Source organism: Melitaea cinxia, chromosome 8 (genome assembly GCF_905220565.1).
Source record: "Melitaea cinxia chromosome 8, ilMelCinx1.1, whole genome shotgun sequence".
NCBI classification, from domain to species: domain Eukaryota; kingdom Metazoa; phylum Arthropoda; class Insecta; order Lepidoptera; family Nymphalidae; genus Melitaea; species Melitaea cinxia.
In genome coordinates, this window is record NC_059401.1 from 11,012,059 (window position 1) to 11,156,237 (window position 144,179).

Consider the following 144,179-nt stretch of genomic DNA (forward strand, 5'->3'; position numbering starts at 1 on the left):
ATCATGAGAAGAAATATTTACATGAGAAAAAGGAAAAGGATGTTTTACTAATATTGCAACACCACCATAGCCATTAGATCTACCTTCTCTAATCAAGAAGCTTATACAAAACACTGGAAAGTGCATCGTAAACAATGCTTTGAAGACAAAAATTTAACCTTGAATTACGTCACGTATGTTTTTTATCTCTTTCTGTAGGGTGACCACGTTGATCCTAAGTTCAGGATCCATACTATTTAAAAAAATTGTCAAGCATTTACAAGACTTCTTTATTCTGTTAGCTCGCAAAAATGAAAAGGGACAGCGGCGTCCCTATGGACAATAATGGTAACAAGCTATCAAAAAACGTTTACTATTTGAGCTGATATTTTTATCGTTTCTAGCTTCATTTTGAAGATTATTTCGGTAGATTATGATGTGCTAGGGATAAGGAATCTTCAAACTCAAGTGATAATTAGATCCATCTTTGGTAGGCTAAAAAACGTGATGACGAAGATGCGTTGTTACTTGATGGACCCTATCGTAATATTTGCGATTAGTTTGATCTCAGCCCAATCCACGCGGGCATATCCGTCTTTATCTCCTGTAGTGAGCCATATAGTGGATGTGGCAACGTCGCAATTTACTGTCACTGGTAGGCCGATGCGTAAAATAAAAAATCAGTGGACATCTTCTAGCTCAGTATAGTTTGGTGTTAATAAACAGACTTACACCAATTAGGTGCTTTATTTTTATGGCGCGCACACTTTGAGTATTTAATGCACATGAATGACACCTAACACAATAAATAATTAGATAATTTTGTGGAAACATCCACGAGTGAATTGAAAAGGTAAACTGATGTAACAAAAGTTACAATGAAAAAAAAAACTTCGTATAACATTATGGCCCATTTCTTTTAAACCACTGAACCGATCTTGATGAAATTTGCACTGTACGCTAAGATTGAAAGATTCTTAAACAATTAAAAAAGATTTTTAGATAAAGATCATCATCATCATCATCATCAGCAACCTATCAATGGCTCACTACTTAGCGCAGGTCTCCTCTCAGAATAGGATTACAGGCCATAGTCTATCACGCTGGCCCAATGCAAATTGACGGACTTCAGATACCTTCGAGAACTTAATGAGGAACTCTCAGGTGTGCAAGTTTCCTCACGATATTTTCCTTCACCGTTGAAGCAAGAGTTATTTAATTACATAGACGCACTTAACTTCAAAAAGTCAAAGGGCCCCATGCCCGGGATCGAGCTGCGACCGCCCAAATAGAAAGCCACAGTCCAAACCACTAGGCTATTAATGTTACGACAAAGATAAAGTAGGTATTATTTATTTTATTTATTTATTTATTACTTCTTGCATACATATAATCAAACACTTTTACATAGTAAAAAAACAACAGTACAGATTTTTTTTTATGTCACTAGGTCGGCAAACAAGCGTACGGCTCACCTGATGGTAAGCTATTACCGTAGCTTATAGACACCTGTAACACCAGAAGCATCACAAGCGCGTTGCCGACCCAATCCCTAATCCCCCAGGAGCTCTGGTCACCTTACTCACCAACAGGAACACAATACTGCTTGAAAACAGTATTATTTTGCTGTGATCTTCTGTAAGGTCAAGGTACTACCCCAGTCGGGCTGCTCCATATTTTGAGCAGGAAATTCCTGCTGTGCCCTACCTCAGTCAAAAAGTAGTATATTAAAAAACACTTCTTCAAAACTTCTTCAAAAAGCAAATATTTCTTTATTAATAGTTTCTTATTATGAATAATAAAAGTAGTCAACCTAAAATCAAAATCAAATCATACTGTTTTTTGGAGTACAGTGTTGCTATAATAATAAAATGGCAGCTCCCTACAATTAGGGAAATAAAACTAGAAAGGAGAACACTGACCTTACGAAATCCTGAAAATCAGCATCCACATCAAGCTAGATACAGATAGATATGCTATTATATGCATGGTTTGACCATGCTATTAGATAAGCAATGCAAATGGTTTTGGGCAAAAAATTTGGTAAAATCATTCTTTTAATAATAAATAAATTTATTAGTAAAAAAAAAAACATGCTGATCAAGTTAAAATTATACAAAAAAAAACACATAGTGCATAATTTATAACAGGACAAAGTGAACGCAAACGAAAAACAAATAAAAGAAAAAAATAAAAAGAGCTACAAGATAAACTTATTGATTAAAAGTATTTAACTAATACATAATTTATAGATTTTCGCAGCATGCCTCACAAAAAGGTACGACCTCAGTTTAAGTTAGGACCATTAGTTCTAACATTGGTTTTCAGGACCACTATCGGTTTGTTGGTTATTTTGGTGGCATTCTGATAAAATACACATAGACATGAATACATACATAAACACAGAAAACTATGAACTATATGTAATATAGTTTATTACAATATATATATATATATATATACTAATAAAGGAAAAAAATGTGATATGGACAACATAAAAAAGATAAAATATATACTCATATATACATAGGTGCATATTATATATACACATATAAGTGGATATATAGAAGATTATTAGAATAACTAGAAATAGCAGCACCAAATGGAAAACGTTTCCAAAATAGACTTATGATTTTACTTGGAATGCAAGGCGTCGATTGTTAGTGAAATGCGAGAGGAAGATAATATGACAGGCTAGAATAAATGGTCGATACTAGCATGCTCATAAGCAAATCTGTTCCAATGTCTCCTTCCACCCGCACTGCAGTTAGCAGGCCAAAAAATCAAACCACCGTCAATTTTTGAGCATGTACTAATAATGAGCATGCTTATTCTTCTACCTGTAGTATGCTTGTTATAAGCATGCTCTTAGATAAGCATGTTCAAAGCATAAACACCAATACACATGCTATTTATTAGCAAACTCTCTGCCAGTGAGCGTGTAGTGATAATAGTAAACCAAGGGGTCCTGCACACAGAACTAAATAAAATCATACTTTTTTTAATAAAAAAAGTGACCAAATGAGTAGGTGGTCACCTGATGTTAAGTGATTAGGCCCATCCATGAAAATTTGCAGCATCAGAGTAACTACTCAATGTTCAAGTCTTTCAGGAATTTGTTGGTCTGCCCCTTGAATAACCCCATGTTGTAATCTATTGGGAACACTGTCGAAGGGCGTTGGTCTCACAGGTTCCCCTACAGATCCTTTTGCTTGGAAAACAATGGGTTCAAAAATTACTACTATAATATATATTAGTTATGCTTGCGCAATCGCTTCTTCTCCCTATACTTGACTACGCTGATGTATGCTACTTAGATGCGACTGCGGAGCAACTGAAAAAACTAGATCGTCTTCAAAATCTTGCTATTCGCTTTATTTTTGGCTTACGTAAGTATGACCACATATCAAACTTTCGTGCTCAACTTAAATGGCTCCCAAACCGCCTTCGCCGTGATATGCACATCATGTCGTTCCTCTACAGAATACTCCACGATCCTAATTCTCCTGCATACCTGCGTTCTCGTTTTCAAATTCTCCCTTCTCCCACACGTTCTAGACGATCTTGCATCACTACAATGCTCGACATACCGAAAAACAACACAAAATTTCGCTTGCATTCTTTTTCGGTATATGGTGCATCGCTCTGGAACAAACTTCCTAAATATATCCAGCTTAGTCCTTCTATCTATACCTTCAAAAAGAAGCTAAAACAACACTTCCTCGCTCAAATGAATCCATAAATATCTTTTCATTAATGTTTACTTTTATTCTGTATTGTATAATATGTATATTATATGTGTATTTTATGTAGATATATATGTAATATTTATGTAGATATATATGTAATATTTATGTGTATGATCTTTATAAGTAGTAGTATGTATATGTATATAGTATGTAAATGTAGCGTATATATATATTGTATGCTGTTATGAATATTATTTAATTAACTTTTTATTTTTAAGAATCTGTATATATCTACATTACTGCACTTTCTTAGCCTGCTATGTAACATTAGTTCTCACTATCACAGGTTGGCTGGAAGAGATCTCTTTGAGAGATAAGTCCACCGTTGCTAACCAAATTTGTATCTTAATAACTGTACAAATAATTTAAGTGCAATAAAAGAATATAATAATATATACTTATAGGTAGCATTTGCTCAAAAAAATCATGCTTTCGTGCTAAATAATGAACATGTCTGTCTGCTCCTTCGCACATATTGATTAGGAGTTTTTGTACATAGCATGGCAATTTTAAATAAAGTGTGAGGGGGATAGAAGTCGTAACTGGGGTGAATGAACTTGTCTTCACTAAAATGTTTTAGATGCACACTCCAGTGTTTTGTATAACCTTCTTGGGCTTGACTTGTTGGATGTGTTCCACTAAATTCCGCGCATGGTTTGGAGTAAAACGTTAATTCAATATGGATTCGCGTAGTGGAACGCACTGATTATTTCCCGATATAAAATATTAAAATATTAATAATTAAGTATTGAGTTATTATACCTTATTAATTCTTTCGGGTGCCATCTGCGCGTGTCATGCGCAATGGATATCTATAAATGAAATATTAAATGCTGCCATTTTTAAGCTAAAAGTGGATTTAATTTTTGAGTGCTGGCGTTGCAGCACCCAATTTTGATTTTGATTTTTCTCAAAAACGAGGACACGTGCAAACAAATGTTATTAATCCTTTTTTTCATAAATTTTAACGCGCAGACGATTAAATTAAACTAAATTATCATAAATTGTAAATTCATAATTCTGGGTGCCAACTTCATGAACCAGCATGTTTTCACCATGCCGCCATATAGCGAGCACACAGCTGACCAGGCTTGCCAGAAAGTTTTGATTCAAGTCGCCCCATCTATGATCGAAAGTCGCAAAATATTCTTAGCAGTCGCCCAATGAAAGTTTGAATACACACTAGGATCTGTCTGTCAGTTTTTTTATGACAGTCTTATCATAACAGACTCGAAATTAAAAATTATTTATTTAAAATATGATTAACTTACATGATGTCCCAAGATACAAAAGATAAAATAAAAGATACAGATAAAATATATTGACTCAATTTCAAAATTAAAGGAAGCTTATTGGGACATTAATAAAAAACAATATTTTTTGTAACGGTTTTTGTACTTTTAACTTGTTGCCAACGCTGAGGATTAAAAAGAGCCTAATTTGCGACTTGTCGCCCAAACTTAAAAAAAGGAGCGTATCCATGAAAAAAATCGCCCAATTCGCGACAAATCGCCCCATCTGGCAACACTGCAGCTGACACCTGACACTTGACAGCGCCCAAATATGCGTTCCGCTGATAAAATTCGGCTTCAACGCCCGCGGCGTTCTTTATGTTAGTGGAACGGCAATTTTATTTCAGTGGTCGTGATCTATGGCGTTGTGGGCCTTAGGTGGAATATGCTCTTAGTCTCTGTTTGCTTGTTTTTGTCAGAAAATTGTCAAAATAAATGTCATAAGATATAAGTCACGCTGACGGCCTATGTACTTTTTACCAATACCATGTATTTTTTAATTTGTGTTAATCTAATATTCAGATGATATTGAAATTAATACACAATTTACACTCATAAGTAGGACAAAGATGTTATGGAGGACAAGTCCATCTCGAATAAGACGCCAGTATGGCAAAACTGTGTGCATTGCCCAAACCTGCTGTTCAATACTGCCACGGAATTCGAAAGGTTAATATTTAATGTTTTCATAATGTATCTATATCAAAAGTATATATTTTTAACAACTTGAATGTTAACTATAATTTTGGTTTTAAGAACACTACATTATTTAAAAATAAAGTTTATATTACATATTATTTTTGAGGAAAATATACTTAATAATTTTTGTATTTTTAGACATATTCAAGAAAAACACAGTATTAAAGAAGGGACTATTATATTATGCCAATATGGACAAAATGGCATATGTTCAGCTTTACAATTTGGAGATTTAAGAAAAGCAGGATTCAAATATCATGTAAGACAACACCATATTTATAAAACTAACACGAATGATGATTGGACGTTTTATTCATCGTCGCAAAATCTTCCTGCGGTTTTAAATGATCCAAACAGAGGCAAACAAAGTAATTTTTTTACTAAAACATGGGGTGATGGTTTTATAGATAAAGTAGAAATTTATCCTAGTCCATATTTACCAGAAATAACCTTATTACATTTTGAGTCATATTGTAAGAAAATTTCTAGAAGATACAGAAGACACTGTCAACTCAAAGAAAATTTACCAAGCAAAACTAAGACACCTGTTATTGAAAATGTTTGTGAAGTACCGAATATATTCTTTGAACAGTCTTTAGCACTGAATGACCCAAAGATTTTCTGTAAAGTTTTTCCTAGCCTTTCCAATACGCAAGATATTAATTCTACTATTAGATCACTGCAAGAAACATTAAGTACTTATCTTGATGTTGTAGAAATGAAAATATCAAAACAAGTTGCACAGAAATCAGATGCTTTTTTTCACGCTATGCTTTCACACGACACTATAATGGAACAAATGGCTAGAGCTGTTCGGACAGTTCAACATACAAGGAAAGACATTAAGAGTGTTAAAGAAAACCTAAGTGAAAGTGCGTTACAATTAATCAGCCTGACAAGGATAAATCGAAATCTCAATAATGTCCATGATCTATTAAAATTAATGGGTACAGTTCAGCAAACGCAACCAATGATTCAGCTTCTTCTTAGTACGTCTGACTATGTGGCAGCTCTCGACCTGATTAGCTCTACTCAAAAAGTATTATTGACACGTTTGTCCAGTATTCAAGCTTTTCGTCATTTATCTCCACAATTAACAGAAATGAAAAGGTTAATACATAAGATGTTAAGCAATGAATTTTCAAGATTCATTGTATCAGATCTCAATAGACCTCCTAAAGACCAAACAGTTTTACCAGAGAGGGATAAAGTAGTGTCTATTGTATCAGGTATTCTGCGTTTAAAGGAATTTGATTTTCTTGAAATTTTCAAAACTGAGGCAATGACTTCTATACAAGCTACAATTAAACAATGTCTTATAGAAATAATATCTGAGAGGGATGGAAGTACAGAAATTGTACTCAGAGGTTCAAATACAGATACATGGCTTCTTTGTAATGAAGGAATAACATTTCTTCAAAAGGTTACACCTAATTTAGTAAATTTATTTAAAAGGATTTTATCCATAAGCAATTTAATACTAGATATAAGCCAAATGGGTGATATAGTGGGAAATGAAAATGAAGAAATATGGACGCAAGATGAACTGATCTTTATTGAAGAAAAAGTAAAAAAAGTAATTATTTCCCTTTCTGACTACTGTAATGAAAGGTGTGCCAATCTAATAGTCACAAAGACTGATAAAGAACATGCATTAACCGATTTATCACAGCTATCCACATTATCTGATTTAATTGAAAAATTTTCAAAAGAATGTGAACAGATGACTGGGCATTATAGTAGTGCAATGAAATTGGCATTAAGAAGTTTTGCTATGAAATATATACAAAACTTGCATTCAGAACGAAGATCGCAACTGACCGCTGCACTCAATGCTGAAAGATGGAAAATGGCTGATGTACCATGTGAACTACAGAGTGTTATTAGTAAAATAAGTGAAATGGATGAGATACCTCTAATACTTCAGTACGAAAGTGGTAAACCAGATGGAAAATATTTAGTTATAAATAAAGAAAATTATGCTATAGTTTCTACAGTGCAGCTGTTAATCAAAATTTTACTAGAGTACTGTGATGCTACTAAACAATCACCAGATATTGTTCAATACATGGTACACTGCATGTTGGAACTGATTAGATTGTATAATTCTAGGTGCTGTCAGCTCGTCTTAGGTGCTGGAGCCATACAAAGTGCAGGCTTAAAAACAATTTCCACATCAAACTTGGCTTTAGTGTCTAGGTCTTTACAAGTTATACTTTGGCTTCTACCTTTAATTCTGAAATTATTAGAGAAAATACACTCAAAGGAGTTGCCATTAAATGGTTTCAGCAGTTTAGAAAGTGATATAACTGGACATAAGAAAGAAATTGAAAGTAAAATTTGCTTTATAGTTAGTAATATGCTATGTTCGCAATTAAGTGGTTGGGAAGCCAAGCCACCAGTTCCTTCACAGACATTCCGGAATATATCTAAGCACTTAGTAAAACTTCATGAAGCTCTTATTGATATTTTGCCACAAGAACAAATAAGTAATATATATATGAAAGTACATGTTAACTTTAAAGACAAACTGAGAGAACAATTAGTAAAAATGAATATAGTTGCAAATGGAAGTCCTCAACATGGTGTTGTAACCTCAGAATTAACTTTTTACTTACAAACTCTTAAAACTCTTAGAGTTATTAACGAAAACGATTCTGAGGATAATATATTATATGATATCTGGCTAAATTAAGTAACTAATAGATATATTCAAATGATAGCGTTTTATATGGAAGAATGTGTTAACTTGTGAAAGGCCATTTATTGTAGTTTGATGAACACATTTACCTCTACCTACTATTAAATACAATCCAAGCAAATTGTGTATTTTAGTGTTGTTTAAATATTTTTTTAAATGTTGAAAGTAAACTCATATGGTATGCTTATAATTATGACGAAATAGCAAAGTAGGTACATAAAGTTATACACATACATAGTTTCATTTTTTTTAATGTTAGATAAATTATGTATTCTCAATTTATGTAATTTTAAAAAATAAATTATTTACTATACCTTATCTTAGTCTTTAAATTTAAAATATTATGTAATTATCACGTTCTTTTTTTTTGTTTTCATATTAATATATTTCTATATAGGTAGGTAAATACATCTTATATTTATAATTTGGTTTTTAATATTTAGCTATAAACAAAAGAACGATTTCAAAATAAGCTAGTGATGCATTAATGATTACTTTATTATTTATTTATTTTTATTGTACTTTGTCATAAAGTATACTTTTATGATTTACTTGTTATTTATTATTAACAAGCGACCCGCCCCAGCTTTGCACGGATGAAATGGTAATACAAAATATACTAGGTACAGAATGTCTTTATATACAACATTCACAACTTTTTTGTCGTTAGACAAACAAACATGTTTTATTTGAATTGATAAATTATGGTTTTAGTCTAATCCTTACCTACTATAAAAGCGCTTAAAAAATTAGCTTTAAAACGACTATAAAGTACGCACATACAATTTCGAAAAATTTGTAGCACTGGCGTGGCCGGCACCTGGCCTATACCTACCGCCGAAACCGTAATGACACTGCATTTTAATATCTTCGAAAATATTCGTTTAAATTATATGTTGTAAAAAGACATTGATCTATATTCAATACGCAATGCATTTATGGTAACTAATGGATAAGGATTAATGCCGTATTGCTTAAAATCGCTTCGTAAATAAGCCATCAATTCTTGTAAAGGATAAAAAATGGTTATTGTGGGTTATCCCTAAGAGATAGACGTATACCATCACGGACTTTTTGTAGACAGTTTTAAGTCGTACAATACTGTAGTACATTATTTCGATCTATCTCGTAGGTTTCAGCCAGCGTTTGTAATGTAAACGCAAAAAAATGTGTTTACAGTGATCCCCTCTATTTCATATTACGCAATATCAATACCCCGTATGATACGAGCATTCCCCCGTATAACACGAGCATTCCCCCGTATAACACGAGCATTCCCTCGTATAACACGAGCACTAGACACTATAATATTTACATGAGTAACAAAGTAGCATCAATTTTAACATTCTAAAGACCTGTTTCACTAATAGTGGATACTTAATTCTATTTTTGAATGAATACAACTATATTTTTGAGATATTTCTATTCTTAAATGTGAATCTAAAAGTTGTAGTTTGTGGAGAAACAGCTTCTAATGACCTTTTCCACCTCCTACTATTATAAAATATAAAGTTTTTTCGTAATTTATGTGCAGGATAAATTTTATCCACAACCGATGAAACCCCTAAGAAAAAAAATCAATTAAGGCTTATTTAAACTAAGTTTAAAAAAAAACGAGTGTGAAAATAGGCCTGCATTGTGTCTTAAGTATACGAAGCGTATGAGAGACAGAAAATATGCGCTCGACCTCTCTCTTTCTCTGTTCGCCTCACCCGATCGCACTTTTCGTAACGCTCTTGTTACACATTCACCAGCTTACTCCCCAAGTCAATCGTGTACAAAGAAATTTTACTACAAAACTGGAATCGGAAAGTTTATAGCATCTTTTATTGTTGGTAATTGTCTCTTATAAATCAACTCTTGTGTAGTTTCCATAATTTTTTTGAATAAGTCAAGGGAAATGAGCTTACTTAAGAGCCATTTCACAATTTTACGCTCTGCAAGTTTAGGTAAATTTGGTCGCATCGCGCGAGTCGTACGAGCCGCGCGATCTTTGTGCTAGTACGTATAGTGTGACAACCAAAAGACCATCGTGATCATTTTCTGATGTATAATAAAAATTATAACTATGGTATAAAATGTTTTTTACATAATTAATTTGTTAAAAATTTCAAGTATGTTATATAACAACAGTCAATAAATTTAAAATAAAATTAAAAAAATCAATTTTATGAAACAATTTTTTTAAATTGATTTAGTTTTTTCAGTTTACGAATGAATCTAATATTTACGATATGAATAAAAAAGCATTTAATGACATCGACACCGACAAACATATTAATTAACAAATAACTAGACAAACAGATTGAAATGCCTATTTGTATTGATAGTGTGAGAAAAGAAAATTAAATTATACATTTGTTTACAGAAATTATCATTATATTATTTTACAGTCATTTTCGTAATATGTTTATTTTATTTATATTTTATTATGAAAGTATCAAATGCGTTTTATCCGCTATAACAACAGGCGCTTGGCGCGTGTGAGCGAAAGAGACGGCTGCGCAGAATTTAGCGTGGACCTTACCTCTAAGAGCGCTAGCGCTCGACTGATTTACCGGGCTTGATGCGTGGCAATATATACTATCTTTTTATTATTTAATATAAAATGTATTAAAAATAATTACATCTTTTAATTATTTTTTTTGTATTCCTTAATGATGTAAGTTTACTTTGATGAAGATAGTTCGTTAAAATTTCTTAGTTTTCTAAGAGAAATAAGGCTTTTAAAATTGTACTTATTTGGAAAATATTCGTAACTTTAAATTTTTTTTATCGTTTAATAGAGATACAAATGGAATAAAAATCTATGATAGTGGACAACAAAATTATATTCCACATATTATATTTTTTTAAAATTGTTTCAACGTAGAGGTTATTGAAAAGTAGGACTTCAAAGTATACATTGCGACCGTTTACCCAGGGAGGAGGCTGATGAAAAGGTTAATAATTTTATACACATAATATAAATCAAAATTCTGATCTGACTATGGACTACAACAAAGGTTGCTCTATTATATTTCAAGAATATAAATTACATTATTGCATCCAACACTGAGATTAACGACGTCAAAATATTACAATTTCGCTGATTGTTACCGATTTTTGTGAAATGGCTCTTAAGGAAAACTTATAAATAATTTATTTTCCTTAGTAAGACACCTCAAGTTTTTGGACACTTTAAATACATGCTCGTAATTTAAAGTTTGGTGTTCATAAATATAAATAAAAAATATCTAATGTCCAATTTATATTTACAATTTGGTATTTATATAAAATGTAATAAAACTTAAGTTAGGTTTTAACATCATAAAAATAAGAGGCCATTGGATATCTTATCAGAAATGCTACACATGTACAAAAAATTTGAAATAATAGCAAACTAGCAGTTAATCGTACTTCAGGCATTGGGCCTAATTTTATCAAAAACAAATTTATTAGTGTCATATTATTAATTGTTATGCTGTCATCATCTTCGAGCTTATCAATTAAACGGAAACGTGTTAGTATTCCTAAAACTAATTCATTCAAAGCAGTCATTTCTTTTTTTGATATAACTGTTTTACTTGGGTAGAGTATGTCTGTTTCTGCGCTATACTTGGGAAGTCTGTGTCTTGGGCAAGGTATTACGTGAAATAGCTGTGGTACAGAATATAAAAAATTGATAATTTGTGGTAAGAAAAATAACAAAACAGTTTTACTAAAATGGCTGAGAATGGCAACTACAGCAAAAGTCATTCCTGATACATAACAAAATGTATCACCCACAAAAACTTTAGATGGATACCTGAAAAAAAACCAAAGAAAACAATTTTTAACAGTTATTTATAATTGTTAACTTAAAATGAAAAACAAACCGGCCAAGTGCGAGTCGGACTCGCGCACTGAGGGGTCCCATACAAACAAAATTATTAAAAATATTTTTATTATATAATGTAACTAAAAATGTATGCTTTTCGTAATTTTTCCTTTATTTGTACTATGAGACATTGCTTCGTACCAAATTTCAAGATTCTGAGTTCACGGGAAGTACCCTGTAGGTTTTGATTCCCTTTGCAATATCCATCCAAAATTTGCAGCATAAACGGCTGTATCTTTTGATTGCATTGGCTTAGAAGTGTGATTTTTCACAGCTCCAATGGACAGTAGATTTCAGTAATTGATATAAGTTTCAGCTTGACACCTCCAAGTGTTCCTAAGAAAAAGGGTCTTGACAGACAGATGGACAATAAAGTGATCCTATAAGGGTTCAGTTTTTCCTTCTGAGGTACGGTGAGGAACCCTAAAAACGAATATACTAAGTATTTGAAATCTTACCAATTGTGTTTAAGTAGAGCTAATGTCGTAGCAAGGTATGGTATCATAATGTGTAGTGAAAAGCTGTGAGCTTTAAATTGGTCACCTCTCAATTCTATAATATCAAAAATTATTATTGAGATTGCTATAACAGCCGACTGTCCGACTTCAAGACCATTTATTCCAGCTAAAATATTTATGGCATTTGTGCAGAAAACTGCTAGCATTCCCATATAAATATAATATAAAATACCTGAAAAATAATTGGATTTATTTTAAATATTAATTAAATCTACTAAATAAAATATTATAGACAACGATAAGGATATTTGGACACTAGCTTGATTCCAGTGGTAATTTAGCGTGACTAGTGTGATTGGCACTAAGTACAGTTCAAAATCTATTGTGGTTCTGTTCTTTAGAAGCCGAACATATCACAGAATGAAATTATGTCGATGAATGGTCTAATTTTGAGGTTAGGTTAGTTTTTTTTTCAAGAAGTACCAGTCACGCTAGATTAACGCTGGGGTCACGTTAGTGTCTGAATATCCTCAGTCTATAGACAAACAATATCAAAATCTTAATTAAGCTTTCTCTAAAGTTTCAATAAATAAAAAATGTAATAACTTACCAATGTTAATAGAAACTCCAAAGAACTGCCTCAGAGGTATTGGAACAATAAATGTAGTAGAATTAAAATTCACATAGTAAACTACTAGTAACGGTAAAGATGCAATTGTAGGGAGAAGTAATTTATACCTCCATTTCAAATTTAATACATCATCTGCAAACCCTAGCAGTAACATACAACATATTGACAACAGCGCTGCCAGCAACTCTGCAAACTAGATAACACAGTTCAATATATCTTATAAAACGTTATTAATAATTTTTTTTTTCAAATTGATAAAACTAAAAATACATAAACTGCTATTTATTTTTACCTCGTTGTGTGGAAAGTTTCCTCTGTCCATTAATCCATTCCCAAAAACAATTGGTATAAACAAGAAAATAGTCACTAAGAAAACGCAACCCGAGACAACTCCAATTGCTTCAGGTCTGTGACATTAAAAATTGAATTGTAGTCCTCAGGTATTAATCTTAAGCATAGTTTTTTTGCATTTTTACAGTCATACTTACACTTTTTCTTTCGATATCTTGCAAAGATCGATTCCATATAGACCGGCATTTATGAATAGATTTTTCATTTTAGGAATTAATTCATCAGTTATAAGGTAAGATATTGTGGAAAAAAATATTAAAACTATTATTGACCACATCGTTGTGGAATATTATATACAGAAATTATTTAGCCTATTTTATTAATTGGACTTTTATAACTTCTTTATATATAAGTCTTATATATTAATAAATGCTTAAATATAAGAAATATCGGCATTATTTAATATTATCAACAAGTCTAACAACACGAATGCATTTTAGTGTCGTTTGACATTTGCAAATAGCAATGTCAAGAATTCAAGATTAAATTACAAACAAATAATTGCCAGCTTACAGCTTTTAGGGACTATTGTAGTGTCGGAATGAAAGTCTTGATCAGAAGGTGTCGATCGAATATATTTGCATTTTTTTTTTCTTTTTTTTTTCGAAATGACAGTTGCTGTTGGTCCTACTGGCCTCTACAGCGTCACCGGTGAGAGGGGCCGGGCACTTAGGCAACCGGCCGCGAAGGAAGATGTGGGCCCTTTTCGGCGGGCACAGGGGTGACGTTCGTCCTAAGGGTGTCTCCTAGCGAGATCGCACCTCGGCTTAGAACGTCGTCGGGATGGAGGAGGCGCTATGCGGAGCGCTGCGGCGAGTTGTGGACGGTCGATGCGCCTAAGCGTATCCGAGCCGTCCTAACGCGGGGGACCTCGTCTTCGCCGGCGAAGGCTTTGCGTGAGTGTTTTGTGTGTGGGTGTGTTACCTACGAGAGGGGCGTTGGCTGCGGTTAACCTATCGTCGGGATCTGTCAAGACGTGTTTAGGACGTCTAAGTCTCGTCTGTACGTTTCCTCTACCTACGTAGGAGCAGACCTCTGCTACAAGAGGGTTGGGGTGTCGGATTGCTCTCTCAAAAAACCTTGAAGAAAGCTTTTTGAGAGATGCTTGGCGATTGAATCGATCCCAAAGTCCTTATGGAGGTCGACGTTACGTACGTACCACGGTGAGGCCGTGGCCGTGCGTAAGAAGCGGTTCTGCAACGCTTGCAGCCGTTGGATGTAGGTGGGGTGACAGTGGGCGAAGACTGGACTCGCGTAGGTCATGATAGGACGGACGCAGAGTTTGTATAATGTCATCTTATTTCTAAGAGACATTTTACTCTTTCCGCATAGCATCATATACAGCCCACCGAGTACGAAGGCGGCTCGGTTACGAACGCAATTTACGTGGGACTTGAAAATAAGTTTACTGTCTAGAGTGACTCCGAGATATTTGGCTTCTTTTTGCCATGGGATCGGTGTTCCGAAGAGTTTGATTGTCTCCGGTGGCCCTTGTCTCCAAAATACGAATTTTGGGTTTCGGGTGAAGTGCACCGCTGAGCTTTTCTCGGCGTTGACCTCGATTCTCCACTTCCTGAACCACTCGCCTAGTGCGGTGGTCGCAGATTGGAGGCGTTTGGACATCATGGCTACGGAGACGGAAGTCGTGAATATGGGCATATGGCATGGGGTATGGGCATGTCGTTCGTGTATAGAGAATACAGGAACGGAGAGAGTAGGGATCCCTGTGGGACGCCGGCGCGTATCGGCCGAGGCGACGATAACGTGTCTTCGACTCGATAGCGGAAGGTGCGATTCGACAAGTAGTCTCGTATGATGAGCACGAGTCTGTCTGGTATTTTTAGATTGTACAGCTTGTAGATTAAGCCGTTATGCCAGACTTTGTCGAAAGCTTTCGCTATGTCGAAGAAGAGAGCGCCCGTCGAGTGGGCTTTCGATTTAGCGAAACCGGACAGGATATGTTCGGTGATGCGGTGCACTTGGTAAACTGGTGAGTGTCCGGCTCGGAATCCGAACTGCTCATCAATGAGCGGAGGTTCCATGGTCTTCATGGCTTTCTTTAATCTATTAAGGATAATTTTCTCGTACACTTTACAGAGTGTATTGAGAAGACTTATAGGGCGGTAGCTAGTAGGGAGGTTCCTGGGTTTGCCAGGTTTGTGAATACCTATTACTATTGCATCTTTCCACTGGTCGGGAAAGGAGCAGCCAGCCAGGAGGGAGTTATAAATCATTACTAGGAGGGCGAGTAACTGCCTTGGAAGACGCTTAAGGGTCTTGTTTGAAATCCTATCGGGCCCCGGAGACTTTTTCGAGTGAAGTCCTTTGAGGATCGATTCAACCTCCTCGACGGTAGTCGGAGGGAGTGGTTCGTCAGTAGGCGGTGAAGCCGCCTTGCGTTCAACTTCAAAGTCCACCTTTAAGAGGTGACTTTGATCGACCGGCTCAGTGCTTGGCGAGCATTGGCTCTCCAGGCTACTAGCAAGACACTCGGCCTTATCCAGATCGTCGAGGGCTGGAGGGAGGTTCGGACGTATCAATGGGGGTATCGTTGTGACAGTGTCGCTTCGGAGAGATCGCGCTAGCGACCAGTAAGCTGTGTGCGAAGGCGTGAGCTCTCCGAGGCGCCTACTGTGGCGGTCGTCCCTGAGTTCGGCGAAGCGTGCTTTCACCTCCCTCTGTAGGGCACGGAGTTTCCTCCGATTGTCGTCAGTCGGGTAAGTGTCATGGGCTCTAGTCTGCGCGTTCTTGCGCCTAATCAGGTCTTTCAACTCCTCCGAGAGTTCCCATCGCTCTCCAGGGCGATTAGGAATCTCCCTTGAGCAGTGATCGATCTTTTCTTTAATAAAAGAGGTGAGATTTAACGCGGCTGCTTTCGCGACATCTACGGAGTCAATTGTGTCGGGTATTCTATTTAAATTCTCGTTGGAATCAGTATTATTTAACTCGATGTCGAGTTTCTTAAAATCTATTATGATCTTAGTGGGTTGGAGGAGATCCGGGTCTGATCCTAACTGGATTAGGACGGGGCGATGGTCAGAGCCTAACTCGGATAACGCCTCTATGGTTCGTAACTGTAAAGTCACTCCCTTCAAGATCGCTATGTCGAGTATGACGGGTAAGTCACCGTTCCTATCGGGGTAGCGGGTGGGCGTCATAGGGGCGATCACTTCGAAGTCGAAGGTCGGTAGTGACGTCAGTCTGTCTAGTTCCCTACCTTTGGTGTTTGTTCTACGGGAATTCCAGCGAGGGTGTTTACAATTTAAGTCGCCGCCGGCCAGAATGACCGCGACGTCCAACGAGAGTAGTGATCTTATGTCACTTTCTAATAGGGATTTGCTCGGAGAGGAGTAGGCTGAGATTATTGTTATGGGCTGATGGCCCGTCAAACTGACTCGACACATTGAAACCTCGATGTTGAGAAGCGTGGGTGGGTCGAGCGGAATGCAGTGCAAGGAAGACTTATAGTAAATGATAGTGCCTCCGCGGGCGGAGTCCCTATCATTCCTAACGAGCCGATAATTAGATATCCTAGGACTTCTAATTGACGGCTTGAGGAAGGTTTCTTGCACTAACATGACGTCGACGGAGTGGTCCCTCAGAAATTGACGTACTAAATCAATTTGCCGGATAAGGTCGTTTGCGTTGAAAGTAACAACGCTGAGCGATCGCGGTTTATTCCTAGCGTTTGTAGCCATTTAAAAGCTACCAAGGGATTGCTCTATGAGAGCCGCCATGCTGTCAAGATTAGCCCTAACACTATCTAGGTAAGCCTTCATGCCTAGCAATTGGCTTTTCGTGACTGCTTCCGGCTTTAATGCCGGAGAAGTGGTAGCTGTAGGGATGCCGTTTGACAACCGTCTAGCCCAGGCTCCTAGCGGGTTATTGACCTGAGGGGTCTTTTCCTTGGGTAGGGCGGCGTTTGTCTTCGCCTGCGGGACTATTTGCTCCGTGGGAGGAGCAGAAGGAGTGATTATTTTCGCCGGCTGGGATTCGGCGGAAGCGGGGCTGGGCTTGGAACTCGTGTTTGAGTTCTTGTGGGCTTTGATAGCCCGTGGGCGTCTGCGCGGGGCCTTCGGGCAGTCGCGGTAATTCGCTGGGTGCCCCTGCGAATTGCAGAGGACGCAGCTGGGAGGAGTGGAGGGCTCTGGGACCTTACGAGGACAGTCCGTCGTACTGTGGTCTCCTAGGCACTTTACGCACCTAGGCCTCGTGAAGCAATTGCGGGCGGAGTGCCCGTATTTTTGGCAGTTGTGGCATTGTCCGGGACGCCACGTTTGAGAGGGGCCTCTACAGTGAGGCCGGAGAGGTGGCACACTGTTTTAAGGTTATAGATTTGTTTCCCTTGTAGGGAAAGGTCAAGGATGCACAAAACCATATTATATGGTTCTTTCGTGCGAAGGTTGTACATCCTGTGTACTTCTTTGACGGGGAGATTCTGGTTTTTAAGGTCCTCATGGATCGACTTGATGTCGATCTCTTTCGGGAGCCCTCGAATGACTACACGCAGCTGACGTTCGTCGTCGAGTGCGTCTGTGTGATAGCCGACTTTTTCGGCACGAAGGAGGGTCGAGAGTTTACGATGGGAGTCAGAGTCCGCTAAGGTGACCCTGATACCCTGCGCAGTGGATTGCGCGTGAGTGAAATTAATTTACTTGGCCTTAATTTTGGCCGACATGTCGTTCCAGCATTTTATATCTTGGATATAGATAGGCGGAGGCTTTTTAGGCCCCGCCGAAGTCGCGGGAGTCGCGCTAGGCGCGGAGTTTGCTGGCACACTAGTTGCCTGCGAAGGGTTCGGGGATGCGGGGGGCGTGCGGCGGGCTTTGTTGGCCGCTGAAGCGGTGGCGGGTCTTTTCTTGACAGGGGGCGGACTCGTAGAGCTGCCCTTGCGGCGGTTGCGCTTCCGCTTTTTGTTTTGGACGGTCTCGAAACCGTCCGAATCTGAGTCGCTTCCGGTCGGTGAAGCCGACCGCGATCGCGACTCTGAGTCGTCGTCGTTCGACGACTCGTTTTCACTTTCGGTATCCATTGATACCGAATCGGGGGAGGCCGGTCCGTCGGGAATCGAACCCGAGGCGGCAGCGGTGGGGGCTACGGAGGCCGCGTCCTGCTCATTGAGCTCGCGGTTTAAGGTCTCTAAGGCCTCGGGGAAACGGGTGGCTAGCAACTGTAGGAGTCGCTCCATTTTTAAAAACAATGTGTCCCTAGTGGACACGGGGAGAGAAAAATGTGTTTCTCCCCTGCCGGGGCAGGGGAGGTGAGTGCCTACAGTGTGGTCCCTAATGAGCTCTGCCCGTAGGTGACAGAGATGAGTCCCTAAGACTGACCTTATAATCCGGGTGTGTGATTGGTCGGCTCGGCTCCGGGAGGAGCGGGCCCGCGTACGCGAAGACACTAAAAAGTCCTTGCACTCACATATATATATATATATATATATATATATATATATATATATATATATATATATTTATATATATTTATATATATATATATATATATATATATATATATATATATATATATATATATATATATATTTATATATATATATATATATATATATATATATATAGTTTAAAAATATCCATATATATACTGAATAAAAAAAAATCGATATTTCAATATCTCGATATTTTTGTGCCAATTGTAATAACCTGAAAGAATTGTTACAATATTTGAACGGGAAAAAATTAATACATACCGGGTGATTTTGAAAGCGTTTTGGAAACGAAAATTTTGAATTATTTATCAATAACAGAACCTATATATAACGTTAATTTAATAATATATGTATTTTTTTTTTCATCAAAGTCGATATTCATATCGTTTACAGATAAAAAGTGAGAACCAGTAGTAGCGCTACACGGTAGGTACATTCTAAAAATAGAAATACTATACGTTTTAATAGCGAGTCACAAAATCGTATTAGCCAATAAAAACAAAGCTACCGAGTTGCGCCGGAGTCGACCAATGACGGCGTTGCTCACTTGTCCTTGTAATCGTCGGCGTCCCGCGTCCCTCGCTTTCAGTCGGTCAGTAATACCATAGCGGTACATGCGTAAACAAGGTCAAGGACGTTTAAATTATTATTCGCCGGAGTTTGAAGATGTTCTTGAGTACTTCGAGCGCGATCCCTGGCGGAGGACAAGGATGGCAGCAAGAGAATTCGATGTTAGCCAAAACTTGTATGGAAGATATTACGTACACAAGGATTACACTCGTATCATTTTCGTAAGGCTCACGTAATAAACAACGCACCGGAAAGAATCGCCTTTTGCCAGTGGTTGTTAAATAATACAAACGACAACATACTCTGGACGGACGAGTCACTGTTTAGTCGAGTGGGACTATACAATGTGCACAATGAGCATTACTGGGCTCTAATTAACCCCCACTTGATACGAGAAAACCATCACCAGGTTTGTTTCAGTGTGAACGTGTAGGCCGGTATTATTATCGACCAACTAATAGGACCTATTTTTATTGAAGGTCATCTAACCGGCAATTCGTACTTAGAGATGTTAAGGAGAGTAATATCTGAGTTAGTAGACGATGTACCTGGACAGTGAGTTTAGTGATAGGTGGATAGGTCGAGGAGGGCCTGTGTCTTGGCCACCTGGAAGTCCTGACTTAACGCCCCTGGATTTTTTCTTGTGATCGGAAATAAAAAGTTATACACGTCAGTCAATATGAAAGCTGTGATGATTTACGCATTGCGATAGTGGACGCTTTTGATAAAGTGAAAAGTGATCAAGACACATTAAGAAAATTAAAAGACAATTGTATTAAACGCGTACGTTTGTGTATTGAACGCAGCGGACTCCATTTTGAGCAGTTGCTTCGATACAGAGAAGTGTAAATAGTGTAAATATACTGTTAAGAGGTATGTAAGTTAATTATTCTGTAGAAAACTCCGATTTTTTAAATACGCCTGAAGTTTATACCTACAGTCCGTTTATAAATTGATTTGTTGTGAAAAGAACAATCGTGGTTAATAATCGAAAAGAAGTTTAAATAAAATAGGTATTTCTGACGGTCCTAAGCCCGTGTAAAGTATGAAGGACAAACGAGTCTATCTACGTAAGTACTCGCTAGCTCGCGCCTATAGGTATACTTTTATCAACCGAAACGCGCACGGACGTGTTTCATTCATATAAAATAATGAATGAATGATCAGTTCCTTACTACTTTCCAAGTCGATCGAATAAAAATGAATATTAAAATTGAAACTTTTTTTTAGTCAACATTACAATTGATTTATCCATTTTTATATGTACTATAGATGATTCCAAAGTAAAATATTTCGTTTCCAAAACGGTTATAAAATCACCGTGTATTTCGCAAGTATATTAATTTTATTACATAAGGCTAAAATTTTAAAGTTTGACATTGGTGACTTGGTCTTAATTCAAAACGAAGAGGTAAATCAGACAAAATTAGAACGTACCTACAAATTTACTCACGATAGGTTAGGGAAAATACCAGTAGGTCATGTACCAGGCGAAATTGATGTAATTTAAGATCTTGTTGATAATGAAGCTTAAGAAACTTGAGTGAATGACTTTATCGACCGTAATGTGTTTGACCGTACCAGTAGTTATTTCGTAGTCGTAGTCCATGGGTGTGCGATGTGCGTTTAACTCTGGCGGAGGTCGTGGTCTATGGAGACCGTTGTGAGAGAGTAATGTGTTTGCTTTTCGGCTAGAGAGCCGTGGTGTTAGAGGTATTCACTCGGAGATTTCTGAAAGCTTGGTTGTAACTTGTTGTGGAAGTAGAGTACGTCTATAGTTTTGGTTGTGATAACGTCGATGGTACATGGTTGTGGTATTTATGTGTAGTGGTTAGTTGTGACTGAGATTATTGTAAAGTTCTTCAAATATCTTAAGTTTAGAGCGTAGAGTTTGTCTACTTTCCCCTTTTACGTAGAGTTTGACTGAGTAGCATGAGCTGCTGTCGCTCGATTTAGGTGACAGTGGCGACTATTGATTACGGTTATCGTCACTCGATGAACGTGGCAAGGTTATCGTCACTCGCTGAGTGGCATGAGCTGCTGTCGCTCGATTTAGGTGACAGTGGCGACTCTTGATTACGGTTATCGTCACTCGATGGAGGTGGCAAGGTTATCGTCACTCGCTGAGTGGCATGAGCTACTGTCGCTCGATTTAGGTGACAGTAGCGACTCTTTCAATTACGGTTATCGTCACTCGCTGAGTGGCATGAGCTACTGTCGCTCGATTTAGGTGACAGTAGCGACTCTTTCAATTACGGTTATCGTCACTCTCTGAGTGGCATGAGTTACTGTCGCTCGATTTAGGTGACAGTAACGACTCTTTTAATTAAGGTTATCGTCACTCTCTGAGTGGCATGAGCTGCTGTCGCTCGATTTAGGTGACAGTGGCGACTTTATGTAGAACTAATAATGGAGTCCTGTTCATACCAATCGGGATTGGTTAATTTTGATTTAATGATAGTTTCGCGTATGTTTGTATGGTGTGTTATCAAAAGTGGTTGTACTATCACTTTGTCCTTGATTAAGTGTGAATCAGGATAGGCCGAGATGAGACTTTGATACCGCAGTACCTTTTTCCTTTTTACAGCATCACACGAGGACGTGTGACTTGTCAAGATGGCCGTGTCGCAGAGTATGAATACGGAACGTCAAGTGTGTGACTTGGGTGTATTCAGATAATGTCAGTTGTCAATTATTAGCTGTTAGAGTAGTGGGGTGATCGACGCGCCACCTAGCACATCGTTCGATAGTCACCTACCCTCATTCATTATATTACTCGAGTTATTCTGACGTGTATAAAACGAACGGTGCAACCGCTGCTAAGGAGTCTTGGCTCTGGCTTGGCACGATACACTTGTTGTATCCTGCTAGTAGCTTAACCTAGACTCATTCAATAATTAATTTGTGCAAACGAATTAATTATTACCTATTACGATTAATTTGGCTAGGCGGGGCGTATAACTCGAGCAGCGAAGGTGAGCGTTGATACGTATCTCAAAGGGGGCCTCCTTAAACCTACACCTGGGTCGCAAGTCTTAGGCACTGCTCTGAGTTACTCCCTCTGCCACACGATGGATTCGGCACCCGCACGGTGAACCGTGAAACCATCGAATACTAAGAAGTTAGTCTTCGCCCCTTAACTAATAACTATCCCGCCTTCCGTGCTGCGTTATCTTTCTGTTAACTGAATCCTGTGTTATAATAATTTGGTGATATCATTAATTGTGTTTATTTGTTGAGTCAACATTACCCACTGAAGCCCACAGTAAACTGAGTACTCTGAGACGATGAGAAAGAGAAATATACCTTCAAGCCGAAAAGTATACCTTCTTCTTCATTTTCCGGCATATATTATTGTATATATGAATTACATATTATTACTAGCTGCTGTGCCCGCGACTTCGTCCGCGTAGAATTTAACAAAACAGCTATTGTTCAGTTCGGGGTTATAAAAAAAATCTGAAATAAAAGTAGCCTAAGTTACACCTTATTACACCAGCTGTCTGCTAGTGAAAGTCCCGTCAAAATCGGTCCAGCTTAATGAACATGTACGCACACGTTACACCATAGATTAGCATTAAATTCACACTTTGGTCTTTGATCACACTCAAATTTAGTCTAAAGGGGCCTACACAAAGCACTGCAGGCAGTGCTTTGAGTAGGCCCCTTTAAGAAACTACCCATAGACATGTTTTTTGGTTGCGTTCACAAACTACAGAGGGATATAGACAGCACTAATACTAAAACTCGGGCGCTCTGTTTTATATTCATTTACAGATAAAACGGACCATATGTTGCAATAAAAGTAGAATACATAATTCATTTAAAATATAATGAAGTTTAAAAAAAACATCGACTTCGATATTCAAAAATAAATATCGATTATCGATATTTTGAAATTAAAAATATCGTCGATATTTATCGATATTTTTTTGAAAAATATCGATATTTCGACATATCGATATTTGATGCCCTTCCCTAGTGTCTATCACACAGAGTACCAAAGAGTATCAGAGTACTATGGTATAAACAGGAACAGCATCTATAATTAATAGCACAGAACAATAGATTCATATTTCATATTTCCATAACTTTTGTTCTTGTTTTTGTTTTTACAAAACGTAATAATAATACCACATAAATATATATCTTTACCGTTTTAATACAAATATTAAAATTATTTTTTTAAACAAATCTGCTTTGTAAATCAAATAATTAATACATTGCAACTAAGTATATAAATGCTTAAATTGAAATAAAATTTTACTGGGCGTACGTACACTAACAAATTAAATTGTAATATTCTAAATGAGTACCATGGATGAAATTGAAGAAGAATCAAGATTAGCGGCTGAAAAGATGGTTATGAATATGATGCAAAGGCCAGGCCAGTTAGAGAAAGTAAGTATTTATATTAGAAATCAATAGAATATTTTTCTAATTAATATTATTAATTTATTTATTATTATTTAAAAAAAGATTTCTGTAATCTCACAATCTTGCAAAATAAAGACTTGCAGTTTCTTTCCTAAATATTTTTAATATCATAGTGTGTGGATCAATAACCAGATCAACAAATCTCAGTAACCAACAATAAGATCATTTGAATTAATTAGTTGTAAAAAATACAAATGCATAAAAAATAGTATTTGTTATGTTATATAAATAAAAATAATTAGTGTTAATAAGATATTATATAATAGACGCCCCATTGGCACAACGGTCACAGCCATGGATTGTACCTGTTGTGCTGGCGGTTGCGGGTTCGATCCCCACACATGACAAACATTTGTATTGGCCATACAGGTGTTTGCCGTGGTCTGGGTATTTGTGCAATCCGTGTGGGTCTCCACACTGTGCCTCAGAGAGCACGTTAAGCCGTCGGTCCCAGTTGTTATCGTGTACACCTGATAGCGATCATTACTCATAGTAGGGAATATATCCGCCAACCCGCATTGTAGCAGCGTGGTGGATTAAGCTCTGATCCTTCTCCTACATGGGGAAAGAGGCCTATCCCCAGTAGTGGGATATTACCGGCTGAAGTAAGATTTTAAAATATCTTCAGTTCTCAATGGTGATTTTCAGTCTAATTTTGTTCCATTAAGTTTGCTAAAATAATCCAGTATGCTGTATGTCACAAATAAACAAAAGTCAAATTTCAACTATGCATTCCCATATTCTCAATGTAGAAAAACACAAATTAAGTAGATTAGTACCAGATGTAGGTGTATTCTTTCCGCGTGTAATTCATGTCATAGGTGGAGCAATACAAAAAGAGAATAACACACAAAAAAGCATCAATCGAAGCTCAACTAAAATCTGCAGTCCAAGGCAAACTTGATGGAGTCCGAGTTGGTTTAAGGCAATTACAAGAATGTCTGGATGATGTTCAACAAATAAGTGCAAAGTAAGAAAAATATTGATTGGAAATGACCAAATAAATATTATTTTACTCCACTGCTAATGAATCACTTGTCTAAGCTGGTGTCAATACAATCTGGATCAGATTTCATTGGAACTTCTTTCTAATTAGTTTATAATCTGATAAAGATCATCCAATCAGCACTATGTAGCTTATTAGTTACAATAGATTTAATTTGTATGAATTTATATAAAATGAATGTAAATGTTCTGTAGTATTACTAAAAATAGTGTTATTTTGTTAGGATGGATGAGTTAGAAGATTTGTTAAAGGGTGTTCCACCCCTTGTGGCCTCATTGCAAGCTGTAAGAGAAGAAGATTCACGCCACTCGCAGTATGTTACTGCCATGGACAGCTTAAAACATATTTTTACGGTACCTGAAAGTGTTGCCAAAACAAAACAATGGATTGGGGAAGGAAAGTTGTTGCATGCTCATCAGGTAAAAGGTTTTTGTACTTAAATTATTGTTTAATAGTCTATATAAGTAAAGGAATAAAGTTCCTTTGAGTTTTTATATAAAGTATGGTATACCTCTTTTATAGCAGTAGTGATTTGTATTGTTTATGAAAAGATTTTGACACTCGATTGTAGTCAATTATAAAAAAAATATTTTCAACTGTGCTCCTTTGGCACAACTGCAAGCCAATCAATCAATCAAACAATCAATCAATCAATCAAGAAATATTTTATTTTAATTTTATTTATAGGAATCGGTTAAATAACTTTGAATGTCGTTTCTTTGTTTTTTCAGAGCAACACATTATAAATGACCTTCCAAGCTATTTAACCGATTCTTTATATTTACACGAAACTCATTGTGAGTGTCAAAAATAACAAACTAAAGTGTAAAAATTTCATACTACAGTGTTTAAGTGATTTGGAGAATTCTCGAGATGATTTGTTGTATGAATTACATAGATTACCAAATCAGTCTTCTCATGACAAAATCATGCTTAAAGCATACTTTGAGGATGTTGAAATGGTTTCAAACTTACTTGAGAAGCAAATTAAGCTCATTTTAGCTAGAACACTAAATACAGTTCGCAAGGAACCAACGGTTATCGTGACCGCCCTTAGAATTATTGAGGGAGAAGAGAAGAGGGATCAAATGGCACTACAGGTAATTCTCAAAAATAAAACACTTTAAAGTTCCAAAATAAAAAGATATATTGTAGTATCCTATCTGTTTCAGCAACAAGACCAATCAGGATTTATGCCTCCCGGAAGACCTAAAAACTGGCGAACAAAAGCTTTCGAAGTATTAGAATGCGCCGTCGCACAACGCGTTGAGGGTACTCGCGTTGACGAGCGCGAAGACAACAAGCTGTGGTTGATCCGATACCTAGAGTTAACTAGGCAACTTATTTTGGAGGACTTGAGAGTTGTTAAGACTTTATGCGTTCCATGTTTTCCCCCACACTATGATATTGTCAATAAATATGTGAATATGTACCACACTTGTTTGTCTTCTAGCGTAAGTTTTCTATTTCTTACTAATTGTTAGTACCATTAATTAAAGTATTTGTCTGATCAAGTACATTTCAGATATTTTTAGCTTTTCAGTAAAGTTCTTATATGCCTCATTTCAGTTACAAGACATAGTTCAAAATGGCTTGGAAGGCAATGAATATGTTACACTTTTGTCCTGGATCCTAAACACCTACCCCGGTACTGAGCTAATGGGCAGCCCTGAAGTTAATGTCGATGTATCCACGCTACCGCCTCTTTTAAGTGAAGAGACCATGCAGAAATTGCAAGATGAATACTTGCAGGTAATTACAATCTAGTCGATGTAAATTGATTGAACTGTAAAATAAGCAAAATACTATTTTTCGTATAAAAATAATTTGTGTCAACTTAAAAATCATCAAGCAAATACAAAATTGAAAATGACTTTTTAATCGTCTTATTAGAAATAAAAATTGTATATTTGTTTTCATTAATTAATTATAGTTTCAAGTGAAACTACCACCGATTGGAATGAGATTCTGCAGATAATAATCGGCAAGAAATTCCTTATTTGCTATTTTTTTATAAACTGTATTGACATTACCGACGGGTGTTTTGGTGCATTTACTGCACTGCTATACATAATTCGCCGTCGTAGAAAATGGAGTCGAACTACATGGAGTGGATGGAGAAGACTTTGGAGGCGGAGCGCGCGGAGTGGGCGGGCGAGCGCTCTCCCGACGTGGAGCCGCACACGCGCGCCTTCCACACGCACGCGCCCGTCATCATCTTCCAGATGATCGACCAGAACCTGCAGGTGCGCCCCTTCTTCTGTTTCTTTAGATGACTATTTAATTATATTCAGACACGGGGGGCCGTATTATTCAAAAGCTTGATACAGCAATATATTCGCCCCCAACAGACAATTTTATATTTTGTACTTAAAAATCAAGAATGCACGTAGTGTACTACTCGTAGGTATTATTTTGAAAGGCCACCTTCGTTTGGAGTAACTATTTTCGAGCTTACTTAAATTGTTTTCTATTTTAGGTCACGGAGACTATAAGCAAGGAGATCACTTTTAAAGCATTGTTGTTGAGCATTGACCAAGTGACACGTTTCGGCAACATGTACAGGGAGGGTGTCATACAGTTCAAGGTTTTTTATCTTCTTCTTTATGTCAGATTTCTCTTTAAAAACGCACTATCCAGGACGCATTAATTTGCTATTATTAAAATTTTAGGGCATTTAGATTTAGTTGCCTTTTTATTTTATTTCACAATTATTGTTATGCATGTAAAACAATTGATATACCCGCCATAAAACATTGTTCGGCAGTCTGGTTGAACTCGATATTATACTCTATACTTTGAAAGTGTAGTTTGAAGATTCATGGTGTCCGAGGTTAAGTCTGTCACGTAACAGAACGCGCACTTCGCGGACCGGTCGCGCGTGGCGTACTTCACGCACCACATGATCACCATCGTGAACAACAGCGAGCAGATGGTGCGCCTGGCGCAGCAGACGCAGGCGCGCCGCTGGCCGCCCGCCCGCCACCACCCGCCCGCCGAGCGCAGCTTCGAGCGCCTGCTGGCCACCTTCCAGGTACGTGCGAGCCCCGAGCTAGTGGCGCTGCAGGCCGCCTCGCCAGATAATAAAGCTAACATAAATCTTATTCATACTTTTTGATTAAATCAATTCTTCATTTCATTTGGAATTGTAGCTAAAGTACTATTTTGCAGAGTTTGAGAGATGAAGCTGCAAAATTCCTTTTGGAAGAGGCTTTTTTGGATCTAGAAGAACATTTTGACGATCTGTTCACCTCGAAATGGCTCACTTCTAGTATACCGGTAGACACGATCTGTGTCACGCTCGAAGATTATTTCCAAGATTACAACCATTTGAGAGAGAAAAACTTTGAGTATGTTATAAACGAAGCACAAAACCTCGTTTATAAAAAATATATAACGGCAATGCTTTCAAAGAAAATTACGTTTAAAACCGTGGAGGAGGCTCAACAGGCTGCCACTAAAATAGTTAAAGAAGCAAATCAAATAAGATCGTTCTTTCGAAGAATTGCGTCAAACGCTGAAGGTATTAATGTAGATTGGCCTTTCGAAGTTATCAGCGTGCTAGCGGAGGTGAGTAAATGAAATAATTTAAAAGTGAAATTTTTTAAGAATTAGGTACTGCTAAAAATTCTACAAGTAAAGAATAAGTTTTGATGAAATAATTTATAGGCGATTAACTTCCATCCCCTACATAACTTGTTATTTCATTAGTCCGAAAGTTTCATGCCTTTAATTTTAAAAATGACACCAGACTACCTTTCAACCCACCTTTCACACAACTAGAGGTATAATTTTTTTATTCGTTTTTGTTTTGCACGGTTACGGACTAAACTTTTAGTGTTAGTAGCAGAAAAAAAAAATAAGGATTTTTTCAAAAGTTTTCGAGAACCTTTAGACCATGTTAATGGGGCACTTACGCAAAATTCGTGCTTAGTGGACATCTACTTTCTATTACCTATTTCCCAGTCAAGTTTCAAGCTCATAGCACAAAAAATAAAAGGCTTTCATAAATACTTGCGAGAGGCCTTAAACCTTTTTAATGCACCCCTATCGCCAAATTCGATCTTGCTGAACGTTTACTAACTATTAACCACATCTCTGTCAAATTACAAGTGTTACAAGTGTTTTTTCCAACAAAAAAAGAATTATCAAAATCGGTTCATAAACGAAGAAGTTATCTCCAAACATACATATATATATATATATATATATATATATACACGGTCGAATTGAGTAACCTACTCCTTTTTTTGAAGTCGGTTAAAAATATTTTACAATGTATTATCGCGAAAATGACAATGAACAATGACAGATTCCAAATTGAAGTGTAATATTTTGTTTATTTTAATTGGACGTGAGAATTGTTCGGTCCCAGGTGCTGCGGTGCCAGGACATCGAGATGCTGTCGCTGGACCTGCACGGGCTGCTGGAGAAGTGCCCGGACGTGTCGGAGGAGCAGCTCGTGCGGCTGCTGGCGCTGCGCGGGGACGTGCCGCGCGCGCACGTGCGCGACACCGTGGCGCACGTGCGCGCCGCGCGCCAGCCGCCGCGCGCGCCGCCGCACCCCGCGCTGCCGCGCCTCTTCGCCGACATCTCTTTCGGCGACCGCCTGCTGGCGCACTTCACGCTCTAAGCCTACCCTCATTTCGACTTCCAGCGGGGCTGCTCCATGAGTAGTTCACTGAGGTAGAGCCCGACTGCGGACTACTTCGACCTTACAGAAGACCACAGCTAAATAATACTGCTTTCATGCAGTGTTCTGTTATTGTGGTGAGTAAGGTGACCAGAGCTCCTGGATTTGAGGCATCGAGTTTTGCTATGCTTCTGGTCTTGCAGGCATCTATAATTACGGTAATCGGTTACCTTCAAGTGAGCCGTTCGCTTTTTTGCTGACCTAGTAGTTTAAAAAGATTTTTTCTGCCGTTTGTGTTGGTCCACGAAGCACGATTCTCGGGCATAGATTCGCTTGCGATCTAGCTCCACTACAGTGTAACCATAATTTTTGAAAGGTTCAAAGCGTACCCGAGACGTGCCCGTTGACACTACGCCACACTGAGCGAGGTCGCATAAAGTTCACGATTATTTTGCTTTAAAATGTATCAATCAGCCTTGTGTGTGTATATATATAGAAACTGGCCGACCTGGCGAACTTCGTGCTGCCTTATTTTTTTTTCTTGCACATAATAATTATATATATCGAAATAAAATATAGCCTATCTTTCAAGTTGGATCCAACTGCATACAGTGTTCGAATTTGATTTAAATCAGTTAAGTAGTTTAGGAGTCCATCGCGGACAACGTGACGCGTAATTTATATATATTAATATTAGTTTTAAATCAAATACATGTTATATATTTTTTAATAAACATCAAATAAATTATTGAATATATCATAATTGTTTCATAGAATATATTATTATGAGTGGTTAACACGACGCCAACGTATTGTAAGTGTATAAATATTATTTAGAATATGTTATAATGTACGTTAAAGAAAGATTTTTTCAAATAAATATTTAATATTTAAATAAAACAACATTTGTTTTTTATTGTCACCAAAATTGCAATGTTTGTAATAAATAAAAATTATTTGGTGTCATGGGACACAAGGTAGGAACGAAGTTCCTTCGGATAGTATAGAAGCAACACAATTTGGAAAAAAAAGATGTTGAATTTTATATATATTTTCTAGTTCTTGATTTTTTTTTTTTCTATTTTCTTGATTAGTTTTTAATTAAGTATATAAAAGTTTTTAGGAAAATTAATATTTTAGAAAATAACAAATACCGTAAAATAAAATAAATCAAACAAAATAATAATAATAATAATTCAAACTATTACTTAAGTGAAATAAAAAAAACGCCTGTATTTTTATCGACAGTATAAAATTACATAAATAATAAAAAAAAAGTTTACTAGTAATATTTTAATTTACAAACGTCATATTATACAGTCGTGTCACTGATATTACGTCACTTCCGTTATATATTTTTCTTACGGTTTTAGTATAACATTTTTTTCAGTTCGCTCGCCCAGCCAAATGTCAAGCCTGCCGTAAGGAACTTCGTTCCAATAAACGCGTATCAACGGCGCCCACTAGAATTTTCTCCTGTGTTGAGGCTCCGAAAACACTCAATACACAAGTACAAACGCCTAGATCACGGCAAAAACATCATCATCATCATCATTCCAGCCTATTGCAGTCCACTGCTGGACATAGGCCTCCACAAGTTCGCGCCAAAAATGCGTAAACTCATGTGTGTTGCCCATTGTCACCACGCTGGGCAGGCGGGTTGGTGACCGCAGAGCTGGCTTTGTCGCACCGAAGACGCTGCTGCCCGTCTTCGGCCTGTGTGTTTCAAAGCCAGCGATTAGATGGCAAAAACATCTGTACGGCAAATACAAATATTTGATATGAGCGGGAACCGAACCCGCAACTGGCGCTGTAACTATTGTGCCAACGCGTCAAAAATCGCTTCTGGTGAAAAAATGTTTTTGGTGGTATTTCATATAAGTAGACATAAATGACTAAAAGAATACAGTTTTTATGAAATAAATTTCAAATTCGAAGCTTAATTTGCACGTCCATAATAAGCCTATCATATTATCAATATCTTAACTGCTGCAGAAAGGACTATTATTTCTTCAGTAGCGGTGCGGCACCCTACGTCGCCACACCGGCTTACTATTAAAAATCGGGAGTGCGAATTTCAAATATAACATCGTGGCGCACTATTCGTATAATACATTCACGAGTCGCAATTTGTGAATATATTCTAGTCACAATAGTATTGAAGTGAGTGTTTAGTCAATATGAAATTTACAAGATATTTGTAACTTCGTACAATTTTTAAAGCGATATTATATCGCAGTAACTAAAGGCCAATTGGTGGCAGAAGGCGGGCGGCGGCAGTCAGTCGCACGCGCGCTGTTTGGAGCAATGTGGGGCATTGTTCTGTTTCTCTACTTCATCGCAGGTCAGGATATCTTTCTTATACGGTGTTTACAACTTTGTGCTCGAACTAAGTGTGAATAGGTGTCTATAAAAAAACTTTGAAACTGCTATTAAAGTAAGGCTTAAAAAAAGTATACATTATTTAATAAATTCACTGGTTATCAAACAAATCCTCGTTTCCTATCCTTAAAAAATATTTTATCCTAAACGTATTTTAGTAAATATATAGTATTCTTTTTAACCAAGTAAGTATATTCACGGTTTAACTTGTCATTAAATTAATGATTTTGGGAATGTTCCAAAACAGCAAGAAAACAAATAAATAATAGCTATGTTTGTCCATGGTCTGATGTAGCCGGCAGCTGGCAGCTACAAACAAATTTTGAATTTCACAATAGTACATATCATTTTAATTAACAATATTTCAATTATTTCTAATTTGTTATGCTACCTAGTTACTAAATTGCATTATTTTCGTAATGAATTGACTTACGTAAAAGTTCATGACTTATCAATATTAAGCTTTTACTTATTTGTATTGGTATATTACTGTTACAAAACATTAAATTCAAAAAACCAATCTTTTAAACCCTACTGGTCGAAATTCACGTCGTATAGAATAATTGTAATAAATGATTCGCTGTTTATATTTTTTATCGCTGTGTAAATAAAGCGCGAGGAAAAAATACCTCGTGTTTGTGAATCATACTCTGAAAGTATGGAGAAAATAAATTTAGTTTTATCGAAGCCAGGTCAGTATTTATTTAAAAATGTATGGAAAGCATCACGAAGTTAGATTTTATTGGTGCTCGTAGTCAATGAAGCACCATTACACAAGATTAGATAATAATACTGACATTCTATTTATCGAATAATTTGAATAAACGGCGCGTGCGAGCCACACTTGAGGTCGTCTCAGATCACGGAGGTATTTTTAACATTCCCGGACCAACTCAAGGTTGCCTAAGATAGTCTGTTATTCATTCGGATATGACCTAATTTTCTATAAAATGTATAATTAGGAACGTTGGAAATCTTATTTATCTTGTCTTAAAATAAAAACTATTAAAATTTTATCGCATACCTACTGTTGTGGGATTACAATTATTATTCTATACTGTAAGATAGCTTTATTAAAAAAAAAATTGAAATATAATATAGGTATGTTACGAAAAATGATAAAAAGTTTCTTGCAAGATTTCGATTAATATATACAGAAACTATTCCTTTAAATATAGGTATGTCACCGTGACATGTTTTATTTAGTACCTAGTATTAACCGTGGGTGGACCTAAGGATGACTTCAGAAAGATAAATAGGATACTTTTGTGGGATATATTATATGATGATTTATTATGTTATAGGGTCTACTATTAAATTATGTTAATACTCTTTTGAATGCTTGTCTGATAAAAAAATTGATAGTCATTCATGATTTGATTAAATTACCTTAGGTAGGCTTTGAAATATTATACCTACGAGTACGTAGCATATAGTATATGTACGCGTTTATACCCATACTGTTTGTATAGCTAGGTTTGCGTGAACTATTTTATACTTGCCAATATATTAGTAAAATCTTACGTAAGTATATGCCTAAGACGTACCTATAGTTTCAGTAATGCTGGCTTTTAGGCAGCATATTATGTCTGAATTTACAAAAGATGACCAACGTTATTGACGATAACGTTATTGATTGTTGGTGCAGTGATCATAACACTGGCTGTTACGATAAATATTTGATAGGACATATCTGTATATGTTTGTTGTTGTCTGGACCGTTGTGCTTGTGTACTGTGTGTCTTCGGACCCCCAACACAATAAAATCCTTCTGGGGGCCGCCGCCCGCCGGCCATTGAGCTTGAAGCGGTTATTTATTATTATAATATTTTACTGCTAATTTTCATGCAGATCATTCTCTACAGCTCTTAATTCAACATATAAATTTTATTCCGAATTGGTAGCATGATATAAAAATCATCAACTAATTAATTAAATATATGCTGTATAAATCATTGAAGTACTTTTAAAGCCTTCTTGAATGAAGAAGTTTTCATTATTAATTTTTAGTCCACTTTATTATATGATTTTTAATATATTTCAGGTAGTCATCAAATATCCATCACAGAATTTTCAGTACCAAATTTGACGCAATCTGGCAATAATATCCGACTAGATTGTAAATATAAACTAAGTTCCAATGAATCAGACAAAGCTCTCTTCGTAAAATGGTGGTGGACGCCTCTCAACGGGACAAGCGACCAGCGCGTTCAGCTTTACCAGAGAATAGCTGGTCACCCTGCCGTCGCTATACATAATGATATTAGTAAGTTATAAAATCTTCATTTGCTTATAAATACTACTACAATAATGATTCTATTCATCACTCATCATTATCACTTCAGTCTATCGCAGTCAATTGCTGGACATACAAACATGGCGCGAACTCATGTGTTTTGCCCATAGCCACCACGCTGAGCAGGTGGGTTGGTGACCGCAGGGCTGGCTTTGTCGCACCGAAGACGCTACTGCCCGTCTTCGGCCTGTGTATTTTAAAGCCAGCAGTTAAATGGTTATCCCGCCATCGGTCGGCTTTTTAAGTTCCAATTAAGGTGGTAATGAAACTGTGTTATCCCTTAGTCACCTCTTACGACACCCACGGGAAGAGACTGGCTATATTCTTTACTGCCGTAACCACACAGCAGATGATGCAGATGATTCTATTAGTGCAACGATAAATATAATAAATGTAACGAAAATAACCAGCTATATATTTTAAATAATCATGTAATAAGCAATATATACATATTATATGCCTATATATATATTTATAAGGAATTTATAAACAACAGATGCAACGATCGCGCCACCTAGCACATCGTTCGATAGTCATCTACCCTCATTTATTATATTACTCGAGTTATTCTGACGTGTACGAAACGAACGGTGCAACCGCCGCTAAGGCAGTCTTGGCTCTGGCTTGGCACGATACACTTGTTGTATCCTGCTAGTAGCTTAACCTAGACTCGTTCAATAATTAATTTGTGCAAACGAATTAATTGTTATCTATTACGATTAATTTGGCTAGGCGAGGCGTATAACTCGAGCAGTGACGGTGAGCGTTGATGCGCATCTCAAAGGGGATCTCCTTAAACCTACACCTGGGTCGCAAGTCCTAGGCACTGCTCTGAGTTACTCCCTCCGCCACACGATAGACTCGATCGGAACGCTGAAGAGCGCGCACGCATCCACGTGTTCGGTGGACGTTACAATTTTGTTATAATCTTTTTAAGTACTACCTACATAATATTGTAAAGAGTGCGAGTATAACCTACGCCCGCGCCCTGCAAATATAGAAAAGGAGCTTCCAATTAGTCGAAAGACTACATATATATATATATATATATATATATATATATATATATATATATACTAGCTGTGCCCGCGGCTTTGCCCGCGTTGAAATCAGTTTGTCACAAAGTTTTCCTGGCAAACATCCAGTAAAACTCTCATCAAAATCGGCTTAGCCGTTCCGTAAACCTTACTCTTGAAGCCCTCTCTCCATTGGTGAAACCGCATGAAAATCCGTTCAGTAGATTTTGAAGGAATCGATCACATACACTTTTGGGGACTTTGTTTTATAATACACTAACTATTGCCCGCAACTACGTCCGCGTGGTTATGAAGAAATGTATTACTATCAAGATGCTTAACGCAAATTATTTTTTTATTTCAGTCACTTGAAATGCTTATCACACTGAGTAACTTTTCAAAAGGCACAATTTCGTATAATTTAATAGTCATTTCTATGAAACCTCTTATACACCACATTTTTAGTTTTATTTTCAGGCTGCAGTATAAATAACCTATCAGGCGATCTTATAGCTGCTGTTTATGTTTCCTACAAACTATAATCCCCAATTAAACCCTTTTAGCGGTGGAATATCGCAAAATCCGTTCTTAGCGGACGTCTACTTGCTATAATCTACCTACCTACCAAATTTCATCTTTGTCCATCCTGGATGGATTAAAAACCACTGGATGGTCCCAGCGGTTTTTGAGTTCTCGTGATGAGTGAGTCAGTAACCTTTCTCTTTTATATATATAGATTACGATACATTATTTGGACACCTCCTCGCCATCTATAGAGCATACATTTTAAATTTCAAGTCTCTTACTTCAAAAACATAGGACTTTCATATAAACTTCCAACCCCCGTTTTACCCCTTTAGGGGTCAAGTTTCGTAAAATCCGTTCTTAACGGACGTTTACGCCTTATAAGGAGCCTACCTGCCAAATTTCAAGTTTGTGGCTATTATAGTTTCGGAGATTTCGTGATGAATGAGTCAACCAACCATCCCCCGTTTTAACCCCAAAAGGGAGTTGATTTCTAAATATACATTATTTGAACACCTTCTCATCATTTATAGAGCATACATTTTAAATATCAAGCATCTTACTTCAAAAACATAGAACTTTCATACAAACTTCCAACCCCCGTTTTACCCCCTTAGGGGTCGAGTTTCGTAAAATCCGTTCTTAGCGGATGTCTACGCTCTATAAGGAACATATTTGCCAAATTTCAAGTTTCTAAGTGTTATAGTTTCGGAGATTTCGTGATGAGTAAGTAAACCTACCATCCCCCGTTTTAACCCCAAAAGGGAGTTGATTTCTAAAGATTCATTATTTGAACACCTTCTCATCATCTATAAGGTATACATTTTAAATTTCAAGTCTCTTACTTCAAAAACATGGGACTTGCATACAAACTTCCAACCCCCTTTTTACCCCCTTAAGGGTCGAATTTTGTAAAATTCGTTCTTAGCGGATGTCTACGCCCTATAAGGAGCCTTTCTGCCAAATTTCAAGTTTGTAACTGTTATAGTTTCGGAGATTTCGTGATCAGTGAGCTGACCTACTATCCCCCGTTTTAACCCAAAAAGGGGTTGATTTCTAAAGATACATTATTTGGACACCTTTTCACCATCTATCTATAGAGCTTACATTTGAAATTTCAAGTCTCTTACGTCAAAAACATGGGACTCTCATACAAACTTCCAACCCCCATTTTACCCCCTTAGGGGTTGAGTTTCGTAAAATCCGTTCTTAGCGGATGTCTACGTCCTATAAGGAGCCTACTTGCCAAATTGCAAGTTTGTAGGTGTTATAGTTTCGGAGATTTCGTGATGAATGACCTTTCGCGTTTATATATATTAATATAGATAGATATAGATTACTAGCTGACTCGGCAAACGTTGTCTTGCCGCTACACGCTATTTAAAAACAGGGGTTGGTGGTAGAAGGGAGAAAATTTAGGGTTGTATGTATTTTTCAACGCCAAATCATAATAAAATAAAGAATAAAAGAATAATTAGTTGTTGACTACCCTTAACATTTAAGAGGATGAAAAATAGATCTTGTTCAATTCTCAGACCTACCCAATATGCACACAAAATTTCATGAGAATCGGTCAAGCAGTTTCGAAGGAATTTAACTACAAACACCGCGACACGAGAATTTTATATATTAAGTAGATAATACGTAGTCCTATTTTATTGAAAAAATGACATAACGTAATGTACTTAGTTAGGTAAAGAAACAAATGCAATTTTTACTTACATTTAAAAACTTATTTCAGAATTAGAACAAAATGATGCTATTTTACTTCTAAACGTGACTCCTGAAGACTCTGGAACTTACGAGTGTGAAGTTTCAAACATAGACGAAGTTCGAAAACATTCTGATCTCACAGTATACAGTAAGTTATGTATTTAGATATAGCTATAGCTAAATTTCAATCATAGACTCCTGTCATATAATTACAAGACTCTATTTTTAACTGTTTTGCCAAATTTTACCATAACTAGGACGAGCGTCACATAAAAGTACCTTTCTGCCAATTATAGTAAAATTCTTAACAATATTAAATTGTAGGTATTGCATTAATTTATAATGTTATATTGTGTTTTATGAGTTTAAAATTGAAGCATCTTTTGAGTTTCGAGAGAACAAACGAATAAAAAATAGGCACCTCAATAACGTATTGAGATTTGTAGACCGCGAATGTTTAAGATAAATATTACTTAGGTATGGGGACTGGTCCAATGATGAACATCAGCGTTGTAGAGGACGGACCAGACGATGATGATAAAGAGGACGTGCTTGTGAGGTGCTGGGCATTTGACGTAGCTCCCTACCCCGATCTGGCCATTGTTCTTAATGGGTAATCAATAAAATCAATTAATAATTCTTTCTAAAATTATAGTGTAAGTTTTATTTTCTACTGTTGCTTTTTCTCGCAAACGAAAAACCTACTTAAATTACATCGACAAGTAATAGGTACCTACATATGACGTAGGTAGTCAAAGTATAGAGCCAGAAGAATAAAATATCGTACTGCTGGGTATAGGCCTCTTTACCCGTGTAGCAGAAGGATCAGAGCTCAACCCTATATTCCCTACTATGAGGAAATAGTGAGTCGAGTCAGAAGGTGTTAGTATAATAGATTGTCTTAGATCTTGAAATCTATTGCATCTAAATTATATGTAACCTAACATATAATTATATCCCGATGATAGATGGTAGGGCACAGCAGGAATTTCCTGCTCAAAATATGGAGCAGCCCGACTGGGGTAGTACCTCGACCTTACAGAAGATCACTGCAAAATAATACTGTTTTCAAGCAGTATTGTGTTCCTGTTGGTGAGTAAGGTGACCAAGCTCCTGGGGGGATTGGGGATTGGGTCGGTAACGCGCTTGCGATGCTTCTGGTGTTGCAGGCGTCTATAAGCTACGGTAATCGCTTACCATCAGGTGAGCCGTACGCTTGTTTGCCGACCTAGTGACATAAAAAAAAAATGATAAATCCCAGCAAACATATAGTAAAATTGTGAATGATTGAAGTAAATGTTTACAATAATATATAATTACCTACAGAACGAAGTTCCTTATGGGGCGTTACGGGCCCTAGCTGGCAAAAAACGTCCGTAACGTAAAATAAAAGCATCATGCATCAATGCAAATCAAATGCATCATGTTTGCATGCATAATGTTTTATTTACAAATTATACAGATAATTGCGCTGCTGCACCTACCTTTTCAATGCATATTTTCCTATTTCTAAAGGTTGTCTGAAGGAGATCGCTACTAAGCGATGAGACCGCCTTTCTACATTACTATCTCTATGTGTAAATAACTGTTATATGTAAAAAAAAAATCTGAGTGGTGTGCAATAAAGTTTATTCTATTCTATTCTATTCTAAACACGTAAGATTCTTATGTATAGTCATGTATGATGGCTATACAGTGTCTAATGTATAGTCTAGTTATGACTGTTATTATTTTTGCAGTTTGCTATTATTATTATATCATTCGATAACTATTATATATTTTTATAAATAATTGTAAATAAAATAAGAGTGTTAAGATAATTTTGTAAAGTAGATAATTTTTTAATTTTTATCGATAAAAAAAAATCATAATAAAAATTGTACACCCGAATAATTATTTTCTCTATACATCAAATAGAACTTTAAATTAATATTTTATAATAAAGGACTTCGTTCCTATCTGGTGTCCCACGACACCACACAGTTCTCTTATAAGTACTATTTGTATGAAGTTTACAATTTAACGTTTATATGTTTCAGGGAAGTTCTCAGTACAAATGATACAATTTCACCGGTTGAAAGAAAAATGTACGATATAACATCAACAGCTGTTGTCAGCAAAGATCAAGCGGATGGCGCTGAGATCAGCTGTGAACTTTATTATAAAAATGTTAACGTTACACATTCACCTTTTATTGTCACTCAAACTTACTATGACAACAATTCTGGTAAGTTTATATTATTAATAGTACCTACTTACAGCTACTGAGTTATCTTACTAATATATAGTGGAAAGGTTAAAGAAAATTTTGAAGTGTTGGTCCGTGGAACGCGACGTTCTACATATATTTATTATATGAAGATAAAAAATAATTTGTGTGTAAGGAAACTTGTACTAAACATTTTTGTAAATTATAGTTGGACATAGGTAAATTAAGCTTCGATTTTCAAATTACGCACTGCACATTATTTTGGGTAAAAAAACCTTATCTTTCTGTCAGAGAATCGGTTCTATACTTTATTTAGTATTATAACTCAGATGACAAACGAAATCAATATTATTATTTTTTCTGAAATAAGAAAACATTATAGTTAATGCAAAATAAATTAAGAGGAAACCTATGTACATATAATAATATGTACGTAACGAGGGAAGCTGGTATTACTATCCTTTTCAAAACATATTTAAGAATATGGTTATATATTTTTTTGGGAACCATGAGACGCAAAAAGAGGGTTTTGCAGGTTTCATATACTTGTAGGATTCACGATGGCCACTATTGTTAGTTGACGTAAAAATGGTGTTTTAAGTTTGACGCCAATTTTTTTCTGAATCATCATAACTCTCGAACTAACAGACTAAGACTAACAGACCGACCAAGATACGGCTTTTTCTATGTAAAAGCAATATTCCTTGCGGTGGTTCTTAGCTATATTTGGTAAAAAATCGATCCAGCAGTTTGAAGGGTCAAAATCAGCTCTTTTCCTTAATGATGTAAATCAATTATTGTTAAGATTTTTTATTGTTTATTTTTTTACTTCCTGAAGTTTGTAAATTTTAGGAAATAAAAACAAAAGTTTCTATATCAAATTTTAAAATAAATTAGCCTCAATATAAGTGTAACTTAATATTATTACATCAATATTATTACCATTTGCTTGAGAAGGAAACTAGTTCCATTTGTACATTGACTATAAAACGTAGTGGTTATATCCTCTTTGATTGACTAAATCTACAAATTTGAAATATTATAGCACCGAAAGTAATAGTACCTACCTGTGTAAAATTAAACTAACTGAAATGTCACGTAAATGTTGAAGTGCTTGTGTTTGTTATCAAATGTTCGCTTTTGCTTCAAGTTAACGCTTAACAATGTTATCCATAATAATAATGAAGGATGAAGGTCACTAAATAGATATTAAACTCATCGTATAAATGTTTTGAGTAGGGTAAGGTGGGGTACAGTGTTACAAAAAAAATAAACTAGAATATAGTGTCAAAAATATTGTATTAATCAGCATATTTTTGGCAAGGAAATAAACTTTAACAATCTCTCTTTAATTAAAATAACTCAAATATTAACATTATTAGCAACTACTTAATTTAAATTGCACATTAATTAAATCAGTCGATTGTAACACTTAGCCCCGTATCTGAGGTAGTCTGTTACAGGGTCAGCGGCTCAATGTTACAACATTTAAAAAAGTAATAGAAAAACTAACAATAAAAGAAAAAGTTCTAACAAATATTAAATTTCTTTAAAATATCCTTTGGGAACTTATAGACATCTGTCTGACATGCTTTGCATTTGCTGCTTTTCGAAGACTCACGCCACTTTCGAAGACTCACGCCACTTTCAACCATCATAATTGCTTCTGCCATATCTTTTTTACTATGAAGACCGTAATCCGTCTTCCTCTTACGATTTCGCACCATTTTCTTTTAATACCTTGAATTAGTATAAAAATATTAATTGTTACAGTGTCACACAGTGCCCCGTAACACAGTGCCCCAGAGAGGTAAACCAAATAAAAAAATTCGTAGCGTATTTTAGGTTAAGTTTACAACAAACTACTTACAAGTAATTTTTAGCTAAATATACATTAAATAAAAGAAAATTACCATCACTTACCTAAATAAAATACCTCCGGAAAGAAATTAAAAACTTTGAAATTATTTTTGCGTCGTTTTATCAAATAAAAACCTTTTTTGTTTATCTATAATATAAAAATGAGTCGCTGAATGTGTTGCTAAGCGCAAAACTCGAGAACGGTTGGACCGATTTCGCTAATTCTTTTTTTAAAATATTCCTTGAAGTACGAGGATGGTTCTTACGGAGAGAAAAATTCTAAAAAAAAAAAAATAATAAAATTAAAGAATCGACTGTTAGGCGATACGAAGTTCGCCGGGTCAGCTAGTTATTTTATAAATACGGTACAAACTGCCGCGATGAGAATTGTTTAAAGATGGCTGCTTGTGAGCTTGACAAACGTCTATACCAGCATCATAAAAGTAAAAGACAGGGACGGAGATATATGCATTGTAACCCTGTACCCCGTGTAACACTGTACCCCACCCCACCTTACCCTAACGTAAATATGTATGGATAAATGTACAAACATATCACAGTAAAGTGATTTCGGGATTAAGTACAGATATCTTTTATATATAACAACCGATCTGGTGTAACAACCGCTCTGGTGTAGTGATACGAGTAGTCGCCTAAAACACCGGCGGTTTGCGGGTTCGATTCCCGCTCGGGATGGATGTTTGTTTTTGTACAAATATTTCCTTCCGGTTTGGATGTTTGTCCTTGTGGGTCTCCCCATCGTGCCTCTTTTTTTATATATTACTAGGTCAGCAAACAAGCGTACGGCTCACCTGATGGTAAAAGATTACCGTAGCTTATAGACGCCTGCAAAACCAGAAGCATCGCAAGCGCGTTGCCGACCCAATCCCCCCAGGAGTTCTAGTCACCTTACTCACCAACAGGAACACAATACTGCTTGAAAACAGTATTATTTAGCTGTGATCTTCTGTAAGGTCGAGGCACTACCCCAGTCGGGCTGCTCCAGATTTTGAGCAGGAAATTCCTGCTGTGCCTCACCTCAGTTAAGAGCCTCAGCCTCGGCGAGTATGTTAAGCCATTGGTCTCGGTTGTTATCATTAATATCTGATAAAGATCGTTACTTATAAGGGAACATATTCGCCAACCCGCAGTGTAGCAGCGTGGCGGATTAAGCTCCAACCCTTCTGCTACATGGAGAAAGAGGCCTGTGCCCAACAGTGGGATATTACAGGCTGAACGTGATCTTTTGTATTTATTTATTTATTTTTTAAAAGTAACATATTTTAAATGTCTACTTTATAGAAAAATAAACAAAAATATTAACAAAAATAAATCTCGTATGAGTATGGCATGTGTATAGGGCCTTTTTTTACGTGGGGAAAGTCCATCATGGATACCCTCCGGCGCGAGGGCGCCAGAGGGTTATGTCGGACTCCTACTTACCAAAAAAAAAACCACCACGTGTGAGCAGGCCTGGCCCAGGCCGAGTTAGGACTCCAAGCTAAGGAATTGTAAATATGACTGTATGTGACTTGTTGTTATTATTATTATGGTTAGCCTACACTACGCCACGTCCGTTTTGTAGTTGCTATTTAACATGTAGGAAATATATGAACCTAGTCCATTTAATATTATAACGTAAGTCAATGATTTATTTTGTGAATTCAGCGGAATTATTGAAGGCAAAGTAAAAAACTTTGTTTACATACTTCAGAACAAAACCGCTTCTAATTACAAATGCTCCGAAAATAATGTTCAGTACATTTGCTTTGTATAAAAGTGATCAAGTGGTCAAGAGATCTGCTGTGACGATTTTTATGAAACCGACTGAAATTTAAGAAAAATTGCTGGCAAACATTTTAACAGCATTACTGTCAACTTTAGTTTTATTTTACTTACCCAATATTTTGTGAACCAAATATAATTTTTCCAATTAAATCGCAGTATTGTATCAAAACAATGTCTTTTTTTTTTCAACAAGTTTTTTTATTGGACTATGGTCATAAACCCTAATACGCTTTTATAGTCGTTTGTTTTGGCTTGTAAGTACTAACTTCCGTTGGTTGTCGATACGCAGAGCCGACCACGACGGAGGATGCCGAGGACGACTTCACAACTGAAGCCTCTTCAAATCCATTACAATATAGTAAGTCTCATAAACCCGGTATGATACTGAAGTTATATTCAAAATTTATTACATATAATATTATATACTCAGGACTTACCTACAAAGTATCATCTACCTATAGGTACTATATACAACGTTTTATTACACTAGCGCCCTTCCATTTAGGGCTATATATAGATACATGGAGGAATAATATATATAGCTGACATTAGACGTGAAAAAAATTGAGCAGTAATAAATCCAGCTCATTATTACGTAACTTTAAAATCGACTAAGTTGAAAAGAAAATGTTGAGAAGACGTGGGAAAGTTAGTTATACCTAGGTATATAAACAACTTAACTGAAAAAAGCACATGTCTGTCATTGACACGACGTTAACGTAAAACCGACGGTAATTTCATAAATAATAATTGTTTAATAATTCATTTTATTTTTACTAAAGCGTTTTATTTTTCATTTTTACTATAGTGAATTGCATATTTATATTTCGTTACACGTTTATGATGATGATATAAGTAATTTAATACCGCAATCAGGTATTTATTACTATTACCATATTAAAAGAATATACATATAATAGGTATACCTATATGCTTTTACTAAATACATAAATTCAAATATATCAACTAGATACTTGAGTATGAATGTGAGCGTCACCAATTAAAAGTAAAGGTTAGATTAATATTGCTTTAACTTATAATTTCAATAGAATTGGTATAGAGTATTTAAACGAAAAATAAAAATATATACAATTTTTATACATGCAAAAATGGGTCTAAATTATTAACTACAACTTAGAAAATCAAAATTAAACCATTAATAAACGTTACAAATTTTAAAATTAAATCATTATTAAACGCTAGTAGCGTTTAATAATGTTTTAATTTTGAAAAAATACACCCGAACCACCCCTGTGGAAAAACTCTGATATAAAATGTTAAGTTCCATTGGGGTCTGGGAATCCTGATTATATTGATAGATTTAACTGGATCGAAAAACGTACAGATAAAAATTGTATTTTAACTATCTGAATAGTGTTTGGAAACCTTGTCTCAAACACACAATAGTTTACAATAACTTCCCATCAATCATCGTTTTTTATTTGGATCTATCTGGAACTTTCAGCAGGGACTATAATGTAGGTAGGTACCTACCTACTTTGTTTAAAGTGTAATTTTTTCACTAAATCTATATATTCAAAACGTTGGCCTCTTTATTGTATTTAAGTTTTTACGTTTCACTCTACACATTCTATTGAAATTAATTTAATACTTATTACATACTAAATATTATGCATTGTATGTATACTTATTATGTTTTTAAATACCTACTTACACACTTCTGTTATTTATACCACTAATTTATGTATCGCAAGTATGTTACTGTATCAACTAAAACAATCTAAGATAAAACATATATATACATACATATATGAATAAACTCTAAAAGAAAAGGCCAGACGGTATTTTTTATTCTTTAGTGTAGATAATACTCTTTTGCAAGTAAACTATTTACAAATCTAAATAACTTTTATACTTATATAATTTGGATACCACAATACCTAAAGTAATCAAGATCAAGGATTATGTTTGTATTAAGTTATTATGTTTTAGAACAAAATTTTTAAAATCGTATAATAGGTACCTATTTAAGAAATTTTCAATTCATGCTCAGATATCAAAATTTGTATTAGCATCTAATGAATAGCATTTCATTGGATGCTAATGCAAAGTTTGGAAGACTTAAAAAATTCAAACTAAAACTGAAAATCTATATATAGATCTTATATATAAACGAATGGTTGTCTGAGTGTAAAATTCATGTAAAAACAAAAGAGCCCAGGTTCAGTTTTCCTATGTTAGACTTGAGATAAATACGGAGCATTAAATAAAAATTTGACTCAGTGTTTATTATTTCCTGTTTTTCACGGCTGGAAAAATATACAATGAACATTCTACACATTTGTATGTTACATTTAAGTCCGGCTCCTATATTGAAAAACAATTCGTTTGCTTGTTAACAGTTAAATTTTGACACGACATGTTACAACAAAAATATAGTAGGTAATTTGGTTTTATTACATGTAGTACGCAGTAAGATATAAGTAGGTACCTATATCATTTATTGCGGATATTTTGGTCTAAGTGTTGTCAAACTTTGTAAATTGAGAAATCTTATTTCCTTTTTTCAGGAGACGCAGGCTATGGACCCACTTCAAGCGTTTTTCTCATCTTAACGTCATTTTATTTTCAGATTTGTCTGTAAACTTATTTATTAATCTATGTGATACTAATGTTACTGTTAATGTAAACATTTTTTTATTAAACTTCAATTTTATAAAGTCAGTCATTTTAAACTGTCGAATATTAAATGTCTATGTTTTTTGAAAACTCTTTTTTTTTGCCATTATACTGGATACTTAATACTAACTGGAATAATAGAAATGAGACTGGGCGACCTGCGTCTTAATATAAACTACCGTAAAACCTTACAAGATTGCCCAGCTTATCTGAGTTTGCCCAGCAAGGTACTTTTCATAAATATTTAAAAAACCGCCAATTTTTTTTTGCTGTGCTTAATTTTTAAACTATGGAAGAAAATCGAATATGTCTCCTGCAATGCTAAGTAGCTGATTTTTCCTCACGTCACTTCAGTTAGCTATTAAACTGTGTTGAAGTTGGTGGTATATTTTGCGGGTCAAAATTTTGGTGAAAAACTTCCTTTAAAACCCGATTTGTAATAATCCCAGGTGGGCAAGTTTTTGACCATTGTTAGTTTGTAATAAATATACAGGAAAGATCGAATATCCGATGCAAAATCTATTTATTTATTTATACTTTATTGTACACCACACAGAGTAATTTCATACAGAATTGTAAAGAAAAAAAAAGTATAATGCACAATGAGGCGGCCTTATCGCTCGATAGCGATTTCTTCCAGGCAACCTTAGGGTTAGGATTAGAGAAAAAAAAAATAAGTAGGTGGTGTATAATAAACGTACATCAAACAAAATAAGATACAAATAATACAAATAAAATATATATGATAAACTATTCAATATTCCTATAGGTATAAATATACACGTACATAACAATAAAATATAAGTACACGGTAAATAATACACACATACATATATACATACATACAAACAAAATCTCTCTTGGATTCAAAAATATGATTGTGGGCAATGTCAAACTACTTTGCCTACCAAAATATTATCGTTAAGGTTGTCACCAATGTTAAAATTGGGTTCGAGATAAGTAGATACTTATTTTTATTACATTAATTTCGAAACTACCTAGTAATACCTAAATAGTGATTTTATAATCCTTTGTTTTCATTAATTTTGTTATTCAATGTTGTAATTAATACATGAGCTAAAAATGAAAATTTTGTTGAAAAAGTACAATGAATGTATTTGCAACATAATTAGGTTGATTTTGGATAAGAGTATTTGTTAATTTTGCTGAATTTATTTATTTTTAAATTTATCTCAGTATGCATAATACTAAGCCTAAAACACAACAAAGAAAAGAAGAATATTAGGATAGGCATACCGAAATTGTTCAGAGGAAATGTTAGATTTAGCGATTGACATGGTAGAAAGTAACAGGGTGTCAAATCGGGAGGCAGAAAAGAGGTTCGGGATCCCTCGATGAACGGTATTAAATAAAGTTAAGAAAATTTACTTAAAATCACTTGGAGAACAAACCAAGCTCACTGACGAAGAGAAAGAAAATTGGCAAACGTGTTGTTAGCTCCAGCAGATTTATGGCAGCCCCATGACTAAAATGGATGAAAAAATGTTAGTCTATAAATATGTTGCAAATATCACGGACTGATTTGTTCGATGGAAAATTACCCAATGCATGTACTTTAGACTACTGCAAATTGTATGATAGTTCAAATATTTTTAGATTAATGTTTAAGAGCGAAATAAGTCATAGTAACATCAAGTACTTCACCGTACTGATTAGTAATAAAAAATGTGACAACCCTTGTTCATCGTTTTATTTGTATGAAAAATCACAAAAAAATTTTTTGACTTTGCTCACTCAAATTTGACAGGTAATATAAATATTTAAACTTTTATTCATAAGCTCCTGTAATTTTTCTAAAATTTTCCCTAAATCTGATGTTGTGAAGGTAGAAAATACCGAAGTTACAAAGGTTTCCGCAAAATGGGCAAACTTGTAAAAAGTACTATATATTTGGCCCGGTGTCCAAATAGAGGTTTTTGGCACACAAATATTCATTATCTTGATATTATCATAGATACTCTGCAAAGAACACTACATTTACCAATTATGTAGCGCAATAACACATTAAAATAGTATTATTTAAAAAAAAATATTTAAAGTTGAATTCAAATTCGCAAGAAATCTGGGCAAAGTTACGTACTACGGTTGAGTACGGTTTTACGGTATAGACTGATGAAATTGGGTTTACCGACAAATAATAATAATAATAGAGTTTTCGCAAATCTAAAACTATTATTATAATAACTTATTACACAGTTAAACAACAACGTTCAAATATTTTTATTGTGTAAGAAATCTTAAAATTAATAATCATCATTACTGGCAATAATATCTACAAAGTACATATGTAATATATAAAGTATATAATTATTAATCTTAAAACAATTAAATTTATTTTACAACATACACATATTACACATACATTTATTTTTTATTACAAACATTATTATATCGAATTACTGTTACTAATATAAGCTACCTAACTTTAAATCCTTTATTTTTAATGAAACTTTTACATCCTTTGGTTTTTTTTTTCTTTTAATGTAGGTACAATAATTGGCATCAAACTTTGATCATAATTTGTATATTTTGTTTAATGTGTAATTAAAAAGTATCTATTTTACATAAAATAATTACAAATATTATTCTAAAAGCGAAGCTGACTCCTCAAAGTAAGCCATTTTTTTTTAACCCAAATGGCTCTTATTTTCCTGCCTTTGGCACGATTGTGTTTTAATAGTACTAGAAGTAATATAAGTTATTATCTAATATGGCCTCTGTTTGAGTTGAAATAATATATGGCAGTCGTTGTTTTACATTATATATATAACAATATTATGACATATTAATTTATCTTAATATGTAATTGGGTACATATATGTATGAACCAATTTAAACAGGTTAGGGTAACTTTTAAATATATATGAGTTCAGTTAAAGTAAGCTTTCGAAAAAATTAAATATAAGCGAATAGTCTTGTTCCAGAAAACTTAAAATGTAAGTGATTTTTTGTCATATCTATATTCATACAAATCAAACACTAAAGGCCTGTTTCACTAGTTGTGGATAAAGCTATTTGACGGATGACGATACTAAAACTGAAAGCGGGAGGTAGAATAGTAGGACCTGTTTCTCGTCAATTAATAAACTGCAACTTTCAGATTAATATATGCGAACAGAAATGTCCCTACCTCCAGGCCCTAAGAGCATTTTTCACCAGTTGTGGATAGCGCCGTTTGGCGGATGACAATATCCAACAGATATAAGACTTTGATGTATTATTCTGTCGTTTATTATTAGAGGCGAAACGAGTCCTAATGCTCTATTCCTACTGTTAAAGTCTAATCGTAACTTATTTGCAGGATAAACTTTATACACAACAGGTGAAACAAGTCCTAAATGTGTTGTTTAAAAGCAAAACTCGAGAACGGGCAGACCACTTAAAGTAAAAATTTTCAGAGTTTTCTAATACATTTTATTATTTCTTATACTTTATACTTGGTTGTTATGGAATGAAAATTAAAAAAGAAATGGAAAATTTCAGAATAGTTAATTATCATTGTTATTCATTTAATAATAATGAAAATGGGGTTTTCAGCCCAAAGGGGGCTATTATTTACAAAAGTACTTTAAATTAACAAATACACTAAATATTAATATCAATATAGATATCAATTCTCAAAAATGAATAATTCATTAACAAATGGTTTATTAATTATTATGTTTCAAAATGGAATAAAGTTAGGAACTTTACAGTCATATATTAGTTATATTCAGGCCAAATTCATCTTTTGAATAAATGTTTCATGAAATGAATTATCACCGATACCTATTCTGTATTATAATATAACTACTCTATACACTGTGCTATTTACATGTCAACTATACTAAATATATAATATTTTTAAGCTGTCTACATTTAAAATCTTACTAGTACTTATATTTAACGCATACAAATATTTTTAATTAATTATTAAGATATATTTCTAAAGTACCTACATATACATAAATGTATGATGTAATGATTATATAATTTAATTATTGGTGTACTTCTTATAGTTGTTTTTATGAAGCTACAAGACAGCAGTAAAATAAAGCTATAATTGAACATAATTACAATATTTTTGTCAAGTTACAAATAGAACAGTACAAATTGAATATGGATTTAAAATATTTATTCGACAATCAATATAAACATAAATATTTATAGCAAAAACTAATATGTCAAAAAACAATCTTTGTGCGCGACGAAAACTTCAAATGAAACTTTGAAAAGCACAAAATAACTCAATAATTTACAATAAATAGGCAATTAGAGGCAACAAAATATATAATACATACTATCAGCACAATTATCCCAAATCTTCAATAATAATTTTGGAAGGAATATTAAATATCTCAAGCATTTTTTCGATATTGTTAGAAGTTTTGAAATAATAAAACTATCCCTAAAGAATATTTCAGTCTCTACCTCTTTGTTTATAGGATATGATTAATTTTATATTTATAAAAAGATAACACTTAGAATTTTTAAAAAAGATACAAAAAGTATCATTAAGAGCAAAAAAAATATTTGGAAACAAATAGCTTTGGTTTTTAAACATTTGGCTAAGAGTACTCAAGTTTTGGTTTATTCTACAATGTAAATACATTTAAAAATAGTGTTTAGACACTTTTCTTCGTAATAGTAATATATGTTTAGTTATAATAGTTCTTAATATTTTCTTAACACAATCTTGAAGTAATAAGTTCATTTTGATAGTTTAAAGTGCATTAATAATTTCCCCTTTTAAACTTAGGGAATTTTAAACCTCAGTTAAGGCCTTTATTTTTTTCGCTGCTGCTAGGACTGCCACAAAGGATACCACAAGAATTGTGCCTATTTTTTCTACTATCCATATTAAGTTCTGCCCCTGCAGCCACAGATGTCAATGCAACAGTTTTATCAAAATCAATTGTCGTATACCCTATGTTAGTTGATGGAACTGTATTGGGTGTGTTTGATACTGTAGATTGCTCAATACTGGTTTGAGAAACAACTTTACCATGCAGTTGTGAAGAACATGAAGCTGAACTTTCATTTTTAGAACTATTATACGACTGATTCTCCGGTGATGCAAGATTCCTAGATACTTTAATATTTGTATCTTTATTAGAATCAATGTCTAATATAGCATAATTCACTTCTAACTCTTCGACAGGTGACATGGAAGTAAAAGTATCGGACTCAGAGAACTTCTGTGTGTGTTCAGATGTACTAAAGAATGACTTAACATTTTTAACACTGTCTGCAATATCACCCAACATTAAGTTGGCATATGTATTCATATTAACCTCTGGTTTTACTGCAATTGACAAGTTACAATATTCAACTTGTTTTGGAGTAATTGGTGTTGTTGGAGTTGTATCATTTTTTACATTTTCTGAAATATTGGCTTCATTTTGAGGAATATTAACATACAATCTTGATAATGCCTGTTGTTCCATGCTCAGTTGAGCATAGTGCTCACTTGAATTACTTATCGTCGGAGAAAGCATATGGTTGGACAAATTATTTGATATATTTTCACTAACATATCTATTTCCAAGAAACTGTGTTTCATCTTCAATATCTCTAATAGTATTCAAAGCAGCTTCTTGTCTCAAATTATTTCTTAATATTGCCAAGTCTCTATTAAAATCATTAGTGTACACATGTCGGTTGTCAACTCCTACTTCTGCTTGATTATTATTATGTTCACGTTTAAAATCTCTTACCTGATACACATTTGTCACGTGACTATCACCAGCTTGTGGGCGGGGATACAGAGGCATTACCTCTAATATATCAGCGCTGGATGGTGAGCGAGGTGACTGTGTTAGTATTGGAGGAACTGCGGCATTTGAAGCAATACTTGAAAGGTTGTTATTGAAAGCTGTTCCTGCATGATCAGGTTGTCCGTTATCAACAGAAGAACGATGAACAACACTAGCTTGCAATGTCTGCCGTCCTTGTGGTGATGGTGATAGCCTTGTTACAGGATAAGAAACTGTATCATGAACAACATTTCTTAATTGTATTTGTTGTTGTAGTGTTTGAAATAATAAAGATGCTCTTCTACATCTAAATGCATATATACCTTCACCTGTTTCACATCGTCTACCTAAAAAATAAATAGATCAGATGCAAATATTTGTTACTTATATTTATTACTATTGTATACATTTTTTACCCATTTTATTTACACAGAAAAAAATTATAATCTGTAATGTATGCGATATATTTTAGTATACTACAATTAAATAGGCAAATATAATATAAACAAGATAATATATTTTTATATACTGAATAATTTAGTAAAGAAATAATTCCTTTTAAGTATAAAATATCTACTCAGTTCAGCATTATTAAAAAAAATTGGATAATGGTAAAGAACTTAAAAAATAATAGGAGCCCCGATGCAAAATAGTTCATCTAGTATGGAAAGTAGTGCAAAGCGTAAAATATAAAATGTAAATATTGGTAAAATAATTAAGAGCGTTTAATAAAAAGTAAACCACAATTTGATGAACATTTTAAAGTTTATTTTAACAAAATAAAAAAATTAAAAAAAAAAGATTCCAAAAACATAACGCAAATTCGTCTACCCTTGTCACTCACGCAAAATAGTTCGTCTACCACTTCGTTGTGTCGCCTTTGCTCTCAATGACAGCTTTAAAGCGAAGAGGCATGGTTGCAACCAACGCTACACACTCCTCAGGCGTAATTGACTCCCAGACAGCCAAGAGCCTAGCCTTTAAGTCGCTCTTCGATCTTGATGGATTTTAACGGAGAACTTTTTTCATTTTCCACCATAGGGTTTCGATCGGCGATAAGTCCGGGCTGTTAGATGGCCATTCGATTGTAGGGATGCTTTTCGCCAATAGACACGTCTTTGTTGTCCTTTCAGTATGGCAGGAAGGACCATCCTGTTGAAAAATCTAGGAATCTTGATGTTTGAGTGACGAAATAGAGGGCAGTAAATTCTTTTCCAAAAGGTTTTGATACCAACCATTTCCAAAGGTTTGATGCATACCACCAACACTTTCTGCAGACATGCAGCCCTATATCATAAGAGATGCTGGAAACTTCACTTTGCGTTTGAGACAATCAGTATGAAATGCCTCATTTTTGTTCTGAATCACTTTTTTACTTTCATCGCCGACTGTCACTTCAAATTTGGACTCATCACTCCAAATGATACTATGCCACTGATCGGAAGTCCAATTTAAATGATCACGAGCAAACTTCAACCTCTTTTTCTTTTGTACAGCAGTCAACAGTGGTTTCTCCTTAGCGGTGTAAAAATCCGTAGCCCTTTCTTTTTAAGTCTCTTTTGCAAGTATCAAGAGACGTCTTTGTGAATCATGGCCAACCATTGCACCGTGAATTCTCAAGCTCGAGCACGACGATTATTTTTGAAATTTTTTTTCAGGACTCTGTTTTCTGCTACAATTGTGATGCGTAGTCGACCAGTTTTCTTCAAACAAGAAGTCGTTCTATTCTTTTTATAATGCTGAATGATAGATTGGACTGTAGACCTGGGAAGTATTTAGATATTTTCATAACTTAATTTGCCAGCATCGACCCCACAAACTATTCGCTTTCAAAGCTCTTCACACACAAGTTTGCCACGACCCATTGTTATTTGAAAAGTAATGAAAAAAACTGAAATTTTCATTTCAGAATTTATACTGTCTCACTTGAATGACACAAAATTACTTTTACAAATTTAAATTATGCAAAATAATTGTACAAAGAAGGAATAATCACCGATAGACGAACTCTTTTGCATCGATTAACAATTAGACGAACTATTTTGCTTTTAACTTCTTTGAATTTAAAAAAGGATATGTATAAATTTAAAAAGCTAAAATAGTTTATTGGTTCATAATTAAATAATGGCGTAAGTAACGCGACATGCGATACACAGAACAGATACATAGAACAGCTTAATATTTTATCTAATATATAAAATTCTCATGTCGCAGTTTTTGTAGTTAAACTCCTCCGAAACGGCTTGACCAATTCTCATGAAATTTTGTGTGCATATTGGGTAGGTCTGAGAATTGAACAACATTTATTTTTCATACCCTTCAATAATAAGGGAGGTGGGAGGGATTGAGGGGGCTAACAAAATATTATGAAATTTTCTGTGCATATCGGGTAGGTCTGAGAATCCACCAACATCTATTTGTTCACATCCCTAAGTTATAAGGGGGGGGGGATCAAAAGGGGTTAATAACATATATGGCAAAACAACGTTTAGGGGTTAGCTAGTATAGATATACAAAAATAATGAAGTTAGAAAAAATCTCATAGAGAAAATTACACACGACGAACTATTTTGCATCGGGGCTCGTATATAATATTTCTCAATAACTGACTACTGAATAAAAATATTTTAAACCTTTTCTGAAATAAAAATCTTAATAACGTAAACAATATTAGAAAATACCTGATTCAAAGCTAAATATTTCTCCTTCGAAGCCATATCTCCTTAAGGAATGAAGTGGCCACACTGTTGATTCCCGTCCTTCTCTGTATAAAATAATATCAGTTTCCGTGATTTCTAGTTGCCCGGAACACAGGTCTGATCCATTCTCGTCAATATTGATAACACGAAAAACATTAGGATGCAAATCAGAAGTTTCTTTTTTACTTTGAAAACATCCCATTTTTAAAAGATAAATTATTTATAGTAGAAGATATCTGAAATATAAAGAATAAAAACTGTTTTACTCTTAATAAAATTACATATTTAACAATGTTGAATTCATAAATAAACAATTTTTCTTAAAGACGAAAAAAAATATTCGAAACAATAAAATGATTACCGAAGAAACATATCCATTATCTATTTTATTATTATGACTTGTAAACAAAAGTCAAAAATTATCAAATCGAAGTCCTTCAATTGAAATCATGATCTACACCAAAGAGTATATAAGTAAAGAGGTGTCACTCCATAGACACGGTCGAGCTCCGGGTTCAAGGTTTTGCTATACTTCAAGTACCAACTTTGTGGTTGAGCTCTATTTTTTTCGTTAAATTGGTAATAATGAAGCATAGTGTTGTTACTGTTATCCTACCGGAAATCGATAATAGTGCGGAAAAAGGTCGATAAATTAGTCGATAAAATTATCGATACTTTTTGAGTACAGGGTTCTTAATTTTATAAATTTTATTTAAAATAAAAGGTTTTTTGTATATATATAATGTATATTTAAAACTTCTTGGTATATACTACACTACTACTAAATTTCTTGGTACAACTACACTTAACCAGCGAAAAAAAATCTACATTTTAAACAAAAATGAAGGTAATTGTTACAATTAAACATTACAAACATATTATTTTGCCCTGATCACTAGTGTCTCGGTAGACATCGCCTATCTATTATGTCATCGGCTTTATAAAATAAATATTACAACAAATTATTTAACCTAATGTTCCTAGTGTAGGCCGAGAGGAAAAAAAGCCGGACAAAACTCTCGGTAGTCTTTTCAAATTTAAAGTTGTTATACAAAAAAGTTACATAATTGAAGGCATGTCGATCACAACAGCTAACAAACAAATTTTATATTTTCGTAAACATACTGCGATACATCCCACAGCTCTCAGCACACTCTAGGCCTCTTTCTTCAAGTAGGAGAAGGATCGGAGCTTAATCCACCATTACAAAACAAATTAAATAGTAATTATCAAACAATAACAAACACTTTTACAAAACAAATTAAATAATAACAACTATTAATTATCAAACAATAACAAACAAAATGATTTAAAACATAAAAAACATGTTAACAAAACAAATTCTTAATTATTAAGATATTAATTAATATTTAATTATAACATAGATGATTTACAAACATAACATAAACTTCTTTATAAATCAAATTAAAATAAATAAATATAATATCTTATAACATAGATGATTTACAAGCATAAACTTATTTACAAAACAAATTAAAATAAATAAATATAATATAATATCTTATAACATTATTTATATATTGATTTACAAGCATAACATAAACTTATTTATAAAAAAAATTAAAATCAATAAATATGAATAAATATAATATAAATCTTATAACATAGATGATTTACAAACATAACATAAACTTCTTTATAAAACAAATTAAAATAAATAAATATAAATAAATAAATATCTTTTTTTTTTTCTTTTTCTTTGATATTTATTATTTCTGTTTTTGGTGTACAATAAAGTGTATTATTATTATTATTATTATTATTATCTTATAACATACACACAGTCATATATTCCTATGTTAAGCAACTTAATGCTTGTGTTACAGGTAACAACTGACTGTACATTTTTTGAAATAAACAGAAATAATATATATATATATAAATTTATAAATACACGTAGTACATTCAATCTCAGGCGGGAATCGAACCTGCAACCCGTGGAACAGTAAGTAACAATAACAAAAAAGATGATTTAAAAGCATAACAAACATTTACAAAACAAATTAAATAGTTTCTAATAGTAATTGTCAGCTAATAACAAAAAAGATGATTTTAAAGCATAAAAAAAAAATTAACAAAACAACTTAAATAGTAACAAATAGTAATTATCAAAAATTAACACACAACATGATTTAACACTTAACGTAGCATAGTAGCGTAATGAAATGATCTCGCAAAACAGTAATTATCAATCAGTAACAACCAAGACGATGAATTTGACCCATAACATATTCACAAAAATCTAAATTTTTTAAACGTTACATATGTAACGATCCGACATACAGTAAATAACAAACAAACATAACATGAACATATTTACAGATATTATCTAAGTAAAAACAATTCTGAAAACGTTATATAATGATCCTAGGCATACAGATAAAAAACATAATGATTTACAAACATAATAAGAACATATTTAGAGTAATCTTCTAAATTCTTATTTTTGTATTATTAAATGTTTGTAGTAGATAATTCCATAAAGTACTACCGACTTTAAAAATTCTTTCACGGGATGCTACAATCCCATGTACGCCATTTAATGGTATGTGGATAAACGAACAGCGGATTATGGGAGAAAACGAAATAACGAAAATCGCGTAATCTATGTGGGCGAAGCCACAGCGGATTTTTTTTTTTTTTGTTTCTAAGCTAAAATATACACATTTAAAAACTTGGAAAACAAAAAACATTGCAAAGACATTAGATGTCAAGAAGAACTGCCAATATGTATGTTTTCTACAAACATTGTTTTATAGTACTGACAATATAAATATTCAACAAGAATCTTAAAAATTGTTATCTAAGCTTTGTCTTGATCACATTATTCTAATTGTATATTTTAGTCTTTACATGATTTTCTAATGAATAATAAACAAAGATTATGAACTAATTGATTTGTTTTTTTCTATAAAATGCTCAATACTTAATTGCAAACTAGTCTACTGCTTTATATTTTTAATTTGTAAGTCCTGAGATATAATAGCTTTGAAATGAATTTGGCTCTTGTTTACAAAATGACATTAAGGTTTAGAAGGAAAGCACAATGAGCTCGAATCTTTCCACCATTCTTTAAAACTAATATAATTGTTTAAGTTGTCTACTGGTTTATCAACTTTTAACGAATCTTTACATTTCTGACATTTCGTTCTATCTAATAATTTTGCAGCTAAATAACCACTAACATATACTACTGGCTGCTCCAAAAAGTTACATAAATCATTTTCATATAAAAAGAAATCTATTTCATTGGGCAAAGACAAAACAGGATAAACTATCTCATCAACAACTTGAATGTCATCATTATTATTTATATTAGGCATGTCAGTGCGGACCCCGCTAATATCGTTATAAGCTACAAACAATTTATAAGTGTCTTCCTCACAGTTCGCATTTCGACTGCCAAACGCTTTAAGCTTAATTTAGTTTGAGTCAAATGACTCAGCAGGATCTTCTCACGTTCAGTTAATGTAGAATCTGAAATTTAAAAAAAATCCTGTTATTATATATACATTTTTTTTTTTGTTGAAAGTATACAATATTATGTATAATGTGATCTATTCCTTTAATTTCATAAATTTTTACTTAAATATAATATTATAAAATAATTTATTGCTTTTATTATATTAAGATACATTTATTATTTTTATTTCAATATTAAACAACACTAATATTGATATATTTTATTAGTGATCGTTACAGTTTAATATGTATTTAATTTTGCTTTAAATAATAACACAAGTATACGACAAAGGAATGCCCATTGCATGATACAATTGGAATCATTGAATGTAATTATTATTTTTTTTTCTCTTTTTCTTCAATTTACTTGAAATATTATAACAATAAAATATACGTATTTGATTACTAAGGAAAGAGCTATATCTAAATAAATTATTTTGTCATTCTATTTTTTAAACTATACTATACTGTAATAGTATAATATCGAAATATATATATATATAAATGTATAAAATATAGATAAATGAAACTGTTAAACATTAATGTTAATGCATATTTAACAAAACTAAGCAAACTTTTGATTTATAAAATGTAAATTATTGAAGCAGTATAATTAAAAATTGATTTGACTCTCATATTATGCTTGATATTAGTCAAATGTGTACCGGGCTATTCATAGGTATAATGAAATAAATAATTTTCCCATAGAAAGAGTGTGTGCTTCTATTAATAACTGGCCTCAACTTTTAAGTGTATTGCAGCCAATGCAGACCACTTCGGATTAGCTTTATTTTCATAGAATTATATTAATGTATTAAACTAACACACTGTAATAGTAATAAATGTTCTGTGCAACAGAATAAATGTTTTTTTTTCTTTATAACAATATTCAGGGCCTATATACATATATATTGGCATTATATATTGGCCTGCAGTGTATATATATATATATATATATATATATATATATATATAATGAATAGATACTATCTACTACTATTTACATAGTCTACCACATAACTACATTAATAACTACCACAACTTAATCCCTTGTAGTTGAAGTTGTAAATTATGATTTCAAAATAATTTCAATAAAAATAATTTAAAAAGGAGTAGGCTACAAAGAACTATACTGAATTACGTTCTTTGCTACATTAAAAGATTGTTGAAAATTATACCTCTATTTCAATTAGGTTTTCCCACAATTCTTTCATAGTTGCGAACAGGAACTTTAACATTTTCTACTGATTCATTCTGGGAAACTGTAATTACATTGATAAAAGTGAACAATAATAAATAAATATCTTTAACACATACACACGGTTGTCTTTTCCTAAGGTAAGCAACTTAACACTTGTTTTATAGACAACAACCAACATGCATATATTTGTATATATATATATATATATATATATATTATATATATAAATGATAACATAATTATGTATAGTAATACACCCAGACTCAGGCAGGAATCGAACCTACAATCCCCGGAGCAGAAAATAGAACCAGCATAACTGGAATAACAGGCTACTCATCTAAATGTATAAAATTCAATTTTGAGACAAATAAACATTAAAAAAAAATTAATACATAAAAATGTTTTAGTTGCTTATAATTATCTATGTAGTAACATATACAGTTAGAGAAATATTTTATATAATAAAGTGAACTTGTGTCATAAAATTAAATGCTAATTAGCTATATGCTTATAGTAGACATGTTACTTGTTAATGTTTTATGTAATCAAAAATGTGAAATTTTCATTTGTTATTCTTACCTAGTGTTTTTTCAAAAGTAAGTCCTTGTGGTGCCTGCGAAGTAGAGGGCAAAGGGAGAAAGCTGTATTCAGCATCTGAAAAATAGTAGTACAATATCTAAATATATCTAGTATCTATTACTTGTTAATTTTTTTTTTTACATTTTCCATTATTTATTCACACTTAAATTATCTGAATTTTATTTTCTACTAGCTTCTACCCGCAACTTTGTCCACGTGGAATAGTTACTTTGGGCTAGCTGGGGAAGGTCTCAGAAGGAAAAAATCCGATTTTGAAACATTCTTCATTGGTGGTCCACTCTTATTGGTCTTTGCGTGATAATATATAGCCTATAGCCCTAGCCTTCCTTGATAAATGGGCTATCAAATACTGAAAAAAAATTCAAATTGGTCCAGTAAGTCCAGAGATTAGCGCGTTAAAGAAAACAAACTCTTCAGCTTTATACTAATAGTATAGATTTGATATGAAATTATTTTTATTTTAAAATTAAAGTTAATGATTACTTATCTTGTTATATAGAAGATGAAAATGATTATTTTCCAAAGGTGTTATTCATAATCATTTTATAGAAAAATAAAACTAAAAATCTTATACTACATTGGATCATTTGTATCATATGTTGTGAATCGTTGCATATATGTGTTAAAAGATATTAAAGATTCTCAGAAAGTGTTTTACATATATCTCTCATTTTATCAGTGATATGTATATCAATCAGCCTTAGATATCTGATATCTAAGGGCCAATATTATCTAGGTAAATGTATAAATAATAAATTAAATATATGTCAGATGATTTTTTAGAACATTGACTAACAATAATCTATTATATGATATTTATTACAACTGAGATTGTACTGCCATTATCAGTACAAAATATATTTAAAAATTATCTTTTTCTATACAGTACAATTGTGAACATTTGTATGACTTTTATATAATCTCATCTTTATTTTTTTTTTAAATTTCCAGTACATAGTAAGACAGAGTTTTTGAAACAACAAGACATTGTTTTCAAGAAAACTTTTTGTCACTTATTAAAAATGTATAAGACTTGCAACAGCAAGTTATTAAAATTATAAGTAAGTTCATTTAATTAACAATAAAAATCTTAATTCTATCCATCATTAAAAATATATTACATAACCAAACATGAACTAACAAGATGCTGTACTTCTTAAAAACACTTGTTACTTCTAACAACATAAATAAATATAATATAATAAAGTAGTTTACTCACTTTTAGATAAAATATTTTCATTCCATTGCACATTCTCTGAATTTGTTATATCTTGAAAACTAGAAAATAAAAAAGAATTTATCATAAACATCAATTAGCATATTATGAACCAGAAATAAGGCTAGACAAATAGCTAAACAAGAACATCGAGAAAAAATAATTGTAATGTAATTTATAATTATCATAAATATATAAAAAAAATTTGCACCTTTCAAGACTTGAGATTTTTCTTTTTCTTCACCATATAAAGGAAAATCTACCAAAAGACTGTCATCCAATGGTTGTGGCAAATTTAATGTTGGAATAGCATTTTTAATTAATCTATTGCCCTTTGTATTAAAATACTTTTTTTCAAAGTGATATCCACACAAATATTTAATTTCATGCAATTTTTTAACGGGTATGTAAGCAGTCTTCATTCCCAACTGCTTTGACCCAAGAATGACACCTGAGAGTAGAATTTTAATCATCAATTTAAATTAAAAGTTTAAATTTTACATAGTCTACAACTAGTTTTCTAGTATACATAAGTATGTAAAATAATGTTACTTTATTACTACAGTTAGCTATTTACTGTTATAAAGATTTTAAGTAGAATTTATTTAAATATTGTATTGTTCTATTGTTAGCACCACAGAGCATAGTAATATTTACACTAACCGATCTGGATCAAGTGGAAACTTCTTCAAAAATACATTGGCTCCAGTCCAGGGGTCCTCTTTAGACCACAAATTTGTACATTTTTGATATCTCACATTACGTTTCACTGTATTTTCTAAAGGAATGAAAACAGAAAAATATAGTATAAGTAATAAAAATATAGGTTTAACTATAAAATACTATTTTTTTCTGTTGATATAGATATTAAGAACTTATTTTCAAAAGCAAAATTACTTCGTTCGACCAAAAAGACCAATGATTCAGATTCAAATACAAACCCATAGTAAATCCCTAGAAGCGACGAATAATATTCTCACAATAAAGTATTAGGGCTCAGAAAATATATATGCAGAAAAAACTAAAAATCCAAAATTCCGAGCGTGGTTACTCGGTGGTTGCAATATAATATGGCGGTTATGAAATAATTGTTCGAGTCAAAATTTGACAATTACGACGTTTCCGACGTTTAAATTTTTTCATTTTGACGTACAATTTTGCCAATTTATATAAAAATTCAAGTTTGGTATACAAAGTATAGCAAAAAAGTGTCGCCCTACTGATCTACACATACAGTTCTACACAGGTCTTGCAACAATACAATAGTTTTTTTTTTTATATAGTTTTTTTTTATATATATATTTGGCATCGCGCGGTTTGCGCATATGCCACTGACAAAGAGCAACACGGAGGAGTAGCCATGTACAGGCGTTCCCCTCTGTCAAGGTATAAGGCCAAATGGCCATATGCATACAATAAAACTAGTTGCAGCCGCACTGATCACTAGACTAAATCTAGTTGCGCGATTGAATCAACGTCCTTCAAAAAATGCCGAATTGTTCTGTTTTTTTGCTGCAAAAAAAGATCTACCACGTCAAATTTACTAAAACATGGCGTTACCTTTCATACGTAACTATTTTTTAATCACATTATTACTTGTATACTTCTTTTAAACCTTTTTTAAACTTAAAAATTACAAATATTATCGGTTGTGTTGACTCGATTTGTTTACCAACACCGGCCGCTCGCCCTCATACAATATGCGGATCGGTCGAGCGACTGATCGGAGTCTATTTCCGAGAAGTCACTGTCGCCGAGCGATAGTGTTGTACCGGTTTGTTTGTAGATGGTTATCGATAAAAACGGCAAAGGCAAAAGAGGAGACAGACATTTTTGAGATATTGATTTATTTAAAATATTATATTGTAGCTTTTTTTAATAAACAGTTGTATAATAAAATTGCATTAAATTAAATATAATACAGTACTCACGAGTATTAACACATTTTACTAGAATTCCTGAATGTGAACTTCGATGTTGTATATAAAAATTTGGCAGGTTTTCTAAAAATCCAAAAAAGGATACATGGCTAAAAAATGTAATAACAGCTTAACCTGGACGCCCACAAAAAATAGTGTAATTTGTTCAGATCATATCAATACCACTAACATTCAAGTGTTGGTGAACAACAGAAGGATTAGTCCAGGGCACCAAACCAACACTAACGCCACACTGTCTTTGTCCCGTAAGTTTTTTTTGTCTCATGTACAAGGTAATCAAGATATGGTTGACCTTAGTCATAGTAGTGAAATGAAGCTGATTTATCAACTTTGAAAATTAACAATGTCCATCCTTTCAGAGTCATCAATAAATCATTCAATCTAGCAGATGACAAGCTATCATCTTATGATGCCATTAGTGCTGCGCTCCCTATTCCCGATTCGTTGACATCACCGTGTACATCATCAACTCCTCAAAATGTATGTTAACTTTAAATCGTTTATTGTAGACTGGCACTTTTTGGCACAACAACGTTGCACCAAACGTATTGTGACATAATTATAATAGTTAAAAATATGCTGTCGCGATACTTTTTAACCGAATTCCAAAAAGGGAGGAGGTTCTCAATTTGACTGTATTTTTTTATTTATGTTACTTCAGAACTTTTGACTGGGTGGACCGATTTTGATGATTTTTAATTTAATAGAAAGCTGATGTTTATCACGTGGTCGCTTTCCAATTTCATCGAGATCTGATAACAACTTTTGGAGTAACCTTTGATAACGCGTATATTTTTTGTTTGCGAGCAAATACAATTATTGTAGATAATGATGTGTTCTACAAAGTCTTATTACATTATATATTTCTATTATCATTAGTTTTTGCAGCGCACGCAATGTAAGGAATTTTTTAGGTTATTTTTTTATCCCTTGAGTTAAATTATTGGAGTTTTAGTAAGGATCCCTAATATTTTTGAAAATATAGTATAACCTATGTCGCTCAAGGATAGTGTTGCTTCTCAACGGTGAAATAATTTTTTGAATCGGTCCAGTAGTTTCGGAGCCTATTCCATGCTAACAAACAAACAATCAAATCTTTACTCTTTATAATCGTTTATTTTACATGAAGATTTTTGATTTGTAGTATATAATAAATTAAGTCTATTTTTATAATAACATCTTACCTTTGTATCACTTTAAAAACCTTATTTCTCTAACCGAGTACTTGAATTTATCGACAGTTGTTACAACCATGGTTGTAAGCAACTTGTCAGTGTAGTTGCGGCGTGTCATTATACTCTAATGACACAAAATGTATCTATGTGTGTGTGAAAAATGTAAGTGTGACTTTAATTTAGTATGTGTGAGTTTCGTAGTGAAAGACGATTATTTTTGTGTGGGAATTAGATAAAGTGTGCATGTGTGTAATTTCCCCTCGCAAAAAAATGACAGACAGTTTTGTATCGGTAACAAACGCAATGGCTACTCCCCTCCGTGTTGCTCTATGGCAGAAACTTAAATAACAGGCTATTATTTTATAACAGGTACTATAGCCTGTTTTTTTTCGCTACGGACTAAATTGACATAAGCTGTGTTGCTACTTTTTTGCAAATCATTAATAGTGATATGCCACTACCGTAACTTTACGTAATTTACAATCTAGTATCGTTTTTCAGCAATAATTACAAAAATGTGTCTTTAAAACTTTAGAATGTGGCGACAACCGTAATGTACCTATAGGCATACCCATATATGTACCTGTATGGCTAATGTATAATATGATAAATGAAACACTTATTTTTTAAGTATTTATTAATCTTAGTAATCACTGCAAATTAAGGCTATTCTCTAGATTAAGAACTATCGAATTATGGGGTTTTGGGGGATGGAGGGTGGAGGGTGGATGGGGAGCAATACTAGGTATCATTGCCATCGTTCGGAATTCAAAACAAAACAAACAAACCCAACGAAAAGGAAACAAATAACACGTGAAATCGCATACGACAACGGGCGCATTCGAACACTTCAGAGATTGAAGGACGAATGCCGTGGATTCAAAATAGCACCGTGTTTTCGTTTTTTGTGGCATTAGCTACAGTCTATCGACCAATTTCTAACTTGTTATTGCGTATTCTTCAACACCAAATAAATAATTGTTGTATTTACTCCGTTTAATGAGTAATTACAATTAAAAAATATATTTTTCTTTATCTGATGCTCCATAGTTAGCATGATTTTAAAAAGATTCGTCAAATAATAATAATAATATTATGTGGGCAAAGTAAAAAATTACGATTCATAAAACCGGTATCGTAGTACAGTACTATTACTAAAAAGCTGGTATCATTATTTCGAAAATTGACATTTACATGTGTCAATTTAGTCCGTACCATGGTCCGTAGCGAAAAAAAAACAGAGTATAGCTGACCTCGCAAACGTTTCTTTGCCATATATGTTATTAACTCGCTTAACCCCCCCTTATAACTTAGGGCTATGAAAAATAGATGTTGGCCGATTCTCAGACCTACCCGATATGCCCACAAAATTTTATTAAAATCGGTTGAGCCGTTTCGGAGTTCAATGTTTAACACCATGACACGAGAATTTTATATATTAGATTGATATCTGTTATTTTTCCATAACAGTAACAGATATAACAGGTAACATGTTTCACCTGTTATAACCCACGTCTAATAAAATGTATCAATTAATTGTTTCTTAAAGGGGCCTACTCAAAGCACTGCCTGCAGGGCCTGCTTGCAGTTACTGCCGCAGAGGATGTTGCTCCACAAAGCACTGCAAATCATTTACGCGGCATACGTTGTCGTGTTCACTTGTGTTCTCTTTGTCCTTGCCTAAATTCGTCAGTTTTTATAAATGGCTCCTACATTATTCAAACACCAAAAAATAGCATTGGGTTTGACTGTATTGAGTACTTGTAGCGTTCAAAAGAAAAAAAGGAAGCACTGGTGTAAAAAAGTTTTATATTTTTCATGTAAAAGCGACATAGCCTGCGACCGCATATCTTTGTTATGATAATGATCGTGGTTAGTTTTCCAAAGACATGGCAAATCCCTATACTATTAGATTACGTCCCTCCACACGTCTTTTTCTCGCTGGCTCATTTTTCTTGAAGAAAACAGAGCCAAACAAATAATATAATAAAACCAAACCAACTAACCACCAACTAACTGATTAATTGCTAAATGACAACCACTGACAAGACAAACCCCAGTCAAATAGAGTAGACAAACGTCGGAATGTACAGACGTATACAAAATGGTGGTCTAAATCGGCCCGACCGAGCTACACATGTCCCTGATTGCAGTTTACGGAGTGGGGAGATCGTGTGTCGGGCTGGCAGAACGACACTGCGGCCCTGCGACAGGGTGAACAATTAAAATATCGGCCCTGCATGCATACATACAATACGATCGGCAGTGGCACTGCAAGCAGGGCCCTGCAGGCAGTGCTTTGAGTAGGCCCCTTTAAGCAAGTGTTTATTTACTATTTAGTTTTATGAAGTTCTCATAGATGGCGGTGTACGTTGATTCATCGATAAAGTTCTCCAATATTGTTTGACATCTAGGTTGCAAATACACCGGATAGATGGTGCTGTGTTCTGTTTCTTAGAATATAAATTCTATCACTTTATTTCACGTAATATTTATTTATATTCACGATATAACCGTATTATTTTAATGGTTTGTGACTGATATTTTTTTAATTATACTGCGTATTATGTTACAATCTTATTACCATTAACAACAAAAAAAATTTTTGTACTATTTTTGTTAGAGAATTATTAGTCTTGGCACCAAATTTTAATCATAGTTTCAAAATCTGGCCATCAAATTCTATCGAGTCGATGATTTTCATTGCTGTAAATATTTTAACGATAGTTTAATATACATGTAATAATTATAATAAGCGCACCCCACGCATTTTGTACAACAATATGAATTTTTCAATTGAGTACTCCAGTTTTCTTTTCAATTTAGCTAATTCGATTTTACCGGAAGGGTTTTATTTCCTCAGTTGCGATTAGAGAAATAAAATATGGCGGTACGAAGTTCGCCGGGTCAGCTAGTTAGTCTATAAATATGTTGCAAAATTCACGGACTGATTTGTTCGATGGAAAATTACCCAGTAATACGTGTATGTGCTTTAGACTACTGCAAATTGTATGATAGTTCAAATATTTTTAGATTAATGTTTAAGAGCGAAATAAGTCATAGTAACATCCCAGATAGCACAATGACGTTTTAAGTCAGTCCGTATGAGCTCAGATTCATGATTTGGACTTCAGATCCTACGTCTGAATGACGTTTTTAAGACCTCCTCAAGAAGTTGAATGCGCCACTTAACGTAGACTTTCAGACCTCACCAAAAAAAGCTCTCAAAAAGCTCTTTTTTCTGAACTTGCAAAAATGAACACATAAAGAGCTCTTTTAACCTTTTGACCGCCGTAGTCACCTATACTTGACAAGGGCTCGCGAGTCCTGTGCGCCAGCGACGTCTATAGGTGACAAAAAACCCGGACCACAAAAATATTAAATAAAATTATTAAAAAAATATTTCTAGTATTTTAATTCAACATTTATGAAAATAGAATATCCCCGCAACATTTGAGTATAAAAAACAAGTCTTTTAGAGCTACACGTACTGAGAAACATTGAAATAAAAACATGCATTTTTATTCCACGTAAATGATATGTCCAGAACGCCGAAGTCGTCTATAGTTGACCGTTAGGGATGTGACGCTAGAGGTATAAATAAATAATAAATAAATAAATATTTACAACATACACACACGGTCATCTGTTCCTAAAGTAAGCAACTTAATGCTTGTGTTAACAGCTGATGGGTAACAGCTGACTGGTATAGCTATTTTTTTTTTGATAAGCATACATATAAATAATACACATATAAATAAATATATATTATACCCAGACTCGGGGTGGGAATCAAACCCATAACCTCCGGAGCAGAAAGCACCGCTGACCTGTAGTCACTACAAACTGCGCCACCGGGCTAGTCAAAATGGTATAGATGATTTATATATTCTTTATTGCACTTTAAAAAAATCATAATTACAAGTCATTTTTGCAATTAGCTATTCAAAATTCAACTCAAACGTGTTATATTTTCTATAAATAATTTAATATTTGAATAAAACAAAAGGTAAAAAACATAAAACTATCATCAGCTAACACATAAATAGCAAATGAATAAAAAATCAAATCAACTAAAAATCAATCAAATCGCCATAATAAATCTGATATCTCAAATCTGGCGCATCTCTAGCGCGTAGTCATTAATCCGTTCTCTACACGCCGTTGTCAAGTATAGACGACACGCTGATGACGTCATAAGCTAATAGCGAGAAAACTAGTGAAGTGCAAGACGAGCGATACCTTAGAACATCGTCGCATTTTGGAAGGCGTCGATGATTTTAATAATATACAATAAAAAAAGAAAATATTTTTTTTATCTAAGGTTAAGAGCGAAATTACGATTTTCTTTCTCATTCTCAAAATCATCTGGCAGCATCAATATCATCTCTAACCCCCACTCTCATAAAAGCTTTTTTTCTAAGACCCATGTCGTGTCGTGTGTCGTGAAATATTTGATTTGAAATATTGCTACTTACTCAGTACTGTTTTAGTACTATTTGCTACCTAAGCAAAAAAATATTTAACGCATGTAAATATTTCTTTTAAACTAAGGCTGGCATCGACCGCACCGATTATATTAATTTGCTTAATCGGATCAACTACTGAGTTGGGGAACAGTGGAACACGGGGCACTATGGAACAGTGTCGATAAAAATTTGAATTCTAAACTAATCCGTGTGGTAACGCTTCGACCAATTACATCGCGTAGGGACTCTTGAAAATCCGTAATAACTTTTTACTGGGTGTACCGATTTTGATAATTTTTAATTTTATCGAAAGCTAATGTTTATCATGTGGTCACATATAAATTTCATTGAGATCTGATATCTACTTTTTGAGTAATCTTTGATAACGCGTAGTTACTTGACTATTTTTTCGTCGATCTACGTTGTATTCGAGCAAACACAATTATTCTTGTTCAAAAGTTGAGTACTTTCTTTTTAGTAAAAAAGTTAAAGAATAGGTAAATGATATTTTTTTTTTTCATTAATTTTAATCATTTGAAACAATTGTGTGGAAAGTTCAAAAAATAACCTAAGTTTTTATAAAACTCGTTTAAAACGTTGACCTTATGGGGCACTATGGAACGGGGCACAGTGGAATACTGTTCTAATGAACCTTAAATAATAAACTATTATCTAATAAGATAATAATTGTGTTTGCAGGCAAACGAAAAAAACTAACTTCAATTATATCGACAAGTAATACAACGTAGGTAGACGAAAAAATAGTCAAGTAAATATGCATTATCAAAGATCAATCAAAAAGTTGTAATCGGGTTTGGATGAAATTTAAATGTGACTACATGATAAACATCGGCTTTCGATTAAATTAAAAATCATCAAAATCAGGGTACACCCAGTAAAAGTTATGCAGATTTTCGAGATCTCATTATAAAATCCTGGTTTCCTTGGCATGGTACTACACCGGGGTTATCTCCTTTCCAACAAAAAAAGAATTATCAAAATCGTTTCATAAACGACAAAGTTATCCCCGAACATAAATAAAAAAAATATAAAATATATATCGAATCGGTCGAATTGAGTAACCTCCTCCTTTTTTGAAGTCGGTTAAAAAATTACAAATTTGAATTAGGTTAATTTTTTTCTAAATTACTTTTCATGTCTATATCGATTCGATTCGAAATCGATATATAGCCTGCGGCTTCCTTGCGTGCGACACAGCACGTCTCTAAAGAGAGTTTCATAACCGTAGGTCAGCTGCGCCGTAGTCGTCCAGTCGTGACAATGACGTCATGGCGATAGAAAAGAGTGTTGTGCTTTACTACGATTATTTTTGTAATGTTTGTTTTTTATTTATGTTGTTGTAAGTATATATAACGAGTGCAAGATAACACAAGAAAAATATTAAAAAATAAACCTTCCTAGATTATATAAGTAGTCATTTATTGCATAAAAACCAACAAAAACAAGTCACTGTGTGGTACTCGATAATGACTCTTGGCAGCACTATTTTTTTCGTAGGTATTTTTGTTTATTTTATGCCTTGGCGTACAGGGCACGGGAATGGTTTTGAGGCGTGGCGGTCAAAAGGTTACGGAGTTCACGGAAAGACTTCGTAATGAGTTTTGAGTACTTGATATCAAGTACGTCACCGTACTGATTAGTAATAAAAAAATCTGACAGCCCTTGTTCATCGTTTTTTTTTTCTTTAATCATTGGAAAAATCACAAAAAAAATGTTGACTTTACCCACTCAAATTTGACAGGTAATATAAATATTTAACCTTTTGGTCTTAAGGTCCCATGGAGCATAGAGAGATAAGGTCCTATAATAAATTAAGCATTTTCATCATAGATACTCTGCAAAGAACAGCACATTTACCAATTATGTAGCGCAATAACACATTAAAAATAGTATTATTTAAAAAAATATTTAAAGTTGAATTCAAATTCGCAAGAAATCTGGGCAAAGTTGTACGGTTTTACGGTACCTCGTTGACTGTTGTGTGAATACGTTGAACTTATGTTAATACAAGGAAGGATTTGGCCGCTAAATAACAGATACTATATATTCTTTTGACTTTTTCAAATTTCAATTATTACATACAGTTGAAAATTTTTCGAGGTGTATATCGTCTTAATATAAAAATTACAATGAATTATTTAACTTTCTTAGAATATTATAAATTTATTTTTATGGTACACAACTATATTTACAGTTAAGCAATAAAAAATCTAATCCTGTTATTTATTATATTAAAGAAATAAATAGATACAATTTGAAACCATTGAATTTATTTTAATCATTCTTTGACATTAGAATCAACATTGTTCACAAGTTACATATATCTTATATAACAACACCGTGAGGAGCCCATCATAGTTTAGCAGTACCACAAAAATTCAAAAATAAAACCTCGCGCAATAGAAATTAAAATATTACAAATTGTTTCGTAATTTATATGCAGTAGAAATTAATGTCATAAAATTATTTTCATGTCCATTTTGTCCGACAATAATATGCTCCCGCAAATAAAATCAAATTTAGATTAATTAATTTGTAACAAATTCCGTACCTAGGTCACAAGTATAATCACAGAAAACAGACTTTACAACTAATAATATGATTGCAATTGGTAATAATTTTGTTCGCTCGCAAACGAAAAAACTGACGATCGTAAGACGAAAAAAATTACCAAACGCACTAGTTGTCACTACGATTTTCGAGGATTTCCCTTGATTTATCTGGGATTCCCTCATCAGATCCTGGTTTTCTTATCATGGTACCACACTTGGGATATCTCCTTTCAAACAAAAAAGAATTATCAAAATCGGTTCATAAACGACGAAGTTATCCCCTAACATACATAATATATATACGGTCGAATTGAGTAACCTCCTCCTTTTTTGAAGTCGGCGATATTCGAAATAAAAAGAAATAATTAATGCTGTCATAAGTAAAATTAAAAATAATTTTTTCATATATCAATTATAATTTACGCCTCTCGATATATTCGCAGCTTTCAAGAAGAAGTCTTGCTAATTTCATATCTGCTAGGCTATCTGCTTCAACTGAAGAATTTCCTTCTATAAAATTCAATATTTGTTGTAAGATAAATATCGTCGTCCGTAATGATGGATTAGCTGGTACTGATGTATCTAACTCCTGTAACATATAACATATTTTTAAGAATACAATGTTCAACCCGTCGTTAGTCGCGTGGGGTAAACGCCCGTTAAGTTTATTTTAGTAATATTTTCAGTATTAATATTTTCATCGCATTCAAACTCTAACTACCTCTTAGAACGAGTAAATACACGACAGACACGCGTGATTTCTCAGTTTGCGCCTTGCGCTTGAACGCTACGGACGTATTTTTCGCGCACGGGCATCAGCTGACCCCACGCGATTAACGACGTTATAAAAGTGTAATTATTATTAGAAGTTGAAAACGAGTTTGCCACGAAGAACGTATTAGACGATGGTTGGAAGAAGAGATAGATGAAGATGTAGTTGGTGGGGAAGATTATGAAGGTGGTGACAAAATCGATCCTCAAATAAGTGAGCATGAAATTGATACAGAAGAAGAATGCGATTCAGAACCAGAAGCTGTCATGGAAAATCGGAAAATCGCTTTAAGTAGCGATGAAGATGTCCCCTTGTCTCATTTGCAAACTTCACAGTGTTACGTGGTGCACAGAAAACTCAGAAATGGTAGGACAGAAGTAATTTACCTCTGGAAGAAGCAACCGCCGCCAACAACATGTCGTACTCGCAGTCAGAAAATAGTGACCCATTTGCCAGGACCTAACACCATACATATGGTGTTAGGTCCTAGCAGATACTGCTGAAAAGGCTTGGAAATTGCTATTTTCTAATGAATGCGTAGAAAAAGTGGTCCTTTACACGAATTAGAAAATTCGATCGCAGCAATTAAATTATCAAAGAGATAGACATTCGGTTGAAACAAACCTGATTGAAATAAGAGCCTTGATAGGTTTACTGTATCTCATTAGTTTGTATAACATCATGTTTTCAACCCTGGTGGCACTGGATTGGACATTTGTAGAGCTGTGATGTCGTACAAAGGTTTAAGTTTCTCTTGCGAAATCTCAGATTCGATGACATGAATACCCGTGACGAGCAAAAAGCCGAAGATAAATTAACACCGATAAGAGAATTGTTTAAAGGGTTTGTACAGGCTTGTCAGCGGTGTTATACTGTTGGCGAGTATGTAACACTGGTCGAAATGCTAGAATTATTTAGGGGGAGATGTAGTTTTAGGCAATAAATGCCTAACAAACCCGCAAAGTACGGCTTAAAAATACAGGCATTGGTGGATGCTCGTTTATTTTATACCCTGAATTCAGAGGTATATGTGGGAGTTCAACCTGCAGGGCAGTATGCTGTAGACAATTCTACAATGGCTGTGACAAAGCGAATGATTCAGCCAATATCTGGAACGGGTCGCAATGTCACAATGGACAATTGGTACACCAGTGTGCCACTAGCTGAAGATTTAGTGACGAAGCATAATTTGACTGTTGTTGGAACAATAAAAATAATAAGCCTGAAATACCCAGCGATTTCAAGAAGGGGCGAGTGGTTTATTCGTCCTTATTTGGATTTGGCAAGCATCACAGTACGTTAGTGTCATATTGCTCTAAAAGGAATAAAGCGGTTCTCGTACTGTCAACTATGCACAATGATGCTTCTGTAAACGATTCAACACCCCAAAAATTACCTGAAATAATATCATTTTACAATAGTACAAAGGGGGGGGGGGGCGGCGGGTTGATGTTGTGGATTCGACAGAAGTTGAACTACTCCGTTGCGCGTACCTAAAATAGATGGCCACTGCGTCTATTTTTTACTTTACTCGATATTGGAGTTGTGAGCTCTCGTGTAATTTTTGATGGTCTAAATCCTAACACGAGTATTATGCAGGGATTTCATAAAATCCTTGGCTTTACCTTATTCGAAACTCAACTGAAATGTCGAAGCACGATGAAAAATTTGCTTTGAGAATTATCCAACACTATATAATGCGCTTTATAAGATCTCCACGAAATCGAAAGCGATGAAGAAGAACCGTATCCGATGAAGAGACGATGTGTTCATTGCCCTCGCCAAATGGACAGAAAATATTTCACGCTGTGCTACAGATGTAAAAACAATGTGTACCCCAGGCATTGCAAAAATATTTGTGAAGAATGTATCTTTACTTTTACTTTATTTTTACAGTATGTTATAATTTTTATGATCTCAGTTAGTTGTTTATTTTATGGAGATGTAATTTTGTTACACAAAAAGTTTTTGTTGATTTTATTGCTATTTTATTTTTATTTTTATTAAATATTCTTTTAAAAACTACGCCTAAGTGATTCTGTGTAGCTTTCATGCCAAAAAAGTTATAAATAAATATTTATTTTATTATTATATCTGTGATTTTTATTTCTTTACACTAAATTTCAATTTTAATTCAATTGTAAAATATTTAAAAGAAACATAGATTTTATAAAAACATATATTTAGTTTTGGGGATACTGGCTGACCCCAGGTGACCAACCCAATCACAAAAGTTGAGCGTGACTTTGAGCGTATATTATATTTAAATTACATTTTTGGGGCACAGCACTTAGCTGCAGGCGGTATTATTTGGACATATAATCACACATTTTCACATTTCTTGTTTATTCGTCTTTTTTTTCATAACTTTTTTGGAAATTTTTCAGATTTACATTTTTTTTTGATGTTATAGTTTTTTTGTACTCTATATTACTGGTCTTGTAATTTTTTTTCTATATGTACTTATTTATTAATTATTATTATTTCTATTTAACTGTGATTTTTTGTGTAAAAACTGTCTGCGTTTTGTGTGATGCTCCGAATAAACGTGTTTCTTTCTTTCTTATTTATGTATAAATTTAATTTACCAATAATAATATAGCCCTATCTTTGCAGCCTACTAGACATTAATAAACATATATATGTTAACTAAAATAATAAACGCCTCAGACTCAACGGCCTGCGCTAGGTTTTTTACCCCTGTGTCGGGGGTCCGGAGAGATACATGCACAACCACCCATACCACGACAAACATCTGTACGGCCAATACAAATGTATGCCATGTACGGTGATCAAATACGTAACCCCCAGACTAACATCACAAGTCAGTACTGTGACCGCTGCGCTAACGCGTTATCATACACATATACTTATGTATGAATATTTAAGTATGAATTATCGCTAAGTACCGTTTTTCTTGTAATTTAGTTTTTAATTGAAGAGCTCCATCTGGACTCCATCTGGCTTAGGTGCTTTCTGGATCTAATTGAGGGAGTCCATCACTATGTGCAAAATAACACGAACTGAATTTTTTTATTTTGTATTTCTTGAGTTTTGTGGCATAAACAGTTATCTGAGGAAAATTGGATGATGAAATTAAAAGAAACATACTTACCGTGCTATCTATTCGTCTATAAAGTTGTGGAGGCATTGTAGCAAAGATCTGTCCATAATTTTTAGAGGCCTGCATGTGCCGTTTAAGGCGTTGTATTGTAATTGCCACAATTTGTGGCAGGATGAGGTCTGATTGTGAGATAAAATTGATTATATCCAACGCTACTCGGTCATAACCCAGATGATACAGCATAACTAACTGAAATATTATTTTTACCAAATATTAATTTGAATTGCAATGGTTTTTTTAAATAAATCACGTAAAAAATAATTTTAATAAAAGATACAATATACTTACATACGTTCGCCAAACAAAAGCTGAATCAACATCCCAGGAATCAGCGAGAGTGCACATTTTTCGAATAGATGTTGAACACTCTTTGGTATAATATTTCGGAGGTCCTTCCTCGTTTTCCGATAAAGTTATGGTGTCGACCGCTTTGCGAATAAGTCTCGCTAAAAACTTCATTCTTTGATTCTTGTATTTATCTGAACATTTTGCGGTAACATCTCGCTGGACAACATTTCCAGTCAGCGCTTCCAAAACGATTTGGTAATCCACATCATATAAAATATCTAATGGTTTCGTGAACTTCGTTTTTAAGAGACATTGCAAATAAATTGTGTAAGACATTTGGTAGTTCAGTTTTATTATTTCGCTATTAACGTTTCTCTTTTTTTGAGCTACTTCTACAAGGGATGGCAAGCTTTCGTCCCATATTTTTTCATATTGTATAGTTTCAGCTTCTTCGTCTAAACACTTCGTTGAACATGCATAGAATTCCTGTAAATAATCAGTACAGTGTTCTAAGAAACCCACTAAAGTATCGCTATTGAATCCTAAGTCTTGTAAGCATAAATGATCTTTAGGCAATTTGCCAACATTATTAACTAAGCGACAACAGGATTCAAACGTATGTTTCAAATAGGTCGTCCAAATAATAAAAAACATGCCCAATCTTAAGTGCAAATCAGGTAAATTGGTCAAACATTCCACGACAGCTTTTAAATTAACAGTATTGTTCATACATTTCTGCCAATCCAACGCGTACTCCCAGGACATGTTGGCGATAATGTAATTAGCTGTTGTGCTCATTGGAAATTGTCGCCGAAGCAGTGACAGCCATTTAAATATTTGCGGATTATCGTCAACTAATTCGCGGTGATTTTCTACGTACATTTCGTCGGTAAAGACATCGGAAGAATTTGAACTTTTATCCGAATTTTGATTTTCGTCAATTTTTTCCATTATTTCGTTAATTTCTATCGCTAACGGTTGTGTTCCCATACTACAGAGCCATTTTGCAATCAATTCAGTGACAGATCCTTTTCCTCTAGTGTAAATGTATTTTAAGTTGATATTTATATCTTCAAAAGGCAATTTTGGCAGGGATCTGCCCTTAAATTCCGCCTTAAACATTAAAGCGATGCTCAAAATGGATATATCCTCTAATTTGCCAATTAAAATACCCCACTCAGCATTTTCTGTGGTCACGGATTCCCAATCGTCTTTGTCAGAAGACTTACTTTCGAAAATCTTAACGACGGCTTTACACGCCATTGCGACTATCATAGTTCTTAGAGGACAGGGCAAATCCACTAACATCAAACGAATATTTTCCCACCACGGAGATAGTTCATTGTAGTCTATATTCGTCGCTTCCTCAATGGCGCTACTTAAATAATAAAGAACTGATATAATTTTTTCTATTAAATCTATAGTAATTTGTTCAAGTGACATATTCATCACGTGTGTAATGACAAGCTTTACAATCTCCGTGGAATCTATTTTACAGCTTTGCGAGAGATTTCTGAGAGTTGAGTAATCATTCAAACTAAGAATAGATTTAAATACATCGCTTGACAAGTTACTAAGCTTTCCTGTAGATATGTCCTTTTTGAGCGATATGTACTCATTTCTTTGCTCCAACTCAAAGCAAGAGATAAAATCTTTGTACGTACTAGTTCGATTGTCAGCGAAAGTAACTTTAGCCTGATGATCTTTTAGATCTTCATCTTGAGCTAAAATTAACAATCGTTCTAGTATGCAGTTGTCATCTTCCAGGAGATGAAAATTGGGAGTCTCATCCTCACCATCTTGGATATCGGTTAAACAATATGATTGTTCTTTGCTATCGAGTTCCTTGTAAACTTTAATGATTAAATTTTGTATGTCGCTTACATCTTCATTACAAATACGTCTGTGGAAAAGAGTAACCAGTGCTAAATTGGCAAAATAATTTTTAAACTTTTTATTTTGTTCACTCACATCTTCACTTGGAAAATTATCCCAAAACCTTTCTAGACACGTAACTATTATATCAGACGATAATTCATTGCATTTTATTAATATTTCCAAACAAAGTTTTTGTATCTCAGGAGTTTTTAATTTAGTTGCATTTTCAATTAAATCGGTCTTAACATCTTCTGTAAAATTTGTTGTCTTCTTAACGGTGTCACGAATAATTTTTACAATATGAAGGTCTTTAGATCTATCTAAATGTTCACCTCCTAAACAATAGTAAAACGGAATATTAAATTCTTTCAACTTGCCATCTGGATCAATAAGTACACATTGAAATTCGGGCAAATTTGATTTTCTGTGAGTATAATTTTTTTCGGCGCCGACTAATCCGCAAGTGTTATACAAAAGTTTTCCATTTTTTGTTGCGGTAAAGACCGCTACTCTTGTTCCTCGTTGCATTAACCTGATATCAATTAAACCTTTTTTGGGATTATAAATTATAAGAAAAGTTGCTCTTCTAAATTGTTTGACAATAGACTGATCTGGTTTTTTAGTGTCAGCATCAAAAATCTGAAAATAACAACTTCTGTTACAATTTCTTTATTTAATTACTATTTTCTTTTTTTATAGTCAATTTCACTTAACAATTGTATAACTGATCGATTTAAAATTAAAAGATATTTTAGATATACGTTTTTTTTATTATATATTAACTAAGTATGATCGGTATTACAATCAACTGTTTGTAGTAGACTCTCATTTGGACGATTGTCCCTATTCATATACATTAAACCAAGGCATTAAAATGGATTAACCAATTGACTGAAAATAAAGTTTATGTTTAGTTTACTGATTAGCACGGACGTGTTTTACCATACTTCATTTTTAGATGACTTTATTACCAAATTAATACTAACATGACCTTACAAAAGTTTTGTACAATTGTGTTCATCAAATTAGAAAACTATATTCATAGAGGTTCAGTAATTGCGTGGTAGATTAAGGTAACCAGGGTCGAAGGTTCTTAATGGTGATAGTTTTTATGAATATTATAAAAAGATATGAAATCATATTTCACTTACATAATAATAATAATAATAATACATTTTATTGTACACCAAAAACAGAAATAATACATATCAAAGAAAGAAAGAAAATATTGACAATATATTCATTAGGTACAAAGGGCGGCCTTATCGCTAAAAAGCACTATTTCACTTACATTTACATAGAATTAATTTAAAGAACTATTTAACATGTCATAATAATGATGTACGTACTTGAACAAAAGCACATTGGGCGTCTCGACAACCTTTGAACAACCTAATGATGTAACCTTTAGTTATATCGAAAACGGCGACTCGTCCTAAATTATCAGAAAATGCTGCAAGGCGTCGATCTTGTGATATCGTAACTGAGGTTCCTTGTCGTTGGTCGTCATATATTCCATTACGCAGAGATAACTGCTCAGTTCTTATAAATGGCTCTGTATTCGTTGGAGCAGTTTCAGTCGACCCACCCAACCAACCCCTTTATAAAATAACAATAAAAACATTAATATACCCATAAATTTTACCATTTTTTAAATTGTAAAATTTCTCGTTTCATGTTAAAAAAAACAACATATATTAAGAATATATATTGATCATTGATATATACTACTATTATTAAAAAAAAAGATATCAATTATATCGACGTCGTCTCATAGATATGATTTTATACATAGATTATTGTAAAAATTAACATTATATTAAACTATACATGTATGCAATTAAATGAATCTAATAAAGTGACTAACAACTAGAAGTGTAACAAATATATATTCGTCTGCTCGCAAACGAAAAAAAAAAACCGTCTTTAATTACCTCGACAAGTAATACAACAAAAAAGATTACTCAAAAAGTACTCATTAGATCTCGATCAATTTTGACGACGTGTTGGCGCAACGGTCACAGCACCGGTCTGTAGCTGTTGCGCTGGCAGTTGCGGGTTCGATCCCCACACATGGCAAACATTTGTATTGGCCATCTATGATATATTAAAACTTATAGGTCGTTGTTGGCCATACAAATGTTTACCGTGGTCTGGGCGTTTGTGCTTATGTATTGTGTGGGTTTCCATACCCCCGACACAGGAGATAATACCTACTGAGGGCCGTTGAGTGTGAAGCGTTTATTAATTTTATTTCATTTTAAATGGAACGATAAGCACTACCTATCGATAAAAAAAAAGAATCATTGCAATCGCGGTCCACACAGTAAAAAGTTCTGAGGTAACACACATAAAAAAAATAAAAAAATACAGCCGAATTGATAACCTTCTCCTTTTTTAAGCCGGATAAAAAAATAAAAAGCTTACGGCAAAGCAGACTTTATCTTGTTGGCGACAGCTGTAGCCACATCTTGAAGTTTAGGAGCATTCCCTCCTTCTATTGCGTAATGAAATCCAATATAAGGATCTACCCCAGATGCAAGAATCAATGTTCTGACAATAGGAATAGATCGATACCTAAAAAATAGAAAATAATCATAGTAAGTCCAGAAAACTCATTAGCTTATTATTTTTTACTGAAAAATTAAAATGAGAAATTGTACCATTTGAAGTAAGACCTTTAGAAATAACAATATAAGTCCCAAAAAGATAAAGCTTAACAAAAAAAAAGCATCATTTTATCAATAAGATCTTAACCAGTCAAACCAGTCCCTGATAAAGTTTACTGACAGTTTTTGTCAGAAGGAGGTTAAACAAGCATTTAGCTACTGCAACTTAAAAATACATCTATACATATAATAAAATGGTAGGAAAGTCAAAACTGTACATTGAATATTTTTTTAAAAGAATACTTGGGGTGTGATTTACAATCGATACCGAAGCTAAAAATATAGTTTTTAGAATTTTTGTCTGTTTGTCTTTATGTATGTCCGGGATAAACTCAAAAAGTACCGAATGGATTTACTTCAAATTGGGCACGAATTTTATTAAGAAGTCGGGTCAACATATTATCATGCTATACCGGGAACGAGCAGTGAACCTTTATTTCCTCAACACATTCTGTAACAACGTGTAATCTCACGACGCATATTTGAATGTTGTTATTATGTTAATAACCATGCTATGAGCTAGCTTCATACTATAAATAAAGACATTCTGTAGTATATTTAGTATCAGCATTGCACCCGTGCGAAGCCGGGGCGGGTCGCTAGTTATAACTAAACAATTTTTGGATTCATAAGTAATATGTGACAGATAAAGTATTTTGTCTGTGGGATACCATTATCAACCACCAGTAAACACACACAGGCGGTTAATATATATATATATATATATATATATATACAGGGTTACAGGAAAAGTCGACCTAGATCCGTTAAGGGCGTATAGTACACACCATTTCTGAATGATTTAACTATGGAACCCCCCATCCTAAACTAACCGTTTTCGAGATATTCGAGTTTTAATTTTTTTTATGAAAATGCCCAATTTTTCGGCTATTGAATTGAATATTTTGAATTTTTTTGACTCTTATGATTATTTTTTTGGTTTTTTACATGAAGAATGAGATGCTTAATGACCTTAATGACTAAAATTGCACAATAAAATAAAAAAAAATAAAATTTTAAATAAGCGCTATTTATTCTGACTGCCATGTAGCCTTAGAAACTAAGTTTCACCTTTGAGGTTAATAAATAACCTAGAGTGTTATACCTCGTTGGATAGCTGATAAAATGTAGATGTTCTTAAGCACATCTGCAGAGCAAGTGCCATAATAATTTTTTGAGATATCCAGAAAAGAAAAATATTTTTTTATAATTTGTACTTATTTTCTTAAGTTTCGATCGTCTACAACGACCTTTTTAGTTAACTTACGTGCAGTTTTAGTCATTGAGGTCATTAAGCATCTCATTCTTCATGTAAAAAACCAAAAAAATAATCGAAAAAATTAAAACTCGAATATCTCGAAAACGGTTAAGTTTAGGATAGGGGGTTCCATAGTGAAATCATTCAGAAATGGTGTGTACTACACGCCCTTAACGGATCTAGGTCGACTTTTCCTGTAACCCTGTGTATATATATATATATATATATATATATTAATAAGAATAGGGGCAAACGAGCAGACGGAGCCATCTGATGTTAAACGGCTACCGTCACCCATGGACATCTGCAACACAAGAGGAGTTGCAGGCGCGTTGCCGGCCTTTAGGAAAAAGATGCTTATACACTCGACGCTTGAAACCCCCCAAATTATAGCGCTCAGGGAAAACCTAAGGAGGAAGGTCATTTCACAGTTTGCATGCACGCGGAAGGAATGCGCGTGAAGCTCGCACATTGGTCGCAAACCATGCATCCAAATGGTGTGGATTGAACTTAGTCCTTCGGCGAAGGGTACGATGGTAAAAACGTGACGGCGGCACAATATCAAAAAGTTCGTCAGAACACTCACCGTTGTACAGACAGTAAAAAACACACAGAAAGCCAACGTCTCTCCTTATGCTTAAAGGTTCTAAACCGTCCGTGAGTTTGGGATCGTCGACAATGCGAATTGCCCGGCGTTGGATGGAGTCAAATGGGTGGAGTTGGTATTAACCTGCCCAAAGGTGCCAGCAATACTCCACATGGGGACGGACCTGAGCCTTATAGAGCAGTAGTCGATGTCCCGATGTGAAGTACCGCCCGCCTTGTTCAGAACCCCGAGCTTTTTTGCAGCCAGTTTAGCTTTCCCCGGAATTGGACCGCGTCTGTAATGTCAACTCCAAGGATCCCAACACTTTTGGTAATATCTAGCGATGTGTTCTGAAAACAAGGCACTACAGAAAAGGGGGGGGGGGTCTTCTTAGCGGTGAACGCGAAAACTTGTCTTCGAGGGGTTAAATTGGACGAGGTTGCGTCTACCCCATTCGGAGATTTGCTCCAAAGAAGTCTCGATTTCAGACACAAGTTGTAATCTCCTCTTTTCCACTTCCGCCCGAGGGATATTAGCTCGGCCAGTGTAGAATGTATCACATATACTGTCAACAGCAACGGGTATTGCTGGTTTGCAACATATCGTCAATATGCAGACTAAACAGCGCGGCGGGTGAGAGCACTGAGCCTTGAGGAACTCCAGCGTTAATGGGCATGGTTTCCGAGCATACTCTGTCAACAGCGACCATGATACTACGCCCATTAACTGGTCATCCAATTGCATAATCCCTCGGGGAGACCGTATAATGGTAGCTTCGCTAAAAGAACTTTATGCCAGACCCGATCAAAGGCCTTCGCGATATCCAGGCTGACTGCCATAACTTTCCCCTTGCTCTCAATGGCGGTTGTCCAGCGGTGTGTTAGCTACACTAGAAGGTTACCAGCGCGAAATCCGTATTGTCGGTCGCTTATTAGCTGGCAATCTTCCAGGTAACCAAGGAGCTGATTGTTAATAACCCGCTCCATCACCTTAGACAGCAAGGAGGTCGCAATTGGCCGGTAGTTAGATGGATCTGTGCGGTGACCCTTTTTGGGGAAAACCTTTCTGTTTCTATGGTAAGCAACTTAATGCTTGTGTTACGGGTAACAGCCGACTGTTATAACTTTTTTGATAAATATACATAGAAATAATACATATACACATATAAATATTACACCCAGACGCAAGCGGTAATCGAACCCGTAACCCGCGGAACAGAAAGCACTACAAACTGCGCCAACGGGCTATTCACGCATACGCATTATTAGATTTAACCCAAAAACTACTGGTTAGATCGCAATCAAAACAACCACATGACACATTTTTGGTTTAAACAAAAATCATGGAAATCGGGCCACCCTGTTAAAAGTTCTTAGGTAACATACATGTACAATCGAATTAAGAACCTCCTCCTTTTTCTGAAGTCGGTTAAAAATGGCGGCTCGCGGCTCGCAGTGCTGCCACACGTACGAGCGGAGGCGGGTTACGAGCAAAATTTCAAACTTGTCGAATCGCCAACGAACTTACTCGGGGGTTTTAAAGTACGCCTACTTAGGGTGACACACTAGCAAAAAAACGTCGTCGAGCCACAAATTCGCGAACTTACTCGTACCTACGTCTATCCCCTTTACACAAAGTAGGTATAGATTCAAATACAATTTTTAAAACTCTCTATACGCTTGGTATTAGTCAAATGTTTGTGTACCGGGCTATTGATAGGTACAATGAAACCTCCTCTGTTTGTAACAGAAAATATCTAGCCATACACGTAGCGTACAAACGAAAAAGGTGATCAATGCAGTAAGGAAAAGAATTTGAAGAAATCCTGTCCGAAAACAACAGATTTTATCTCGGGAGATAAAGGTAAGCACCTAGAGCCGTGTTGCATATTTTAAAAGATGACCTTGGACTTGCAGCCTATAAGAGATGCACTAGTCATTACTTAAATGATAATTTAAAAAGGAATAGGGTGGTAAAATCAAAATAACTGGCTGGGTATAGACCTATTTCCCTATATAGGAGAAGGATCAGAAAATTTTATTTACAGATCAGAAAATTTGTACAATTGAGCAATATTTTAAGTAATAAAATGACCATATTTATTCTCAAAACTCTATTCATGCTTTCCAATTAGTCAACCAAGCACAACGTGGGCATTATCAGACTTCAGTAATGGTTTGGTGGGGTGTTAGCTATGAAGGAGTGACTGAGCCATATTTTTGTGAAAAAAGTATCAAAACATCGGCACAAGTGTATCAAGAAACACCATGTTCATTAACCAAGAATGGTCCTTTCAGCAAGACTCGGCGTCTTAAAGCTCGATTCGCCCAATCTTGGTTAGAAAACAATGTTCCAGACTTCATCAGAGCTGAAGACTGGCCGTCATCTAGTCCCGATTAAGATGTTTATCACTTTTAGAGAGTATGGCTTGCTCTAAATGCCATGATATTTTGGAGTCCCTAGAACAATCCATACAATTGGTAGTGAAGAATTATCTCATGGAAACAGTGTATGCTTCTATTGATAACTGGCCTCAACGTTTAAAGGACTGTATTGCAGACAATGGAGACCACTTCAAATAAGCTTTATGTATTTGTAATGGTTTTATATTAATGTATTAAACTAACTAACACACTGTTATAGTAATAAATGTTACATGCAATAAAAAAGTTTTTTTCTTTATAACAATATTTAGGGCAAGACTATGTACCTATATTGACGAAGTGTATATAATGAAGCTGACAGGACTATGGGTTTTAAGCAGAAAGGAAAACATGAAATGCAATAATGTAGAAATTAGGTAACCAATATATTTAATAGCTTTATGTACATAAAGCACTAAGTCTAATTTTTATACATTGGGACTCATACCAGGTATCATATCCTCCATAGTTTGATGCAGCTAAGTAATGTTCATATGCGTTTGTCAAATCAAGACCAGCGACAGCAGCGTCATTAATTTGCTCTTGTTCAGAATAAATCCATTTCCTTATTTGTATACTTTTGCTGTCTATACAATACTCACTTTGAAGACCTGCTTGAACTTTAAAAAAATACCATCATTTATTATACAAATTGCCTGTAACAACCCACTGCTAGGTAAAGGCCTCTTTCTGCACGTAGGAGAAGATCCATCAATATTTATAACTTGTTATTACTAATAAAAGTCATAATACCTAATTAAAGTTTGTAATCTAACATACATTCATTTCTAACTACTTTGTTGTTGAAGTTTCATTACAAATTTTATAATTATTTTCCTACAAACCTTTAGCTAGTTGAGCCTTGGCATTTCTAAGTGTTTGAAATAAACTTGATCCAGAAACTACATACACAGCACTTTCAAAATGTATATGTATGTCATCAGGAAATATCCCATAAGTTCCTGTGTTGCAAGATATCTTTAAAACATTCTTGTCTTCTAGCTTTTCAAGCAGTAATAAGTGCCCTGTGTTTGTGTAAAATCCAACACTCCCATTAGAAAATCCAACCACTATACAAAACCAGTCTGGACCACTCTATAGTACAACACATTAATTTATTATTACTTACAAACTAGCAAATAGATAGATCGAATCAAGATTTGACTCAGTTTGTTAAAGCCTTCATAGTAAATTAAAAGTGAAATGTAATATATTTATAGTAAATTTTATAATACAACAGTTTTAACCTGTTTTGTTTTTTATAGGTAATTTGAAAAAATAACATGTACTGCAACTGTAACTGATACTAGGTTTAAAAATTAAATACTATATGTAATATTTAAGTGACATAATGTAACATAATATTCAATATTACTCATTTATACAAGTAAATAAAATTTGATTAAATTTTCTCCAAAAAAGTACCTACCTGAGATGACTGTTGCGAGGGACAAATAGACAAAGACAAAAGTGATGTAACTTCTGAAGGAAGAGTACCACTCCACGATATCAAGAAAGTATTACTATCAGTTGAACTTATCCACTGTCCAACAAGAAAACAAAGACGTTTCTTGTAACCTACTGCTAACAAACCTCCACAGGAAGACAACGATACTGTACATTTAGACAGCCACGTTTCATCTAAAGCATAAAAAAATAGAAAATCAGTGTAAAATATAGAATTTTCTCAAAGCAAAAAAAAAATAATTTACATACCTTCTCTTTCAGGGATAAAAAGTGCTCTACCTAATGTCGAAATATCACCACAATCTGCAATTTGCTCTATACTACACATTATTATTAGCAAACGTACCTTTATTAAATAAACCGTATCATATACTTGGTATTATCTATTTTTGTCGTATCGAAGGTACATAATTAGGTAAAATAGTGAATTATAGTGATTATTTTTCTTATGATTATAATACTTGTCAATTTTCTTATTAGTGAATTTAGTGATGCTAAACATATGAGAAGAAAAAGATCCAAATCGTTGGATGACATTTGTCGATACTCGATAGCGTTAAATAGTGTATCATGTGAAATATCGATGTACTAACAATTAACTACCCAAGAATTTGTACCATTATTGAAGTAAAACTTTTTTACGCGCGCTTGACCTAGCGAGTAAGCTGGTAAATGCGTGATCGGGCGAGGCGAACGGAAGTTGAAAGGGAGATATAAGTTTGATGGAGCTGAAGAAATTTTAATTCCGTCGTGTGGTATGAAGCAAACTCGTTTTATTTTTGTATAAGAAATCAATCACTAATATACAAAATTAAAGATGTTTATTGAGCCGATCACACTTTTCGTAACGCTCTCGTCACGCATTCACCAGCTTACTCCGCTTACTCCCCGAGTCAAGCGTGCGTAAAGAAACGAGTTTCAAAAAAAAAACGAGTGTGCTTTAGATCACACGCCTGAAGTAAAACTTCTTTAGCTTCTACAGTAATATATGAAACGTTACTCTCTCTCTCTCTTATAACGAAACAACTTTTTCGAATTTTATCGCGGTTTATTAAGTTTTTTAGATGCCCGACGTTTCGGATACTTTACAGCAACTATGGTCACACTTTTCGTAACACTCTCGTCACGCATTCACCAGCTTACTCCCCATTCCCCAAGTCAAGCGCGCGTAAAGAAGTTTCACTTCAAAAACAGAGACAGAGACAGATGGAGAACGGCTGTATATCTTTAGAACCATTGTCTGACTATAATTACGTTTTTTGGATCACATAAAATCTCGGATACGGTTTTAATAATAGTAATGGTTCTGAAGGATAGAGTAGAGATAAAAAGTAAATTTTATCTTAATACACTAGAGCTAAAGTCCACTCCACGAGTAAACCATTAAAGTAAAATAAAAACAAAGTATGTACGATTTTATTTTTGTGTTTACCCACACATTAGGGATTCTAAACATTTTTTGAATATCATATCAAAAATTGACTGCTCCAGCGGGATTCGAACCCGCGTCTCCGACTGACCGTGTGTTGTGGGGTTCGAATCCCGCTGGAGCGGTCAATTTTTGATATGATATTCAAAAAATGTTTAAAAACAAAGTAGTTTTGTTTTTAACATAAAATATTTTTGAAGTGATAAAAGGCCTTCTACACGGTCGGGATCGACCGCCGACCATCATGTCCTTGGTCGGGTTGATATAAAAATGGACAGTGTGGAAAACGGTTGACCCGACCAATATTCGGTTGATGTCAACGGCCAGCGGCCGAACCCAATATTCAATCTATCTCTGGTTATGTCCTACTAGAGACAGAAATATCTATCTATCATTCATTTTACTGACCCAATAAACTTGTCGACGATAGGCAATCTTATCCTTCAAAGCTGTCTATCGACGAGAGGGAGGATAGCTTACTAGAGATAACAGTTCGTATGAAAATGACAGTGTAAGCGTCCCAATAATAATAGAGTTCTATCTGTCAGTAACGTTGGTTATCTTTAGTAACAACAATATCCGATCTATAGTTTTCGGGGGATAACTAAGATTTATTAATTGAAAAAGTATTTTCTTTGTATAAATAAAATTAATTTCGAGTGAAAAATAATGGCAGACTCAAGTTCAAGTAGCAGTTCAAGTGATATTGCTCTTTTGCAACAATTAATTGAATAAAAATAATATGTTTCTTGTGAAATAATACTTACTTTACTCATCTTGTGAATAAAACAAACAATTTGGTGAATATACCTATAATTTGCAATGATTTGTATAAATTGATTTGTAAAAAAAATTTACAAATTCAAACGAAACAACGATTCAATAAAGCGTAATGGCGTCGTAGCGTCTTTTCGTGTCGTGTTAAAACGTTCCGTTACTAGATTTACCATGGATTCCATATTAAAATAATATCATTTATTATAAATTAAAAAGTCTGTGTAAAAATTAATTTGTCCATATTTTTATAAAACAAGATTACTTTAATATGAATAAAATTTGTATGACAAATTTAAATACTACAAAACATCTGTGTAACATAACTGAGGCCGTCTGTGACGCTGCGTATACTGGAATGTAAGGAAGAGCTCAGGTAGCCGGTCTATCTACAGCTAACTGGAGATAGTAGTCCCTTATGCGAATTATTGGGACAACTACAAAGGATAGATAGTTAGTTATAAGCAGTCGATGATAACTACCTATCTCTATCTTTAGATTGAATATTGGGTTCGGCCGTTAGTCGCGAGCGTATCTCTCGCCACAGGCTATGTTCGTGGTCGATCCCGACTATGTTCCGACCGTCTGGAACGCTGTCGTCACGGGTAGCTAGTTTAAGTGTATTATCTATGGTCACGGGCGCATGTCACCACGTGTTGCAATGGATTCGCAAAACGAACGCCACGAACGAAAGGTTCTGACCGAATTTATATCTTTATATATTGATTTGACATGTCTTTCGAACATTGGATCCGATTTATACAAAGAAAAGAACCAAAAAACTTCACTTTAGTATAAAAAAGTTATTGCCAAACCCACCTTCTGTTGTTTTAAAATGCAAGAGCCATCGCTTCAAATACCAGAGAAGAACTGACAAGTTGAGTCAACCACCGACCGTGTAGAATGAATACAAAAATTGGTTGACCCGACCAAGAACATGATGGTCGGCGGTCGATCCCGACCGTGTAGAAGGCCTTTAACTTCTTCAGCCACGTTGGGCACTTTTTGGTAGGGTAAAATTTTATGGGTTCGCGTCTCCGACATGATCATGACTGGCGTTCGCGCAACGGTCGTGTAATGAGCGCGTTACACGCTTTTTGGTTTTTGGATGGGTGAAATCTCGTGCGTTTGCGTCACCGACATAACAGTGTTGATAATTTTAATTCAAACGTAATGACATTTCGAATTTCAATACTAAAAATTCTAAGTTTTCACTTTTTCTATCGCCAGTCTCTATAACTGCCATTTTTTTTTAGTCAATTCGAATTTTTATTTGATTTTTAGAATTAACCGATATAAAACGGTAATGGGGAGAACAAGTAATAAATGAGTATTTCATATTTGGCATTTGGCAGCACTAAGAATACCATTTTCAGTGTCAAGTGTCAACTTCAATATCTCAATTGTTTAATATTTGTATATTTTTATTTCTATAGTTCTTCGATACAATGATTAAGTGTAAAATATGTTTTAAGTCTAATGAAGATCTAAAACTGATGCCTTTTGATGATCAATATGTGTCATACTTTAATTTGCTGACTGATTTGAAGGTATCAAAATTAATTATTTAAATTTAACTAAAAAAATAAAAATACGTATATTAGTTTAAAATATTTTTGTTTTAGATTCAAATGTGTGATGTTACGAACCAAAAATTATGTGAAAATTGTATAAAAATGCTAAACCTGTTTGTGGAGTTTCGAAACAAATGCATCCTAGCTCATAATGTTATGCAGACAGATTATGTTTTTGAAGAGGTAAATATTACTATTTTACTTAATAAAAGCATCAAAATCGTTTTTAAGTATAATTATCATGATTTACAGAAACTAAAACAGGAAGACACAATAGAAAATCGTCATATTATGAAGAATGGAGTTTATAAAAGAGAAATAGATGAAAACCAAGAGATTACTACTGATGTACATGATATACAAGATTTTCCGAGTACCGATGATCAATTTGGAAATGATCTTGATGAAATTGAAGTGAAATGTGATAAATTTATTCAAGGTATTCTTTTGATTTTATATAAAATTTAATTATCTAAAATAAAATTTGAATTTATTATTAATATTTAAAAAATAATGATTGATATTTTTAATTTTTTAATATTATTTAAGCAGATTTTTTCAACCCCTTACCACCATTTTTAAGCATTGCTATGCTGCAAAATCATTACATATTTTTATCACAATATTCTTGCTATTATGTTCCAATACACAGCTTAAGTTTGTGATGTGGGCTGAGAGTAGCTTAGGCTCATTTATCACTTAAAGTCTATCGCAGTCGGTTTTCCGCAATCCTCATCCAGCTACAATTGGCAATCTTATGTAAATCTTCAGTCTAGCGGGCCAGAGTGCGTCGTCAGCAGCCATTGGTTCTACGACATAGGCAACTAGCCCACTATCACTTCAACTTGCTTATTCTACAAGCTATGTCGGTTACTTTCGTTCTTTCTCAGATAGTCTAATTTCTGATCCTATCTTTGAGAGACTACAAGCATAGCCCGTTCAATTGCACTTTAAGCGACTTTAAGCTTGTGAACTCTTCCCTTTGTCAGTGTCCACGTCTCGGCAATGTTTGTCAAAACAGGCAGGATGCATTCTTCAGAGTTTTGTACCAATTCATAGCTCCTCCAACATCTCCGCAAAGATGATATCGTCGGCGAAACAAAGGTTAACTTGTACCCCCCCCCCCCAATCAAATAAAAAAATAAAAATAATAAATCAATTTCATAATAAAATTATATTTATATTATTTAACCTGATTGCAAATTTAAAAGAGACATTGTTTCAGTTTGTTCTAAAGAGCAAAGAAAGAAAACAACAGTGCAACAACAATTTCCTTGTGGTAATAATTTTTATATATTTTTTAGATTAGTAATGAAATTATTATTACAATATGTAGATTAACATAAATATTAATTTCAGGTTTGTGTTCTAACTCATTTAATGAGAAAAGTTCCATGTCAAATCACATAGAAAGTCATAAATATGATAAAATGTGTTTATTATGCAAAGAAAAGTTTACCGACTGGCAGCAGCTATTCTCTCACCGATTAGAACATGTGCAATGCAAAGATAAAATCTGTCATATCTGTTTTAAGCGCTTTAAGTCATCTCCATATTTGGAATACCATTACAAAAATATTCATTCAGCTAATGAGGTAATTGTTTTTGTTACCTCGTTTTAATTTCTTTTAAGAACAAAGTATGCTATACACAAAAATTACAATAATACAATATATTGACTATTATTTGAAAACTATAAGGTTGTTAATTTTTAAAAGTCTAAACATCGAATAATTAGTTGTTTTACTTTAAAATTATAGAAAATTCTGTTAAGATGTCCACTGTGTAATAAATCTTCGAAAACGCCTAGACTATTACAAAAGCACATTTGGAGATGTCATTCAGATAAAAGATTTATATGTGACTATTGTTCAAAAGAGTAAGTATAATATTTTCCTTCGTCACAGCATATATAGGTATCTATCGGTCAAATTGAGTAACCTCCTCCTTTTTTGAAATCGGTTAAAAAAGAGGTACTTAAATAGTGCATATAAACATGGTATTTAAGCATTTTTAACCGAACCTAACAATGTTTTAGTATTAAGGTGCTGAACTGAATAAGCATGTAACATTCTGTTGGGCAAAGGCTTCTTTCTTAATATAGAAGAAACGTCGCAGTTTACGAGCCCCGATGCAAAATAGTTCGTCTAGTATGAAAAGTAGTGCAAAGCGTAAAATATGTATAGAAAGTAAATATTGGTAAAATAATTAAGAACGCTTAATAAAAAGTAAACCACAATTGAGGAACATTTTAAAGTTTATTTTAACATAACTGAAATTCTTTCATGACTTTGCATAACATAAAATATTTAAAAAAATGTTCTAAAAAACATAACGCAAAAGTATTCGTCTACCCTTGTTGTCGCCTTTGCTCTTAATGATAGCTTTAATGCGAAGAGGCATGGTTGCAACCAACGCTGCACACTCCTCAGGCGTAATTGACTCCCAGACAGCCAAGAGCCTAGCCTTTAAGTCGCTCTTCGATCTTGATGGATTTTTACGGAGATTTTATTTTTTTCATTTTCCACCATAGGGTTTCGATCGGCGACAAGTCCGGGCTGTTAGATGGCCATTCGATTGTAGAGATGCTTTTCGCCAATAGCCACGTCTTTGTTGTCCTTGCAGTATGGCAGGAAGGGTAAAGCTTTAGATTAGGTAAAACCGAATTTCGGGACCGTGGGGGGATGGGGGGGGAGAGGGTGGGGAACGCTACCCCTGGTACCACTGTCACACCTCGGAACCCCATGGTTATGGAGATATCCATGGTTAAAGTTTGGAGGTTAGAAGAAGAATTTCGAAAATTAGAGGAACGCTTGGCTCCGGCGCTGCGGGAAGTGCAGCCCTTCCGCCCTTGCGTGCGAAAGCACGCTCACTCATGCTCCGTTCCGCAGCGGAGGCTGGTCGCCTTCGGCGACCAGCCTCAGCCGCTCCTCTACGCATTCGTTCGCGCGCTTTCGCACGGCGGGCGAGGGCTGCCCTCCCTCCGCGCCTCCGCGGCACAAAAAAAACACTCTAGGGGTAGGACAGACCAAGACCACGTGGACAGTGGGGTGCTCCGATTCGGTTTTGGGTATTTTTCGAATTTCTAAACCTATATTCTAGCACGCAATGTTACTAATTTTATTAGAATATTATGTCTGACGCGTTATTTTGTTTAAAAATGTCGATTTGTCAGTCGTTAAGCGTCAGTTCGTATCGTTTGTTGATCTTGCAATCGAGATCGTTTTTACGTAAATTTTTTCGAAAATAAAATGTGAAAGTTGGTGAATGGAGCATATGAGTGCACTTCCCGCTGCATCGGAGTTAAGGTGGAGTCAGACACGGAGCTCTAAGGTATTGTAATATCTCTGAATCACGTAAAGTTAACCCCAAAACTTCAAACACGATATCTTCGAAACCACGGGGTTTACGCGAAACGCACACTACGGGGGGCTAAAAAACCCACCCTCCCCACCACCCTTTACCCTCCCACCCCCATTTCACCCCATAAATTGGAGGCCACTTAACTAACGAATGACCAATTCTTCTTCTAACCTCAAAACTTTAACCATTGATATCTCCATAACCATGGGGTTCCGAGGTGTGATAGTGGTACCAGGGGTAGTGTTCCTCACCCTCCCCTCCCCCATCCCCCCACGGTCCCGAAATTCGGTTTTACCTAATCTAGATCTTAGCCGCAGGAAGCACCAGCCTGTTGAAAAATGAAGGAATCTTGATGCTTGAGTGACGGAATAGAGGGCAGAAAATTCTTTTCCAAAATCCTTTCCCTTGCAGAATTGATAGAACCATCCACAAAGTGCATACCACCAACACCTTCTGCAGACATGCAGCCCCATATCATAAGAGACGCTGGAAACTTCACTTTGCGTTTGAGACAATCAGTATGAAATGCCTCTTTTTGTTCGGAATCACTTTTTCCTTTTATCGCCGACTGTCACTTCAAATTTGGACTCGTCACTTCAAATGATACTATGCCACTGATCGGAAGTCCAATTTAAATGATCACGAGCATACTTCAACCTCTTTTTCTTTTGTACAGCAGTCAACAGTGGTTTCTCCTTAGCGGTGTAAAATCCGTAACCCTTTCTTTTTAGGACTCTTTTGCAAGTATCAACTGAGACGTCTTTGTGAATCATGGCCTTCCATTGCACCATGAGTTCTCCAGCTCGAGCACGACGATTATTTTTGATAATTTTTTTCAGGATTCTGTTTTCTGCTGCAATTGTGACCAATGTGTGTGGTCGACCAGTTTTCTTCAAACAAGAAGTCGTTCTATTCTTTTTATAGTGCTGAATAATAGATTGGACTGTAGACCTGGGAAGTATCAAGTCTTTAGATATTTGGTAACTTGATTTGCCAGCATCGACCGCACAAGCTATTCGCTTTCAAAGCTCTTAACACACGGGTTTGCCACGACCCATTGTTATTTGAAAAGTAATGAAAAAAACAGAAATTTTCATTTCAGAATTTATACTGTCTCACTTGACAAATGACACAGAATTACCAAAGAATTAATTTAACTATTATTAATTAATTATTAATTTATTTATTTCACCGAAATACGAACTGTTTTTCATCGATTAACAATTAGACGAACTATTTTGCTTATAACTTCTTCGAATTTAAAAAACAGGATATGTATAAATTTAAAAAGCTAAAATAGTTTATTGGTTCATAATTAAAAAATGGCATAAGTAACGCGACATGTGAATAATGAAGTTAGAAAAAATCTCACAGAGAAAATTTCACACTCGACGAACTATTTTGCATCGGGGCTCGTATCTCAACACGCTACTCCACTGCGGTATAACGAGCGCTATCAGGTGTCTATGATAAAAGCCGGAACCGACATGTTTACGTGCTCTCCGAGACACGATGGAGATACTCGAAAGGCAATAAATCCAGATCAGTTCAGAAAACTTTGTTTGCAAGATCAAAGTGTATTTGAAAATATTTTTTTTATGCATGTGTAATGGGATTTAAAAATTTTGATTGTTAAGTGTACATAATTCCAGATTTAAAACTAAACAGCAAATGAAATCACATGTGGCGGTTCATATGGAACGCAAGCCGTTTACTTGTGATCAGTGTGATTTTACCTGCAATTTTCGAAGTAATCTTAAAGTAAGTATGAAATGTAAATTTATGTGCTTTCTTGTAAAGGAAAAAATTATAATTATGTACCTACATATAAATGTGAGTTCATAATCTAAACATTATTTGATTTAATTAATTTGTTAATAATATTATTGGCACTATGAGATACATTTATATTCGCTCCTAGTCGTTTATGTAGTAAAGTGTTTACTATCTATTTAATTTATTTATTTATTTATTTAAATTCTTCATTGTACAATAATTGTACTTATAAAAGTGTGTACAAAAGGCGGGCTTAACGCTGATGCGTTTTCTACTAGCCAACCTTGGTATGTGCAAGAAAGTATAGTGAGTAGGTGTACAACAAAAAAGTAAATTCCACGCAGACGAAGTCGCGGGCACAGTTAGTATGTAATATATAAACGTAACATTCGTATTTCGTATTATACTAACGTAAGATAAATTAGTCAACATATACATGTATATACCAATATATAACAATTTTTTGTTGTTAACTTTTAGTCACATAAATTGAGTAGACATACGCCCGAGAGAGTCTACTGTAGAAAGTGTAACCGAGTCTTCGGCAGCAGACTCATCCGTGACAAACACAAATGTCTCTCAAAATTGTCAGTGTGTCCTACTTGCGGCAAAACATTTTACGGAACGAGACAGGTAATACTAAAATAATACTTTTAACTGAAATGATATATTGAATTCCTTATGATCATTCGCGTATTGAAGACTATCTCTAAGATATCAATGGATTATTTTTCAAATATTGGTTTGGCTCAAAGCAACTGGCCGTTTCTCTAGTGGGGTTCGAACCTCATAAGTGGGCGTCCATAAATTACGTGAGGTGTTTTTTTTTAAATTTTCTGTCCCCCCCCCCTGGTAAGATGTCGTGAGATTTTATTCCACCCCTCGCCCATTCCCCAATCTCACGTAAGATTTTTCAAAATGTGGGTTTCTTACGTAAACGCGTTGGATTGTTATTGTAAAAAGAAAAAAAAAATGTTTTAATTTACGACTAGTTAAGACTAGTAATCAATATTGCTGAGAGTTTAATTATAAGTGTAATAAATTTAAGAATAGAATACTTAAATCGTAACCACTGTGATTAAAAAAAGAATATCTACTCTAATTCAGTCCATGGAGAAACATGGGCGGTCTCAAGAGAGGCTATTGGAACCAACATGTACATATGATTTTCAGTAAAATCATCAGCTCCTTCAACTTCGTTCTGATCTAGCCACTCTAAGCCGTTGGCATAAAACAAATATGGTGGTTTGACAGTCAGTAGACGTATAACGTCGAAGTACGGATGAAATTATTTTCTTTCGAACGAATTAGTGAATGATCTTAATCGTATTACGATTACGCTTAAGATTAAATCTTAAGCATGTACAATCTGGATTAAATGGACCAAAATAGTATAATTTTTTTTTGTTTCAATCTGAAAAAAAATTGCGTGATATTTGCCGAGGCCTCCCCTCTCTCTCCTACGTAAGATTAGATGAGATTTGAATCGACCCCCCCCCCCCCTAAACATCTCACGTATTTTATGAACGCTCTCTAACTTGTCTGTAAAATACACTTGATATTAATCGTGTTCTGGGCGTCTAGGTTCGTTTTGTGTGCATTTCGCAGGAGTTAATTTAAGTACTACGAGTTAACAATCCCATGGTCTTTACACAATATGGTGAAGCTCGCACAATATATATTTAAAATAAATATATTATTGTGTAGAATTTTATTTACTATTTGATAAAATAATTTTAAAAAAATACTAGATAAGATAGATAAGATAGATAATAAAAAAAAATTAAATACTTCTTTTATTTTATTCGGAAAATTATTAGAGATCTCAGCTCCTTTGTTATACCATTAAATCCTTAATCCTAATTTTAGTATTCCTGGTATATATGTGTCGTATATGATAGTAATTTACGTAGTTTTACATACTATATAGATAAATAATAAGGAAAGTTGTTCTGGCATTGCAACCACCGAACTGATCTCAATAATTCTTTCCCCATTACAAAAATGCATTATTTTAAAGCGACTTTTACGATTTGTCCTTTGATGAAACTCCGAGGGTCGACAATAGTGTTTAATATAGGGCCGATTTTAAAGCGTCGAATCGGTAAGGCATTCACGGCTAAAACCATTAAACCCTAACGTATGTCCTCCATAAAACCATAACGAAAGCCGTAACGTGTATAGCGTCCATAGAATGAGCCAAACCAATAACCGGTGGTGCAGCTGAGCAGGCACATGGAGTCGCACGAGGCGCTGCGGCGCCACCGCTGCGCGCGCTGCCCCGCCGCCTTCCGCTCGAGCGGCGCGCTGCGGGCGCACCGCGACCGCCACGACGGCGTGCGCTCCAAGCGCTGCGAGTTCTGCCCCAAGGCCTTCTACACCACCTGCGTGCTCATCAAGCACCGCCGCACGCACACCGGTGCGCCCCTTCTACTTGCCTCACTGCTCACTTGTTATTACCATTTAAAACTTAGTTCATCATTCATCATTACAGCCTATACAGTCCACTGCTGGACATAGGCCTCCACAAGTTTACGCCAAAAATAACGTGAACTCATGTGTTTTGCCCATACTCACCACGCTGGGCAGGCGGGTTGGTGACTGCAGTACTGGCTTTGTCGCACCAAAGACGCTGCTGCCCGTCTTCGGCCTGTGTATTTCAAAGCCAGCAGTTGGATGGTTATCCCGCCATCGGTCGGCTTCTTAAGTTCCAAGGTGGTTGTGGAACCTTGTTATCCCTTGTTAGTCGCCTCTTACGACACCCACGGGAAGAGAGGGGGTGGCTAAATTCTTTAGTGCCGTAGCCACACAGCACAAAAAATTTAGTTAATTTCATTTTATTATTTAAATAAAAAATTGTCGAAACTAAATCAAGTTGTAGTAACTCTCATACTCATTGACGCTTCGGGCGTTTTAACAGTAACGTTCTGTTTTTTTGCGTAGTTTATAACAAATATCGTTTTTGTAGAACGGTAATAATTAAAGAGGAACTATTTAATGTGATAATTAAGATGAAGTACTTCAAAAGAAATCGTGATGTCGAGGGCACGACATAATCCTTATTTTCTATAATTATATACGAAATATTAAAATAAACAAAGATCTAAAACTTAATTCTTGTATAACTTACATGACATGCTGTATGTTACAACATCAATAATCTCTTTATTAATGTAAATATGTTTTTCTTTCAGGTATAAAACCGTACGTCTGTACAATATGTCAGAAAGCATTTACAGGAAATAATAATCTTAAAGTACACATGCGTGTTCATGGCGAGAATCTTATTAAGAAAAAAGTTCAAAATGACATTGATAATGTTAATATTCAGAGCAAGATATAGAAGTGTTTATTAATTAGATGTTAATCTCGAGATTCATTCATACTTAGTAAGATTTTTTATGTTACCACAAACGACGTGAGTGAAGCAACGCATCATCTAGTATTTTGAATTGTGATCTGTAATATAAAATTCTCGTGTCACGATGTTAGTTATAATACTCCTCAGAAACGGGTGGACCGATTAACTTTATGAAATTTTGTGTGCAACCGACATCAAAAAAGGAGGTTACTCAATTCGACTGTATGTGTATATATATATTAATGTATGTTCGGGGATAACTCCGTCGTTTATGAACCGATTTTGATAATTCTTTTTTTGTTAAAAAGGAGATATCCCTATATTTAGTAGCATGATAAGGAAACCAGGATCTAATGATGGGATCCTAGAGAAATCGAGGGAAACTCTCGAAAATCCCCATAACTTTTTACTGGGTGTACCGATTTTGATAATTTTTGTGTTTGATGTTTATTATGTGGTCACATTTAAATTTCATCGAGATCTGATTACAACTTTTGGGAGTAATCCTTGATAATGCGTATTTACTTGACTATTTTTTCGTCTACCTTCGTTGTATTACTCGTCGATATAATTGAAGTCGGTTTTTCTTCGTTTGCCTGCAAACACCATTATTATCATACTTCAAGTTATAAGGGGGAGGGGGGATTAAGGAGTTAATAACATAAATGGCAAAACAACGTTTACGGGGTCAGCTAGTAATCTATAAAATTTTGACAGACCTGAATAAGATTATTATTACTTTAAACCGACTTCAAAAAAGGATTAAAACCTTCTTTTTTTTCATTCCACTATTTTTTTTCTGTATGAACTTATGGAACGTGGTGGAACTTCTGGGTGGACAGATTTTGATACTTCTTTTTTTAATTGAAAGCTGCTGCTTGGCTTGTGGTCCCATTTAAATTTGATCGAGATTGGACTAGGGCTTTTTGAGTTATTTTTAATAATGCGTGTTTACTTGACTATTTTTTCGTCTAGTATTACTAGTCTACGTAATTGAAGTCGAGTTTTTTTTCGTTTGCAAACAAACACAATTATTGTAAGTTCACAGATTAAAATAAAAAAAAAAATTAAAAAAAAATCTTTTACGTTATGTTACAGTTGATGCAAACTTTTTATTTTATATTTTTATTTAGTAAGTACTTCAAATATTCGTAAAAATAAAGGACTCAATTAAAACAATTGTTTTATTTATATATACCTAAATTATTTAATGTAGAAATACAGTTTACATTCTAAGTACAAAAGTAAATAAACATATCACATACAAAAAAGTCTTTGGCAAGTACGAAAATGATGTACTATTAAATACTCATGTATAATAAAAATTGATAGAAAGAGTCTTAATGCTAAAGTATAAACACAACAAATTGAATGAATTTATTAATTGGAAACGACCTAATACCTAAGGATCAAATACCTGCACATTTGCTAATCTATGTATGACAAGGAATACTTTCAATAACAGGACCTCAACCTTGCGACCATTTCACGTTGCATAGTTAGCTGGATAGCTAGAGCCACAAAATTATATATCTGATACTTTGATATGATTAAAATAATTATTTTTTTTAATTTACACCCGAAATGTTTTTAACAGGACCTCAACCTTGCGACCATTTCACGTTGCATAGTTAGCTGGATAGCTAGAGCCACAAAATTATATATCTGATACTTTGATATGATTAAAATAATTATTTTTTTTAATTTACACCCGAAATGTTTTTTTTTTTTTTTTTTGGTTAAAAGTTTTACCACTTAAGGTCGAATTACATACCATTAATAACAGGTATAACTTTACCTATTATTCACCATTATAGTTTTTTACAATCTTGTGTTTATCTATTGTAGTACAACCGACAATTAACAACTTGATTTTATATTCAAAATAATCTTTGAAAAGGCGTTATAATAACAAATATATATCTAAGAGCAATTGTCTGTTAATTATTATATGCACAAGTATGTTTAATAGCTTACATATATATCAATGACGTGACAAATTTCAAAATACCATAAGTATTCGAGCTTAACACGTTGGATGCCATGACGGACACCATATGTCCGACAGCATACTTTCGCCGGAGGCCACACCAATAAATCGAGAATCGTCAAAAAATTGTTAAGGTGTTTTTCTGCAAATATTGTCAGCGAAAACCTCAAAAATAATGGGCAACTGACGGAAACAGTGATTTACCCATTATTTTCCAAGATCTCAAGTGGCAGATACCAGCTATAACATTTTTGGAAACAACTTGTTAAAAAGCCTATAAATACAAAGTGTTTTGGATTTTTTTTTTTGTGCTATGTGGCCTTATTGCAGTGTGAGGCCGCGCGGGTCACTTGCCTTAGTAAAAACAGTCGAAACACTGTCCGTCGGCTCCCTAGAGGCTTCTGAAGTGATCGAGGGCATGCGGACACATGGTGTCTGACGTGGCCTCTTGGACCCAATATAATGGCAGTCACATGGTGTCCGTCGCGGCCCACTGAACTAAACATGATTTTTGGTCTGGCGTTCAACGTGTTAAGTATGAAAAATCAGAGCAGAAAAAAACTTTTTATACGACTAACATAGGAATAAATTGTGCTTACAAATGTACAAAATGTAACTTACTTGACATTAATCAAAAAATCTATTTTAACTATTACGGCGCCTAATAGGCGCTGCAGTGGCGCTTCCAAAGAGAAGCGTTCCAGTAGCGCGACTGTGGCGCAGCAGACGTGCGTCTGTAATGCTTTGGCAAATTCTAGTGATGTTCGTCAGTTACGCAATGGATTCCGACCGAATGTGCTTCTAGAAGTTTTATGAAAACTAGTAGTGGCAGTGCTTCTTCACGGCTCTAATTTGATGGCCTTATGTTTCTTTATTTATTTATTAAATTTACAAGTTTATTATTCGTAAAGTACAGTGAAAGCTCCTCACAATATTCTTGTGAGTATGTTAATTACTATTTATGACTTTAAAAAAATTTGACACAATTATTTTATAAGATTGACTGTGAATTACGTTATTCGCGGATTGAATTGGAGTATTAGTTTCACGTGCCGAAACAACTTACCTATAAAAAATTAAAATGATTTATTTCAAATCCATAAAATTCACAGATATAGTAAGTATTATTTAAAAAAAAACTAAGTACTTGCAAAAGAGTTAAATAAAAAAAACTAATGTCACTGCTATAGAGCCTAAAACTTGCTAACACAGTATCCATCATTATTTATCGTTGTGTCCATTTATTATAAATATTCTTTGACGATTAGCAGGAAAGTTGCAATTGGTGGTTTGATTGGCACCCTATGTCCACTTTCCTGCTAATCGTCAAAGAACAGTATCCATCTTTCGTCTGTAATCTGTATCTTTTGATAATATTAGCCTAATATTGTCATATAAACTACTACACCATATAGGTACATGGTTTACTTATACACACATAGTTATGAATGGAGCTTTTTCTGTAGGTTACAGAAACCTGTAAATTTAACAAAAATTACAATTTAACATAATATTTAAAATAGACACACGTGAAATCAAATCTCTTTTGTTAAGAAAACAATAATTACGAATAAGATTTTCAGTGTCGATTTTTAGTATAAATTTACATAAATACTGTTATGTAGTCCTTAGAATTAATAATATCAATAGGATATAAAAAATACTTCAAAACACCACATAATAATAACTTGAAAGGCATATTATAGTCTAGACGATTATTATCGTTGTGATCAATTGATGGATATGTCATAACCAGTAGTATTTTTATTTCACAATCATTATTAAATAATATAAAATATTATGCAATCAAACATAAAGATTCTCAAAACCTGAAATATTTCAAGTGGAGATTAATAAAAAGTATATAGTCCGGCCGCTCAAAGAATGCGTTTCGGACAGGTCGTGGTCGATTAGGCGATGTAACTTTGAAACAACGTACAATTTACGGAAAATTTCAAATATTGAGATTTTATTTCAAATAAATAAATGTATTAATTTTGGGCTACAATTATTACAATTAATTAATTAACAAATATAAAAACAATAGCTTTTAAAAGTCAAACCACGTCAAACGGCGCTGTTTCAACGTTATGTCCACTGTTTGTTTTTGTAGTGATGTGACAAAATAACAAGGGAATTGTAATCGAATGTTTTTGTAATCTTAATGTAATCTGTCGGTATAATATAAAATAAAACGTTATAATTTTATAATCTCTCTCTCTCTCTCTCTCTCTCTCAACAGCCTTAGTCCGTCTATTACAGACGATTTAGACAGTGTCAGACAGACACTGTGTCGCCTAGGTCACTCTTCAGGAAATCGCAAAGTTGCCTAAGCAAATTGGTGTCATAATATCAGTCAGATAAATAAAATAAAAATTGAAAATAAAATTACTTACTACTTTATATTTCTGGTAAAAAATGGCAACCCAAAATAGCGTTCTCCGAATTCCTCCGTACCAATGCCAGTACAATGCCATTTAGCTAATTTGGGCTCAAATTAAAGGTTATGTAGCCCGTCATAATATTTCTCCACCGTATGGCATAAAAAAGATGAATATGTTTTTAAAAGAAGCATGCGAAAAAGTCACAAGAGATGACTGGATGAAGGTGATTTCAAAAACTAAAAAGATTATATTTGATGACTTTGACGGCGATATCCGTATAGATACTATATACTGATTGATCATAATTTGATTATACACGTTAGTGAAGATGACAGTGACTCCTCAAGCGAATTGGAAGATTAAATTGCTTGACATAGTCTTGTTTAAGGCTTAAAACTATGTATGTCATAATACACATTTTCCAAATAAATAAAGCATTTTTATTTATTTTTTCGCTTCGTTACATTCAGAAATTACGATTCAATTCAATTGAGTCATTAAAATTTATTTACATTGGGAATATTTATTGAATATATTGAAATATAATTCCTATAAAAAATGACAAGATATAAATTAAATTGAATAAATATGTATAATGAATGCAATAAATAACGTTACTAAATATTATTTATTGTACATCACTAGTCATGACGAATTGACAGGTGTCACAAACGCATTCTTTGAACGGCCGGATTTTAAATTTCTTTACAGAAACTTAGTAGCCAAAACTTTATACGTCAAATGTAACATTGTCATATTAAGTCACTTATTATCAGTATTTAAGCAAGGTGATAAAGTATTTAATTATTCTTAAATTTGTTAATTTCACGTTAAAAACTAATTTTATCAAAATTAATGAATAAAAATAAGTTTATCTATACACATTAAAAGAGATACGAATACATTACATTTAGTTAAAAAATCTCGTAATTGGAGCATGGTTAAATATTGATGTACATGCATTAAAAGCATTGATTTTAAAAAACAAAAAAATCCTTAGTCAAAAAGTGTGACACACGAAAACTGAATATCACGATATGGACATGCCCGGCATCTTTGGATACGCGGATGACAGCACTGTTACGGAGATACGTGTCCGGTCCCCGAGCTGGTGGGGCTGAAACTCATGAGCATAGAGAGGCTCTGGTTGAACGCATGAATTTGGCTTTGAAAGAGGTATCCGATTGGGGTGACGCCAACCTAGTCAAATTTGCTTCCAAAACGCAAGCGTGTCTTTTCACCGCTAAACGGAGTCCATTCCCATTAGCTCCGACTTTCCGAGGTGTATCTGTACCGGTCATCGATAGTATTGATCTTCTAGGCATAAATATCTCGTCTAATATGAACTTCGGACAGTGAAGAGAATCCAGGGCAAAAATTGCTGGTAAGAAACTTGGTATCCTCAATAAAGTCAGGCAGTACTTCACACCGGAACAGCTTCTTACTCTCTACCAAGCACAAGTTCGATCGTGTATGGAGTACTGCAGCCACTTATGGGACGGCTCTGCCAAGTACCAGCTCGCTGCTTTGGATTCTGTGGATCGACGCGAAGACTCATCGGTGACAAATCGCTGGTTTGCTCTAGACTTCAAAGTCTCGAACATCGGCGCAAGGTTGCCTGTTTGTCGGTATTTTACGGGTTGTATTTCGGAGAGTATGTTCTAGAACTATACAATTTGGTTCCACCATCACCGTTCTACCACCGAACCGCAAGGCATCGCATGAATCTGCACCGCTATGTGGTTGAAATCCCACGATCTCGCACTAAACGATTTGCTTCCTCGTTCCTAATACGCACCGCAAAAATTTGGAATGCCCTTCCGGCTTCCGTTTTTCCAACGAACTGTAACTTGGGTATCTTTAAATCAAAAGTGAATAGGCATCTTCAAGGCAAGCGCGCACCACCTTAGGCTGCATCTTCACTTGCCATCGGGTGAGATAGCAGTCAAGCGCTAGTCTATATATTTAAAAAAAAATAAAAAAATCTTGGTCGCCCGTGAATCTAGCATCCGGTACATAGTCCAGTCATTTTAGAGATTTTAAACCCCCATCTACGGAAAAATTTCTAGTGAGGTGAATTTTGTATACACCTTTATTACGGCGTCGTAATGTAGATGGGAAAAATCGACATCGATATCGTGCCGGCTAAAAAAGTTATAAAGGTCAAAAGGTCATAAAAATCAGTTTTTCGCGAATATCTTGCGACCTTTTGCTCGGAGGTCAATAAAGTCATTATAAAAATTGTTTGTCGTAAAAGTATCGGCAAAAAATACTTCTTGAATATCTATAATACAGGTATATTTTTCACAAAACGCCTAAGTATCAGATATAAGTTTTTAAGACACTTGAAAACATGAATAAAAAGCAATAGAGTTTACGCCTTAGTGTAGGGTATACAATACAGTATGTGAGTGAATTCTAGTCGCTTTCTCAGCGCTTTGCTCCGAAAACGGTTAATTTTAAAAAAATGCAAGAAGCATTTAATTTTTGTAGATAAATTTACGACAAATAATCTTTATAATAACCTCTATTGACCTCCGAGAAATAAGTCGCGAGGTATTTGCGAAAAACTGATTTTCATGACCTTTTAATTTTGTAACTTTTTTGCTGTGTGGTTACGTAAGTGAAGAATATAGCCACCCCTTCTCTTCGTAAGAGATGACTAAGGAATAACACAGTTCCACTAACACCTTGGAACTTAAAAAGCCGACCGATGGCGGGTTAGCCATCCAACTGCTGGCTTTGAAATACACAGGCCGAAGACAGGTAGCAGCGTCTTCGGTGCGACAAAGCCAGCCCTGCGGTAAATTTCGAATTTTCACATCTTCATTACAACGCTGTAATAAATGTGGATACAAAAATCCAGCTCTCTAGGAGTTTTTCTGCAGATGAAACCTAAAATGACTGGACTTGTGACGTTCACATTACCGGGAGCTTCAAAATGACAATCTCATTAAGACCCGTGTAAGCAAGTGTTGGTAGTTACCATGATAGCTTAAAAACTTATAATATTAGTGTGATACTCCAGAACTGTAACTAAACTTAGTTCTTACACAATGTAATATTTTCAGTATAAATTTACTTAATGTAAAATTTTTACTTTTTATCATCAGCGACAATCACACGATGGTAAGCTGTTCTTGGCGCTTACTGCTCTTGGGTTGAAATCATACTCCTACGCTCGGCGACTTTTTTTTCATTGTTTTTTTAAAACAATAAGAAATTGCCTATTTGATAAAAATATTTTAAAATTTTGACATGTTTTCATTGACCACTCTACGCTATCTATTACGTGGAACGTCATTGCCTCCCCTTGTAAGAACTCAACTTTCGTGTGTCAGAGTTTAGGTTTATTAATAAAAAGCGACAAGTAAATTATCTATTTGTAATAGCTTATTACAAAAATTAAATTAAGTTGTAACGATTCATATCCATTGTCGAGCGTAATTAAAAATTTAATTACATTAGTCTTGCGCCAAACAGTTCGCTCATTAGATTAATATTACGATTAGATTAATATAACGCGTTTTATAGTGAGATCGTATGTTAAAGCATAATACTGAATTACTTTGCAGCGCCTAATAAATCCTTGCATATAGTTGCGTCATCACTCGCTAGCTTTATTTAAAAATGAGATCTTGAAAAGAAGCATGAAAATGCGATGTCAGAGAAGACCGGCAACGTCTTAAAAAACGAACGAGAATACATTTTTTGAATAATATTTACGTACGTTACGTTGGGCCTCAATTTCTAGACAGGTACAGCCTACGTGTTCGTGTCAAAGGAAACATTTTTTTTTTTAAATTATGATTTGAATAATAATGAAAGCTTTCTAAGATTTAATTTCAGTGTTTGTAGACTTCTGCTTTTAAGTTTTGCAGTTTAGGAATTTAATAATGTATATGCAAGTCATACTAATAAAGGCTATTCGCGGAATCCCCAAAAAAACGTATATCTATACTAATATTATAGAGCTGAAGGCTTTGTTTGTATTAAACGCGCTAATTTCAGGAAGTACTAGTTCAAATTGAAAATTATTTTTGTGTTGTATAATCCATTTACCAAGGAAGGTTATATGCTGTATAAAATTTTAGTAAGTTGTTTCCTCAAATCAACAGAAGTGAAACTGCGGGGCACAGTTAGTTATTTATACCTGATAAAACTATTACTTTGTACTTTTCTGATTTGGATTTTTAGAATAAATTTCTCGCAAAATCTTTTTTAGTGTAGATAGGTACTCTGAAATTTTTCAAAGTTATGATTACTGACAGCAAAAGTCATAAGTCTTTTTAATAACAACCATTTTTATGCTCACTAATCACAATTGATGAATTCTGTCAAATATCATCAGAGCTCATCATCAGATTATCGAAATATTTTAATATGCGAAGGACGACACACACTGCTGTTACCGAAACGCATAACCCTTCTGGACAATTTCCAGTTTCTGTCGGCCCTACTAGAAACCATTTCCACTTTAACTATCTGATTCTACGGACTACGTCGGTAACTTTCGGTCCCGTAGACAGTTTCATTTCTAACCCTGTCTTTGAGAGTCCAAGCTAGCTTTGATGATAGTGACTTTACTCTTGTGGACTAGGCCCATCGTTAGTGTCCATGCCTCAGTACCATACTTCAAATAGGCAGGACGCCTTGGAGGGCTCTCGGTGAGAACCCCACGTTGGACGGAATCCTACGGGTGCACCAGATGGGGCAAGAAGCACAAATGCAGAGGTGGGGGGAGGAGCCATATGGCAAACGCGTAACGGCTGCCTTGCGCCCGGTCCTAGAGCGGTGGATGTGGCGTAAGCGCAAGCCCCTCACCTTCCGTCTGACGCAGGTTCTCGCAAGGTTGCTTTGGTCACTACTTTTGTCGGACGGCCCAAAGGGAACCGACGACTGGATGTCACGATTGTAGCGCGGTGGTGAACTCGGCCCCTCGAGGTGTAGCCGAGATCGGCGGCGCTTTTTCGCGATCTGACAACAGTCCTCGGAGGGGACTTGTCACTGCCGAGCGTCATCACCGCGATACTCGGCCATGACGAGTCCTGGAAGGCGATGGTCTCCATCTGCTAGACAGTAATGTCCCAGAAGAAGAATGACGAGCGGGTGAGAGAGGAGGCTGCCATCGAGGCCTCTCTCCGTAGGCGAAGAACGGGGGTGCGTAGGAGGCGCTACTTAATGCGTATCCAGTAACGCCCCTGTGCCCGTGTCGGGCCGGGATGGGAATCCGGTCCTGCTAGACACGGCGTCGTCGGGATTGTTCAAAGGTGAGCCGGACAGTCCCCATGGAGGAGAAGTCTGGCCCTTTCGCCGAGGCCAGCCTGTCGCTGGAGGGATTCCGGTGCCTGCAGATCCGAGACCCTCCAATTAAAGCGGCTGAAGGCTCCCGCAGGGATTTGGTCGGTATTGCAAGATTCCAAGTGCTGAAGCCGACATACGGTCTAGGACTACCTACCCGGGCGTACAAAAGTATTGATATCTTAGTAGTATCGTTTCCTCTCTCGAGATCTAATGCACAAAATGAGTTGAACAGTCTATAACTGACTAAGGAGCATGGAATCTGTAAGCTAATTCGCCTAATTTTTCCGTGAAAAGGTTTTTTATGCAAAAGTAAATCCTGTGGCATACCGTCTCTTCTACTAATAATTTCATATGAATAGTTTATCTTCACTTTAACAGTTCATATGTGCCTGTGAGGGCTGGAGCCAAGTGCCTTTTTTTAAAAAAAAAAGTTTCAAAATTTTAGCTTTTTAATACTTAGCAAATATTTACAACTTTCCAAACACTCTTGAGCTTATCATTAAAATAACACTGATATTTCTGCTAATAAATAAAATGTGCTGTCTTTCAATAAATAATAAGGCGGAGTGTGCATAGCCAACAATAACTATTAAGGATTTACTTATTCTAAACAGTGCTAATAATTTACTTAGAACTATATTAAAACTCACTGAGTAGAGCAAACTTTAAGCTTAACAAATGCTTATTAATTATCATAATGCTTATTAAATATCTAATGAGCGTGGGCTATATTTCGTTGCCGTAATGATTGTTAGGTATTCTAACAACGGTGTCCTTGGTACCGATTTTATCTGTGTCGATGAGTGAGCCCGAACTGTACTTCTTGGTTTTGGGTGCGAGGGGCGGTACCTCACTGCGTGTGGAAAAATTATCATCAGTTACCTTGGAACTGGAACTAGCTGCACTAAATTTTTTCAGACTACCGGTAGCAAGGGAGCCATTTGAGGAGGAACAGTGCGGTTGCAGGAGCGGAACCCGCTCTTGTAACTCTCTACTGGATGTGGTGGGCCTGTGTGCACAGCTGCCTGACTCCGACAGGGCGGCGTCTGGACACCCACCGATTTCAATCCATTCCTGCAATCTGAATAATTAAACACACCGTTAAAAAATATCATACTGATTGATTGTTAGGGCATGACATAGCATCCGTTTATTTGGGATTTGTTTATTCTCTATGCAATTTTAATTTTATTATATTCTACACTCAGTAAAGGACAATCTTATAGTTAAATAGATCACTAAAGTTAAAAATTATAGTATTAAGATGTTAGTTATTGGACCTTTATTCATATATATCATTAGTTAGTTATACATATACTTATTATCTTCTTAAACCGCACCTGGTAATTATTTATTTGTGTTGTTGAATCCCACGACACAGGAATTGCCTACTGTGGGAATCACTGTTTCTTCTATGTAATGTGTATCTTTACAGTTAAATAAACTATTTTTTGTTTTCTTTTTTTTTGCTTTTTTGTTTTAAGTTATCAACCCTGTAAACTGAAGGCCCGACTCGAAACAAAACTCAACTTCCCTTTGTTAATGAATAATGAATGATGTTACAGGAATTTTCCTGAAGTGCTCAGACAGAAATTTGAATACCAAAATAGAGTGCGTCACATCCATATCTATACTAATACTAATGTAAAGTTTATAACTTTGTTTGTATGTAGGGGGTAATCTTCGCAAATACTGATCCGATCATGAAAATTCTTTCACTAACGGAAAGCTACACTATTCAGGAGTGATATAGGCTATTATTTATTTAAGTGCTATAAAATTTGTTCTTTAAAGTATGTGATTTAGTTAATATAATAATAATTAACGCCCAACGAAGTGGGCACGGGTCGGCTAGTATAAAGAAAACGAAAGTGATGGTGTTTGAAAGAGACGAGGCAATGACAGACTGCAATATCGTGATTGGAGATGAACAAATTGGACAGGTGAATGAGTTTGTGTATCTGCGTTCAAAGTTTACAAGAGATGGAAAGTGTGAGAGTGATATTGAAAGAAGAGTGAATGCAGGAAACAGGGTGAATGGAGCTTTGCACTCCTTTATGAGCAGACGGAGGGTGTCTAACAAGGCTCGTTTGGCTGTACACGGGGGGGTGTTGGTTCCGACACTCATGTACGGAAATGAAAGTTGGGTATGGCAGAAGAAACATGAAAGCAAAATAAATGCAGTTGAGATGAGAGCGTTAAGAAGTATGATAGGAGTTAAACTGAGTGACAGGATAAGAAATAGTGAAGATAAGGAAACGTTGTGGTCTGAAAGAAGATGTAGTGACAGGAATTGAGAAAGGTATGCTCAGATGGTTTGGTCATGTCGAGAGAATGAGTGAAGAACGATTGACGAAAAAAGTGTATAAGGCGTGTGGATGGAAGGGTTGAAAGGGGTAGACCTAGGCGGACATTCCGACCCAGACCTTTGGAGCCTAGGTTTAAGACTGAGCTCTGGGACCTACGCTCCGAGGGGAGGAGTTACTGGACTTCTACTGGGCGCGTCCCCCGGGTGGCGGATAGGGGAACGCCGCCTGCGGTTTAACGACTGCGGGTGGTAGGGGTCTTCGGACCCCCGTGGACCAAAACCAGACGATGCGCTCCGGGTACCGCTCTGGTCATCAGAGTGGACTTGTGAGCGCGGGTGTGTTGGCGCAGAGGCGCGGCGGTGTGAGTGGCGCTGAGACGTGGGGGGTCGGGTTTCCCCCCCCCCCACGCGGCGGACGAGGTGGGCGGGTTCGCTCGCCCGCTAAGACGCGCAAGCGCATGCCGCCGGGTAGCGCTGGGCGCCGTGCAGTTTCTGCGGGCCTGCTAGGTGCGGCCTGGTGGCCGAGGAAGGGCTTGACTTGAAGAGCTTGAGTTGGGCCAGTTCCTGGACCTTGCCTCCCTCCTGCAGACGGCGGTGGGATTGACTTGGAACAGTTGAGCGTCCCTTCCGACAGGGCCGAAAGGCCATCACCGGGGGCGTGGTGGTAGTATGCGCAAGCGGTCACACTGCGTCCCACTAAGGTGCCGGCGGATAAAAGATGTGGGTTTTAGTGGATAGTCTGGCATTGCACCACACGCCGGGAGCTCCACACTCCCGTCAGTCTCGGGTGGCGGGGTCAGTGCGTAAATAGCATTTCCCCAATTATAAAAAAAAGGAGGCGGACATTCCGAGACCAAATAAGGGACGTCTTGAAAAAAAGCCAGGTCAAGAGTACCCTAAACTGAAGAGCATGTATGAAGGGAATAATGAAAGTGGACAAAGCGAAAGAAGTATGTAAGGATCGTAGCAAGTGGAAAGAAGTGGTCTCTGCCTACCCCTACGAGAAAGAGGCGTGATTATATGTATGTATGTATGTATGTATGTATGTATGTATGTATGTATGTATGTAAGTAATCTTAGCATACTCTCATAGACACAGTGGGAAAATCCACAAAGGTAAGACATATTGACTGGAAAAAAATACTGATACAAATAGGTACAAATATCAGTGGAAATCAAACCCAAGATCGGTGTCTTTCATGCACTATTTCACCGGAATATTATACTAACTAAAGTTCTGATGCATAATAGTTCACATTTAAAAGTATATACACATAGCAGAAGCACGCGGTTCTGATTGATGAATGGGTTCATAACATTTAAGACAAAGTTTAAGGTTGGCTTGACATAGAACAGTGGATGAGAAATGATATTATAAATCCTTTAATTAAACTTTCAAGGCATTAATCCAAAAAGTCATATGTGGTTGTAGAGATAACAACCAGAATTGAAAATTTTATTACTCTTAGCTAAGTTGATAAACCTAAATCTAAGATTTCTATAATAACATACTAATTACCTAATAACAATTTCTTCAAAATTAGGCCGCCTCTGGGGTGTGTGTTTCCAGCATTCCATCATCAAAGCATACATGGCTGTCGGGCATCCTGATGGTGCAGCAAGAAGCTCACCAGCACGCACCATAGATATAACCTCTTGATTGCTGTATCTGTAAATTAAAATGTCTTTTATATACACAACCTTACCACTACACAGTATTTAGATTTGAACAGTCAAATCTACTTCTGCTCTCTCTCTCTGATATACAAGTTAAAATCAACTTAAATAAAATTAAATATGTTTGTCATACACATACCAGTTGAAGATTTTTACAAGTTATGAAAAAAAGTACTCCATAAAAGCTAACTATCCATTTTACTTTCATTGAAAATAAAATAAACTAATATTATAATCAAGGTGCTTGCTTAACAATTAAAAAAAAGTAGTGTACCAACAATATTTTAGTATGCTTACCCGTAGTAAGGTTGCAAGCCATAACTATAAATTTCCCATAATACAACTCCATATGACCAAATATCACTTTCTGTTGTAAATTTACCGTAAAGTATTGATTCAGGAGGCATCCATCTTACAGGTAGTAGACTTTTTGATTGAACCTAAATAATATGAGATTTGTGTCAGTTAAATTTTCTCCTTAAAGACTAATACCTATTTTTTTTTAAATATTAGGATAATACTCACTCTATAATAATCTGAGCTATAAATATCTCGTGATAGTCCAAAATCAGATATTTTTACTACAAAATCATCAGATACAAGACAATTTCTAGCTGCTAAATCTCTGTGCACATAATGATGTGAGGCAAGATATTGCATACCAGATGCAATATTATAAGCTATGTTTAGTAATCTCATTGAAGGCAAGCCCTTGCCTGAAGGTGGAGCACGACCCATTAAAAACTCATGCAGGTCACCGCGGGCCATAAACTCAAACAGCATACACAATGGTTCTTCTCTGAGAGCTACGCCTACAATGCATACTATATTTTCATGTGTTAATTCTGATATCAAATCTATTTCCCTCCTAAAATCAGCTTTTGTTTTAGCTGATGCATTTTCTTTTAAAGCTTTAACAGCAACATATTGAGTTTCACCATTCTTTTTTAATGCTCCCTTATACACTTTGCCAAAGGCACCTTCACCTAACTCTTCCAAAAATTTGATCTGAGATAATGAGTATTGGGGAATTCTTAGAATACCATTTCCACGAGTTGAAGTAGTCAAATGTGGCTGACTGCCACTGTTTTGATTTGTTAATAGCTCATTCATTTCTATAGGTGAATTCAATCTTGAATTTCCATATATATTTTTATCAGCATTGGGAAGATTGATATCTCTAATTGTAGCAGCATTACCTTTATTTTTGTGTCTATAAAAGAGACAAACTATGAACCCAACAACTAACAGCAACAAAATAAAGAATATCACAACAATGTAAATCCAGATTTTGTGAGCACATTTTGGAATATCACATAACTGGTCTGTTTTTCCATCATTATCTACAAAACACCAGGGCTGAGTTTTTATTCCACCAGGGTTTCTACAATAGCTATGCCTACCAGCTAATTCGGGGTAGTCTGAAACTTTTAGATACAGCTGCTTAGACCATTCAATACACGGCATACCAGTGCTTGCTACACTAACCCTACCTAGATATCCACTTCCATTTTCCCAATAACATTCATCATCAGAAACCATTAGTGTACCAATACCAATTTTTAGACAATCTGGATCGTCCTCTGGTAAGTCCTGACATTCTTCTAATGTTAATTGTTGCCCAATATGGGGATGTCTTTTTGCAATTGCATATTCAGTTTGACAAAGTTCATTTTCTAATATTTCACAATCTTGTTTACACACACGTCGCAGTATTGTAGAATTATAGCGATAATTAAATATATTTTCTGAAACATTTTTCAGATTGATCGGTAAAGGTAAGTAATCAGATCCAGAATCATAAACTGATTTGGGTAAACCTTGAGTTTCTGGGTTTTCCAATTGTTGTTTATTGCTTGCCAAGGATTTTATTATAATTTTTTTCACTTCTTTTAAAAAGTTTTCATTAGTTATAATCGGATTTCGACATATTGGAAAAGTGGAGTAGCAAAGACTGGGAAGAGCAAAGTTTTCACAATTGGAACTTATATCATTTGAATATTTCGTCACTTGAAAAGCTTTCATAAGTTTATTTTCAAGGGAACTTTGCGATATGTTATAAGGAATATAGACAAACTGTCCCTTCAAATGAGAACTACAGACATTCCCTATATATTCTTGACATATCGGCTCTAACTTTCTCGGAGTAGTAACATTATTAGATTTAGTTTTATTTATTTCAGCTGTCATGTCTTCAGATATTAAATTGGGAGTTGTTCTAATTTCCACAACTATCTCATTATCACTGCCTGTAGTTGGAAATCCTGCTGAATTAGTTGATAAATTGTTATTATCAAACTTTTCAATATCTTTCTCAATAGTAAGCCTTGTAGATAACTTTTTCTCATAATTTTGTTTAATAACACAAGTATAAATTCCAGCATCATCCATAGTTAAATTTTTTAATCTAAGATTTGTACCAATAGTTCCATTGGTTTTATCAATTTTAGTTTGAATTTTTGTCCTTGTATTATCTGACAATGCCTTATTATCTTTCAGCCAATATACTTTAACATTTTTCATTAAAGTTTGTTGAATATGGTCTGGAGGAAATTCTTTTAAAGATGTTTCTACACCCTCCCTGTTTTTAGTAAATTTTTCAACTTTAGTAAAATTCATTATCGCTTCACATTTAAAGCGAGCATCGGTGCCGAGTAACTTTTGTAAAACAGAAGGAAGTGTTTTAGCGAAATAAATATCAAGTTTTATGTTCCATACTTTCTGTTCTGGCGCACTTGATTTATGCAGTGAAATTGAATCAGTTTTATTAAAAATGGATGAATGACTTTCATGAAAGACGATAAAAACAATAAATATACAAAAGTATTGCATGACTGGTATATCCCATAACACCTTTGAAAAATACCTTTTCTTATAATGAAATGCTCTAAGATTACATGTTTAGTGCCAAATCAACAAATACTTATCTTATTCTTTTTATAGGCTCAACAATAGAATTTCTACCTATAACTTGGCTGTGAAATAATGTTATTTACTTTATCAACGTTAAATGGATCATGACATGACCAAAGAATAAGAAAATATAGAGGTAGTCACAGATTAGTATATATGTAGCTAGCTAGAGGTAGTCACAGAGCAATTAGTAATACTTACAGAAAGAGGTAGTCAAAGGAGGTTATCATGACTGCCACAGACACTTTGAGCAATTTTAAATGCTGTATACATCAAAAGATATAGGAGTTTGAAAATATTTGTTTTTTTTTTAAACATTTTGATTTTTAATTATATAATTTGAGGTGAGCAATTTAAAAGGACAACGTAGTTGAATTGAGCTATTGAAAATGTGTCGATTAGTATTTTTTTTTTTACAAATATCAATATTTTATTTGTCCAAACTATTTATATTTATTTAAAAATTAAGGGAAGTGGATCTGTTCCAAACTATACTTGAGCAATTATAAATGTAACTTGAGCAGTTTTTTAACACTTGGAGCAATTAAAAATATTGTATACATCAAAAGATATAGAGAGAAGAGTTTGGAAATATTTGATTTTTTTTAAAAAAATTTGATTTTTAATTATATAATTTGAGGTGAGCAATTTAAAAGGACAACGTAGTTGAATTGAGCTATTCAAAATCTATCAATTAGTATTTTTTTTATTACAAATATCATTATTTTGCAGGCTGGGGTGGGGTAGGTCAAAACGATGAACTTAAATCATACAAGTCTTTATCTGTGGTCAATTTTAAATATTTTACCTATTGTTATTAAGAACTAAACGAGATTATATAGAATAGAACGAGACTATATTGAAAACATTGTCAGCAATTTTATAATGAGGCTTAGAAATGATTGCTTATTTAGCCAAGTTTATCAACTTCCTAGTTTCAGTAACACAAAATATTATAAACTTTGCATCTTCAACAGGAAGAGTGATAGTGGTAATAATAACAGTAGTGATTTCTGTAATAGACAGTACAGCAAGAAATATTCTACTATTCTTTCAAATAGTTTATGAAGACAATATTACTATTTTCACTGATGACTTGCCCAACTTAGCGAGTCACTTAAATGAGGCAATATATTATCAGTGTTCCAATGTATACAATATTATATCAACATTCAGCAATGAAACAACTTGTAAAGTGAACACGATATTAAGCAATATAAAATTGTCGTTTTCTACAACGTTTTTTGTAATTGGAGAAGTGTTCAATATTTTAAAAAGAACAGTGGTCTTCCTTGGTGATACTTTATGGCTTGTGCTTACGTTTGTTCCTGTACAATTACCTTTTTTGATAAAATTAGTATTAAACTACATAAAAGATATTATATTAGTCTCAGCTGTAGATGGGTATATGGCTTTATTAAGAATTACCAACTTTTTGTCTGATGTGCCTCTGCAATCATTTTTGGGTATAGTTACTGGAATGATAATTGTACGTTTATGTATAGATTTTAGAGAAAATATCCACTCTCAAATCATCAGTATTTACTGGACTCTAATAAGGAAAATAACATATTTATATTATATGATATATAATTATTTCACAAACTCAGAGGTGAGACTGATAACACGACTGATGGGTGGTGGACAGCAAGTTATTCCAAGAAATGAAGAAGTTCACTTAGTAAACGATGATGACGATCCAGCAAATTCCGCAGATGCTCTATGTGTTATATGTCAAGAAAGACAGAAATGTGTATTGACCTTGCCATGCCGCCATGTTTGTCTTTGTACTGAGTGTTGTATGAGGCTTTATGGATATCAACGCACTTGTCCAATTTGTAGAACATTTATTTACCATTCTGTAACTGTGTACTTGTGATAGTTGTATATTAAAATAATACCATTCCTAGGTGATAAGATTTGTGTAAATATAAAAAAATGTGCTATTTTATTTTAGTTTTTATTCAAGTATCTATGATTCTACTGTGGAAATGATTAATAGTTATGTAAAGTTATGCTTTAATTGTTAAGATTACTACTTACATATATTTTTATACAAATTACACTTATAATATAATCTTATTAAGTTGTTTATATGTCTATCGGATCTCTAGTATAAATTTTTTAAAGCTTACAGATTTTAACCAAATAAGTTAATAACATCAATTAAAAATTTAATTTCTTATGGATGTAAAGTTTTATACGCTATGTAAAACTTTCAAAATCATGAATTGTTTTCAATTGTTGTTCTGGATTATGTTTTAAATCTTTCAAAGCAATCTTAAAATCTTTAAAAACATTGAGAGTAAATACTGCTATAATTAAAATAAGGAAACCACATATACAACCCAAAATATCTTCAAATATCATGTGCTCCCACTCTCTAAACAAAATACCCGATGCTATAATAACTAAAATAGTAAACATTACATAATAAATGGGTGTCACAACGCTTGTATTAAATATATCTAGTGCCTTGTTTAAATAGTTCATTTGTACTATTATACATAAAATAGACATCAACAAAAGCAACCAAAACATGAAGTTGGTAAAATTATTAACATCACTACTTAATGTATCCTTAATAGCTAATGCTACACCTTTACAAAACACCACAGTTAAACTTCCTGTGCCTGAACATATGAATAAATACACTGTAACATTGGTGTTCCCAAACCTTGGAACAAATACTGTTTTAACTATATATGTCATTACAAAAATTGTTACAGCATATGACAAGAAAATAATATCAACTAATTTTTCACATAGTTCAGAAAAAATTTGTATTTCTTCACTTTTAGGGGAATGTATAACAAAAACGATTGAACCGATGACACATAGAAAACATCCAATCTGAAACAATAATATGGCTGTGTCATACTGGATACAATTTATATAATAAACAAGTTTAAGGTGTTTTACCTTTCCAATAAAGTTAAGTCTTTCCTGTAGCAATCTTGATGAAAGTATTGCAGCAACAAGCACACTTAAAGCACCTAAAGGAGTGACTAGTGCTGCTGGAGCAAATGCATAAGCCATCAGGTTTGCAGCTTCTCCTACACCCACTGTAGATGAAGAAGAATTTTGTAATAGTTCTTTTTTTAATTTAAAATTTTAATACAATAATAAACTATATTTACTGGTCAAAAGGCCTAGCCACCAAATCCATTGTTTTAAATATGCATAACCTCCAGCAGCAGCTCTTGTAATTCCTAAAGAATTCACTTTTTTCAAGGCAACTTTTTTTATAATAAAACTTGACCCGATAAATACACTAGACGAGATGGCAAGAGAAAGACCGATTGCAAAAGATACATTATCAAAATTGCCTTCATTCATGGTATTATTTCTTTTATATTTTATTTTAAATCAGTTAACATTATTTAATGGTTTCAATAAGAATAAACCATTCTATGTCTCACGCCCTAAGTCTTATCGTAACGTACCTAAGTATTATGATAACTTATCTTGGATATTAAAATATGTATTTTAATTTAATTTGGCTTAACACTTAGGCCGGTTTGTGCAAGGCGTTACTAATTTAGTTATAAAAGATTAAAAATTATACAGATGTGTATATAAATATTGAGAAACGTATTAATTAATTAAACATAACCATTTGTAAAGTCCGATACAAAAAGTGGATATCAAAAAATAAATAAAGGCTAAATAGGTAGGTATGTCATAGGCATACAGTCAGTCCATTCCACTTTCCGGGAAAACTAAGCAGTGTTGAATACCAGTACATAAGTGTATAATCTATGGTGTTGAACTAGGTACCTATTGAACTTTGGTAATTGGTATTGAATTAATTGAATTATTGAATATTGAGTATTGAGAATTGAGATTGAGATAATCTAGCCGCCATAGAGTAGTATTGTGCTCTGTGGTCATAGAATAGAATAAATATTAAAAGCTAAAATCGCTAGGCTCATGAAGTTGGCACCCAGAATTATGAATTTATAATTTATGATAATTTAGTTTTATTTAATCGTCTGCGCGTTAAAATTTATGAAAAAAGGATCAATAACATTTGTTTGCGCGTGTCCTGGTTTTTGAGTAAAATCAAAATCAAAATTAGGTGCTGCAACGCCAGCACCCAAAAATGAAATCCATTTTTGGCTCAAAAATGGCAGTAATATTTTTAATTATACATTTCGACTGCGCATGACGCGCGCAGATGGCACCCGAAAGAATTAATGAGCTATAATAATTCAATAATTAATTATTAATATTTTAATATTTTTTATCGGGAAATAATCAGTGCGTTCCACTACGCGAATCCATATTGAATTAACGTTTTACTCCAATCCATGCGTGTACATTTAGTGGAACACGCCCAATAAGTCAAGCCACACTTCCACAGATTTTCTTTACTGGCCACGTGATCTAACTTGAACTTCTCATTTTATACCTAACTAAACTTGCATCTCGCGCCGGTTTCGCACGGGTATTTAAGAAAATTTTCAAAATATTTTTTGTTTCCTAATTTTTTTGAAAATGTAATATAGGCTATGTCACCCGCGGATAGTGTAGCTTTCCAACAGTGAGACAATTTTTCAAATATATAGTATGAGCAGGCAGTCGAGCGATGCGGAGTAGAGGGGATGGACTCGCCTTAGGCATCTCAAGGAAAGAACGCTAGCTCGCCGAGATTTAAATGTTTCGCTGCTAATTACTTCTAACGACGATATCTACAATTTTATAATGTCGCGCGTCATATGAAATACGAACAAAGTATTGTGTTTTTAGCATTGGTCGGTTTAACAACGAGAGTAGGCACAGCAAAGCCTAAGAATAACCTGTCAAATCAAATTGTCTTGTGGTTCATGAAGTTCGCACCCAGAATTATGAATTTATAATTTATGATAATTTAGTTTTATTTAATCGTCTGCGCGTTAAAATTTATAAAAAAAGGATCAATAACATTTGTTTGCGCGTGGCCTCGTTTTTGAGAAAAATCAAAATCAAAATTGGGTGCTACAACGCCAGCACCCAAAAATGAAATCCGCCCAATAAGTCAAGCCACACTGCCACAGATTTTTTTTATTGGCCGCGTGATCTAACTTCTCATTTTATAACTAAACTAGCATCTCGCGCCGGCTTCGCACGGGTACTTAAGAAAAATTTCAAAATATTTTTTTTCCTATTTTTTTGAAAATGTAATATAGCCTATATATAATATGTCACCCACGGATAGTGTAGCTTCCCAACAGTGAGAGAATTTTTCAAATATATAGCATGAGCAGGCAGTCGAGCGATGCGGAGCAGAGGGGATGGACTCGCCTTAGGCATCTCAAGGAAAGAACGCTGGCTCAGCTATTTCGCTGCTAATTATTTCTATCGACGATATCTCAAAAACTATTCATCTGATTGATAAAGTGTAAAGGGCAATTTTGATCTGCATTAAATGCCTAAGCTAACTAACATTTAAGATATGATAAGTAGATACTTATTTTTATTACATTAATTTCGAAACTACCTAAGTACATACCTAAATAGTGATTTTATAATCCTTTGTTTTCATTAATTTTGTTATTCAATGTTGTAATTAATACATGAGCTAAAAATGAAAATTTTGTTGAAAAAGTACATTGAATGTATTAGCAATATAATTAGGTTGATTTTGGATAAGAGTATTTGTTAATTTTGCTGAATTTATTTATTTTTAAATTTATCTCTGGATGCATAAAACTAAGCCTAAAACACAAGAAAGAAAAAAAGAATATTAGGATAGGCATACCGAAATTGTTCAGAGGAAATGTTAGATTTAGCGATTGACATGGTAGAAAATAACAGGATGTCAAATCGGGAGGCAGAAAAGAGGTTCGGGGTCCCTCGATAAACAGTATTAAATAAATTTAAGAAAATTTACTTAAAATCACTTCGAGAACAAACCAAGCTCACTGACGAAGAGAAAGAAAATTGGTAAACGTGTTGTTAGCTCCAGCAGATTATGGCAGCCCCATGACTAAAATGGATGAAAAAATGTTAGTCTATAAATATGTTGCAAAATTCACGGACTGATTTGTTCGATGAAAAATTACCCAGTGCATGTACTTTAGACTACTGCAAATTGTATGATAGTTCAAATATTTTTAGATTAATGTTTACGAGCGAAATAAGTCATAGTAACATCAAATACGTCACCGTACTGATTAGTAATAAATAATGTGACAACCCTTATTCATCGTTTTATTTGGATGAAAAATCACAAAAAAAAATTTTGACTTTGCCCACTCAAATTTGACGGCTGATTGACAGGTAATTTATATTTAAACTTTTAGTCTTAAGGTCCTATAATTTTTCTAGAATTATCCCTAAATATCAGTTAAGAAGTTACAAAGGTTTCCGCAAAATGAGCAAACTTGTAAAAGAAATGTATATTTGGCCCGGTGTCCAAATAGAGGTTTTTAGCACACAAATATTCATTATCTTGATATTATGATACATACATAGATACTCTGCAAAGAACACTACATTTACCAATTATGTAGCGCAATAACATATTAAAAATACTATTATTAAAAAATATATTTAAAGTTGAATTCAAATTCGCAAGAAATCTGCGCAAAAATGCACGGTTTTACGGTACCATTTTTACCAATAATTATGATTTTGACACGGTCGCATAATCGCGACATTCCACAGAGTAATTTCGTAATAGTAATAATTCGCTTTGAATTTTTCGTTTGTGCGTTCTTGTAATTAGTGAAAATATTGGTAATAATATACAATCCCGGCGAGAAATTTATGGGATTGGAGGAAAAGGTGGTGGGTGGGAGGTAGTGTGGGTTCCCCTTCCCCCCGGGACAACTATTTTCGTGTAAACCTCGTTGTTACAGAGATATCGTGGTTGAAGTTTTGAGGTTCAATTTTTAAATCGAAAAAAATTAACCTAAGAGTAACGCTTGGCTCCGGCGCTGCGGGAAGTGCAGCCCTTCTGCCCTTGCGTGTGAAAGCACGCTCACTCATGCTCCGTTCCGCAGCGGTGGCTGACAGCCTCAGCCGCTCCTCTACGCATTCGTTCCGCTGCACTCCCTCCGCGCCTCCGGCTTAAAAAAAAACACTCTAGGGGTAGGGCAGATCAAGACCACGTGGACAGTGGGGTGCTTCGATTCGGTTTTGGGTATTTGTCGAATTTCTATACCTATATTCTAGCACGCAATGTTACTAATTTTATTAGAATATTATGTCTGACGCGTTTTTTTTTTAAAAGTGTCTATTTGTCAGTCGTTAAAGGTCAGTTCGTATCGTATTTTGATCTTACAGTAAAGATCGTTTTTAACCGACTTCAAAAAAGGAGGACGTTACTCAATTCGACCGTATATATATCTATCTATAACCTATATAATATATATAAAAGCGAAAGGTTCATTCATCACGAAATCTCCGAAACTATAACACCGAGAAACTTGAAATTTGGCAGGTAGTTTTCTTAAAGAGCGTAGACATCCGCTAAGAACGGATTTTACGAAACTCAACTCCTAAGGGGGTAAAACGGGGGTTGGAAGTTTGTATGAAAGTTCTATGTTTTTGAAGTAAGATGCTTGATATTTAAAATGTATGCTCCATAAATGATGAAAAGGTGTTCAAATAATGTATATTTAGAAATCAACTCCCTTTTTGGGTCAAAACGGGGGATGGTAGGTTGACCCACTCATCACGAAATCTCCGAAACTATAACACCTAGAAACTTGAAATTTGGCAGGTAGTTTTCTTATAGAGCGTAGACATCTGCTAAAAACAGATTTTACGAAACTCGACCCCTTAGGGGGTAAAACGGGGGTTGGAAGTTTGTATGAAAGTTCTATGTTTTTGAAGTAAGATGCTTGATATTTAAAATGTATGCTCCATAAATGATGAGAAGGTGTTCAAATAATGTATATTTAGAAATCAACTTCCTTTTTGGGTCAAAACGGGGGATGGTAGGTTGACTCATTCATCACGAAATCTCCGAAACTGTAACACCTACAAGCTTGAAATTTGGCAGATAGGCTCCTTATAGGGCGTAAACAGCCGCTAAGAATGGATTTTACAAATCTCAACCCCTAAGGGGATAAAATGGGGGTTGGTAGTTTGTATAAAAGTCCTATGTTTTTGAAGTAAGAGACTTGAAATTTAAAATGTATGCTCTATAGATGGTGAGAAGATGTGTAAATAATGTATCTTTAGAAATCAACTCCCTTTTTGCGGTTAAAACAGGGGATGGTAGGTTGACTCACTCATCACGAAATCTCCGAAACTATAACACCTACATACTTGTAATTTGGCAAGGTTTTGTATAGGACGTAAAAGATAAAACGGGGGTCGGAAGTATGTATGAAAGGCCTATGTTTTTAAAGTAAGAGACGAAATTTAAAATGTATGCTCTATAGATGGTGAAAAGGAGTCCAAATAATGCATCGTAATCTATATATATAAAAGAGAAAGGTCACTGACTCACTCATAACGAGAACTCAAAAACCGCTGGATAGTCCATCCATCCAGGATGGGCAAAGATTAAATTTGAAATTAGATTATAGTTAGTAGACGTCCGCTAAGAACGGATTTTTTGACATTCCACTGCTAAGGGCGTTTGATTGGGGTTGATAGTTTGTATGAAACATATACAGCAGCTATAAGTTCGCCTGCTAGGTTATTTATACTGCAGCCTGAAAATAAAACTAAATAAAAATAGGTAAAAAAACTTTTTAAGTTAAACGGTTTCATGTTAAACATACATTGCAATGTTTAAGATAAATGTACTAAAAACCAAAAAATAATAAAATAGATACAGTCGTGGGAATTATAAACATATGCATAGACTAGACTAAAATAAAACCGTGGGGCACGTCAATTGTCTACAATCGTTGATTAAAATGTTTGTTTTGTAATGTTACACTATAATTAGGCAGTTGTTCAACCGACAACGATGGACGTGTGATAAGTAGGGCTAGAATGTGGAAACAAGCTAGCAAGCTCGATTATAAGCGAGTTTTAGGGTTTCATAGTGGTGAGCGAGTAGTACTTTTATCATATGTTTTGTCGATTAAAGACAAACTACGAGCAGTGAAACGATTCCTCGCCAGCCAGCAGTGTGAATGTCCAACGATAAACTAGTTGAAACATCTCTTTTATTTACATGGAGTGTATAACTATTGGAATTTCCATGAGCAAGAAAATAGTAAGTAATTTCCTCACCGTCTGCGGGCCAACTGCCTATTTTAACGACGAATTAAACGATTCTTCTATCGCACATTAAGTCGATAATTTGTATACAATTGACGTGCCCCACGGTTTTATTTTAGTCTAGTCTATGCATATGTTTATAATTCCCACGACTGTATCTATTTTATTATTTTTTGGTTTTTAGTACATTTATCTTAAACATTGCAATGTATGTTTAACATAAAACCGTTTAAGTTAAAAAGTTTTTTTACCTATTTTTATTTTCTAGTTTTTAGTTTTTATTTCGCATTCTGTTTAATTCATTTAGTGCTTCATTATTGCAAGGCCTATCTTAAATATTGAGGTTGTATAGTGCACTGTATTCTTCTTGTCAAGCCCTTTTATTTGATACCCATATTGGTGGGATTGATAAAAAATTGTTATCAGCTATTTGGTAGCGGCGGACATCTTAGATTTCAATTTTGCATAGTAAATTGTATTCTACTTGTTGAGACCTTTCATTTGATACCCATGTTGATGGGATTGATAAAACCTAAGTTATCCGCCATTTTGTAGAGGCCGCCATCTTGGATTTTAATTTTATATAGTACATTGATTATACTGGTTGAGCACTTTCATTTGATACCCATATTGATGGGATCGATAAAACCTACGTTATCCGCCATTTTGTAGCGGCCGCCATCTTGTAATTCAATTTTTTATAGTATATTGTATTCTGCTTGTTGAGCCCTTTCATTTGATACCCATATTGATGGGATTGATAAAACCTACGTTATCCGCCATTTTGTAGCGGCGGCCATCTTGAATTTATAATGATAATGAATAAACATAATTGTATTGTCACCAAAATCCAAAGTGTATACAAAATTTCAGATTAATCGGTTGACAGGAAGAGGGTGAAATTTGAATTACTAAATTTGACCCAAGAATAAAAAATAAAACAAACGGGGTGAGCTAAATAAAACCGTTTAAAATGTGGTGTATAGAGAGGTTTTATAAAAATAACTAATAAATTATACTAAATTGTGCCTTTTAAAAAATTACTCAGCGTGATAAGCATTTCAAGTGACTGAAATAAAAAAATAATTTGCTTAAACATCATGATAGTAATGCTTCATAACCACGCGAACGTAGTCGCGGGCAACAGTTAGTGTATTATAACAATAAGTCCCCAAAAGCATATGTGATCGATTCCCTCAAAATTTACTGCACGGCTTTTCATGCGGTTTTACCAATGGAGAGAGGGCTTCAAGAGGAAGGTTTACAGAACGACTAAGCCGATTTTGATGAGATTTTGAGTTTCACTGGTTTGCCGGGAAAACTTTGTGACTCACTGATTTAAACGCGGGCGAAGCCGCGGGCACAGCTAGTACATATATAAAAGCGAAAGGTCACTCATCACGAAATCTCCGAAACTATAACACCTACGAACTTGAAATTTGGCAGGTAGACTCCTTATAGAGTGTTAACATCCGCTGAGAACAAATTTTACGAAATCCGACCCCTAAGGGGATAAAACGGGGGTTGGAATTTGTATGAAAGTCCTATATTTTTGAAGTAAGAGACTTGAAATTTAAAATGTATGCTTTATAGACAGTGAGAAGGTGTCCAAATAATGTATCTTTAGAAATCAACTCCCTTTTGGGGTTAAAACGGGGGATGGTAGGTTGACTCACTCATCACGAAATCTCCGAAACTATAATAGCTATTAACTTGAAATTTGGCAAATATGTTCCTTATAGGGCGTAAACATCCACTGAGAACGAATTTTACGAAACTCTACCCCTAAGGGAATAAAATGGGAGTTGGAAGCTAGTATGAAAGTCCTATGTTTTTGAAGTAAGAGACTTAAAATTTAAAGTGTAAGCTCTATAGATGGTGAGAAGGTGTCAAAATAATGTATTTTTAGAAGTTTATTTCTTTTTGGGGTTAAAACGGGGGATGGTACGTTGACTTACTCACACGAAATCTCCGAAATTATAACAGTTACAAACTTGAAATTTGGCAGATAGGTTTCTTATAGGGTGAAAACATTCGCTAAGAAAGGATTTTACGATACACGATACCTAAGGGGATAAAACGGGGGTTGGAAGTTTGTATGAAAGTCCTATGTTTTTGAAGTAAGAGACTTGAAATTTAAAATGTTTGCTCTATAGATGGCGAGGAGTTGTCCAAATAATGCATCGTGATCTATATATATAAAAGAGAAAGGTCACTGACTCACTCACCACGAGAACTCAAAAACTACTGGACGGTCTATCCATCCAGGTTGGACAAAGATAAAATTTGGCAGAGAAGTAGATTATAGTTAGCAGACATCCGCTAAGAACGGATTTTACGATATTCCACCGCTAAGGGGGTTTAATTGGGGTTGATAGTTTGTATGAAACATATACAGCCTGAAAAATGTGGTGTATAGAGAGGTTTTATAAAAATAACTATTAAATTATACTAAATTGTGCCTTTTAAAAAGTTACTCAGTGACAGCATCAGACTCAGAATTTCAAGTGACTGAAATAAAATAAATAATTTGCGTTAAACATCTTAATAGTAATACATATCTTCATAACCACGCGGACGTTGTCCCGGGAAACAGTTAGTATATTATAAAATGAAGTAACCAAAAGTGTATGTGATCGATTTGCTCAAAATCTACTGAACGGATTTTCATGCGGTTTCACCATTGGAGAGAGGGCTCCACCATTGGCAAGAGGAAGGTTTACGGAACACGCTAATTTCAACGCGATAACTCCATCGGATATGAACCGATATTATAGAAAAATTTTGTTAGAAAGGAGATATCCCTAGTTTGGTACTATTATAAGGAAACCAGAATCTGATGATGGGATCCCAGAGAAATCGAGGGAAACTCTCGAAAATCCACATAACTTTTTACTGTGTGTACCGATTTTGATAATTTTTAATTTAATCGAAAGCCGATGTTTATTATATGGCCACATTTAAATTTCATCGAGATCTAATTACAACTTTTGGAGTAATCTTTGATAATGCGTATTTACTTGACTATTTTTCGTCTACCTACGTTGTATCACTTGTCGATATAATTGAAGTCGGTTTTTCTTCGTTTGCCTGCAAACACAATTATTACGTAAATTTGTTGGAAAATAACGCGTGATAGTTGCAGAACGGAGCATGAGTACACTTCCCGCAGCACTGGAATAACAAAATTTAACCTCCCAAAATTAAATAACAAAATTTAACCTCCCAAAAAAAAATCTACCTGTAATGTACATATAGCCACAATATTAATACTTATATTAATGATGAATAAGTGTACTTGTGAAATATATAACGGAGATGGTGTGGTGTTGGTGACGGTGTTTGATGAAAGTAAATAGTGCATACAAATTCAACACGTTCGATTTTACGGATAAATTAATAATTCTTCAGGCGTATCGATTTAACATTTATATAACAATGACGTTATAATTTTTCATTTATTAAGAAATAAACAAGTTCTTTCATTAAGCATACAATTTCGTAACTAATTAATAGTGTTATCAATGATTTCCTACGTTTGACACAAACGAAATTATCAGAGTGCCGGCCTTATGAGGTCACAGTCTATCCAGTAATTGATTTGTTTGATAAGTATCAGTTGGTTGCTGTACGTGTATTTGTATGCCTGCATTATTATAAGTATTGTTACGAACACTCGAAGAAACTAACGCCATCTAGCGGCAACCATTGAAACCACACAAAGACAGAGACCGCATGAAACTCTCTACTCAATACTAGATGGCGTTAGAGGAACTACTGTGGAACTTTGTAGAAGTATAGTCTCGAAAACCGGGTACATGCGCGAACTTTCCAGAATGGTCTGGGCCTCGTGTCGGCCGATATAAATAGCCGCAGGGAGGCGAGCGAGTACAGTTCAGTTTGAGCGATCTTCGAGGCGACTTCAAGAGTGAAAACTAGTGATCAAGAGTGGTACCAGTGAAACCTACGACATTGGCTACGACTTAGGACATTGTTAGTGCTTAGTGTTTGAACCTAGTGCTTTGTGTTGAACCTAGTGCTTGTGAATAAAGTCTTGAAAAGAGTCAGCAGGTCTTTCTCTCCAAATTCTTCGAACCCTAGCACGTAACAACTGGTGTCGGAAGTGAGATTTGGAGATGCCATTGACTCCGAGAGAAGACTTTAAGGACTTCAAGGGCGTCAGGACAAGGGCGCAACGAGCTGCGGAGGCCACACCTACTGGGGACCAAGCTCCGCCCACCGTGGACCAAGTCCCGCCCACTGGACCCGCCCACCTTACCACGCCCACCAGCGACACCGTAGCTTCTACAGACTCTCAAGTGGCTCTTCAATTAGGAAGTTTAATTAAATTAATGGAGCTGCAAAGGGCTGAAATTCGTGCTTTGCAAGAATCACAAGAGCAAACAAGTTTCAAATTGCAAGAATCACAAGAGCAACAAAAGGCTGAAATTCGTGGTGCTTTGCAAGAACTACAAGAGCAAACAAGTTTCAAATTGCAAGAATCACAAGAGCAACAAAAGGCTGAAATTCGTGGTACTCTGCAAGAATTACAGGAGCAAACAAGTTTAAAATTGCAAGAATTACAAGAGCAACAAAAAGAGCTCCAAGAGAAAACGCTTTGGGCTGTAAAAGATGTAAGTGACGCGGTGACTAAGCTTCGAAAAGATGTCGACGTAGTGGAAGAACGAGTTACCGGGTTAGGATTGGATGTTGAAAATGTGAAAACCGGCCTCACTGAACTAAAGAAGAGAGTAGTACGCCTTGAAACCATAGGAATTGCGATGTCTAGTGGAACTACCGGAGTGGCGCAAGGACCAAAAGTGAAAGTGCCGCCATACGACGGCACTACTTCGTGGAACGCTTATCGTCGACAATTCCTGACTGTTGCTACTGCCAACGGATGGACGGAAGAGCAATGCCTGACCGCTCTCACTGTTGCGCTCAGAGGGCAAGCTTTGTCTGTCCTGGAAGCACTGCCAGGAAATGGGTTCCAAGACTTGATGGAGGCACTTGAATCCCGATACGGGGAGCGACACCTGGAGCACGTATTCCGTTCCCAACTGCGTGACAGAGTCCAACGTTCAGGAGAAGGACTAAAACAATGGGCGTTGGAAATCGAAAAACTCGTCAGGAAGTCATACCCAGGAGCCGACACCAAGATGGTAAATACGAATATTGTTCAAGCATTTGTCGACGGAATCAAAGACCTGGAGGTCAGGGCTGCAGTGAGGCTCCGTCACCATACCTCGATAAAGGAAGCATTGGCGCATGCTTTGGAGGTCGAGGCTGTTCGCCATGACATACAGCAGACCCATAAGTTCCGCGTGGTCTCTGAGGAAGTCAAGGAGGTTAAGGCTCCTACGAAAAAAAGTGCTGGAGTTATGTGCTACAAGTGCGGCGAGAGGGGCCATCTTCAGCTCAACTGTCCGCAGAAGAAGACCCAGATAGCAAGGATGAAGAGGATCGAGGAACAAATAGAGGAGCTGAAGAAGCAAGGGGCTTCGCCTCCTGCCCGGGATCAGGAGTATGACTTCAAGGTGGAACACCGCAGCGGAAAGATGCATGGAAATGCCGATGCACTCTCACGAAGGCCGTGTCCAGAAGACTGCAAACATTGTGTTAAGCAAGAATCTAATGAAGTAACATTAAAGCTCACAAGAACAAGTCCTTTGGGTATCTGGGAGAGTGATGCTATGAGGGAAGCTCAAGAAAGAGATGACGACCTTCGTCACATCATCACATGGAAGAAACGGGGTGACGTAAAACCAATCTGGAGTGAGGTTGCGCCCACTGGCGCTGTTACTAAGGCGTACTGGGCTCAATGGGACAGTCTGATACTTCAAAACGGAATACTCTACCGGAAATGGGAGAGGACTAACGGCAGAGAGTTCCACCTTCAGATAATTGTCCCGAGAACGAGAGTACCAGATATTCTCCGTGAAATACATGATGGCGTATCAGGAGGTCATCTGGGTGTCAAGAGGACGTTAACAAAAGTGCGAGAACGATTCTACTGGTTGCATTGTCGAGATGATGTACAGGATTGGTGCCGCAAATGTACTACTTGCGCTGCTGTAAAAGGACCACAGACCAGGAGCCGTGGGAATCTGCGGTTGTATAACGTCGGTGCACCGTGGGAACGAATTGCAGTTGACGTAGCGGGGCCATTTCCTGTAACGGAATCGGGAAACAAGTATTTTATGGTCGTCATGGACTACTTCACCAAATGGCCCGAAGTGTTCGCCATACCAAACCAAGAAGCTACAACAGTCGCTTCTAAGTTAGTCGAAGAAGTGATATGTCGCTTTGGCGTGCCTCTAGAAATCCATTCCGATCAGGGCAGGAACTTCGAATCGCAAGTATTCCAGGAAGTATGCAGAATTTTGGGCATGCATAAGACGAGGACCACCGCGTACCATCCACAGTCTGATGGAATGGTTGAGAGATTTAACCAGACCCTTGAGAGGCATTTGGCGAAATTGGTAGACGACAAACAAAAAGATTGGGACAAGTATATACCGCTCTTCCTTCTGTCGTACCGAACCGCCGAGCATGAGAGCATAAAAGCTACCCCGGCGTATGTCAATTACGGTAGAGAATTACGAATACCAGTAGACCTATTGACTGGAGGGTCACCGGAGGAATCAAATACCGTACAAGACTATGTCAGCGATTTAAAGGAAAAAATGCGCTATATACACGCCTTGGTTCGGGAAAATGGTTTACAGTCAAGTGAGAACATGAAAACCCGATACGACCGGAAATCGAACACGAGCGGCTTCAAGGAAGGGTCACTGGTGTGGCTGCATAACCCAACCCGCCGGAAAGGGAAATCTCCAAAGTTGCAGACCAAGTGGGACGGTCCATACAAAGTGGTTACCCGACTGAATGATGTGACTTACAGGATTCAAAAGCAACCAAGAGGGGCATTCAAAGTGGTACACCTAGACCGTTTGGCGCGTTACCATGGCAGTAACAACGATGCTCGGGACGAGCATCTCTAAGAGGGGAGTAGTGTTACGAACACTCGAAGAAACTAACGCCATCTAGCGGCAACCATTGAAACCACACAAAGACAGAGACCGCATGAAACTCTCTACTCAATACTAGATGGCGTTAGAGGAACTACTGTGGAACTTTGTAGAAGTATAGTCTCGAAAACCGGGCACATGCGCGAACTTTCCAGAATGGTCTGGGCCTCGTGTCGGCCGATATAAATAGCCGCAGGGAGGCGAGCGAGTACAGTTCAGTTTGAGCGATCTTCGAGGCAACTTCAAGAGTGAAAACTAGTGATCAAGAGTGGTACCAGTGAAACCTACGACATTGGCTACGACTTAGGACATTGTTAGTGCTTAGTGTTTGAACCTAGTGCTTTGTGTTGAACCTAGTGCTTGTGAATAAAGTCTTGAAAAGAGTCAGCAGGTCTTTCTCTCCAAATTCTTCGAACCCTAGCACGTAACAGTATAAATGCACTTTACGTGTCCAATAATTTACTTCTCAGTTCTTGAAATTATTTAAAAGCCTTTATTCCCAACAAAATTGAAATAAATTAAGAAAAAATTGCGAGAAAGTAGATGCAGTGTGGCTGTTCATATTTTTTTTTGACTGCCTACCCTGTCTAAAATCTTTATGCACGCCATTGCGCGACACCTGGTTCCAACTTGTCAACGCAGCATTCAGCAACTAAGAATCACTGCAGACAGTTCCGACGCAGCATGAACTATGCGGTACCTGGTTCCGACTCACTAGATCATTCTAATGGCCCGGCAAGCGTCACAAGATGTATGGACGACCTAACCTACTAACTACGACTAATTATTATTGCTACCTAGAAATTATTGTCTATATTAAATTATTATTATTATTATTATTATATATTTTTTATATAATTGATATTTTTATTTATTTTTAATACTTATTGATATATTTATTTTTCTATTAAAGTATTATTTATTTATTGCTTTCAAACATCTAGTATACGTTTGTTTATTCAATTACCTATGGCAAATTATGACAGCTTCCTTGGTGATAATATTTTGTCATGTTTATCTAGTGACTCTGACAGTGATGAGTTTTCACAGTACATCCTACTCTTCCCTAAACGAAATTCTTAAGTATCATTTCTCTGATGCCCAGAAAAATTTCAACGTACTCCATATCAAAGCCCAAAGTATTCCGGCTCACTATCATGAGATGCTAGCTTCATTTGACGCCCTTAATGTACAGGCAATTCTTATCTCTGAATTATGGCTCAAATCTTACCTCTCTTCTACATCCTATTCTTTACCTGGCTTTCATTTGATAAGTAACGATCGCAGTGATAGGACTGGGGGTGGTGCAGCAATTTACTTGCGCTCAAACATTCCCTTTTCTATAGTTAACCTCTCAGCTCAGCCTCCACCTGCAAACTCTACTGAACATCTACTTATCGAAGTTATGGTATCTAATACTAAAATCCTTCTGGGTATGTTTTACAGTCCTAACTCTAGCGTAAACTTCTTTTTTACTTTTGTACCTTACTCGAAACTCTTATTCCTGTATATGATCATCTTTAGACGTTGCTTAAAACAGGCTGGAGTAGAAGCACGTCTTATTGAAAGCGGAAGAGAATTCCAAAGGCGGACAGCTTTAGCAGTGAAGGAATTAGAATAGAAGGAGAATTTATGTTATGGAACTTTTAGAAGTAAATTGGAATCAGATCTAAGGGAACGTTCATGGGAATTGCAAAGATACGTGAACCGTTCTTTAAGATATTGAGGGGCATCAGATTGAAACGCACGTACCACGGCGAGTACGTGGCAGTGCGCAGAAACTTGTTCTGTATGATTTGAAGCCTATGGATGAGCGTCGGCTTCACATAAGCGAAGACAGGGCACGCGTAGGTCATAATAGGTCGTACGCAGGCCTTGTATAATGTCGTCTTATTTCTAAGAGACATTTTACTCCTCCCGCATAGCAGTGTGTGCAGTCGGCCTAATACGAATGCTGCCCTGTTTAGGACCCGGTTAATGTGGGCTTTGAACGTAACTTTACTGTCGAGTATGACGCCTAGGTATTTTGTTTCCTTTAGCCAAGGAATCGCGGTGCCAAATAGGGTTATTTTCCCGGGTCGACCTTTCGTCCAGAAGACGCGCATGGTGTGTTTAACAAAGTGCACTGCTGCACTCTTTTCGGGATCTCCATTTCCTAAACCACTCGCCGAGGGCGGTGGCCGCGGATTGGAGTCGAGAAGTTATAGCCTCGACGGAGGTGCCGGTCGTGTAGATGGTCGTGTCATCGGCGAATAGGGCCAGCTTGGTAGCTTTATTCTTGGGAATCGGGATGTCATTCGCGTACAACGAATAAAGAAGCGGTGAGAGCACCGAGTCCTGAGGGACATTTGTAAGCACTGGCTTGGTATCATTAATTATAGTCATAGTCTGTGTTGCCAGCCCCAAGAAACTAAAAAACAGCAGCTTACCAATAAAAAAACAGGAGAAAACAGTAAGTAAAGTAAAAAAGGCAGATTTCATACTTTCCTCGTACAATTAAAATAATTACCTACTGTTATTAGTTATCAGGACTCACATACATTGTTCAAGTAACATTATTATCCACTTTCATCCTCAATTGCCTCATCTTTAGTATTTTCAGACTCACTTTCCTTCTTGAAATCATACACATATATATGTTAAATTTCTTTTTGTGCGTTCAAATGAGTAGCAATCCGTTATTTCGGATTTAACCGTTTGCTACTCATTTGAAGATTTAATGTGTATGACCTTACGGTCGATATTTAGATGCGTGATTAAGTTTTCATAATATTTATAGCAGAAAATAATCTTTACACGGTGGCGCTGCAAGTAAGCACAAAGGTTTAACATTTGGCAATGCTTCAAATGTTTTAAAATATCCGAAAAATACGTTTTGGAGAATTTTGTACGTGGTTAATTTTGTTTAAAGTTTGGACATAATTTACCCGTATATAAAATATGAATGTCAAACACATAAGAGTGGTCGGGGAATTCCCTCGAATCTCGACAAGAGTAATTACTGCCATCTGGTATCATTGAGTATTATTATTTAGTGGTCATCAAAACATATTACACATGGTAATAGATAACGCTGAACACTAATTGAAAAACAGTAAAAATTAGGAATGAAACAGAAAACAATGTAAAAACAGCAAATGTACTGTTAAAACACTTAAAACAGTAGGGCTGGTAACACTGGTCATAGTAGATGCATAGTAGTAGTCAATAATCTGAACTTGTCATAATTAAATCATTATCAACGTCATCAAGAAAAAAAAATGTTTAGGCTGAGTGTAGGAATAGCTGTTTCAATAAATTAATTATATATCCCAGTTTAAAACTATATACAGCGAAAAGTACGTGTATAAAGTTTTAAGTACATTAAAAAAACTTTAATATAATCGTGCACTTTGTTTTTCATTATGTGTTCTGATTTAGTGTGAAAAAATTGGTGAAAAACTGTAACTATTTTCTAGTTAATACTTAGAATGCAATGCTCCCTCGTCGTCGTAACGTTGGTGTGTCTGACAGGACGAATTTACTATCACAAGAAGAACTAATTCCGTATAACAAATTGAATAAAAACGGAACTGTATTTCAACAGTCACATATTTTTAAGTCGGAAGAAAAAATACAAAGAAGTTTTGAAAGCGCTATAACATTCGATTTTCTGGAGGAAGTTGTATTTGAACCTGTAATGGCAGCTAGAGACAGGACACAAGAGTTTGTATCAACAGTCCGAAGTCTCCAAGGAAGAACCTTGGTTAGGCCAATAGTTAAAGATGAACGTAAAGCTACTGCACTCGCAACATATTCGCAATTTATGAGTATGGCAAAAGTAATTAGTAAAAACATTACTAGTACATATGCAAAACTAGAAAAACTAGCAATGTGTAAGTAAGATTGTAATTTTTTTTTGATTAAAAGTTATAGTTAGAACTGTTTGTGGTTTTAGTACTATTTTTTATTACATTCCTGTGTCCCCTAGCTGGCACAGGTCTTTTCAATGGCCTTTGCTTTGTCAATGACAGTCCGCAGCCCAGTTTGTTTTGGACACCCATGTTCGCGCTTTCCTTAGTGGTTCTAGTCTAGGGCTTGCCTCAGTATATGGTTGGAATCCCACCCGAGAGTGTGGCCTATTCAGCTCCATTTCCGGCATGTTTTGGCAATCCATGAAGCGATGTCATCTTCAGTTCCTTCAGTTTCGGACAACTCAATATATTAAATCTTATCTTTATGTAAAATAGCTTTTTGAGTTTAAAAAGTAATTATTACGATTATTTTCTAGTGGCAAAAAAGAAATCATTATTTGATGATCGGCCAATGGAAATATATGAACTTACATATATCATCAAAGGTGATTTGAATTCACTTAATCAACAAATTGCTAAGTTGGATGAAATGCCAAGAGGTCGCAAGAGTATGTATAATCACTCATCAAGTGTTGTGATAGCTCTGCAGTCAAGACTTGCTTCAATGAGTAATCAGTTTAAGCAGGTTAATTTTATTTATTTATATAAATTTTTATTTATAGTGTCAGAACAAACAACTTTGTTTTGAAATTGCTTACATAATGTAATTTTTAAGTGCAATAAAAAGTACTCAATGTTTTTAAATTTTTTTGATTTCTGACTGATTCACATTTTGTTTAGGTTGAGAACTCTGATAATTAATTAGACAGTCAATAAATATCTTTTGACACTTTTTACTTAAACTTTTTAATACTAATTAAAAGCATATTTCTCTTAATGTTGGTATATGTTATGAATTAGATGTGACACATATAATAATAATAGAGATGATGCCTTCTGTATTTACTCCTATACAATCTAAAATTATGCTGTGTGGTTACGGCAGTAAAGAATATAGCCACACCCTCTCTTCCCGTGAGTGTCCTAAGAGGCGACTAAGGGATAACACAGCCCTGCGGTCACCAACCCGCCTGCCCAGTGTGGTGACTATGGGCGGAACACAGGAGTTCGTGTCATTTTTGACACGAACTTGGGGAGGCCTATGCTCAGCAGTGGACTGTGATAGGCTGAAGTGAATCTAAAATTAAATACTTGAAAAGGTAATGTCTAAGCTTTCGTAATTTAATAAATTTTGTTTTTTTTTTAGGTTCTGGAAGTAAGATCGGAAAATCTAAAACATCAAAATAATAGAAGAGAACAATTTTCAAGTTCAGCACCACTTATCAAAGAGACACCTTCATTATTACAACCAGATGAAGTTAGTATAGATTTGGGAGAGACATCAAGTTTACAGACCCAACAATTAGCTTTGAGAGATGATTCAGATTCATATGTGCAGCAAAGGGCTGAAACTATGCACAACATTGAGAGCACAATTGTTGAATTAGGTGGTATTTTTCAACAGTTGGCTCACATGGTCAAAGAACAAGATGAGGCTATTGGCAGAATTGATGCAAATATTCATGAAGCTGAAATGAATGTAGAGGCAGGTCACAGAGAGATAATGAAATACTTCCAAAATATAACAGGAAATCGAGCACTTATGTTTAAAATCTTTGGGGTGTTAATATTTTTCTTTATATTTTTTGTTGTATTTATGGCATAGATTTTTTTTTTATTTTCACTTATGATATTATGATATTTATTGAATAAAAAGAGTATATTTATCTAATCATGGCCTAAAAAAATTGGCAGAATTTTTTTCCCATTCCTATAATACAGACAGGTAGGTAGCGTTGGGCGTTATTTAACGGAATCGGTTTCAGTAACTAATTACGAAGCTAATAACCATGTACGTAGTTTCGCCGATACGAATGTAAAGATTATTTTACGTACGCAGTTTTTTTGCGTACGCAGTTTTATCAAAAACTTGACACAACGACCGGCGCATAAGCGTTTTACCTAATAACGTAGCAGGTTGCTAATATTAATCATTACAATACGCAGATACGCTTACGTGTAGGATAAAAAGAGATGGCTATAAGTACTATAGATACATCTTTGTTTTCGAATATGCTCATGGGATTTTGTACGCAATTGACTATGAGCTTAAGTTTATTTTAATACGCACCGTTTTTTTAAAGAAGTTTTCATTTCGGTCGTGTTTCTTTTTAAATATTTTCGAATTTACTATTTAGTATTAAGACAGTTGACAAGTGATTAATAATTAACGATTAATGTTGTATGTGCTGTGTGGCTACGGCACTAAAGAATTTAGCCACCCCCTCTCTTCCCGTGGGTGTCGTAAGAGGCGACTAAGGGATAACAAGGTTCCACAACCACCTTGGAACTTAAAAAGCCGACCGATGGCGGGATAACCATCCAACTGCTGGCTTTGAAATACACAGGCCGAAGACGGGCAGCAGCGTCTTCGGTGCGACAAAGCCAGTACTGCGGTCACCAACCCGCCTGCCCAGCGTGGTGACTATGGGCAAAACACATGAGTTCACGTTATTTTTGGCGTAAACTTGTGGAGGCCTATGTCCAGCAGTGGACTGTATAGGCTGTAATGATGATGATGATGAATGTTATTGTCTCGTGTTGAAGTATATACTAAAAAGTGTGGGTTTTTTGTTGTATTTTTAATTATATGTATGTATGTATTTCGAAAAATAATTAAAAACTGTACATAAAATCAAATGAACTTCTAAATACGCCTGCATCGATTATTATGTCTATACAAAAATCAAAAAAGTAATTTGAATAACATGTTTTGAAGCCAGTCGTAAGCCTGGATAAAATATGAAAGGAAATTAATTTAATTATACTATCCATCAATATTAACGTACATATATAACATATAACTACTTCTTAACCATAATACAAACAAAAGTAATATAACGTCGCCGTCCCGTACCGATGCTCTATACAGAAATAACTAGTTTCGAAAAATGAGCAGTTTCAAAACTAGTTACGCGTATCCACGAAACTACGTATAACCGATTACACATAAAAGACGTTACGACCCACGACTACAAGTAGGTAAAGTTCGCGTCATGTAAAAAGCAGCGTTGCAAAAGCTACCGATTTATCGGTAGATCTACCGATTTTGGCCCTTGTCTACCGATATACCGATTTAGCAGTGCTATCTACCGAATTTTTGAATTTTCAACTAATGTAAAATAATTTTCTAAAAAAAGGTAAAATAATATTCTTAATACGGTAACACTAAAAGAAAAAGGTAACACAAAATCAATGCGCGGGGACTTCCCGAAATTCTTCCCACCACGTCGAATATGACCGTTCAAATCCGCGGTGTGTTAAAACAAATTGTACTAACACGTGATATAATAGAGTTTATTATTGTCTGGTGAGTATACAAGGGAAAATCCCTGAAGATAACTTTCTTCGGGTTTGTTTCTTGAATTAGGTATAGGACTAGTGATAGATTATTTTTGGATTATTTCGATGGATTAGGATTAGTATTCAATTCACATTTAACAAATTAAATGTAGTTGCGAAATTTTGTGAAGTGTTAAGCGAATTCATCGCTAATTCATACTTCTTTCGCGGGAACGTGCTATTCTATCGCACCCACGGGAAGTCGGGAATACTAATAATCTGTTTCATTATTAGCAATTTAGCAGTTGCTGCGAAGAATTAAATTATGCAATTATTATCTTTGATTTGTTTGTATTTATGATGCTTGTATGGACTATTTCTATAATTAATGTTTCTTAGTGATAAAACGTATTGCTTTTGAGTACTTTCTTTTTCTGTAATGTAAAATAATTATAATTATAAATGGAACAAAAATTTGCACGCCGTTTATGCTAGATTATATGAGACATTGTAACTAATAACACCTTATGTATTAACTATATTCATGCAAATAAAGAATTTGATTTAATTTAACGGAACAAATTTAAATAAATGAACGCATTATTGACTTAAAATACTTTTTTTTTACTCCGAGTAAAAATCTACCGATTTCTACCTATTTTTCGGAGGCAAATATACCGATTTTTTATTTTACACTTTTGCAACACTGGTAAAAAGAACGCTGGCCTTAAAGCTGCGCAGAAGCGATTTATCGGTCTATTTGGTGGTAAGGGGTAGGGGGACGGGAGTGTTTATCACGTGTCGCATGCTTGCCGGTGTGCTATTGGTTGACAGCGGTTGACAGTTCGACGTCGACTCAAATTATTATCGCGCACAAAAGTTTTAAATTACGAAATAGTTTTACATATAGAAGTGAGAAAAATTATTTATAATATATAATTCGCGTCTACGCGACTATAACTAATATTAGAGTTCGCGTCATGTAAAAAGAACGTTGAAGGAAATTGGAGGGGGTGCGTTTGCGCATGGGTATACTCGCGCACAAAAGTACTACTGTTTTATTTTTTAATTAGGCTTTCACTCGCGGCTTCCTATAATGGTTATTGGTAGATACATTAAAAAATAATAGAAATACCAGTGCGAATAATCCGGACTAAATAAGTATAATAATTATCACTTTACAAAATTACATTTTTTTTTAAAGAAAAGCAATAACAAATTTTTTAGTTATTGAAATGTCGTATTCAAAAATATTAATTATCTGTACTCTCGATATTCGTATTTTAATAGTTTTTATGTGTTTAAAATGATAAATTGATATTTGTTTTTTAGTTAAATAAATACTAAATGGAGTTTTACAAGTGTCCGTATGCTAATGTGTTGTGAAAGTGAGTAATAAATGCGGAAAAAACGTGAATTATGATTGACAGTGGTTTGTTTACCAAATAAGACTGTTCCGAAAAATGGACAGTACGAAAAAGTGTTTTCAAGAGTTGACAACACTGTAAATCACCTTTGCGCATTTTGATAGCCAGCGTTCTTTTCACTTGACGCGAATTATATGTTATAAATAATTTTTCTCACTTCTCTATGTAAAACTATTTCGTCCTTTTAAAACTTTTGTGCGCGATAGTATTTTGAGTCGACGTCGAACTGTCCAACCAATAGTACACCGGCCAGCATGCGACACGTGATAAACACGCCCGCCCCCTACCCCATACCACCAAATAGACTGATAAATCGCGTCTGCGCAGCTTCAAGGCCAGCGTTCTTTTTACATCACGCGAACTATACCTATCTATACATAAATAAAGAATTTTTTATATACCTACACATAATCAATTTCTTCTTAAGGTTTCGGTGTGTAATAATACATTCTAAATAGATAACTGATAGATAAGACATCACATGACATGACATAGTTGTGTGGTGTCCAAAAGTATGCCATAAAAATATGCAATTTTTTTTTTATACATAGGCTGGCGTTTGACCGCTATTTCACCTGATGATAAGTGAAAATGTGGTCTACGATGGAGCACACTTATCTAGAAGTAACTCACTCGTAAGTATTCACTCGCGACTTAAAGATCTTCAGGTCATAGCTTTCGGGAAACACAGACGCTAGTAGAGAGTTCCATTCTTTGGCCGTACGGATCAAGAATGTACTAGCGAATCGCTTAGTGCGTATAGGGGGAATGTCAACCATATAAGGGTGACGTAACGCAGAGCGTCTGGTTGTACAATGATGGAAGGGGGAGGGGGGAATCAGGTCATGGAGTTCTTGCGCACACTCCGAAATGTATCCGATAAAAAACCGACAGGTCGGCCACCCTACGCTGATGATGCAAGCTTTGCAACTTTGGGGCGACCAGTGCATCATCACTAATAAGCCTCCTGGCTCGTCTCTCAATTGACTCAAGAAGCTCCAGTTGGTACTTGGCTGAGCCATCCCAAAGATGAGAGCAGTACTCCATGCATGATCAAACTTGTGCTTGACATACATTCTGAAGCTGTTCCGGAGTGAAGTACCGTCTCACCTTCGAGAGACCGCCCAGTTTTTTGGCAGCTGTTTGAGCCTTGTTCAATTGTTCAACTGTGGTTAAAATAATCATTATAAAGTCCGCTAGATACCTCTAGCATTAAGTACTCATATTACTGACTTATTTGTAGCGATATTTAACTTAGGAGACATGAATAAGAATTCCAGCTCCTGCCAACGTGGGTGAACTGCGAATCGCCGTAGTTGAGGAATGGCGGAGACTATCCCAGGAGACCATTGATAACTTCATTCTCAGTATGCCTAGACGGGTAAAAACTTTAATAAGAGCACGTGGAGGAAATACGCGATATTAATCACCATTTTTCTAATTTAATTAATTGTTATTTTAATATTAATTGTCACTTTTCCCGGTTACATGAAAAGTTCAAAAATGTACCATTTTTCACAAATAGCCTTTACTCGCAAAATCTTTTCTTAATGTAATCTCATTTTAAGAAAAACAAATGAAACTTTAAATAACAAAAGAAGTGTAGTAAGTAGATTTTAAAATAAAACTATATTTTTTTAATTATGGGCCTTTTTTTTGTGTTCCGCTAAATATTCCGGTGTGTTTATATGCTGTCCCTAAGCAAAGGTGAACCTTATTTCAAAGGACATATGGACAATATATTCGGACAATATTTGTCGCTAGATAAACATGCGGCGGCGCATTTAGTTCATTTATTATTTTTGAAAACACTTCTGTTTTTCTATTCTTAGTAATCGGACGTGCTATACTTACCTACTGTTTTGCTCTCTCTCGACAACATTTGTTAGTGTACCCGGACTCCGATATCTTTCATTTTTGATAAATGTGGCCTGTAAGTCTGGATAACGTTATCTGCTATACTGAAAACTTTGTCTGGACTCCGTAACTGCGCATTTGTGATGGCTGTGGATTGTTGATACCCTAATTGAACATTGAGTATGATCTCTGTACTTGCTGTGAATTATAGGTAAGTTTTTGATAATAATTAATCATTTTATCTGTATGACTGAGCTTACGTATATTAAGTATATGTAGGTAATGTCCAACCGAAAATGGGCTTTCAGTCGAAAATAAAACTTTGGCTTCATTTTCAGTTTAGCCATTAAACATATTAAGGAGTTTCGAGATCAAACTCAAGGTGTTACCAAAAATATACAATCAGTAAATTTTTCCGATCAGATGTTGCTCAAAATCAGAGTTGGAAAACAATAGTATAACACAAATAGTCCAAATTGATTTAAACAAGTGTTTTTTAAAGATTTTTTTTATATATCATATCAAAAATCGACCGTTCCAGCGGGGATCGAACCTGCATCTTCGACTTACCGTGTGGGTGCTTTTGCCAATTAAGCTATGGAAGAAAGTACCCATTAGATCGAAATTTTTGATATGATGATTTTATATTCGGTCTAAGCGACCGTGGCGCCGTCTATAGTGAGTCCTTTACAGCACTCGTAACTGTTCAAAGTTTCACATTACACATTACAATCCCGTTAGAGTTTATGTGTTCTGTGATAACAATGAATTCTTTGACAGGAGGCGACACCATGCTATTTTTAATTCGTACGATTTATTTTTGTAACCCATGTGGAAATTCTAAACAATTTTTTTTAATATCATATCAAAAAAAGTGTTTTTTTACTTTATTTTAGGGCATTATTTTAAATTAATTATTCGACGTATGTTCATTTTTAGATAAGTTTCAAATCTGCCATAGTAAATTGAATAATTACTAACAAAAAAACCATGGAGCATAGAGAAATTTCTCTATGCTCCATGAAAAAAACGATCGGGACTTAAAAAATGTTTTAAATTTTTTTAAGCCTTGCAATTTTTAAATCTGTAATATCTTCGAAAATATTCATTTAAATCCTACGCTGTAAAGGGCCGTATAGATCTACATTAAATCAACAATGTATTTAATTAGATAAGGATTAATGCTGTATTGGTTAAAATCGCTTTGAAAATTAGCCATTATTTGTCGTAAAAAGTAAATGACAAAAAAATGTTATTGTGGGATATCCATAAGAGATAGACATATACCATAACGGCGTTTTCTGTAGACCTTTTGAATGTGTAAAATACTTAGTACATTATTTTGATAAATCTCGTAGTGTTCAGGCTGCGTTTGCAATAAAAGCGGAAAAAATGTAATTATTTACGACATCACATTAGAAACCTCAAAAATAACAGTATTTCTCCACTATTTAATGGATGTTATTATACATATAAACCTTCCTCTTCAATCACTCTATCTATTAAAAAAAACCGCATCAAAATCCGTTGTGTAGTTTTAAAGATTTAAGCATACATAGGGACATAGGGACAGAGAAAGCGACTTTGTTTTATACTATGTAGTGAAAATCACAATACATTAAATTTAATAAAAAATAATCAATGATCACTGTTTGTAATTAGTAAAAAGTGTTTTTCTTTCCCCTGAAAGAAAGAAAAATTAAACCGAAAAAGGGATTTTTCTTTAATGTAAATTCCATTTAAAAACAAAAAATGCTGGTTCCCGACACCTGGATTATCATCCGCCATTAATCCAATTTACACGTACGAGTTATCATAATTGTTGTCGCCAGTTGAATTCGAGACATATGATATTCCAGATTTAAATTTTGAAATTGGCGACGATGAGCTTTATGGGATTTTAACCGAAAGCAACGATCGCATTCTCGACGGATGGATAAACGAAAACCATTATGAGGCAAATGTTGATGCTACTTTGCAAGACGCAGACGCACGGATTGAAGTAGAAAACTCACAGGAAGAAAAATTAAGCAGTTGATGTCCAGGCAATCGCGACTCTATGGTGGAGCTACCTTTTACTGGAACAAGTAGGGTTGCCAACCATACTTTATAATAAAGTATTTTACTTTATTTTTGGTAAATATACTTTATACTTTTGCATACAAATAAAGTATATGAAAATACTTTATTTTCAATCTTTACTGTGATGCGTGAAACAAAATACTCATTATGGGTACTTAACTATTTAACGGTACACATAAGGTAAAACGGATGATGGAAAGGATTTAAAGTTACTGAACGAAATGTTAGATATTTTTGAACATCATATCAAAAATTGACCGCTCCAGCGGGATTCGAACCCGCGTCTCCGACTGACCGTGTCGGCGCTCTAGCCAATTAAGCTATGGAACGATGTACCCGCTAGAGCGAAATTTTTGATATGATGATTTTTATTTTCGGTTTTAAGCGAACCGTGGCGCCGTCTATAGTGAGTTCTTTACAGAGACCCTTTTATTTATTTATTTATTTATTTATTTTATTATCACACACAACAGATTACAACTATTACTAAACAAATTATACAAAAAACAATCATTTATAAACTAGGTTGCATTCCACAAAAATGTGTGTACATGAAAAATTACAAGGGAGTTAAATATGTCTACACAATTTAAGGTTTAACAAGAACAGTAATCTAAATAATAGGTACAATGAACAATACTAAATAAGAATATAATAGGGTTAAAATATAAGGAGACCGAGAGTCCAAGCACTGGGATTAGACTGTCGG

At 34.9% G+C, this 144,179-nt stretch overlaps 10 protein-coding genes and 3 long non-coding RNA genes across 14 annotated transcripts; 6 read left to right on the plus strand and 7 right to left on the minus strand.

The window, feature by feature from the left end:
- The first annotated feature begins 5,483 nt into the window (after positions 1–5,483).
- Positions 5,484–8,548, plus strand: LOC123655566 (vacuolar protein sorting-associated protein 54). Its single transcript, XM_045591334.1, has 2 exons — positions 5,484–5,689; positions 5,858–8,548. The coding sequence occupies exons 1-2, from the start codon at positions 5,595–5,597 to the stop codon at positions 8,412–8,414; spliced, it is 2,652 nt and encodes an 883-aa protein (XP_045447290.1). The 5' UTR covers positions 5,484–5,594; the 3' UTR covers positions 8,415–8,548.
- Positions 8,549–11,657: 3,109 nt separating this feature from the next.
- Positions 11,658–14,011, minus strand: LOC123655532 (UDP-N-acetylglucosamine--dolichyl-phosphate N-acetylglucosaminephosphotransferase). The gene is made up of 5 exons (XM_045591304.1): positions 13,857–14,011; positions 13,661–13,775; positions 13,348–13,561; positions 12,738–12,969; positions 11,658–12,207 (listed from the first exon to the last, which is right to left on the minus strand). Exons 1-5 carry the CDS (start codon positions 13,994–13,996, stop codon positions 11,715–11,717), a joined length of 1,194 nt encoding a protein of 397 aa, XP_045447260.1. The 5' UTR covers positions 13,997–14,011; the 3' UTR covers positions 11,658–11,714.
- Positions 14,012–23,966: 9,955 nt separating this feature from the next.
- On the plus strand, positions 23,967–29,907 carry LOC123655911 (exocyst complex component 3). Its single transcript, XM_045591656.1, has 11 exons — positions 23,967–24,133; positions 24,991–25,139; positions 25,399–25,594; positions 26,021–26,275; positions 26,348–26,629; positions 26,745–26,927; positions 27,263–27,421; positions 27,655–27,762; positions 28,030–28,209; positions 28,347–28,745; positions 29,551–29,907. The coding sequence occupies exons 1-11, from the start codon at positions 24,041–24,043 to the stop codon at positions 29,806–29,808; spliced, it is 2,262 nt and encodes a 753-aa protein (XP_045447612.1). The 5' UTR covers positions 23,967–24,040; the 3' UTR covers positions 29,809–29,907.
- Positions 29,908–31,869: 1,962 nt separating this feature from the next.
- On the plus strand, positions 31,870–46,327 carry LOC123655663. 2 transcript variants are annotated; one of them, XM_045591422.1, is made up of 7 exons: positions 31,936–32,152; positions 34,235–34,456; positions 37,769–37,888; positions 38,218–38,353; positions 39,780–39,967; positions 43,887–43,955; positions 46,129–46,327. In XM_045591422.1, the coding sequence occupies exons 1-7, from the start codon at positions 32,116–32,118 to the stop codon at positions 46,200–46,202; spliced, it is 846 nt and encodes a 281-aa protein (XP_045447378.1). In that variant the 5' UTR covers positions 31,936–32,115; the 3' UTR covers positions 46,203–46,327. The 2 variants fall into 2 exon arrangements, with proteins under 2 accessions (XP_045447379.1, XP_045447378.1); XM_045591423.1 differs by lacking the exon at positions 43,887–43,955 and having other exon boundaries at positions 31,870–32,152.
- Positions 46,328–46,512: 185 nt separating this feature from the next.
- LOC123655664 lies at positions 46,513–47,937 on the plus strand. The gene is made up of 2 exons (XR_006743442.1): positions 46,513–46,686; positions 47,435–47,937. It is a non-coding gene; the product is annotated as an uncharacterized LOC123655664 (long non-coding RNA).
- Positions 47,938–51,009: 3,072 nt separating this feature from the next.
- On the minus strand, positions 51,010–54,894 carry LOC123656012. Its single transcript, XM_045591734.1, has 2 exons — positions 54,675–54,894; positions 51,010–52,340 (listed from the first exon to the last, which is right to left on the minus strand). The coding sequence occupies exons 1-2, from the start codon at positions 54,892–54,894 to the stop codon at positions 51,010–51,012; spliced, it is 1,551 nt and encodes a 516-aa protein (XP_045447690.1).
- A 7,041-nt stretch (positions 54,895–61,935) lies between these two features.
- Positions 61,936–62,408, minus strand: LOC123655665. The gene is made up of 2 exons (XR_006743443.1): positions 62,134–62,408; positions 61,936–61,970 (listed from the first exon to the last, which is right to left on the minus strand). It is a non-coding gene; the product is annotated as an uncharacterized LOC123655665 (long non-coding RNA).
- Positions 62,409–71,714: 9,306 nt separating this feature from the next.
- Positions 71,715–86,354, minus strand: LOC123655668 (rab3 GTPase-activating protein regulatory subunit). Its single transcript, XM_045591427.1, has 9 exons — positions 86,064–86,354; positions 85,777–85,988; positions 85,193–85,442; positions 84,796–84,967; positions 79,839–79,988; positions 78,761–79,010; positions 75,534–78,050; positions 75,237–75,434; positions 71,715–71,938 (listed from the first exon to the last, which is right to left on the minus strand). Exons 1-9 carry the CDS (start codon positions 86,140–86,142, stop codon positions 71,762–71,764), a joined length of 4,005 nt encoding a protein of 1,334 aa, XP_045447383.1. The 5' UTR covers positions 86,143–86,354; the 3' UTR covers positions 71,715–71,761.
- Positions 86,355–89,360: 3,006 nt separating this feature from the next.
- Positions 89,361–91,229, plus strand: LOC123655667 (hypermethylated in cancer 2 protein-like). The gene is made up of 5 exons (XM_045591426.1): positions 89,361–89,567; positions 89,643–89,774; positions 89,844–90,030; positions 90,817–90,870; positions 90,951–91,229. The coding sequence occupies exons 1-5, from the start codon at positions 89,466–89,468 to the stop codon at positions 91,211–91,213; spliced, it is 738 nt and encodes a 245-aa protein (XP_045447382.1). The 5' UTR covers positions 89,361–89,465; the 3' UTR covers positions 91,214–91,229.
- Positions 91,230–99,273: 8,044 nt separating this feature from the next.
- Positions 99,274–100,115, minus strand: LOC123655670. Its single transcript, XR_006743444.1, has 2 exons — positions 99,698–100,115; positions 99,274–99,565 (listed from the first exon to the last, which is right to left on the minus strand). It is a non-coding gene; the product is annotated as an uncharacterized LOC123655670 (long non-coding RNA).
- Positions 100,116–108,200: 8,085 nt separating this feature from the next.
- On the minus strand, positions 108,201–114,790 carry LOC123655666 (tyrosine-protein kinase transmembrane receptor Ror). The gene is made up of 4 exons (XM_045591425.1): positions 112,280–114,790; positions 112,052–112,194; positions 111,597–111,746; positions 108,201–108,850 (listed from the first exon to the last, which is right to left on the minus strand). The coding sequence occupies exons 1-4, from the start codon at positions 114,584–114,586 to the stop codon at positions 108,496–108,498; spliced, it is 2,955 nt and encodes a 984-aa protein (XP_045447381.1). The 5' UTR covers positions 114,587–114,790; the 3' UTR covers positions 108,201–108,495.
- A 1,824-nt stretch (positions 114,791–116,614) lies between these two features.
- LOC123655669 (magnesium transporter NIPA2) lies at positions 116,615–118,030 on the minus strand. Its single transcript, XM_045591428.1, has 3 exons — positions 117,808–118,030; positions 117,590–117,732; positions 116,615–117,520 (listed from the first exon to the last, which is right to left on the minus strand). Exons 1-3 carry the CDS (start codon positions 118,004–118,006, stop codon positions 116,873–116,875), a joined length of 990 nt encoding a protein of 329 aa, XP_045447384.1. The 5' UTR covers positions 118,007–118,030; the 3' UTR covers positions 116,615–116,872.
- Positions 118,031–134,085: 16,055 nt separating this feature from the next.
- On the plus strand, positions 134,086–136,539 carry LOC123655517 (syntaxin-5). Its single transcript, XM_045591291.1, has 3 exons — positions 134,086–134,744; positions 135,140–135,348; positions 135,970–136,539. The coding sequence occupies exons 1-3, from the start codon at positions 134,345–134,347 to the stop codon at positions 136,426–136,428; spliced, it is 1,068 nt and encodes a 355-aa protein (XP_045447247.1). The 5' UTR covers positions 134,086–134,344; the 3' UTR covers positions 136,429–136,539.
- The last annotated feature ends 7,640 nt before the right edge of the window (positions 136,540–144,179 follow it).

What these genes read in the sequence shown, in the direction of transcription:
- LOC123656012 (XM_045591734.1), bottom strand. Translation starts at nt 54,894, where the DNA reads ATGGGATGTTTTCAAAGTAAAAAAGAAACTTCTGATTTGCATCCTAAT. An exon ending in AATATTTAGCTTTGAATCAG is followed by an intron (nt 52,341 to 54,674) that starts GTATTTTCTAAT and finishes TTTATTTTTTAG; the next exon opens with GTAGACGATGTGAAACAGGT.
- LOC123655667 (XM_045591426.1), top strand. Translation starts at nt 89,466, where the DNA reads ATGATTAAGTGTAAAATATGTTTTAAGTCTAATGAAGATCTAAAACTG. An exon ending in ATTTGCTGACTGATTTGAAG is followed by an intron (nt 89,568 to 89,642) that starts GTATCAAAATTA and finishes TTTTTGTTTTAG; the next exon opens with ATTCAAATGTGTGATGTTAC. An exon ending in GCAACAACAATTTCCTTGTG is followed by an intron (nt 90,871 to 90,950) that starts GTAATAATTTTT and finishes TATTAATTTCAG; the next exon opens with GTTTGTGTTCTAACTCATTT.
- LOC123655663 (XM_045591422.1), top strand. Translation starts at nt 32,116, where the DNA reads ATGTGGGGCATTGTTCTGTTTCTCTACTTCATCGCAG. An exon ending in CTGGCCATTGTTCTTAATGG is followed by an intron (nt 38,354 to 39,779) that starts GTAATCAATAAA and finishes TATATGTTTCAG; the next exon opens with GGAAGTTCTCAGTACAAATG. An exon ending in TTCAAATCCATTACAATATA is followed by an intron (nt 43,956 to 46,128) that starts GTAAGTCTCATA and finishes TCCTTTTTTCAG; the next exon opens with GAGACGCAGGCTATGGACCC.
- LOC123655669 (XM_045591428.1), bottom strand. Translation starts at nt 118,006, where the DNA reads ATGAATGAAGGCAATTTTGATAATGTATCTTTTGCAATCGGTCTTTCT. An exon ending in GTGGCTAGGCCTTTTGACCA is followed by an intron (nt 117,733 to 117,807) that starts GTAAATATAGTT and finishes CTTCATCTACAG; the next exon opens with TGGGTGTAGGAGAAGCTGCA. An exon ending in GACTTAACTTTATTGGAAAG is followed by an intron (nt 117,521 to 117,589) that starts GTAAAACACCTT and finishes TTATTGTTTCAG; the next exon opens with ATTGGATGTTTTCTATGTGT.
- LOC123655911 (XM_045591656.1), top strand. Translation starts at nt 24,041, where the DNA reads ATGAGTACCATGGATGAAATTGAAGAAGAATCAAGATTAGCGGCTGAA. An exon ending in TGATCGACCAGAACCTGCAG is followed by an intron (nt 27,422 to 27,654) that starts GTGCGCCCCTTC and finishes TTTCTATTTTAG; the next exon opens with GTCACGGAGACTATAAGCAA. An exon ending in TTATCAGCGTGCTAGCGGAG is followed by an intron (nt 28,746 to 29,550) that starts GTGAGTAAATGA and finishes GTTCGGTCCCAG; the next exon opens with GTGCTGCGGTGCCAGGACAT.
- LOC123655566 (XM_045591334.1), top strand. Translation starts at nt 5,595, where the DNA reads ATGGAGGACAAGTCCATCTCGAATAAGACGCCAGTATGGCAAAACTGT. An exon ending in ACTGCCACGGAATTCGAAAG is followed by an intron (nt 5,690 to 5,857) that starts GTTAATATTTAA and finishes TTGTATTTTTAG; the next exon opens with ACATATTCAAGAAAAACACA.
- LOC123655666 (XM_045591425.1), bottom strand. Translation starts at nt 114,586, where the DNA reads ATGCAATACTTTTGTATATTTATTGTTTTTATCGTCTTTCATGAAAGT. An exon ending in GGCTTGCAACCTTACTACGG is followed by an intron (nt 111,747 to 112,051) that starts GTAAGCATACTA and finishes TTTAATTTACAG; the next exon opens with ATACAGCAATCAAGAGGTTA. An exon ending in TTTGAAGAAATTGTTATTAG is followed by an intron (nt 108,851 to 111,596) that starts GTAATTAGTATG and finishes TTAATTATTCAG; the next exon opens with ATTGCAGGAATGGATTGAAA.
- LOC123655668 (XM_045591427.1), bottom strand. Translation starts at nt 86,142, where the DNA reads ATGTGTAGTATAGAGCAAATTGCAGATTGTGGTGATATTTCGACATTA. An exon ending in CCCAATGTGCTTTTGTTCAA is followed by an intron (nt 78,051 to 78,760) that starts GTACGTACATCA and finishes TGTTATTTTCAG; the next exon opens with ATTTTTGATGCTGACACTAA. An exon ending in ATAGACGAATAGATAGCACG is followed by an intron (nt 71,939 to 75,236) that starts GTAAGTATGTTT and finishes TATATGTTACAG; the next exon opens with GAGTTAGATACATCAGTACC.
- LOC123655532 (XM_045591304.1), bottom strand. Translation starts at nt 13,996, where the DNA reads ATGTGGTCAATAATAGTTTTAATATTTTTTTCCACAATATCTTACCTT. An exon ending in GAAACTTTCCACACAACGAG is followed by an intron (nt 13,562 to 13,660) that starts GTAAAAATAAAT and finishes TGTGTTATCTAG; the next exon opens with TTTGCAGAGTTGCTGGCAGC. An exon ending in GCTCTACTTAAACACAATTG is followed by an intron (nt 12,208 to 12,737) that starts GTAAGATTTCAA and finishes GTTTTTTTTCAG; the next exon opens with GTATCCATCTAAAGTTTTTG.
- LOC123655517 (XM_045591291.1), top strand. Translation starts at nt 134,345, where the DNA reads ATGCTCCCTCGTCGTCGTAACGTTGGTGTGTCTGACAGGACGAATTTA. An exon ending in ACTAGAAAAACTAGCAATGT is followed by an intron (nt 134,745 to 135,139) that starts GTAAGTAAGATT and finishes ATTATTTTCTAG; the next exon opens with TGGCAAAAAAGAAATCATTA. An exon ending in TGAGTAATCAGTTTAAGCAG is followed by an intron (nt 135,349 to 135,969) that starts GTTAATTTTATT and finishes TTTTTTTTTTAG; the next exon opens with GTTCTGGAAGTAAGATCGGA.